Below are 144,179 nucleotides of genomic sequence, written 5' to 3' on the forward strand. Positions count from 1 at the left end.
GTACATGGAACATGCTGCCTGTAGTGATGGTAGAGCGAGATATATTAAGGACATGTAAAAGACTATTAAATAGGCACATGGGTGAAAGAAAAAAAATGGAGGGATCTTGAGGAAGGAAGTGTTAGGTTAATTTTAGATTAAGGTAAATGGTTGAGGGCCAAAGGGCCTATACTGACTGTACTATTCCATTCTATGTTCTATGAGGGATTTTCCTCAATCCTGTATTGGGCCTCAATGCAACAGTGCAGGAGGCCACTGAGTGGGAGCGGGATGGAGAATTAAAATGTTATGCAATTGGTAGTGCAGTGCTGCCCCGCAGAAAGAAAGAAATAAATTAAAGATGAAAAAAAGAGAGGGGGAAAGAAATAAAGAAAGAAAGAAAAAAGAGAGAAAGAGAGAGTGTTATAAGCAATGGGATAAGAGTTACATAGGGTAGACAGCATTGCAGAGATTGGCTAAGGCCTTGTTGTATGGCTGAACATGCTCAAAAGTTTGAGTGAGCTGTTTCCATTCTGGCTGTGTTCAAATTTTCATATGTACTTGGTTCACCTCAATTCTTCATCTGTTTATATATCTGAAGCCACAATTCCAAATTACCAAGATAAAGGCTTCCTTGCACTCAAACATCTTTGAAATGCCTTCTTGTTTACACACTACGAAGGCTTTTGGATTTCAGTCTATACGTGAAATTTTTGATGTCCGTTTAGCTTCTCCCTGAGGGGTTAAGAATATACCTTTCATATTAGAAGTGAATTTTTTGTTTGCATAAAGAAAAAACAATTTGCCCAAGTTAAATAACATTAAGATGAATTTATAAACTGAATTTAAAATTCAAGATGTGAATATGTCCCATAGAGATATGTGCATCTTATTCTCACAAACTAATAAAAGTCCCAGAAAAAATATTGACTTGTTTACAAACATGCCGAGAGCAATATAATCTGAGACCGCTAAATAAATAGCAATTGAGTGTAGATTGAATTCCAGCACTGATGATCAGTTCCTGACTCAATGCCTCTCACTCTATTCTGGCTGAAAGTGAAACGGAAGTAAGATGGAAGTAACAATACAATCTCATCTTCAACCATTTGTTGAAAAAAGACCATTACATTTTATTGTGCACTGTTTGTGTTATTGTCTGGTGATCAGCAGCCAATTATCATTTTAAAACATGCATCAATTCCATTACTACTGTTAATGTTTCATGCCATCATTCATTAGTGACTTGAAGTAAACTAATTTTCAGAAATAACCATGATGAAAAATAAAACCATTTCATGTTGCCTGTAATTTCAAAGTTCTCATTAGATTCATAAAGGTTGATAAATCCAGAGGTTGCTATGGGAGCAAGTGAAAAGATAGCTGAGGCTTTACAGAGATTTTTGCATATTAGGCACACGTGAGTTGCCAGAAGAGCAGAGGAGAGCTAATGCTGTTCTCTTATTTAAAAAAGGCAGTAGGGATAATCTCAGAAATTATAAATTGACAAGCTTTACATCAATAGTAGGGAAATTATGGGAAAATGTCCTAAAAAACAAAACTTAAGTTCACTTGGATGTGATTAGTAAGTGTCAACTTAGTTTTATGCAGGAAAATCCCATCTCACAAATCTGACTGAATTTTTTGAGGAGGTAATCAGGAAAATTGATGAGGGCAGGGCAAATGACATGGGTTACGTGGACTATAGCAAGGATTGGAAGATTACGTCACATGCAATCCAAGACATGTTAGCATATTGGATCTAAAGTAGTTGTGATCTTCCCATGATTCAGGACATTTACAAAAACAGGTGTGTAAAAAGGGCCCAAAGGGTCACTGGGGACCTGAGTCACCCCAATCACAATCTATTCCAGCCTCTACCATCCAGGAAACGGTACTGCAGCATAAAAGCCAGGACCAACAGGCTCCGGGACAGCTTCTTCCACCAGGCCGTCAGACTGATTAACTCACGCTGATTTGAGTGTATTTCTGTGTTACATTGACTGTTCTATTTATTATAATTTTTTATTTTGTAGCCTGGGGAAAAGTACACACTCAGGACAACAAATACTTTTTTGGGTTTTAATGCCTTTATCTGTTTTAGATGTTTTAGTGCTGAAAGCGGATCATAAAACAAACAAACGAATTTACAACCAGTTCTTGCCGTTACAATCTCAGTTTAACCTCCCATCCACACCCTTGTGCATCGACGGATTGCGTATGCAGTATAAAAATACATAAAGCAAACCGCACAAAACTAATACAGTACTAATACGGCAGTGGCAATTCTGAAGGAACACAATAAAAACAACATTAGAATGCCCCCCCAACCCTGTACCTTATACATAGCAGTGAAAATGTAAGCGAATACTCCCTTTTTGGTACCCACGTGCTTAACTTCCAATCCGAGACTAAACATTCACGTTACACTGTTACATTCACAATCAGTCATGATACGATAAAGTTAGACAAAAGGTACACTTTGGCACAACTTCTACAAGATATTGCCTGGTAGTTAAATTACAGGAAGACCGTCCTACTTGGCCGGTAAGGAACTCCGCACAAGCCACGCTATCCAGCGCCAGTGACTGCACTCATGAAAATCTAAAGCATCCACATGTAAAACATGTCAAATTACTGATATTCTCGATTCGCCAACAAGCATAAATGAATTCACATGGATATCGTCAATTAATACTCACTTTTCCTCACCATGCCCAGTATCTCTGGGAGGAACTTAATCCCAAACCCCACCAGCTGCTTCTGCAGAAAAAAAAGGTCTCCCGACTATCTCACACATGCGTAATGACATCACCGTCTCCACTTAAAGGCACAGTCAACTATTCTGGCATTACCCAGCTGGATGCCCAAGTACACTTTTAATGAAAATGAATAAGATTCAACGGTCACCTGGTTACATTTATAAATGGCTATGATTGCACATTGCATATTTAGATGGAGACGCAACATAAAGATTTTTACTCCTCATGTATATGAAGGATGAAAGAAATAAAGTCAATTCAATTTAATTAAAGTTAATATCAAGCAGTCTGTAATCACAGAGGGTGTATCACAGGGACCATGTCATATGCAGAGGCTGCCTGGATCTCAGAAGACCTGACTTACGGAAATCTGACTTTATGCAAATTCTGCCATAACATTTTAAGTATTTGTTAAGACAGGAAAGCTAGTAACAGAAATCCAAACACCTTCAGGAGTTATGGAGTAGGGGCCAGGATCTGTGCTGGTCATTTCTGACTCACATCATAATTCCTGCAAAAGCAAAAGCTTTACTGTCCAGAACAGTCACTTCACTTCTAAGCAAATCAACTACTCGTAAAAGTCAAACTTATTCTTTAAATAAGAGCTGGAGCAGAAATTGTCATCAGCAGCCAAGTAACAACACTAACTACTGACCTCCTCACAAAGAACTTCCACTTTTCCAAAGTTGGTTGCTGTCAGCTGTCAGCATAGCAGGATATCCGACACCCAGCAACTTTGATATCTTCAAACTGCCTGAACAGCGATTAGCATGTACTTCAAGGAGACATGTACTGACTGCTGGTATGGTAGGTAGCAATAAAATATGATGCTTTAAAATGTGTCGCAGTTTGGTAGGAAGAATGAAAAGAGGCAATATGAGTGAAAGGATATTATTCTAAAAGTGATATACCACCAGAGAGATCTGATAACATGCATGCATAATTTGTGGAAAATTGTAAGGCTGATTGTGAGTCTTTTAAAAACATATGGAATACTGGACTACCTAAATAGAGACATAGATTAAAGAGCAAGCAAGTCATCTTTATAAAATATTAGATTAGCCATTACTGGAACTGGAGCACCATATTTCAGAACAGATGTGAAGGTTTAGGAGTGATTACAGAAGAGTTTAATTAGAATTATTCCAGAGATATGGCACTATAACCAAATGGGAAGTTTAGAGACACAGAAACTGATCTCTTGGGAATTGAGGAGTCATAGAGAAATACAACAGAGAAACAGGCTCCTCAGTCACTGAATCCACACAATCCTGCATCCTCTCCATCAACACTAATCTATCATTAATCAGGTTTCATCCTTCTGTTCCCCTGTTTTTCACACCCTCCCTCACTCCAACCAGGGATTCTAGTGCCAGGAGCAATTCACTAGGGCCAGTTAATCTACCAACCTCTTTCGGATGTTAGAGATGTGGAAACCAGACAACACAATGGAAACTATATGGTCTCAGAGAGAATGTCCACACAGAGGCCAGGATTTAACTCAGCACTCCAGACTGTAGGGCTACTAGCTGTGCTCCTGCTCTGCCAGGTTAAAAGGAAATCAGCAGGACTTATTAAAAGCTATAAAGGATGGAGCAGAGTAGGCAGAGAGAAGCTTCAATTGACAAAAGGGTTGAGAACAAGGAGAGAAAGAGTGAAAGTAATAAGCAAATCAAGCATGCATGGCATGAAGTAAAGCATTTTTACACACTGAGTGGTTAGCAACTGACTGCATCAGCTGGGACATGCGTACAGATAGAATCACTTGCAGTATCCATTGCTGGATCCCTATCCAAAAGGGGATTTCCAGAGCTCTGAAGAGATTGCCGAGAGTGGAGCTAATAGAAATGGAGCCTCTGTGGACCTGACATGCAAATGAACTTCTTTGCTGTAACCATTGTGTGTTTCTGTGAATAAAGTACAGAGGAATTCAACAATCAAAGAAAATTATCCCTTTCTTAATTCACTTTTTAAATCTATTACTGGACAGTATATAAGAATTGGAATAATTAATATGGAAGCTGAAATGCCACAATGTAGCATAAAAAAGGGCCATTTTAAAATTTATTACATTTGAAATACTCATTTGAATAATTTACAATGTGTGTTTGTAAAAGTAGTTTCTTGGGGTTTATTCTCTAGTAAATACAGTGGTCATAAAAGTAGGCCAGAAGAAAAGTGGGCTGTTTTGGTAACACATCCACTATCATCCCAAGGACTTTCTAGCATTTACAAGGTTTATTTTAGGAATGTGAAAAAAAGTATTCTCTACTTACCTGTGCAGTTCTAACCAAAGCTCAACATCAGCCCAGACAATTAGGCAGTCCACTCCATTGGCATTCCAGACACCACTGTAAACATTTATTTCTTCCATCAGCACTATGTAATAACTGTTAGTATCATTGCCTAGATGCACTGGAGTTACTTTAAGCCACTTCAACATCATCATCATTGTTATCATTATGTGTCATGCCAATCTACTTTCACAGCATTTCCAAAACCCACAATCACCAAAGGCAAAAATAATAAGGAATTCTGTTGCATAGGAACATCACCACCCACCTTTATGTGCATCCCCAAGTCACTTAGTAACCTGACCTGGAAATAGATTGCTGATTGTTTCCTGCTGATGTTTTCAAATCCCTCCAACAGCATTGTTTGACAAGTTTTGGGATATGTGAGTTGGAGTGTTAATGAAGGAGACAACCTTTCAGACGTGGCAGTAAATGTGTAAATTTCCAAAGTTCTATTGATCATCTTTGTTTATTATGAAGATCTTATGCACTGAGGGTGATGTACTACTTTCTTCTTAAGAAATAGAAAACAAGACCAAAGAGATTTTTCATCAATGTAGGATGATTACTTACTAGGTGAATACATTTGCTGAAGTGCAAATAGAGAAAAAATAGTTTTGAAAGAATAAAATTTAACATGAAGATGCTAGTTTATCATTAAAATACACATATAATTCAGTTCCTTCACCTTGGCTTAACCAGATTTTAATACTTGAAGGTTAATGATTAAACTCCCAATAAATTTATTTTATGATAGCAATGTAGAATTGAAAAGAAAGAAAAATTTCCAGCAATATGAGAAACACTTTACTGAACTGGATATCCACTAGTTACTTACAATTCCATGCCAAATCTATTTCATTTAAGACTAATACACCCATCCATTAAAGAGATTTTTGTTTATCAGTCTCAGCTGGATCTGAAATGAGGGCATACAAAATGAAATATAGATTTAGATAGTTTCTGAATATAAAGTTTGATTATATACAGTAAGTGTTTTAAACAGGCTTCATGATGACAGATGATGGATGATGGGATGCAGACAATATTGTTGTCTGTATTTTTGGGGGCTCTTTCATATGAAGTTAATAATATACAAAATAAGAGCCAGAGTTAGTTATGTAGCCCCTAGAGCTATATCTATTATTCAATAAGATCATAGATTGGCCTCAGCCTCACTTTCCTACCTGTTCCTCATAATCCAGGATTTCCCTATGGACAAAAAATCTATCTTAAATAGATTCAGTGATGCATTCAGTGGACTCTCTAGGGCTGATAATTCCAAAAATCCATAAACCTCGGTTAAAAAAATCATCCTTATTTCAGTTTTTTATTATCATGATAGAAGAAAAGGAAATCATAAATTATTTTGATTCTGCTGGTAGAGAAGCAATGATCACATCTGAATCGAGGACATCAAAATCCTGATTCAGTACTTCAAATATTAAAGTTCACTTTGCCTTTTCTTTCTCCTCCTATTCCCTTGGTCCTGACTTTCAATGACTTGTTCCTCATTTTGATTTTTTTATAGCTTAACTCATTGTTGTTAGCACACTATTTTTACTAATATTGAACTAATTTGTTATGCTATTGGGGCAGGACAGTGGTTGGTAACTTAGCTTTTATTGTCTTTTGGAACAAATTCACGTTTTCTCTTCGTTTGTTGAGAGCTGTAAATCTACAAAAGCGCCACTTATACAGAATCGCTATACTCCTTATTTTGAAACTGTGACAAAAATACACACACACACACGCAGAGCACTATATTGTCTCATCATTGGCAGTACAACACAGTCACGCCTCATGTATGCATGCTTAGCACACTGCTCGACTCTTTCCACACTCACAACTGTATAGCTAATCACAGCTCAAATATTATCTATAAATTTCTGATGACATCACTGTTGTTGGCAGAATCTCACATGGCAATCATGAGGTGTACAGGAGCAAATTAGATTGAATGGTCGAGTGGTGACACAATAACAACCTTGCATTCAACATCAGTAAGACCAAGGAGTTGATTGTGGGCTTCAGGGAGGGGAAGTCAGGAGAATGCACACTCAATCTTTATTGAGAGTTCAGCAATGGAAAGGGTGAGCAGCTTCAGAATCCCAGGCATAAAAATCTCAGAGGATCCATCCTGTGCCCACCTCATTGATGCAATCACAAAGAAAACACTCCAGCAGCTGTAATTTATTTGGAACTTGAGGAGATTTGTTATGGCACTAAAAATGCTAGCAAAATTCTACAGATGTATCATGGTATTCTGACTGATGACAGAACATTTGATATGGAGGCACCAATGCACAAGATTGTAAGAGGTTTCAGATGATTGTAGCCTCAGCCAGCTCCATCACAGGCACACACCTCCCCATCACTGAGGACATCTTTCAAACATGGCTCCTCAAGGAGGCAGCATCCATCATTACGGATCTTTATCATCTGTAACCTTCCCTCTTCTTAATAATTCCATGAGGGAAGAAGCATAGGAGCTTAAAGATCTAAACTCAATGTTTTCAGAACAGGTTCTTCCTTTCTGCCATCAGACATCTGAATGGTCCATGAACCCGTGAACATCACCTTGCTATTCCTCCTTTGCACTTTTATTTATTTATTTTTATTGTAACTTACAGTTTTTTATGTGTTACAATATACTGTTGTCACAAAACAAGTTTCACAACTTATGTCAGTGACAAAAAACTTGGTTTCTGCAGGCACTGCTACCCAGAGGTCATTCATACATTGTGTAAAATAGTTACTCATAGTGGGCAGGCTGTGAACTGATGCTCAACCTCATCTTGCTGATTAAATCTTCCATTGCTGGCTAATTAAAGCAACGAGGGAGATTGAAACATCAAGGCAAATGCGGAAGTTTGGAGATCGGGTGTTTCAGAACTATGCTCTTCATGGCAGGAAGGCTGCGGGATGGGGCACAAGCCGTTGATAGACTCCATTTCGCCAATTAAAGCAACGAGGGAAACTGAAGCATCGAGGTGGCTGAGGGGTGAGCACCAGCTGCCTGTCTTTTGACCGTTCTGTACCAGAGAGAGAAAGGCCTGCTGCTGTGCCCAGAGAGTGTTCCTCAGATTTCCTGCAATTTGGATGTAGGCTTGGACTACAGCCTTTTTTTTCAGATAGTTTTTTATATTCTGTGTTTTTCAACATCTTTCTCATTTTATTTTTGTACAGGTGGAGGGATTTGGGAGTTGATGTGCATTTTCCATTTTGTTTGTTATTTTTGTGCAAGGAGGTGGATTTGGGGATCGATGTGCCTCTACGGTTTCTGTTTTTTTTTGTGCAGGAGGAGGGAATTGGGGGTCGATGTGCCTGTTCCATTTTTATTTGTTTTTTGTGTGGGGAAGGGTATTTGTGGGTTGATCGTGCTGCCATTCTTTTCTTGGTTTCACTACTACCCAGAGAAGAAGAAATTCACTTTGTATACTTTGGTAGTAAATGAACCTTTGAACCTTTGAAAACTGCATGCTCAGAATTTGCAAAATGATGTGTCTCTTTTTAATTTGCAAGTTGCACTTGCATTTGCTTTTCACACTGTAGTCTGCATTGGCAATCATTTTCAATCAAAGGAAAAGTCTCAAGGTCATTACATCATACCAAGGTACAGCACGGAATCAGGTTTGTGCCCACTGAGTCCGCAATGAATATCAAACATCCACTTGGTCTTCTTCTTGGCATGCCTGATCTTTACCTAGCTCTGGACATAAACCTAATGATGTCGTAAGCTATACTCTGGCAATTTCTGCAGTTGGCAGTACGCAATGAATTTTTACAGTGTTAACTATTATGTTTTAATGCACAATTAAATAAAGAGTAAGTATGACAGTGAGTTGAAAACGTATGTCAATGTCTGAGTGCCCAAAACTCTACCATTGTGTTTCTCTTGGTATAACTCAAATTCAGTTCTAATTGCTCAGAACCTTTGCTCCACCATTGCCAGGTCTCCTGTGCTTTCTTGTCTAATTCATAACAGATATATAAGCTACGATCTCTGCCTCAGAATGAATCCTTGGATCATAGTTGAATGCGTCTATTCATGGCACCAATATCATACAGTGACATGATTGCAGCATGAAGGGTCTACCAGATTCACTGATGATACAAGTACTCTACCCTGCATCTTACCAAAAGAGAGATAACTCCAGTTTATAGGGAATAACCTTTACATAATTCAAAGTAAATTCCAAGTATGTTATCAAAACACATATATGTCACCACATGTGCTCTTGAGATTCATTTTTTGTGGGCATTCACAGTAGAACAGAGAAGTTGATATAGAATCAGTGGAAAACTGGATACAAAGATTGATAAACAACCAATGTGTGCAAAATAAATACTGTTGCATGAGTTGTATACTTAAAATAAGTGGTCAGATATCCCCATGACACAGAAAATACATAACTGCCATACAATTAGACAAATGGATACCTTGTATTAATGACAGTTCAGTTAATAGGAGTATTATAATATAAAAGGGGTCATTTGGTGTTATAATATGAAACTATTGGTCTCTTATATCTCTAGCTCAAGCCAGTGTTGAGAGCAAGTGGCTTCCAAAGCTATCATGTACAAACTCTCACCAAAATGGATCCGTCTATTTTGAATTTTCCTCACTTAATAACATAAGGATCTTACTTCTTGTTTAAATAACACTTATGGTTGAGTTGAAATACCTGATAAACTGGTTGATGATTAGTGGCAGTGCCTACGGAGTAATAAAATCATATATATATGATTTTAATATGTGATCTGTCCTCAAAAATATTTTTATCTTTTGATTTTTTTTATTTGCAATTAATTGGTACAATGTCCTGCATATTGTAAAGTGGATCAGGGAAGCAGAAGTCAGCAATGGGATTTTTCCTTAGGGAGGTTGGGGCCAGTATGACACTAGTGACAGAGAGGTATAATTTTTATGTATAGAGCTTTTTAAAATGAAGCTATTTTTCTATGGAAAGGAACAGCACAGTTTAGTCTGGGTATTGAACGCATCCAGGATCTTCACTTTACTGTGAATATAGGAGGCATGATCAGTGAGTTTGCAGACACAACCAAAGTTAATGGTATAGTATGCAGCACAGAGCAGCCTGTATAGTATGCAACATTGAGAGAAGTCTACAGTTACATCAGGATATAGATCAGCTGAGATAGGGGGCAAAGAAGTGTAACTCAGTTGTGTGAGATCATTACACCAAGACATGTCAAACACAGTTAACAAGAGGGCCCTGTGGGACTGCTTTTGAACAGAGTGACTTCGGGGCACAAGCATAGTTCCTTGAAATTGGAACAGCGATAGTCAAGGTGGAGGAGAAGGGATGCGACTGAGATATTGACAGTTGGGATGCCATGATACAGATCTACAAAGCATTGGATAAGTCCCACTTGTATGTAACTCTGATTGCCATACTACAGGAAGGATGTGATTAAATAAGAAAATGTGCAGTCAAGATTCACAAGGATGTTGCTTGGTTTGAAGAGCTTGAATTATCAGGAAAGACTGGGGTGGCTAAATCCATTTTTTTTGGAGCGAAGGAGGCTGGAATGTGACATGATAGAGATACAGTATTTGGAGAGGCATAGACAGGATGGATAGCCAGTGTTTGTTTTCACAGTAGGAGGGTCCAAAGCTGGAGGACAATATTTTAAGGTGAGATGGAAATGTTTAAAGGCAATCTGAGGAGTAAATTTTTCACACAAGGAGGAATTAGCATCTGGAATGAGCTGCCAGAGGGGACAGCAGGGGCAGAAACGATAACAATAAATGAGCAGGGCAAAGAGTGACATGAAATTAATGCAGACAAGTAGGATTAGTATAATAGCTCAGATAGACATGGCTGGATGAAAAGCCAGTTTTGCACTGTATAACTCAGTGACTCCACATCTCCATGATGCTAACAACAGACATATTGTTCTCTTCATTCTTTCTTCAAACTTCTAAAAAGATCTATCCCTCTAAAACTATCTGTTTCACTCTTTCATTTCCACCAAAACCTTCTCACCTTCTTCATAAATGTAGAGGTACGGCAATATCTTTTTAACTTCTTCCTTTTCCACCATCCAGGCAGACAAAGATCTCCTTCCAAAGTGAAGCAGCAATTCACTTTAACTTTAATGAACCCACTGCCAGGGGGCTAATGGAAGCAGATATGGTAGTGGCGTCCAAGAAGCTTTTGATAGGTACACAAAAATCCAGGGAATGGAGGGAATTTTTGCACACAGAAGAGACTAGTTTAATTTGGCATCCATCATGCTCAGCACACACATTGTGGGCTGAAGGACCTGTTCCTGTGCTCTATGTTATATGTTCTCACCTAGTGTACAGCATTTGGTGCAAACAATATCACCTCAGAAGCATTAAACCCTTTTTCAATATTATCTCCTTGACATTGGGGAAGCAAAAGCAGGTTGGGTGAGTGCTTTACAGAACAACAATGCTGAACCTGAGATTTTAGTTACCTGTCATTCTGATTCTCTATCCCACTCCTACTCTGTTTATTAGCTTATTTGTCCTGTTCTAACAAAGCTCACAGAGCGGCAGCTCATTTCTCCAGCTAGGCATATTGCAGCATCCAGAACTCAGCACAAGTTCAACAGTTCCAATAGCCAGCATCTCAGTGGTGTCAAAACTGGTCAGTTCTGATGAAAGATTGTTAACCTGCAATGTCATTTCAGTTTATTTTTCAACAGATGCTACCTGAGTGTTTCAAGTATTACCATTTATTTTGGGTTTCTACTAAATGAAACGTTTTTTTTTTATCACATAGCACCAATAGTGCTCATTCCTTCTCTCTCCTCTATCCTAATCCAGCTCTTTCTACGGTTCTACTGATTTGTGATTATCAAATCTTCAACATTCTGTTTGCACTGCCACTTCTGTGTCATTCAGTCATTCTTGCAGTCCACCCTGTTAGTCAGTCCTTTTGTTCCCCTCTCCGCTCCCCATTCACTTCAATATATAACAGGCTCATCTGCTATTTTTTCCAGTTCAAATGAAAGGATGTTGAGCTGAAATACCAACTCTGTTTCTCTCTTCTTAAATCCCCACTCACCTGCTGAATACCATCAGAATTTTCTGTGTTCACTTGTATTAATAAAAATTGTTCAGATTAGATGAAGGATTTCTAGCAAATGCGGAATCTCTTGTGTTCAGATTAGTTGACAATGTGCTGATGCAAACAGTTAGGTTGATGGGTTGGAGACAAGAACATTGGTTGAAGTGCTTTATATATGTGTTTGTGTATGTATGTATGTATGTATGTGTGTGTATAAATATATATATATATATATATATACACACACACACTTCCACAAGTAGATCATTTTCAGTAATCTTAGCATGTGATGCTCAAGAGAACACTGAGGAAAATTATGTTTGAATATACCTCTAAATTGAGTCCAGCAATTCTTGCAGAAAAGCTGAAATAGTTGAAAACAGTCATGAGATAACACAATCGATGAATCCATAAATGCATGAACAGCATCTACTGCGTCTTTGGGATCTACAAGCAACACTTACAAAAATGAAAACAGATTTAAAACCTAGTTAAGCATTTAAACTTGTAAATGTCAATGTCACCAAAATATATTCATTCTTTTATTTTAAAAGGAAAATTATGGCAATGACCAATCAGTCTCAGATGATCTCAATACCTTTTATGAAACATTTGATAGGGAGAACTACAACATACACACATGAGCCCTCACACCATCAGAGAACCCTGTAATTTCAGACTCTGAGGCTGATGTCCAGTAATCCTTCAAGAGGGTGAATCCATGTATGGTGTTTGGTCCAGGCATCATACTTGGCTTGGCATTAAAGATCTGTTTGGACCAACTACTGTAGCTTTGTGTTGTTTTAATTTTAGATTGCATAATGCATTGTTTATGCAGTATTTATATACACTTCAATTTCTTGCTCTTGCAGTTTGAGGTCCTCACCTGCTTCAAAAAGCATCTATTGTACTAGTGTCCAGGAAGTGCATGGTGACCTACCTCAATAGTTACTGAATACGTACACGTAGGGCGCCTCTAGGCCCTACCCCCTCCCCTATCTCTATTACTGGGCTTCAGCCCTCTCTTCCCCCCCCATTTCTGATGAAGGGTCTCGGCCTGAAACGTTGGCTACTCTTTTCTCACGGATGCTGCCTGACCTGCTGAGTTCTTCCAGCGTTGTGTACGTATTCTTTGATCCACAGCATCTGCAGTTGTATTTTTGTGTTTCAATAGTTACTGTCTTGTAGTGCTTACATCAACAGTACTGAAGTACTCCAAGAGATATGTTATTGTGTGAATCAAATTCTAACTCAGTGATTACCTGGATCCACCTTAATTTGCCTACTGTTCCAACATGCTGACCTTCTGTGACAGAAGGAAAATTCAAGTGGATGTGAGTTCTTACCTCTTCACTCTGCTCTGGGCCACGTGGACAATAGGAACACATATGTCAGGCTGATGTTAATCAGTATTCAATATAATTGCCCCATCCAAACCCAACATCAATGTTCAAAACTTCAAGGCTTGGGCCACTGTACATCCTTTTATATCTGGATACTCAACTTCCTCAATCGCAGACCTGAATATTTCATTATGTAGGTAGACTGGGAAAATTAGGTTGGCACTAGATCATAAGAGAGAAGATTTCTAGAATGCCTACAAGATGGTTCTTTAGAGCAGCTTGTAGTCAAGCCCGCTAGGGGATCAGGACTGGGTGTTGTGTTATGAAATGGATTTGATTAAGTAGCTTAAGCTAAAGGAACCCTGATGAGGTGACTGTCATAATATGATAGAACTCACTCTGCAATTTGAGAGGGAGAAGCTAAAGTCAAATGTATCAGTATTACAGTGGAGTAAAGGGAATTAGAGAGGCATGACAAAGCTGATTGGAAGGAGACACTAACAGGGATAATGGCAAAGCAGCAATAGCTGGAGTTTCTGGGAATAATTTGGAAAGTGCAGGTTAAATACATCACAAAGAAGAAGTATTCTAAAGGCAAGATCATGTAACTATGGCTTACGAGGGAAGTCAAAGCCAACATAAAAACTAAAGAGAGAGCATATAATAGAGCAAAAAGTAATGGAAAGTTAGAGGATTAGAAAATGTTTAAAAACCAACAGAAGGCAACTGAACAAGCCATGAGTGGGAAAAAGATTAAATATGAAAGCAAGCTAGACGACAATGTCAAAGAGGATGCCAATATTTTTTCAGACTGAAAGAGAGACGATAGTAGATATTGGACCGCTGGAAAATAATGTTGTACAGGTAGTACTGAGGGGACCAGGAAATCGTATGAGTATTTTGCAAAAGTCTTCACTGTGGAAGACACCGGCAGTGTGCTGGGAGTTCGAGAGTGTGAGGCGGCAGAAGTCAATGCAGTTGCTATTACTAAAGAGAAGGGGCTTTGGAAACTAAAGGTCTGAAGGTAGATAAGCAACTTAGATCTGGTGGACAACATCCCAGTCTTCTGAAAGAGGTAGCTGAAAAGATTGTGGAGGCATTAGTAAGGATCTTTCAAGAATCAATAGATTCTGGAATGGTTCTGGACGACTGGAAAATTGCCAATGTCACTCCACTCTTCAAGAAGAGAGGGAGGCAATAGAAAGGAAATTATAGGCCAGATAGCCTGATCTCTGGTTGGGAAGATGTAGGAGTTGATTGTTAGGGATGTGGTTTTGGGGTACTTGGAGACATGACAAAATAGGCCAAAGTCAGCATGGTGTCCTTAAGGGACAATCATGCCAGACAAATCTGTTAGAAATCGTTGAGGAAATAACAAGCAGGATAGACAAAGGAGAATCAGCGGATGTTGTGTACATGGATTTTCAGAAGGCCTTTGACAACATGTTGCACATGAAGCTGCTTAACAAGAGCACATGATATTACAGAAAAGGAAATAGCATGGGTAAAGCAGTGGCTGAATGGCATGAGGAAAAGAGTGAGAATAAAGATAACCTTTTCTGATTGGCTGCCGGTTACTAGTCGTGTTCCACAGTGACCACTTCTTTTTACGTTGTATGCCAATGATATGGATGATGGAATTGATGGCTTTGCAGATGATATGAAGATAGCTGGAGGTGCGGGTAGTGTTGAAGAAGCAGCGAGGCTGTAGAAAGGCTTAGACAGATTAGAAGAATGGGTAAAGAAGTAGCAAATGGAATACCATGTTGGGAAGTATACAATCATGCACTTTGGTAGAAAGAATAAAAGCATAGACTTTTTTCTAAACGGGGAGAAAATTTAAAAAATCTGAGCTGCAAAGAGATTTGTGCGTCCTCATGTATGATTCCTTATGGATTAATTTTCAGGTTGAGTCAGTGGCGAGGAAGGCAAATACAATGTTAGCATTCATTTCAAAAGGACTAGAATATAAAAACAAGAATGTAATTCTGAGGCTTTATAAAGCACACTTGAGGCCTCATGGAGAAGTTCTAGGCTCCTTATTTAAGAAAGGATTTGCTGACATTAGAGATTTATGACAATGAGGAGGTTTATGAGAATGATTCCATGAATGGAAGCCTCATCCTATGAGGAGCGATTAATGGATCAGGGCCTTTACTCGTTGGAATTTAGAAAACTAAGTGGGGATCTCATTGAAACCAAATGGATGTTGAAAGGCATAGATAGAATGAATGTTTCCTATGGTGGGGGAGTCTAGGACAAGATGATACAGCCTCAGAATAGAGGGACATTCATTTGGAACAGAGATTAGGAGGAATTTCTTTAGCTAGAGTGTGATGAATTGGTGGAATACATTGCCACAAGCCAGGTCATTAGGTGTACTGTTGCAGAGGTTGATAATCAGTGCGAGAAAGGTGATGGGGAGAAAGCAAGAGAGTGTGGTTAAGAGGGAAATGGATCAACAATGATGTGATGGCGGAACAGACTCAATGGGCTAAAAGGCCTAATTCTGCTCCCATGTTCTATGGTGTTATGGTCTAATTAGTGAGAATTGGTATCAACGTCTCCTCTCTAACCATCAATACAGGTGCTCATTAAGGCAGCTTGCTTAGCAGCCTGTTCTAATCTAAATAGATATTTGACTGTGTGGCTCAGCACAACTCCAGTGCCATCAAATTTTCCAAGGACAGTAATGTTAGATGAATCGTAGGTGTTGATAATCAGCTTACCAGAGCTAGATAGGTCACCTAGCTGATTGGTGCCACAAGCTCTCGCTTAACATCAGTAACACCAAAGAGCTGGTTGGTCTACACTGGGGTGTTGACAATGAGAGAGTCATCAACTTTGATTTCTATATGTTAACATATTGGATGCCCAGCCCTGGGTCCATCACATTGGTACAATCACTTGGAAAGTATTAAGTTTTTGCAACTCCAAAACATAAAACTCATTGAAAGAAAAACATGGAGCCGTGGATAACCCATGTACATTTTTTTTTACTTTAGTGAAGTCATATGTCAACGTAACAAGGTATACCATTCACATACTTTTACATATAACCTGAAAACTTAACCTAATCAAACCATATAGTTGCAAATACTGAAAAAATTACTGTAAAACTAAATGCACAACAGAAAGTGCAGCAGTGGTATTGTGTTTTTAAGAGGCTAAGGAAGTTTGGCTTGTCACCATGCACTCTACCATTGTACTGTTGTAGAAGTTAGTCTGCTGTATTTCTGTATGCACTGTTGAAACAACCTTGACTGATTCCATCATGGTCAGTATAGCCATTCCAATGCACAGTGAAGATTAAAAGATGCAGAGAGTATTGGACTCGGCCCAGAACATCTTGGCACATCTCTTCCATCAGTAGTATTTACAGGAGATCATGTTACTGATCCAAGAAGTCAATATTCCTCATCAATGATCCCATCATCTGGGTGGTGAGGGAGGAAGTGTAAAGGCAAGTGTAGCGCTTGTTTCGCTTACAAGGATACACTTACACTTCCTCCCTCATCACCATTCAGGGCCCCAGACAGTCCTTCCAGGTGAGGCAGCTGGAAGTGAGTCGGCTGGTGTGGTATACTGCGTCTGGTGCTCCCGGTGTGGCCTTTTATATATTGGTGATACCCAACGCAGACTGGGAGACCGTTTCGCTGAACACCTACACTCGGTCCGCCAGAGAAAGCAGGATCTCCCAGTGGCCACACATTTTAATTCCACGTCCCATTCCCATTCTGATATGTCTATCCATGGCCTCCTCTACTGTCAAAATGAATCCAAACTCAGGTTGGAGGAACAACACCTTATATACTGGCTGAGTAGCCTCCAACCTGATGGCATGAACATTGACTTCTCTAACTCCCGTTAATGCCCCTCCTCCCCTTCTTACCCCATTCCTGACATATTTAGTTGTTGGTTTTTTTTTCTCTTTCTATGCCCATCACTCTGCCTGTTCTCCATCTCCCTCTGGTGCTCCCCCCTCCCCCTTTCTTTCTCCCGAGGCCTCCCATCCCATGATCCTTTCCCTTCTCCAGCTCTGTATCATTTTTGCCAATCATGTTTCCAGCTCTTAGCTTCATCCCACCCCCTCCGGTCTTCTCCTATCATTTCGCATTTCCCCCTCCCCCCACTACTTTCACATCTCTTAGTATCTCTCCTTTCAGTTAGTCCTGACGAAGGGTCTCGGTCCGAAATGTCGACAGTGCTTCTCCCTATAGATGCTGCCTGGCCTGCTGTGTTCCACCAGCATTTTGTGTCTGTTGTTTGAATTTCCAGCATCTGCAGATTTCCTCGTGTTTGCACAATAAACTTGACTTTGACTTTGATGTAAAAATGTGACATCATTGCATGATTACTTTAATATGTGAATTATTATGTAAACCTCCACAGTTTAGGAAGAATTACACAACTCCGTGAAGTTATCTGGTAGAATAGCCAATGTTGGAATTCTTTATATGTGACAAGATCTAAAAAGAATCACACCTGGAAGCCTTACTGAAACATGTTGTTGACTGCCAAGATTTTAATGGTACCTTGCTTCAGCTAACTGACAACCTCAAATAGTGGTTCTTTGCAGCCTCTGCATTACAAATTAAATCCTCACCTTTGTAGCAGTCACAATGGACAATAATGCATAAAATAAAACAAAAATGCCAATTAATATCTATTGTTTTGCCTTAAGTTTACTTCCTTTTTTTTACAGCTGCTAAAATCAGAACACCAGTCCTTAAACCAAATGACAATCTTTGTGCATGGACCAAAAAGTTTAAATTGGATCGCACCAAAAAATGTGCGCTACAATCATGGTGCGTGAATAGCCCAGACTGTGTAAATAATTGTCCTCCAGCTGAAAGTTAATGATAGTTCAGTTTTGTTGATGGCTACTGTTGGCTCAAGGTAGACAGCAGTGAGCTAGGCAACCGCAGCTCTTGAGTAATTTCATCTACATTAGATGGAATGACAGAACATTCTGAGAATGCCTTTTAGACTTCCAGATATGTCTTTAGGGGCTTGGTAAACAAAGTGGAAGAGCGTCGCTAGTTCAACCTAGGAAGCCTTTCTGGCAGGAAGCAGGCAATTAGATAAATGTGAGATGTCATGCCTAAGAAATCTAATTGACTTCACAGGTGTAGGAAAAAACAATGAGTACGTCATTAACTGCCATATCTCAACAACTGCATAAATAGCCTCGTACACTGCTCATTAAAATGCGTCACCATTTCTCATTGACCATTCGTTTCTATCAATAAAAGAAAGGGCAAAAAGCAGAGGGAAAAGTGGTCTGTCGTAAGAATGGGGTCATGACTTCTCTGCTGAGTATTTTACAATAGCCATCATCTTCTATCTCTGTTTACAAACCAAGTGGACATTCAGAGATCCTGACGAAGGGTCTCGGCCCGAAACGTCGATATCACTTCTCCCTATAGATGCTGCCTAACCTGCTGTGTTCTACCAGCATTTTGTGTCTGTTGTTATTCAGAGAGTGTGATGGTTTCCAATTTCTGAATATCTCTGGATTCTCATGTTGCAAGGGATATAGTAGCACACAAAAGGCCTAATACCATAGGAAAACCTGGGATCCTTGGAAATCATTCTCCTTTTGCAGTCTGCTGATCTCTTTGAGCAGAGACGTGCTAAAACGTTGCAAAATATATCCTTGTAATAGAGTGGAGAAGCCCTGATGCAAAGAAGCTGATGGCCTTCACTGTTTCTCTCTTGCTAGAAATGTAGTTGTGGTCCGGCTCCGTATGGCAAAAGCACAAGGCATGTTTCTGTTGACAAAAGAAGTGAAGGCTCCTCAAACATTGTTCCTCGAAATACAACATACAACACGTGGAATCGCTGGTGTACAGAGCCTTCTTCCTTTCCACTTACACTTTCTTCTCTTCCATCTTCTAACTTGTATTACTGACTTGCAAATCATCTTTTCATTCCACCTAGCATGCTTAGGACTGTAATGAATTGTCAAAGCCCCATTGTACAGTGCAACAAATCTGGCCAGTATTCAGCAATCAGGATGGGAGCATGTTGTTGCCTTGTGTGCTTGAAAACAGTGTCATGAACACTGTTTCATGAAAATTGTTGTTGTTCCTTTCCACAGCTTGTGATGCATCAGGCAGTAACCTTGCTATTTCTTAAGTTTTTTTTTAGCTCATTGCTTAACCCAACAGGAGCTGGATGGATGTGAACCTAGGGTCATTCAACTTGAAGGCTGGTGTGAATGCCACTACACTACCGGCTAGCATTCATGAAAATAATATCCTTTAAATACTTGTTTCCACTGAATACACTTGAGACAGGAAAGCTTAAGCTGCCATGAGCACACACAGCCTGATAATTGCAATTACATTACATCAAAAAGGCTATTATCAATTGAAAAATAAATTGAAGAAACAAAAAAATAAAATTGGTCCTAGTAATTCTGACAAATTGCTCATTATGTCAGACTAAGCAATTATATGTACTCTGCATTTGAATTTATGTGAATATTTCAATTCAAGAACTATATTCCTGAGTGCAGTCATGGATGCCTTGTGTTTAAAAAAATATATAATCCAGTTCAGGCTGCTTTCTGTGATTGTTTTTTTTTTCTTTTGACCTGCAGATAGAGTAGTTTTTCAATTTAAGGTCAAAGAATGTTATTCATTTAAAAATGAGATCCACATTTCAGCCATCAAGTTCCCCGAGGACTCCACTTCAACATTAAGCTAAGTGGTTAAGCTGATCTTGATATATGTCCTTTTCTCTCAAACAAAATGATACAAGGTTATTTGTTATTAATAAATCTGGTTAGTATACAGCATTGGAATGTGTTAAAATTCACAGACAAGTGATGTAAGCTTTAAGCTATCACTGAACTATAAACCAATCCAATGGTGAGCAACAACTGGAAGTGCTAGCATTCCACTGCAAACAATCGTTTATATCAGGTTAAAGGAAAATGCATGTCACAAGTGGATTAATCTATTCCCTTAGCTTTATTAGTATCACCATATAAGTCAGCTTCAGCTGTTCAATTACAGATATCATATAAAACTTTACATGAAACTGTCAAGATCATCATCAATATCATTACAGTGCAATGCGCAAGTATCATGTGTGCAAAGAAATCTTGAGCCCAGATCTCAAGCAGTTTCAAAACAGGAAGAACATTTGTGTTTTTTTCATTAGTACCATGGTACCAGTAGTGATATATACAACACTTGGCTGAGACAGATAACTGTAGCAATTTTTAACACCAATTAAGTCTCAATATGTGTTGCTCATGTACTGAAATAGTTTAATCTCAGGTAAAGAATCGAGTAAAAACAAGGATACTACATGAAGACCAGGGATATTTCCGAGGTGAATAGGGGTCTCTTTCTAAAATGCTGGTTGACTGGCTGAGTTGTTCCATGATTTCTGTTTTCAAACTAGATTAGGTCAAATGACTTCATGTCCGTCTATGCTTCCTAGTACCTGGTCCTAATGCAAACCAGGCAGTAGCCCGGGAACATGGTACCAGCCTGTCCCCCATGTGTGGGCAATGGTTCATTTTATGTAGGAGAGGGCAAGTTGAAGCTAAAGAAAATAAAGCTTAGGTGAAATATGGTTAACTCAAACTCATGACAATCTGCCTTCTTATCAACCAACCACAACTTATGAGAAATCCTTCTCATTAAGGTTAGATCCAACAAGCAGAAATTATTGGGGACAATCTTGGGGACAATGACATAATGTATGTAACAAGGAAATAAAAATGAAGTTGGGACTACAAAACAGGTCCATCAACTGTTTAAACTTTAATTATTATGTCATGTTAACGCTAAGGAAGGACGATCACCTTGAGGATTGCTTGAGAACACAATAGGAATATTGATTTTTTTTCACCCTTTTCAGATTTAACTTTAATGCCCTTCCAGAAGGAGGCTTTTCTGCACTCCATTCACTTTTTGCAGAAAAAAGATGTTTAATATCCTTCACTTACAACTGTTGCACTGATCATAGAAAAACATGTCTTTGAAATGATAAATGCTTAGGCTTGTGTTCTCCTTTCTTGTCTCTTTAACAGGAGAGTGTGGTCCTGAGCAATGATCCATAGCTGTAGGTGTCCATACTATGATTCCAGTGCAAAACTATTTCCAAAGTGCTTTACTGGCTCTGCATGTGCCAGGATGACAGTCAATGAAGTACAATCAGCAAGAAAGCAGGTAAGTTAATGAGCTCAATTTGCCTCACTCTTTTCACCTCTAACAGTCCTTCAGGCAAAAAAAGATTTTTTATAAAGGTAATTCATAGCAAATAAAAATAAAAAACATGCACTGAATTGCCAATCACCAATTTGTGTAAGACATACATAAAAGTGTACAACTTTTCCTGTTAAGTTTTTTTTTACATTTGATCTTAGTGGATCAGCAGCAGGTAAGGCCTATGTTTCTGCCTGATCCTCCAGTTTACAGGTAAAGGTAGCCTACCCAGTAGACGAGGTTAAACAAACCAAAGGCTGTGGGAAAGAAGATCCGGGCATACGAGTCAATTTTAGTGATCCGGATGTGCAGCCTCCCTTGCCTCCATGTTCCAGTGCGGCATTCATCAAAACAACAGAAGAAACTGGTGCAGTCCTTGCCATCCAGACACTCGTATCCATATTCCTCATCCCGTTCTTGAGGATGGGAGGAATTATTCATCTGAATGGCTGATGACCGAGGACGAATATCAACTGTAGGTGCCTGTAGGATAATTTCAAATTTTAGGATAAATTGAAAAAATCACTTGATAAGTTGGTAGTAATTACTCTCACAATTAATCTGTGCACACTCCTAACTCTGCCACTAATGACACACCCAACACCAAATGATAGGCAAACTTATTAATAGAGGCAATAGTAGGGAGCTTCCTTATGATGTGCATGAATTTTATAATTGTAAACAACGCTTGTTAATATTATCACAATACTGTAATAAGATTGTGGCATAAAAGTGGCGTTAAACATTCAATCTCAAGTTTTACACCACTTTCAGACCTACTTAAATCATTTTATTTTATAACTGCAATATCTTAAATCATAAATTCTAGATGACTAGAGACAAGGACACTTCTTTCCTAAGTTTGAAAATGGGACCTAACCTTCCAAACCTAATTTGTGTGAAATCATACTTTGACATTACAGGTAGTTTTCTGAACAACAAACCCATGCATTAATATTGATCTTGTCTTATATTGTTGACCCTGTCTTGAAGAAATCCTGTAGTAGTGTTTTTGGATCTGTGGTTATTGATCTCCATTAAGATACGGCTGTTAGAAGCAAAGGTAGAATATTCACTTCTGGCAGAGTGTGGTTGTGAATGCTTCAATTTTGCCTTTTGAACTCAAATGCTGAGCTCTGCCATCTCTGTTCATGGAGCTTCTACTTTTATTTTACTATTTAATTGTTTACTACCATGTGCAGTACAATGGGTAGGATTACAGAATTTTGTTCTGACCAGTCCTTTTTGGATTTTCAATTACATTTTAATATTAAGTAAAATTTCATTCAAGTAAATTCACTGTAATATCACAGAGCTCAAGTAAAATCTTTTTTTTTCCGTTTTAATAACACATCTTCTGAGAAAGTACCAATAGAAAGTATTGCTTACCTCAGACTTTAGTAACACATGGATTAAAGATACAGGATTATTTCTATTTAAGTTTCCGTTTAACTGATAATAGTAAGAAGAAAATAATGGAATGGAAAATGCAACTAATTTCCTAAATCAATTGGAAAGATGCTAGAAGTTGTTTTAGAGGTTCCTGTTTGAATTTGTAGTCTGACATTCTGGAAATCAGATCACAAAAGTAAATTCATCATGAGGACAAGTTTAAAAAAGCATATTCATTAGAAAACTAAAGAACTGGAACAATTATATTCAAGAGAACCTATTCCCCCAATGAATTATAAGGTAAGTGGTGACTATATTGCTTCTTACTTTTTAAAAAAAAATCCACTTGCTTATTTTCTGTTATTTGCTGAGGGTCATGCTTTGTATTCACTTTTATTACTTAATGTTTAGCAGTTGGAAACAGTAGACATAAATAGCAGGCCCAGGAACTTACATTTGATCCTACCTTGGGTGCTGTAGATTTTCCGATGTCCTAAGACCCAAAAAAGTGTGAGAATGTTAATTTGCTACCGCAAAGTACCTCTTAATGCAGGTAGGTGGCAAAAAAAATCAAAAGGAAGTGAATGAAAGAGCAAGTTGTTGGGGAAAAGGAAAATAAAAGGGAGAATGTGGCACATGGGATCTATTCTAGTCTTTTACAATCCTGCATGTGTTTTACTTATTTCTCTGGGTACCTTTGTTGTAACAAATGCACCTGTTAGTCCTTCTGTCTTTGATAATTGAATCATTAAAGATTATATTTTACTTTTGTTATGTTCCTATTCACTATGTTAGAATGTTTTGTTTGCCTTTTATTGCAATTTCAACATTATTTTATTTAATATATTTCATAAATGCCATCTACAAAATTTTGTAGAGAAAGGTTGTTTAAAGATGACCCTTGCATTTGCTTCTTTCATCAGCTGTGTTGGCTCAACACACTCCAGAGACATATGTAAGCATTTTGACCTCAGGAGGAAATTTTTTGATGTCCAGAGTTCAGAACAACCTGACAGCATTTATCAGAATGTAACGCTGTCAGCAGACGTAAGCTTGCCAAAATTGTGAGTCTTTTTAATAAAAGTATTAAAATTGACATGAATAATTAAAAATATAAATAATGTTCACAAAATAGAAAATACAACATTCATTTGGACAGAATTAAACATTTAAATATATTAACCTAAAATAAAATAATTTAAAATACAACATTTGTAAATAAACCTTTAATTTCCCATTCTGCAGCATGGTATTGGCTACTGGGTATCTAATTCAATGTCAGTTCACAAAATGCAATGACAGGGAGTTGCAACAGGACCAGAATCAACCCTTGAGCTCAGCATGGACTCCAGTAATAGAGACTATGTGATAACTATTAGCTTGGAACTTAGTTCGTTGTAAGTGGCTGGACACTGGAACACTTCAAAACTATTAATCATAGCCAGGAAGATTTGCTCCTTTGTAGATCAGTCAACTGTCACTGACACTAAGTTAGATCCTTTGAGGCAATAGAAAATTAGCTACTTAGACTTTTTGTCTGTACATAATCTACAGATTATCTTTCTGATTTACTTGGAATGAAAATTAGTGTTTTTTATAAAGAATGAGCATTCTGTTCAGATTATATCCCCAGGCACTAAACATTGCAATCTGCCTCATTATATCTTAAAAGTTCATCAGTTGTATATAGTACAATAAAAAGACTGATATGTGAGTTTGATAACTCTTGCTAAGCTGATGACTTAAATCATGTAAATAAATAATCTTGGATGTGAAAATTGTTTAATTGTCATCAATCACAGAATTGGTTTTTGCTTCCTCAGATTGCACTGTATCAGATTGAAATGTACCTGGTAGAGAATCAACCATTACATTTCTTTGTAGCATTTTTTTATATATAAACTATTCTCTGGCTTGAAGAAGTGCAATCTTTAAATCATTTTAGATTAATGCATTATGATATACACTCATATTGTTACAATGCTGTATTTTAAAACTATTTTCAGAGAATATTTTAATTTGTAATGAAATGTTCATACAAACACAGTAACTATATCTTACCATTTTAAAGTTTTATGATTACTTAACTGAAAACAAACCTTGATTTCATTTTAATCCTATGTTAGTGTAACCGCATAAATCTACAAGCTAAAGGAAAACTGAAATAATAAAAAGTGCGAAAGTTGCAGGATTAACATAGCCTAGTAGATTAAATTATTATTGGTATTATACTGATACACAAGTAATGATATTAACAGCATATATTGCTCAAATTTAAAATCTATTCTTATGTCTTCATTTGAAAGAGACTCAGAAATTTGAATTTCTTTTACTCATTAATCTCTTTACACTCCTGATATCCTTCTCCAATAAGCCATAAACTGAACAATTAGACATTAATGAGATCGTTATTTCTAGATGTTGGTGTGGGTACTGGTTCATAGTCTAATTGGAGGATACATTAAAGGTTCAGTGAAGGTTGAAGGATAAACTTAACTGTTCTGTCTGTAGCTCCTGCTGTTACAAGCTATTATTACATTTCAACAGTAACTGCATTTCAAAAGTATTTTATTCATCGGTAAACTACTTTGAGACAGCCTGAAGTCAGGAAAGGTATTTAGAGTGCAAATCCTTCTCTTTTGTACTAGCTGTTCTCCTGCTATGAATCCTGTTATTGGTCTTACAAATCCATACATTACAAGGTACTTACAGCAGTGAATTTGATCTGATAGGGAATAGGTCTATTCTAATGTTTATGCACCACACATATCTAAACTTATGGAAAATGACATTTCGTGCTTGGATGGATATTGGTAGGCAAAATGTCCACCTTTATTGCTTGCTGATTTCTACCCCAACTCCACTCTGCCAACCGTATTAAGAAGATATGCCTTTGCCTTTTTCATATCTTTCTCAAGTGTGACCATTATTCTGACAGTTTACTGAGTGTGCACTTGTAAAACTGAATTGCATGATTAGATAACCAGCAGTGACTGGAAATTAACTATTGGGTTGAACTAACAATCACTTTCAGGTAAAGAGATTATTTGAAGTAGGGAGATAAAATACCAGACAAAATCTGACAAGGTGGAATGAAATATTATGACACTAGTCCTATCTTTTTCTCTCTGAGGCAGAAACACTTGCATGATTTCAACACCAATAAATTAGAATTCTCCTATGAAGACCATGATTATAACTTGAAAAAATATTTTATTATGTTATCCCCTTTGGAAACTTCACAACAATTATTTTATTCTACAGCTGACTGAGATTGGAAATGCAACCAATGGAAAGAGAAGCATACTTTATCACCTTTTAATTAAGGGTCTGATGATGTCATATGAAATCAGGTAAGTCTGAAATCATGTCCACTATCCAAACTGCCATATAATGGGAAAAAATTAGAAAGCTACAAGAAAAGAGTTATATTCAGAAAGTGAATGTAAGAGGCAGTTATAAAGACGAAAGGACGTAGTTATTTTGGAGGCCCAAAGATATCCTAAGAAGTTAGGAGAAAACACAAGCAGGATTGTAGAAGATTAAAGTGGACTTAAGCGCCAAATCACACTTACATGTGTTCCAAGATGGCACTGCTTTGAGAGTCTGGTCTATTATGTTGTTACCAGATAAAAATCTAATCAAATAGCATTTAGAATGTGAAGGATGTACATTTTCAGAAGGATGAACATTTTTCCTTGTGATGTTCGAAGCTGACTGGCCAATGGAGAAGTGACTGGGCTTCAGGTGATGGTAAAAGTGGCCTGGCCCTTGGACTGTCCTGGCCCTTGGACTGTCCTGGCCCTTGGCCTGGCCCTTGGACTGTATTGCAGGGAACAGGGATAGTAATGACATACTCACTAGTAGCAGACAGACAGACAGACGTACTTTATTGATCCCGAGGGAAATTGGCTGCACCAACCAAGAATAGTGACGAAATATAGCAATATAAAACCATAAATAATTAAATAATAAGTTGCTCATGCCAAGTGGAAATTAGCCCAGGACCAGCCTACTGGCACAGGGTGTCTGACACTCCGAGGGAGGAGTTGTAAAGTTTGATGGCCACTGGTAGGAATGACTTCCTATGACGCTCAGTGTTACATCTCGGTGGAATGAGTCTGGCTGAATGTACTCCTGTGCCTAACCAGTATATTATGGAGTGGTTGGGAGTCATTGTCCAAGATGGACAGGGCACTATTCTTTACAGGACTGCTGACTGAAGGGAGCAGTATCTGTCCCATTAATAGGCTCAATCTATTGGTGAGCACTCTGACGTACTAAAATTATTGCTATTGTAAAAAAGAAAATAAAGTACCTTCGAGGAAAACATCCGAAGAAGCTTTTTTTTTGGAAAAAAAAGAAGAAAGCTTAAAAGAGACATCATAAATACAATGCAGTAGAGCAGAAGAAAGTAATAACACAGCTTAAAGTAACAGATAGAATAATACAGACTTACAGTAGGACAAACAACTCATATCCATCCTGAGTAATATTTTACCTTAATTCATGTATTACATGAAAGCCATAGGCAAATGGCTTTACAAAGAATAGTCCTGTAAAATGCATCTTTTTATCTATACTGTATAAAAGTAATGTTTTATTTACATATGCAGATGACAAGTGCACGTAAAATGTGCGATGGCATAATTTACCCAGAATTATCTAGTTACAGTGATCAGCTGAGAGATACATCAGTTAAATCACATATTGAAGACAGTAATGGGGGCACAGTTCAATCTGTAGGATTGTTTGAGACATAAGCATGAAGCAAAGGCGAAACATAATGGTGAAAATTTGAAAAGTGCACAGCACAGTCTGCAAATTTTCTGTTGCCACAAGGTTAGATACTAACAAGTTGAACCAATTTATTTAGCACATCTAGAAAATAGAATGACTGTTTTTATTCTAAGTGGCAAAAGAGAGGACCAATAAAAATTATACTATTTCAGACTACAAGTTAACATGTTTTTGCAAGCCTACAAGATTTTTTTTCTTAAAAAGGAATAAAAATGTAAAGCAGCACTTTGGTCTTTAAAGTAATCAGTGCTATAACAGAAAGCAATGACGAACATTTGGAAGAAATGTGTTCATGCCAAAATTTACAATAGTATATATTTTTATCATGAATGCAAACACTAACATCAATAATTGTCCTTAAAAATATTATTATAGTAAGGTACATACTCGATTCTTCTTCTTCTTGTCTTTGTCTTTAGTGACCTTTCTGTTACTGACAAAATAGTGCAAGGTCCCATATTCAATCAAAGCAGCAAATACAAAGATAAAGCAAACAGACACAAACAGGTCCATAGCAGTCACATAGGAAACCTTAGGGAGGGATTTGCGAGCAATTGTGCTTAGTGTAGTCATGGTCAAGACAGTTGTAATACCTGTAACAAGAATGAAACGATGATCAAGGATGTGATCAATCTCATTATTCATGACTTGAAACCATAAGTGTTTTCACACATTTGTTTATTTCAGCTTGCCTTTAAAGTTCTGATAATTAGAAATAAACATTTCTGACAAAGATGTACAATTTATCTCTTACTTAAACATTGTTTGCTTAGCAACTAAATATATTAACTAAAATTTTACTAATCATAAAATTAATTGCTGTCAATACATACTGAGATCCTGCAAGTTTGGGCTCATACTTGCAATGATGATACAAGTGTTTTCCGATTGCCTTCTATATATTGTGTTAGCTTTTAGCTATGTGTTCATTGACAATCAATGAACTTAAACATCTGTCAGTGATTTAGCAGCAAAGGAAGATATAACTACCCTTTTAGAAAGCAAAAAAATCAATCCGTAATAGATCCCTTTGGATGAAACTGAAATCGGAAAAGAAAGCACTTCAGTTCTGTTCAACGTATAAACTACATTTTCCTCAAAGCTTTTAGATAAGAGATATGCTGCTGAACATCCCATTGAATCTGACATTTAATCTCATGAGCACTGCTGACCATGGCTAAGTCCTGAATATATTTGGCATTTGATATTAGACCTAGAGGGTCAGCTCACAGTTTTCTATAAAATAATTCCATAAGAGTTGTTTCATATTTCAAAAATTATTAATAGTAATAAACAGAATTACTGTTAGATGCTTGGGTCAAATATCATTTGCTAAATAAATCATAAAGGCTAAAGATCCACTTTTATAATATAAAACAGGATGTTTTCTTGAATAGAATTTTGGGAATATCAATTGGCGTACAATAACTTTATGCCTGTTATTAAGAACTATCACTTCAGCCTTGGCTCTGTGGAAGCCCTTGCTACTCAGGTGGTAAATCTTTGGTTCAAATTCCACTGCAAAGTGTTTGCCCTAAAATCTAAGTGGAAAGAAAACAACGAAGTTTATTTATATAGTGCCTTACACAATCATATCACAATCCAAAGTCCTTTACGGCTAATTGGATGGGACAAATAACATTTGTTATAATGAGCAGCTAACATGACTTTAGCCATGAGTTTATATTGTCCAGAATTTCCCTCCTCTTATTTGAAATAGAGGAATGGAACTTTTTACAGTCACGCTAGAGAGTAGACAGTGCTAAGGTGCATATCAGTCCAGTACTGAAGGAAACTGCACAGAGTGCCATTGTCCATCCCCTTTTTCCTAGGGTGATAATACAGTTCTCTGATTATCTCAGAAGATTGTCTTGCAACAGAGCTCATTGCTGTTATCAGATTTTTGCTGCCATCTTTCATCTATCAATGCAATTCAGAGGAACTTAATTAGCTGTGAACCACATTGCAACACCCTATACTGCACAAGGCACAATATGATTGAGGTTTTTTTCTTTGCATAAGTATCGAAGAACACAAGCATAACTGAAGAGTAACTCATTACATAAGCAAATGAATGAAATACAGGCAACTCCTGCATTATGGTCATGTGGATTATGGAAATTCATGCTTACAGAATTCACAAATCACGACACAAATCACTCTTGAGGAAGTCATGAGAAAAATAAAGTAAATAAGTCAATGCAATTTTTTCAGCTTGTATTTCCTCAGACAAGCAAAAATGACATGGCTCTTTTTTATGGAAACTCATGGTCCTTTTTCAGGAACACAGAAGTCACCTGTACTGCATGGGATACTGATCTCAAATATGTTAGTTCTTCAGGAACTACATGGTTAATATTAAGAGGAGGCACAAGAGATTGCAAATCAAGTTCTAGATCAAGTTTATTGTCATCTGGCTGTACATATATAAAACCAAATGGAACAACATTCCTCTGGATCACAGTGCACCCATTAAACATATAACACACATTGCACATTGGAAAATATTACCATAAAAAGTTAAAAATATAATTCAAAATGCATGTAGTGTGCAGCACAGGTAAACAGTTCTGCAGAAGAGATCTCAGTGTTGTGAGGGTATTCATTAGTCTCACTGCCTGAGGGAAGAAGCTGTTACCTACACTGTCGTTCCTAGTCTCGATGCTTCTGTACCTCCTTCTTGATGGTTGTGGGTCAAGGAGATTGTGTGTTGGGTGGTAGGTATCCTCAACAATGTTTCGGGCCCTTCATTTCCAATGGTCCCAGTAAATGTCCAATATTGACAGAAGTGAGACCCCAGTTATCCCCCTGGCAGTTCCTATTGTCCTCTGTAAGCTCTTGTGATCCGATACCTTGCAGACCCATACCACACAGTGAGACAGCCAGACAGGACACTCTTAATGGTGCTCCTGTAGAAATTTGTTACAGTGGGGGTGGGGAGACTTCTAGGCCTCAATCTCATCAGAAAGTTGTTATGTACCCGTGACACGTGACAGTGGTGTATTTGTCACGTGACAGGTGTTGAAGCTATACTGGACTTGAGGTAATGGACTTGTGATGGTGGAGTGACATCATTTTCCCGCCTGTAGAGGTCATGTGACAGTTTTTTTTTACAGGGTATAAAAGGAGGACCCCTCCCTGTGAGGAGGGGCAGCTCGTGGCTGGATTTGCCATGTTGACTTCATGCCACTGCGTGATTTAATGTTATGACGCAGTTTAGTTGAAAGATGGAGTTTTATTTAATGCCTAAAGTTTAAAAGGTCATTGCCAGCAGTTTCTTTATAATACTGCTAGTTGAGAATCAGTGGAGAGTGAAGATTGGAGTTCGGGAGTTAAAGGATCGAGGAAAGTCAATTTCGACGGTGAAACAGGTTCGACCTTGTTTGATCCTCATTCAGAAGGAATTCATTGACTGTCCCCATGTTAATCCCTGTGAATAGCAGAAAGGATTGGGAACAGTTTTGTAAAGGAAAGGTCAGTGCCTTTAAGCTGTTTCATTCTTCATCTCCCTAAATTCTTCGTGGGAAAAGTTCGATTTGGAACCGCGGCGAGACGACGTGAAAGAGAATTTAAATTGTCTTAAAAAATCTCTCCTTAAATGGACTGTAAGCATTTTCAACTTTTGAAATACTACTTTGAAGAACTGTTTTTGCAACATCGCTTTAAGAACTGTTTAAGCTTCATTGCTTTAAGAACTGTTTAAGCTGCCGCACAGCAGCTGATTTCTGGTTACGTTGGTGATTTGTTTACTTTTGGGGGTTTGCTTGTCAGTGTTTAATAAATGTTTTGTTTGTTATAAAAACCCCTGCCTCACTCATATATTTATTGTTGCTGAATCCGTAACAAAGTGTAGACGCTGCTGTGTCTTCTTCAGTAGTGAGGAGCTGTTGTGGGTCCATGTTAAGGTCCACTTATCATTTTCCAGCCTCTTTTTCTGTCTTCAGCTTCCCACTCCCGTCCATTTGTCTGTCATCCCCGTCCATACCTGGTTCCACCTATCACCTACCAGTCCATGTTTCATCTGTCCCTTTCACCCCATTATACAGACTAACTTCACGTGTTACTTTCCGTCTTGAAGCTGCTTGACCCAAAACAGTGACCATCACTTTGCCTCCACAGATGCTGACTGACCCCTTGAGTGCCTCCAGCTCTTTGTTTTAAGCTGCATGTCAAAACTTTGCTCCCACTACTGACAAAAATAAATCTTAAACTTATGATGAAATTTTTTGTTAAATATACTTAAACGTTCATTGCCATTGCTGGATCTTAGGACAGTCACTCCAATTACATGCTGATAATTGATTTCTTACCAAGTACCCACAAATGCATTAATTCACCAGTTCCCCCATTCCACCTCCCCCTCTTGATACATACAAACAATATACACTTATATATTTGATTTTTTACATACTTAAATATGTCCAAAGAAAGTTATTAGGCATTACATCCTTATTGTCTTTTCTTGGTGAAAACAATATACCAAATAAGCTGGGGCAGACAGCAGCTGAATTAGGATGTATTCTTAAAAGGATTTTAATTACTTTTAGACAAGTTTCAAACATTTCTTGCACATAAAGTTAATAACTGTGGTGTAAGCATTTCATTACCTAATGATGTTCTTGCTGGTACGGCATCCTTATTGATCCAAAATGATACCCAGGATAAAACAACAGTCAAGGTGCAAGGGATGTAGGTCTGAATGGTGAAGTATCCCATCCGTCTGCTGAGATCGAAATACACTGACATTACAACATAATCTCCTGCAGAGAAATGAAAACATTCAATGAGTCTTTCTGTTAGGATAAAAACAATGACTTAATTTTCCAAACAGTGACATATGAAAAGTGTTTGTAATTCATTATGCTTACAACTGTCCATTTACTTTATGAGGCTTTTATATAACAGTTTCCAGTAATTAAAAACACATTTCATTGTGATTTCTGGAATCCAACTGTGTGCAAGCAGAAAAGAAATATTGTCTCTTAAACAAGTTAGACTGAAAACTCTTACTGCACAATGAATCTCAACCAGGAGATGCAAGTATTTAATTCAATATTTAAATACGTTGAAAAAGTGAAATAAACAGAATTTAAAATGGGATTGAGCAATGTAACAGAAACATAAAATTAGTATATACCTCTAACAGTAATTACAATCTCAAGAAATGAAATTTCACACATATAAGAAGTAATTTAACAATATCAAAGAGATAATTTAGTTATAATTAACACCATTAATTATTCACTTACAAACAAATACACCAGCACTTTGTTTTTGCATTGTTAAGGGTGTTCCTCTTTAGAAAATGCTGTGTTTTACTCATTTAAATACAAATGTAGCATAGCTTGTGGAAGACAAATTATTACTGTCCAACTACTGTTTACTGTAATAGCAAGTGTAGATACCTTCATCACTGCCATTACAAAATTTGAGCCAAAATGCACCTTATTGAAACACACTTGATTATTACATAGTAGTGTATTGTATAAAGGACATAGTTATATAAAAAATAAAATTTCTGTCTATAGAGAGGAAAAGAAAAAAGGATTTCTGCTTACACGATTAAATATTCAAATAAATTATCGGTCAAATTAGAAGGATAATAAGTAAAGATAAAGAATGTAAGAAACAACAGAACTCATTTTCATTTCTTTACATCAGTTCAACATCCGGACAGTTAACAAGTTATTTTTGTCGCTCTGCTGGATTTCTCAGTGGAGATAAGTTTCCAATTATAGTCAGTGTCAGATGGTTATGGCAGTGCAATACGGTCTAACTGATTATTTTGCATTCATCTACTATTTCAAAAAATTAGGTTCTGGATCTTAAATATCAAATGATAAATCTGTTAAATTTACGTTTTATAGCAAACATCAAAATTTTAAAAAATGTTATGAAGTGCTACATAATAAAGATATACTGGAATCTGAAACTGCCCAACTGACATAAGTAATACCATATGACATAGGAGCAGAATTAGGCTATTTGGCCCATTGAGTCTGCTCCCCTATTCAATCATGGCTGATCCTTTTATACCTTCCTCAGCCCCACATCCCAACCTTCTCCCCATAATCTTTGATACCATGTCCAATCAAAAACCAATCAACCTCAGCCATAAATACACCCAACGACCTGGCCCCAACAACTGTTGTGTTAACAAATTCCACAGATTCACCACCCTCGAGCTAAAGAAGTTTCTCCACATCTCTGTTTTAAATAGATGGCTTCTATCCCGAGGGTGTGCCCACTTTTCTTAGACTCTCCTGCCATGGGAAACATGCTTTCTACATCCACTCTGTCTAGGCCGTTGAACACTTGAAAGGTTTTAATGAGATTTCCCCTCATCCTTCTAAATTCCAGTGAGGACAGACGTTCCTCTTATGATAACTCTTTAATTTCCAGAATCATCCTTGTGAACCTCCTCTGAACTCTCTCCAATGTCTGCATATCTTTTCTAAGATAAGGATCCCAAAAGTGTTCACATACTCAAGGTGAGGGCTCACCAGTGCCTTATAAAGCCTCAGCATCACATCTCTGCTCTTGTATTCTAGATCACTTGAAATGAATTCTAACATTGCATTTGCCTTCCACACCACTAACTCTACCTGCAGGTTAACCTTTAGGGTGTTCTGCACAAGGATTCCTAAGTTGTTTTGCATCTCAGGTTCTTGGATTTTCTCCCCATTTAGAAGATTCATTCATTTCTACCACCAAAGCGCATGGCCATGCATTTTCCAACATCATATTGTATTTGCCACTCTCTTGCCCATTTCTCCTAATCTGTCTGAGTCCTTCTGCAGCCAACCTGTTTCCTCAACACTACCTGTCCTTCTACCAATCTTCATATCATCTGAAAACTTGGCAAAAGAAAAACGATGATTCCATCATCTAAATCATTGATATACAGCATAAACAGAAGCAGTCCCAACTCCAACCCCAGCGAATACCACTAGTCACTAGCAGACAACCAGAAAAGGATAATTGTATTCCCACTCACTGCCTCTTACCAATCAGCCAATGCTCTAACCATGTTAGTAACTTTCCTGTAATACCATGGGCTCTTAATTTGGTAAGCAGCCTCATGTGTAGCACTTTGTCAAAGTCCTTCTGAAAGTCCAAATATACAACATCCATTGCATCCTCTATATCTATCCTATGTGTAATCTCCTCAAAGAATTCCAACAGGTTTGGTAGGCAAGATTTTTCCTAAAGGAAACCACACTAACTTTGTCCTATGTTGTGCTGTGTACCCAAGTTCTCCATAACCTATTCCTTAACAATTGACTCCAACAGCTTCCCAACCACTGAGGTCAGGGTAATTTCCATTCTGCTGCCTTCCTCCTTTCTTAAAGAATGGAGTGGCATTTGCAGTTTTCCAGTCCTCTAGTACCATGCCATAGTCCAATGATTTTTGAAAGATCATTATTAATCCCTTCACAATCTCTACTGCTATGTCGTTTAGAACCCTAGGGTGCAGTTCATTTGGCCTGGGTAACTTTAGGTCTTTCAGCTTTTTGAGCACCTTCTCCCTTGTAATAGTAACTGCACTCACTTCTCTCCCTTCACACCCTTCAGAATCTATCACACTGCTAGTGTCTTCCACAGTGATGACAGATGCAAAATTATTATTTAATTCACCTTCCATCTCCTTGTCCCCATTGTTATTTCTCCAGCCTCATTTTCTAGCAGTTCTATACTCACTCCTATCTCGCTTTTGATTTTTTACATACTTTAAAAAGCTTTTACTATCCACTTTGATACTGTTTCCTAGCTTGCTTTCATATGTCATCTTTCCCCTCCGAATGATACTTTTAGTTGCTCTCTGTAGGGTTTTAAAAGCTTCCCAATCTTCTGTCTTCCCACTAATTTTTGTTTTGTTGTATGCCCTCTCTTTTGCTTTTATATTAGCTTTGAATTCCTTGTCAGCCACAGTTGTACTATTTTGCTTTTTGAGTATTTCTTTATTTTTGGAATACAACTATCCTGCACTTTCCTAATTTTTCCCAGAAACACACACCATTACTGTTCTGCTGTCATCCCTGCCAGCATCTCCTTCCAATTTACTTTGGCCAACTCCTCTCTCATACCACTGTGATTTCCTTTACTCCATTGAAATACTGCTATGTCAGACTACATCTAGCCAATCCCCTAGAAGGCTCAATGACAAACTGCTCTAAAAAGTAATCTCATGGGCATTCAACAAATTTACTCTCTTGAGATCCATTTCCAACCTGATTTTCTGAGTCGACCTGCATTTTGAAATCTCCCATGACTATCATAGCATTGCCCTTTTGACACGCCTTTTCAATTTCCTGTTGTAATCTGTAGTCCATATCCCAGCTACTGTTTGAAGGCCTGATTATAACTGCCATTAGGGTCCTTTTACCCTTGCAGTTTCTTACCTCAACCACAGGGATTCAACATCTTCCAATCCTATGTCACATCCTTCTCCTGATTTGATGCTATATTCTAGCAGCAGTGCCACACCATCCCCTCTGCTGACCTTCCTATCCCTCCAATAGAATGTGTAACTTTGGACATTCAGCTCCTAACTTCAACCAACCTTCAGCTGCAATGATGAAGTGCTCAAATTCAATATTTCACAAATTCTTGCAGTATAGGTCTACAAGTTCAAGTGGGTAAGTCTACAAATCACAAGTCTAATTGTATTCTGAATCAGGTTTTATAGGTTCAATTCACACTCCAAAGCTTCAAACATAAAATCTAAGCTGACATTTAATGTAGCAGAAAATTTTGCATAGAAGCTCCACTTGCCCTCTCAGGTAAACATAAAAGATCTTGCGATACTATTTCTCCAGTGTTCTGGCCAATAGTTACAACTCAAGCTACATCACTGATTCATATTACCTATCATTATCACATTGCTGTCTGTGTGACATTGTTGGGCTCAAATTAACAGTAATGTTTGCAACAGAACACAGTGACTACTCTACAAAAGCACTCCAACAGAACTCTTTGCTACAGATTATTTCAATGTGTGACTGTTTGGAACACACCGAACATGATAGTATTTACTGAATATGTTTATTTACAGTTAAGGGGACAAAAAATACAATTCCTTGTGTTGAAGCATTAAATGATTGAAAATCCTTTTCATGGCGTAACATTTCAATACTGAAAGAAGATCAATACCTTCTGCCTAGGATAGAGAATATCTCTGCAAATCTTTCTGTAGGGAAACACCTCAGCAAACTTGACAGTTGTGGCCTATCTACAAATGGACGGAAGAAGAGTCTAAAGCGTTTCTCACCATAAGCACTCACAAAAGAGCTTTATGACTATAATAACATTAATTTTGGAGTAGTATCTTCGCCTGCATTCCAGCAGAAAGCTGTAGACCAAGTGCTACAAGACTGCAGAGGCACACAGTGCTTCCTGGATAATATCAGTGTTACCAGTAAGGATGGCAAAGAACATCTCCAAATCTCAAGACAATTTAAAAAGTTTAGAAGCTCAGATCACAACACAAGTGGTAATTCTTTAAGCCAAGCATCACTTCATGTGGTCACACTGGTGACACACAAGACTGAGAAAATTCAAGCAGTGGTCAATGCCCGAAGACCAAAGGAAATGTCACGGTTGTTAGGAATTGTCAATTACTTTAGCAGGTTCTTGCCGAACTACTGTGGCTACTGTGCTCCATGCTTGAACTCATTACTACAGATCGAGAAGAAATGGACAAAGCAGTGTGAGGTGGCTTTCCTAAATGTAAAGAAAGTGGTGATGTTAGACACTGTACTCACAGATTATGATCCATGCCATCCAGTGAAGGTTGCCTGTGATGTCTTGCCTTATGGTATACAGTGGGTGTACTCATGTTACATGTTATGAGTACTGGAAATGATCGCCTTACCACTGCAGGAAAAAATTACACACAGATTGATGGAGTGGCCTTGAGTCAGGATTTTGGTGTAAAATGTTTTAACCAGTATTTGCTTGGGAGAGAGTTTACCCTCATTACTGAACATAAACTATGAGTATCCATTTTCAATTCACAGAAGGGTGCTCCACTAACAGCAGGAGCATAAACACAAAGATGAGCTCTGTTTCTTAGAGGACAAAATTACAAGAACAAATTCAAGTGGATAATTAATCATGGAAATGCTGATGTATTGTCCTGTTTGCCCTTGGAAAAGAAAAGTCCTGAGAAATTTTACACAAGGGGACACTCCTCTTGACCTTATCTCCCTAGTACAAATGAAAAGGCTCCCTGTTGTGGCATAGATGATCCAAAGGAAAGACCACACACAGTCTCAGGTCTACATGGACACCCAAAATAGCTGGAATATGCAGCAGAAACCAGGATCAAGATGAACTTGCCTTTGATGGGCATTGTCTGTGGGGAATGAAAGTTGTTGTAGCATCCAAGCTGAGAGCTGAAGTGTTGGAGGAGCTACTGTAAATGCTTGTCATCTAGGCATTGTTAAAATGAAAGTGTTGGCTGGTGGCCTGAGACGGATCAACAGGTTCAGCAGCTTGCCGTGCACTGTTTGGGATGTCAGTACATCCAGAAGAAATTGAGTCAGAGTTGTTAGAACCACTTCCTGCAGTCCCAGAGTCAACTCCTACAACTACCATGGAGGAGGCCCCAGAAGCTGAGGTAGCTTCAATTCTCACCTGTCAAGCAGAGTGACCGCCACCCCTCCCACCCCCACCGCTTGTCAGCCATGAAGTTACCTCACAGGGCTAAGAAATTCTCCAAGGTGATTAATTTTAAACTTATTCTGCTGTGGATGCAATCTGAATATTGAGTTGAAGTTTATAGCTTAGCAGTGAGGAGTGTTGTGTATTTAGTATTTCAGTAATAGTTGCTTAATATTCTGAATATATTGTTTGATTAAGCATTCTTTGTTGTCTACATTATTCATTGCAGGCTATATGTAAAAGTATGTGAATAGCATACGTCATTACGCCACTATGTTGTACACTACGTCTCACTAAAAGTAAAAATGAAAGTAAGACTTGTTAATCCCATCTCCATGTTTTGCTTTCAATTAGTTTTATATTTTGGAGTTACAAACATAACATCAACCCCTTTTCACAATCATCTTCATCAATCCCCCGATCATTTCAAGATTCCAAGCATCTCATCCTCAGAAGATCACCTTGGGTTGCCACAGTAACATTGCAGTTAACGTGACGCTATGACAGCTCAGGGCATTCTGGGGTTCCGAGTTCAATTCCGGTGCCATTTGTAAAGAGTTTGGATGTTCTCCCAGTGAATCATTTGGGTATCCTCTGAATGTTCTGTTTTTTTTTCCTACAGACCAGATACATTTAGTTCAGTGGTCGTTGTAAATGGTTCTGTGATGAAGCTAGTGCTAAATAGGTGGGTGGCTGTGTGATGCGGCTTTTTGAGCTGGAAGGGCATGTTAGATAGATAGATAGATAGATAGATAGATACTTTATTCATCCCCATGGGGAAATTCAACATTTTTTCCAATGTCCCATACACTTGTTGTAGCAAAAACTCATTACATACAATACTTAACTCAGTAATAATATGATATGCATCTAAATCACTAACTCAAAAAGCATTAATAATAGCTTTAAAAAAAGTTCTTAAGTCCTGGCAGTTGAATTGTAAAGCCTAATGGCATTGGGGAGTATTGACCTCTTCATCCTGTCTGAGGAGCATTGCATCGACAGTAACCTGTCGCTGAAACTGCTTCTCTGTCTCTGGATGGTGCTATGTAGAGGATGTTCAGGGTTTTCCATAATTGACCGTAGCCTACTCAGCGCCCTTCGCTCAGCTACCGATGTTAAACTCTCCAGTACTTTGCCCACGACAGAGCCCGCCTTCCTTATCAGCTTATTAAGACGTGAGGCGTCCTTCTTCTTAATGCTTCCTCCCCAACACGCCACCACAAAGAAGAGGGCGCTCTCAACAACTGACCTATAGAACATCTTCAGCATCTCACTGCAGACATTGAATGACGCCAACCTTCTAAGGAAGTACAGTCGACTCTGTGCCTTCCTGCACAAGGCATCTGTGTTGGCAGTCCAGTCTAGCTTCTCGTCCAACTGTACTCCCAGATACTTGTAGGTCTTAACCTGCTCCACACATTCTCCATTAATGATGCTGTATCGCCAAATAAATAAATAAATCTCTTCACACACACCCCTCCCCCATGTTCCCAACTGATCATGACTTTTGCATTTTCCAACTTCTTAGTTTCCAAATGATTTTCTCAGCCGCCTCCCTGAGAAGCTGATGGTGCATCACCTTCTTGAACTGCTGTAGATCTTGCAATGAAGTCAGTGTTAGGTTATGAATTGCAGGAATTCATTTCAACTACATTGAGAAAACAGTAATATTACAAATTGATCAGTATGCACCTTGGCGGGGAATCTGCAGCTTGAAGTTTAGCCATTTAATTGTTCCCTTTGTCCTCCTACGCACATTTATATAGAAAAACTATCAAACAAGTTTCAGTGAATTACAGATCATCTTCTGTTGGCATGAGCCTACCAAAACAGATCTGCATTGTGGACATACTTACAGCAGTAAATTTCTAGCCCATAGTGTGTGATAAAAATGATGTAACATTATATCAACTATGATCCCCTCTGAATGCTTTGGGTTTAAGAAACATAAGCAAATAAAACCAGACTGAGCAGGGTAGGGAATAATTTGGACCTTAAAGTACAAATTAAAGTACACAGCTATCTTTAAAACATGTAATTATTACTTTGTATTATGTAATTGTTCTAATGTTACATCCTGAAATAAAATTCACCTCCTGCTGAATCTAAATTTATTTTTTGTATCTTAATATTTAATAATAAGTGCACTGTTCTCACTGGAGCTTAGAAGAGCAAGAGGGGATCTCATTGACCCCTATCAAATACTGAAAGGCCTGCTCTACACAGAGTAGACATGCAAAGTGGGAGAGTCTAGGACCAAAGGGCACAGACTCAGAGTAGAAGGATGCCACTTTTCAAAATAGATGAGGAGGAAATTCATTTGCAAGATCACAGTGAATCTGTGAAATTCATTGCCTTGACAGCTGTGAAGGCCCAGTCATTGGGTATTTTTAAGCAAAGTTTGATAAGTTCTTGATTAGTAAAAATGTCAACGGTTATGGGGAGCAGCAAGGAGAATAAGGTTGAGAGGGAACATAAATCAGGCATGATCCAATGGTGCAGCAGATTCAATGGGCCAAATGGCCTAATTCTGCACACCAATGCTTATGGTCTTATGATCTCATATTAAATAGGATATATTAAAAGGGCTTAAGTACCTGTAGGTTCACTAGGAAAGTAAAAGTTCAGCTATGCTTTCTAACTGCAACCTTCATCTGACAAAGAGTCAAAATTTGTAAATATTTAGAAAAGGATCTGAATAGGGTATACTCAGATTAATCAGACTTTGAACAGCAACTTATCCACCATCTGTCACTCCAGTGTTTGCTTTATTCAAATCCTTTGAAATATTCAGTAGACTGGAATTATTAAGCCTCCTGAAATCTTCATTGTCATTAGAAGTTTCAATAATTGGAGAAGAAGTTATTAGAGAATAAGTCAAATTCACAAAGGTATGTTGCACAGTAGTGCCAATACATGTGCAATGCTTCAGCCAGGCTTTTCTCTTTGGGCAAATCGTTAGGCTGGAGATTGACAGCAATTGTTTCAGATATATATGAGGTGAAATTTTCAGTTTTGAATTATTTTACTGAGATTGCAATGTTTGCCATTCTCAGAGTTAACCTAATTATTAGAGCCAGACATTCCTGCCATTAGAAATTCCACTGGATGTTTACTTTCCGGAGAGGTTGAGTGTGGTTTACAAGAAATAACATTTCATTGTTGTGTAATCCTCTCACAGGGGCTCATACGCAAACTTGGCTTGTTAGCTAACTCTGCTAACAGCCACATGACTCAGTGGTGAGAAGGCCATCTTTCATAAACAATATACATCTAGGTATGATTTGGGCTTGGACCAAACAGGAACACTGGGAATTCCAATTAAAGGTACCTCAATTTGAGTGGATGCTGTGTTAATACTGACCAGGTGCAATTATCGATCAGCAGAAATATCATATTGTACACCGTATAAGATTATAAAGCAAGTATATTTATCTATTTCAGCCTTATCAAACAGCTAATAGGAGAAAGAAAAAAGAATCGGCCCAGTCTAAATGTGCACACAACATTAGAGCTCATGTTGTGTCTGTAATGGTCGGGTATACCACTTTACTCACAGTGCTGACTTATCATCACTAATCACAAGTAGAACTTCCCTTCATAGACTCATGTGTCTCACGAAGCACTCCTTGCATTAGGGTCTCCCCTTCAAATTGGATCCACCAGGCAAATTGGATCCTGGATCCTCTCCACACCTCCCACCAAAAGACCACGGACCCAACTACTGTCCATGACAAATCTCTCTCTGCCCAGTTCTCGCTAGAACTTTCTCCTGATGCCACCATCCTGATTGGCTGACACAACATTCCTAAGTTAAACAACATAGCTCCTTATCTTTAAAAAAAACCAAAACATTCTACCAGCAGCACACACTGCTTTTACAGAAAACTGCTAGAATAAAATACCTTCAGCATAGCAACAGAAATCTTTTGCTGTGAAAAGAAATCTTTTTAAAACCAGGGATTACAGTTGTAATCAAAGACTTACACAGATTAAAATGAGGGCACAACAAAAACCGTGTTTATGAACAGTAGAGATTTTGCTTATTTGAAGAATGTCGGATTTTGTGAAATCTTCAAAAGGTTCAGAATTTTCAAGATGAATGTATGTTAATACATTTCTTTCAGAAGTTAAATTTTGTTTTGCACAGGAATAGAACAGATCAATCTTCAGCACAAATGTATTCACCTGGACAAAGCAACTTAATTCTGAAAGCTTAACAATTCAACTAGGACATCCATTTAAATGAAACATCAACACAACAATAAGAAAGTGTCATATATTCATTCTGATTTAATCCCTAAAAGCACTATTGAAATACTTAAACTAGTACTAGGACAGGCCCCGTGGCATTGGTTTTCACTTGAAAAGCATCTTGGAGTCAAAATTTTGTAATCTAATTGCCCGAAAAAAAAATACTCTCAGTGAAATCTAATTAGTCTTTACTTGCAAATGCCATCATTCATCATATGAGATTAATGATTACACCTTGATCAGTCCATACCGCAAGGAGACCAAAGTTAATTATCTTATTTTATTTCCCCTTTTAAGAGCACTGCTGCATGCATTAAGTGAACAGATCTCTATCTTTTCCGTTTTACTTCAAGTTCCAAGGAGTGAACATCATTAACAGCCTGTCCTGGTCCAAACATGTTGATGTCACAGCCAAGAAAGCTCGACAATTGCTCCACCTCTTCAGGAGGCAGAAGAAATTTGGCATGTCCTCATTGACATTCACCAATTTTTATCAATGCCCCATAGAAAGCATTCTATCTGGACGCATAACAGCTTGGTATGGTGACTGCAAGAAACTGCAGAGCTGTAGACACAGCTCAGCACATCACAGAAATCAGTCTCCCCTCTATTGACTCTGTCTATCGTTCTCACCGCCTCAATGAAACTGCCAGCATAATCAAACGCCCTACTCACCCTGGATATTTCCTCTTCTCCCCCTTCCCATCAGGTAATAAATACAAAAGCCAAAAACATGTACTACCTGGTTCAAGGACATTTTCTGTCCCAGTATTATCAGACTCTTGAACGGACTTCTTGTATAAAATGATGGACTCTTGACCTCACAAACTACCTCGTTATGATCTTGCACTTTAATGCTTATTTGCACTGCACTTTCTCTGTAGCTTTTGTACTTCATTCTGTATTGTTATTATTTTACCTTGTTCTGCCTCAATACACTATGCAGTGCTTTGACCTGTATGAACAATATGCTAGAACAGCTTTTCACTGTATCTTGGTGCATGTGACAGTAATGAACCAATACTTATGGTCCATGTTATTTCGAGGAAATGAGGCACATGTTGCCCATCAACTGTTTGCAAATTGAGGACTCCATTCTCAGCAATCATTTCCATCATCTTCCTTTGCTCATCCTCCAGATGAAAGTGATGAATAATGAATCCCTCTGCCAGCAGTTTACGGGGTGTGTAATCACTCACTAATTCTCTCACAGCTCTGCCCAGAGAAGAAAGAAACCAAAATAAATCGCATCTAATGATGCAGAACATGAATGTGATACTACTATTTAGCTGTAGTGAAGTGAATTATCACTCTGAAAGCCACCCCAGTAACAAACATTTTGGTTTATACTGCAATTCTCTCAGCAGCTGGGACTGGAGTCATAAAGTTGTAGAGTTATAGCACAGAGGTAGGTCTTTTGGCTGGCCTAGTCTGTGTCTAGTCCCATCAACCTGCATTAAGTCTACAGCCCTCAATACCAACCCCCCCCCACCATCCATGTATTTATTTAAACTTCTGAAATCAAACCCCATCGACCAAGTCTGCAGGTAGCTTTTTTTCCCACAATCGCATCACCCTCTGAGTGTAGAAGATATAAGTGAGGAGTGAGACCAAAATATCTCCTGACTCGAAGGCAATAATGCTATCCCATAGAAATTTACAAACCAACAATAAGATTGAACATCCTTCAAGGGACAGTGGTGGCATAGTGGTTAGCACAACGCTTTACAGTACAGGTGACCCAGGTTCAATTCCCGCTGCTCCCTGTAAGGAGTTACGTTCTCCCCGTGACCGCGTGGGTTTCCTCCAGGAGCTCCGGCTCCCTCACGCAATCCAAAGACACATTGGTTGGTAGGTTAGGGTTAAATTGGGGAATTGCTGCTGTTACACCCCTAAAAACGGGGAGAAATAATCACGAGAGTGATGTGATGTGGTTTCCTCATTGAGAATTTACTCGAGTGAGGAGAATACCACGAAGTCCCCTGGGTATGTGGGTGGAGACAGGAGCAATCGACCTCAGGCTAGCAGATCAAGGCTACTCTGCAGATCACTGATAATACTATTAGGGCTTAACTTTACACAATAAAGAATGAAAGAAACAATTGTTACGTACTCGTGACACGTGACAGTGGTACCCTTGTCACGTGACTGGGGTTGAAGCTATACTGGACTTGAGGTAATGGTCTTGTGATGGTGGAGTGACGTCATTTTCCCGCCAGTAGAGGTCATGTGACAGTTTTTTTTTACAGGGTATAAAAGGAAGACCCCACCCTGTGGGGATGGGCAGTTCGTGGCTGGATTTGCCATGTTGACTTCATGCCACTGCATGATTTAATGTGATGACGCAGTTTAGTTGAAAAATGAAGTTTTATCTAATGCCTAAAGTTTAAAAGGTCATAGCCAGCAGTTTCTTTACTGTGGAGAGTGAAGATAAAAGTTCGGAAGTTAAAGATCGAGGAGAATCGATTTTCGACGGTGGATTGGGTTCGACCTTGTGTGATCCTCATTCGGAAGGATTTCGTTGACTATTCTTGTGTTAATCCCTGGGTTGACCAGAAAGGATTTGAGAATAGTGTGGAAGAAAAGGTCAGTGCCTTTAAGCCATTACGTTTCATAAAATTATTCGTGGGAAGAGTTCGACGTCGGGGATCGAAGGACAACGACGTGGAAGAGAATTTAAATCACCTTAAAAAGTCTCTCCTTTTAAATGGACTGTGAGCATTTTGAACTTTCGGCATATCGCTTTAAGAACTGTTTTTGCAACATCGCTTTAAGAACTGTGAAGCTGCCGCACAGCAGCTGTTTTCCGGTTACGTTAGTGTTTGTTTACTTTTGGGGGGTTTGTTTTCAGTGTTTAATAAACGTGTTATTTGTTATAAAAACCCTTGCCTAACTCATATATATTTATTGTTGCCTGAATACGTAACATAAATATGGGGGCTCATCTGGGATCGGATTGTTTGAGTTTAAATGCTTGTTGAATTTTGAGTCGGTGTTTTGGAAACGGGGAATACTCGATTCTTTTGTTTGATTGGCTTGTGAGTGGTATTCAGCAACAATGAATATTGATAAGTTTCTGGATTCGCCAGGCGCGGTGTTGTTAGCGAAGGCGAAAAAAACTGAGGTGACTGAGATAGCTAGTAGATTGCAACTTAAAGGTATTTTGACGACTACATCAAAAGCTGTTATACAGAGAAAAATCCTGTCTCACTATGTGGATTCGGGTGTTTTTGATGATTCGATTTTAGAATCGTTTCCAATAAGTAATTTGGAGATGCAGTTGCAAATCGAACAAATGATGTTAGAACGGTGTAAATTAGAGGCTGCACAAAAACAGAGAGAGTTTGAATATGCAATGGAGGAATTAAGGTCTGGGAAACAGTCTTCTGGTTCTAAAAAACCATTTGTTGCTAGTCAAGAAATTAAATTGGTCCCTCCATTTAGTGAAACAGAAGTGGAAAGATATTTTCAACATTTTGAAACTATTGCTCGGATGTCAGAGTGGCCGAGAGATAAATGGTCATTGTTGTTACAGAGTGTAATTAAAGACAAAACACAACAAGTTCACACAGCTTTAACTGCTGCACAAGCATTAGATTATGATATTGTGAAAACGCATATTCTCAAAGCGTACGAATTAGTCCCAGAAGCATATAGAGAAAGATTCAGGAGTTTGAAGAAGTCTGTGGAAAAGACCTATGTGGAATTTGCCTATGATAAAGCTATGTGTTTTGAGAGATGGGTTTCTAAAAATGTAAATGGGGACTATGATACATTGAAAGAGCTGATTTTAATGGAGGAATTTAAAAGAAGCATTCCTGTTGAAGTAAGGACCTACTTAAATGAGAGGGATACTGATAAATTGCAGGACTGTGCTAGATTAGCTGATGAGTATGTTTTAATCCATAAGAATAAATCTCCTCAGGACAGAATTTTTAAGAGGAAAAATAACATGGAGACTCAAGGTAAATCGGAAATTAAATCAGAGGTTAATGAGAAAGGTAAGGAGGAAGGAAAACCTGTGAAGAAAAGACAGTTTGGTCTTATTTGTAACTATTGTAAGAAATTTGGCCATGTAATAGCTAACTGTTTCAAACTGAAAAAGAAAGAGGAGGAAGCAGTTCCAGATGCTTGTGTGCAACATACTGAAGCACCTGTAAAATTACAGGGTTTGGTAAACACAAATGAGGCTTTGTTAGAGTCTGACCAAGTTAGAAAGGGATATGATCATTTTATAACTGAAGGGTTTGTATCCTTGAAAGAAGGATCTACTCTGGTGCCAATAAAAATCCTTAGGGATACTGGAGCTTCTCAATCACTGATGTTAGACAGTGTGTTGAAGTTTAATGAAGAGAGTGATACTGGTGAGGTAAATTACGTAAGAGGTGTTGGGAGTGATTTTATGCCTGTACATTTACATAAAGTAAATTTAAAGTCAGGGTTAGTTACAGGATTTGTTAAAGTAGGATTACAGCATAGCTTACCTGTGAAGGGTATTTCTTTATTGTTAGGTAATGACTTGGCAGGTGGACAAGTTTTTCCTGAAGTGCATTTGACAATGGAGTTAGAGGAACCAGAGATTAATTCTAACACAGATTTTTCCTGTGTTGTGACTAGAGCTATGGCTAAAAAAATTGATGTGCAGAATGAGGTTGTTACTCATGACTGTTCAACTCAGGATTCGAGTTTTGAGGATGTGTCAGAGACTTTCTTACCTTCGTTGTTTGAACAAGATTCTGGGAGTATGTCTGACTATGAAGATTTATCTCTGTCTCGGAAGGAGATGATAGCAGAGCAGAATAGAGACCCTGAGATTATAAAATTAAGGGAACAAGCTTTACTAGATAGTGAAATTGAGAAGGTGTCAGTAGGATATTACTTGGAAAAAGGAGTGTTGATGAGGAAGTGGAGGTCGCCTACAATTCCTGCAAGTGAGGAATGGAATGTTGTTTACCAGGCAGTTGTTCCTAAAGTTTATCGAAATGAGATTTTGACTTTAGCTCATAGTGTGCCTTTAGGTGGACATCAAGGGGTAAGGAAAACTGTGGATAAGATTTTAAAACATTTTTACTGGCCTGGTCTAAGAAAAGATGTTGCGATGTTTTGTAAGACGTGCCATACTTGTCAAATTGTGGGTAAACCAAATCAGGTTACACCAGTAGCTCCATTACAACCTATTCCAGCATTTGGTGAACCGTTTTCTAAAGTTATTGTAGATTGTGTTGGTCCATTACCAAAGACAAAACTGGTTATCAGTATTTGTTGACTATCATGTGTACTTCGTCTAGGTTTCCAGAGGCAGTACCACTTAGGAATATAAAAGCTAAAACTGTGACAAAGGCTCTTATAAAATTTTTTACTTATTTTGGATTACCTAAGGAAATACAAACTGATCAAGGCAGTAATTTTATGTCTGGGTTGTTTCAACAGATAGTTTATAAATTGGGAGCTAAGCAAATCACTTCGTCTGCATACCATCCAGAGTCGCAAGGTGCCTTGGAGAGGTTTCATTCTACCCTCAAGAATATGATTAGGACATATTGTGTGGAAAATGAAAGTGACTGGGATGAGGGTATAAACTTACTTTTATTTGCAGTAAGGGAATCGGTACAGGAATCTTTAGGTTTTAGTCCATTTGAACTTGTGTTTGGGCATAGAGTTAGAGGACCTTTAGCTTTATTGAAAGAATAGTGGATTAGTAAGGAAGTACACACTAATTTGTTGGACTATGTTTTGAAATTTAAAGACAGGTTACATAAAGCTTGTAGCTTAGCCAAGGAAAATTTAAAGTTGGCTCAGGAGAAAATGAAAACTTGGTATGATAAAGAAGCTAGGATGAGGATGTTTAAGCCTGGAGATAAGGTGTTGGTTTTTTTCCCGGTGCAGACAAATCCTTTACAAGCTAGATTTCATGGTCCTTATGAAATTGTGTGTAGAATCAATGATGTGGATTACATAATAAAAACTCCAGATCGTAGAAGGTCAACACAACTTTGCCACATAAATATGATAAAACCATATTTTGGGAAACAATCTGATACTGTGACTGTTGTGGTTAGTGAGAATGAGTTTGATTTAACTGGGAACATGATAGATGATTCATCTGACTTTCATTCTAAATCCAACATTGTTTCTGTTAGGTTACCAAATTCAACCATTCTGGAAAATATGGATGAGAAATTAGCACATTTACAGCTAGAGCAGAAACAACAGATGAAGGAATTAATTTTTAAATATAAGGATTTGTTTCTAGATGTTCCGAGAAGGACTACTGTAGCTTCACATGATGTAGATGTTGGAGATGCCAAACCTATTAAACAACATCCATATAGGATGAACATGGAAAAATGTGAACTTGCTGAGAAAGAAATTGAATACATGTTAGAGAATGATATTATTAGACATTCTAACTCGAATTGGAGTTCGCCATGTGTTATGGTGCCAAAACCAGATGGTAGTATTAGGTTTTGTACGGACTATAGGAAGGTGAATGCTGTAACGAAAACAGATGCATATCCAATTCCTGGAGTAGATGATTGTGTAGATAAAGTTGGAAAAGCAAAGTTCCTTACAAAGATTGATTTATTGAAAGGGTATTGGTGTGTTCCATTAACGGACAGAGGTAGAGAGATTTCTGCATTTGTAACTCCATCTGGGTTATATGAGTATAATGTTCTTCCATTTGGGATGAAGAATGCCCCAGGTACTTTCCAGAGGATGATTAACTCTGTGATTCAGGGATTGAAAGATACTGATGCTTATATTGATGATTTAGTGACAGGAAATGATACTTGGGAAGCACACATTATTGCAGTGGAAAAATTGTTTGAAAGGCTTTCAAAAGCTAACTTAACTATTAATTTAGCTAAGAGTGAATTTGGACATGCTACTGTGACTTACTTTGGTTATGTTGTGGGTCAAGGTAAGGTAGCTCCTGTTCAGGCAAAAGTTCAGGCAATTTTAGAGATTCCCACTCCAATGGGGAAAAAAACTCTCAGAAGATTTTTGTGAATGGTAGGATATTATTGGAAATTTTGTAAGAATTTTGCTAATGTTGCCCTTCCATTAACTAACCTTTTGCAGAAGAATGTGAAGTTTGTGTGGACAGTGCCTTGTCAAGAAGCATTTGAAAAATTGAAAACAATGATATGTCAACAACCTGTGCTTAAAGCACCTGACTTTGAAAAACCTTTTTCATTAGCTGTGGATGCTAGTGATGAAGCTGCGGGAGCAGTATTGATGCAAAGGAATGAGGGTGATGAGGTTGATCATCCAGTAGCTTACTTTTCTAAGAAATTCAATAAGCATCAAAGAAACTATTCGACAATAGAGAAAGAATTGTTATCTCTTGTTTTAGCTTTAGAATATTTTGAGGTATATGTTGGTACAACTCAAAAACCACTTATTGTTTACACTGATCATAATCCGTTAGTTTTTCTGAGTAAGATGAAAAACAAAAACAGAAGATTATTAAATTGGAGTTTGATGTTACAAGAGTACAATATTGTGATAACTCACGTTAAAGGTAAAGATAATGTGGTTGCTGATTGTCTATCTCGATGTTGAATGTACAATGTAGTTTTTTTTTATGGAGTGGTTTTTTCAATTGTAACACTCCTACTGTATTGTGAGTTGTAAGATGTTATGTGATGGTATTGTATATTGTGTATGTTATATAATTTATACATTTGTTTTTCTTGTAAGTAATTGTTAAAATTTTTGTTCTTGTCAGACCAAAAATGTTTTTTTGGAGGGAGGTGTTATGTACTCGTGACACGTGACAGTGGTACCCTTGTCACGTGACTGGGGTTGAAGCTATACTGGACTTGAGGTAATGGTCTTGTGATGGTGGAGTGACGTCATTTTCCCGCCAGTAGAGGTCATGTGACAGGTTTTTTTTACAGGGTATAAAAGGAAGACCCCACCCTGTGGGGAGGGGCAGTTCGTGGCTGGATTTGCCATGTTGACTTCATGCCACTGCGTGATTTAATGTGATGACGCAGTTTAGTTGAAAAATGAAGTTTTATCTAATGCCTAAAGTTTAAAAGGTCATAGCCAGCAGTTTCTTTACTGTGGAGAGTGAAGATAAAAGTTCGGAAGTTAAAGATCGAGGAGAATCGATTTTCGACGGTGGATTGGGTTCGACCTTGTGTGATCCTCATTCGGAAGGATTTTGTTGACTATTCTTGTGTTAATCCCTGGGTTGACCAGAAAGGATTTGAGAATAGTGTGGAAGAAAATGTCAGTGCCTTTAAGCCATTACGTTTCATAAAATTATTCGTGGGAAGAGTTCGATGTCGGGGATCGAAGGACAACAACGTGGAAGAGAATTTAAATTGCCTTAAAAAGTCTCTCCTTTTAAATGGACTGTGAGCATTTTGAACTTTCGGCATATCGCTTTAAGAACAGTTTTTGCAACATCGCTTTAAGAACTGCTTTCGCTGCATCGCTTTAAGAACTGTGAAGCTGCCACACAGCAGCTGTTTTCCGGTTACGTTAGTGTTTGTTTACTTTTGGGGGGGTTTGTTTTCAGTGTTTAATAAACGCGTTATTTGTTATAAAAACCCTTGCGTAACTCATATATATTTATTGTTGCCTGAATACGTAACACAATGAAATGCGTTAAATACCTTTTAGTGTTTTAGCCACATGTGTTTTTACTGTTTTTAAACAATTTTTAAACTTAACAGATCTTTAGTGTCTTATCCTTTGACTTGTCACACAGGTGGTGTGGCTTGAAGGTCCAGAAGGGCCTATTCTACACTGTACCTCAATAAATCAATAAACAATTTTTTTATGCAAAGGAAAACTCCTTGATTAAAACCTTATTTTGGATTATCAGTTGTATCACATCAATACATCACAAGAACACAAATGATTTCTGTGGTACTTTACCCAGCTCATCTAGCCGAATGTGACTGTAATTATTTCAGCCTTGGTGCTCACATGCTGGGCTGAGGATGCGGTCTGTTCAGAGACTCCTCCCTCCACTGAGCTGTTTAATTATCTATCACCATTCATGTAAAGATTAAAAAACTGTATGGCAGTGATGAGAGCTACAAAGCTCTGCCTATTCAGTACAGATTTTGATGTTCAACACCAATGGGGTCTTGTGTCACAGCTTCAACAGGTGGGCATCTCATTTTTAGATAAACCTAGTGCTGCAGTTGCAAGCACATGCATACACTGAAGTCACTATTATAAGCCCAAATCCCACTGTGAGAAGTGCAGGTGTCCATATGCAATCTATCAACAAGAGTCTGCAGTTCCAAAGAACAGTAACAATAAAAATACTGGCCCTGTCCCCTAAGGATGAGAATTTAATGCTTCGCCTGGCAGAGAAGGTTTCTGGCACATCACTGTTCAGAAGATAGCTCAAACTGACAGGTGTCACCTGTGATAGGTTGGAAAAATCCAGGAGCATAGGAATTTAATGTTGTGAAAACCCTCACAGACACAAACCTGTCCATGCGATGGAAGATGTCCAGGGTCATACTTGAAGAACTTCAATGACAGCATGTGGTGTGAGGCATAGACAATATAGCAAGCCTCTGCAGAGCAAAACTGGTTTAAAAATGTTCTTGGGCAACAAGGCTTCTGATACAATGGCCCCCTAGCCATCTGACCTTCATAGATATTCCTCTTAGTTCCCTTAAATATCATAACAGATTGGCTGGAAGAAACTATGATTTCACATAGTTTGTTCTTCCTAATAACTGAGCCAGCTTGTACTTTACGTTGATGATGTGGTTCATAATGAAGCACAAGAGGGCCGATATTAAATCTGCCTAGATCGTACAAAGAAAATGCTGTTTGCACTGAAGCTTATATTAAACCTAAGATTTGCAGTAAGTATTTGGTGCATGCTGAGCCTTATAGGGTTTCATCATCATGTTTTAACAGAATCCAGCAATCAGTTCACAGCATGTAGAATGCTTCTTTCTGCAACTGCTTGGCCCTAAATGGCTGCTATCATAATCACCCAATCTTGCAAAATAAACTTAAAATAGATGTAAATGTCTAAATGCATGAGCAATAAATTTAAATATTATTTGTGGAATAGGTTCCAGCTGCAGTTTATTCCTTTGCCACTACAGTACTCAATATATGCATGTCAGTTTTGTTCTCTGTATTAGATGACGACATATCCAGATATCTTTAATGCTTGTAAATAAGGTACAGTCTTAACTAAATTGGGAGGCTATTAATCAATGTTTCTATGCAATGATCATTATCACTAAATTGTAATGATTTAAACAGCAGGCTTAGTCTAACAACTCATTTTAAATCATCTGAAGAATCTCTCTGTCCAACGAAAACCTAGGATTATTCAGCAGATCAATCAGAAGATAAGGAGACAACAGAAAGATTTCTAGTTAAGGCATTCCTGGCTGAGAGTGGAATCATACCTATTTTTGGTGTGTTTAAACATTTTTGAATTTATTGCTATTGGCCCTACAATTATAAACTTGCCTGGCATCAAACAGGGTTAGGGGGCTTTTACAGCATGTGTTAAAATTTGTGACCTGTGTATTTCTCAATGAGATTTCAATCAAATTTATCATACAAACTAATACTGACCACACAGCAGCAATATACTTTTGCCACTATCAGGGAGGAAATAGATCTTGTGGGATAGAGATAGCTTGTATTTTCAAAATTGGCTGTAAGATACATGTCAAGGAAGTGATCACATGCCAAAAGTATCTGGAAACTCACCAAGCTCACCATAGCGCAAGTCTAACTGTGGCTTGTTAATCTCTTCAGAAACTGAGAATCACTACAAAACAATGTCCTTTCAAGTTTAGTCAACCCAGTAGCAATCCAGGAACCAGTCTGAAGGTGAACCTTTGATGCTGACCTAAACTGGCCCTCCCACAGTGCGACACACCCTCAGTACCATTTTTCCCACCTCATTAATGTCCTGTATAATTGTAGTAATACATATTTGCTCCTATGCTCAAAACCATTGCAATGAAGGCCAATATACTAATTGCCTTCTTAACTGCTTGCTACATAATAGATGGCTTCAATGTGACTAAACAGTAGAAGTCAGTTGTGAAGCTACACACTCAGCTCTCCAGGTACCAGTAATGTATATTTTTAGCTCAAGAAAAGCAACAAGCAGCTTATTGTACACCTAATTTTACCAAAACAATTCTATAAGGGTTGTATCATGGTTTCAAGCTGCTATTATCATTGTGGATGAAGGTGTGTTTTGATCTAGTAGCGTCATTAGATGAATGCCTGGTTCTAGGAAAAGGTCATATTTGGTAGTATGGAATGCATACTTAAGTAAGCAATCTAATTTTAAGAGTATTATATTAACTTGAATTGATCTCCAGATGATCTGCACTGAATGAAATTGCATATTGTTCTGTTAATGTCTAGAAAATGGCACTACTCAATCTAATTTCATGATTTTCTTTTGAACTGACACATTTCTGAGGAAGTTACCTAGCCCTTAAATATTAACATATCTGTTGTTGCAGTGGGAGATAATTCTTTTGTTCCTCTTTTTCCAGCAGACATAGAATTTATTTTCCATTTTTGTGAAGATTTCTGCTCTATAACATTGGACTGATATTTTGGAATCAAGACTCCAGACCGGGAAATCCCCTTATCATACAAATCGTGTGATAGAAGTTTCCTTGAGTTTTATGGCTTTGATGTACAGATTGTGTTGCAGGGAAATGCAAACTTTCCATTGTTTGTTTCTGTTTAAAGACCATCAATTGTTTATATTTAGAATAAATATTATATTACTTATCTATCCACTTTGTGAAAACAAACTCAATTGACCAATTGTCCTTTTGCAACCAACCCCAGTACTTTTTCATCAAAATGCATTGTCTGAAAGTAGCTTTTGTTTGAAGTGTATTTTTCAAAAATTTAAGTATAAGTCCATTTTGCCATGATTTATCTGAACCAAACAGAAGTATTGTATTATATTCATTCAAGGGATGTGGACTTTGCAGACTGAACCAGCATTTAATTGCCCATCCATGGTCACCTTCTTGAAGGTGGAGTTGCTCTGCCTTCTCTAAATTGCTGGATTCATTAATGTGTAGGCATACACACAATTTTGTTCTGGTTGCAGAATTTTGACCTAATTCGGTGACTGAACGACAATATATTTCCAAGTCAGGATGATGTATAGTTTGGAAAGCACCTTCCAGCTGCTGGGATCTCCACATATTTTCTGCCCTTGTCCTTCTAGTTGGTAGAGGTCATGGTGAATTGCTGCAGTATGTCCTGGAGATGGTACTGTGCGTTAGTGATGGAGTGAGTCAATGGTTGTGGATGCAGTGCCAATCAAGTGGGTTGCTATGTCTCTGTGGACTGCTGAAAACAGTTCAATTAATATAACAATGCGGTTGGAAGTATGTGTAATTCTTGGCATGCAATGCAATAAAGAGAAGTGAAGTTTTGTTCTTTCTGCCAAGTTTCTTTATCAATTATGTCTTAATCTATTCTTTCTTTAATTGGTTTTGACAACCCAAAATCAACTTTCAATGAAACAGCTCACACAAGAAAATCAGGCCAGCCTCAAGAAAAACTGTGGTAATTTGACAAGGTTTTCTGAAGGCACATTCAAATAGGTGATCAGTAATTCATCAAAGATCTTCCTTCACTTGTGAGGTCAGAAGCGGGGACTTTCACTGATGATTGCACAATGTTCCGCACCATCTCTGATTTCTCATGTAATAAAGCTGTACACATCCAAAAATGGGGAGACCTGGACAATACCCAGGCCTGGATTGCTAACTGGCAAGCAATATTTACAACACACAAATGCCAGACAATGAAGATACCCAGCAAGAGAAAATCCATCATGGAGAAAGTCCAGAACGAGGGGTCACAGTTTAAGGATAAAGGGGAAGCCTTTTAGGACCGAGATGAAGAAAAACTTCTTCACACAGAGAGTGGTGAATCTGTGGAATTCTCTGCCACAGGAAACAGTTGAGGCCAGTTCATTGGCTATATTTAAGAGGAAGTTAGATATGGCCCTTGTGGCTAAAGGGATCAGGGGGTATGGAGAGAAAGCAGGTACAGGGTTCTGAGTTGGATGATCAGCCATGATCATACTGAATGGCGGTGCAGGCTCAAAGGGCCAAATGACCTACTCCTGCTCCTATTTTCTATGTTTCTATGTTTCTATCATTCAATGGGATTGCCAACACTGAATTTCCCCACTATCAACATCCAAAGTGTAACCAATCATCAAAAACTCATCAAAGGAGCTATCTGCAAAACATGACCACAAAAAAAAAGGTCAGAAGCTAGGAATCCCGCAATAATTTACTCAGCTCATCACCCCCCAAACCTGTCTACAATCTATGAGGCTGAAATCAGGAGTATGATGGAATGTTCTCCACTTGTCTGGATGAGTACAGCTTCAACATCAGTGAAGGTGCTTAATACTATACAAAATGTAGCAACCAATCTGATACGGTACGCATCCACAATCTTCCACTTAGTCCACCACAAAATGCTTTAGCAGCACTTTATACTGCCGCATCTCATAAAGATACATTCAAAAACCATTAACATCTACCAGCTAGGAGGACAAGGGAAGCAAAAATGAAAAAGAATGGGGGCACCACTGGGAAGTTGCCCTTCAAACTACGCACCATCCCGGCATGGTGCGTAGTTTTTTGATTGTTGTTTGCTGTTTTTTTCACCATTTTTGGATCAAGATCCTGGAACTCCCTCCTTAATAGCATTGTGGATTTACTCACCTCTAAGGACTGCAGCCCTTCAAGAAGGTAGCTCAAAACCACCTTTTGAATAAGAATTAGCAAAGTATAATTAAGTGCTGGCTCAGCCAAACAACAAATTACTTACTCACTGCCTGTTACGTCACTGGTGTTTCAGACAGCAATGAAAGTCCTCCATTTCTGGAGTCATATTAGAATTTTTATGTTAGAATTTATTTAAATCTTACATCCATCCCACTACACGAGAGAGTATCTTTGCAGTATGACTCTGTTGCAATGTACAGATATGTGAATTTAAAAGTCTAATGACTTGTTGAAAGAAGCTGTCCCCGTAGCCTGTTGATCCTGACTTTAATGCTGCGGTAGCATTTGCCAGACAGAAGCAGCTGACACAGTTTGTGGTTGGGGTGACTGGTGTCCCCAATGATCTTCCAGGCCTTCTGTACGCACCTGCTGCTATAAATGTCCTCAGTGGAGGGAAGTTCACATCTGCAGATGAGCAGGGCTGTCTGTACCACTCTCTGCAGTGCCCAGCGATTAACGTTGCTGCAGTTCCCGTAACAGGCGGTGATACGGCGAGTAAGGCTGCTCTCAGTTGTGCCCCTGTAAAGGGCCTTGAGGATTTAGGGCCCATGCCCAACTTCTTCAGTCACCTGAGGTGGAAGAGATGCTTTTTTTGCCACAAAGCCTGTGTGTACAGTCCAGGAGAGATCATTGGTGATATGTATACCAAGGAACTCGAAACTACTCACCCGCTCTACTGTAGGCCCATTGATGTTGATTGGGCTGAGCCTCCATTTCTCCTGTAATCCACAATCAGCTCTTTTGTTTTTTGGACATTGAGGGAGAGGTTGCTATCTTTGCACCACTGTGTCAGGGTGTGAACCTTTCCTCTGTAAGCTGTCTCATTACCACCAGAAATAAGGCCGATCAAGGTCATGTCATCTGTGAATTTGATCAGCAGATTGGAGCTGTGTGTGGCAGCACAGTCGTGGGTGTAAAGGGAGTAGAGAAGGGGACTCAGAACACAACCCTGGGAGGCACGCGTATTAAGGATCAGAGGGGCAGAGGCGAGGAAGGCCATCCGTACCACCTGTTGGCGATTCGCTAGGAAGTCTAGGATCCAGCTGCACAAGGTCTAGGCTGAGGTCTTTGAGCTTCCTGTCAAGTGTGGAGGGAATTATGGTGCTGAATGCTGAACTGTATTTTAATGTATGCGTCCCTCTTCTCCAGGTGAGTGAGGACAATGTGTAGTGCTGTGGCTATGGCATCATCAGGAGATCTGTTCTGTCAGTAGGTGAATTGTAAGGGGTCCAGTATGGGTGGTATCATGCTGCAGATGTATTCTTCAAACAGCCTCTCAAAGCATTGGCTTATAATTGAGGTGAGTGAGACAGGATGTCACGTCAGTAGCTTCTTCTCGGTTTTCATGCAAGTCTCAGAATACCGTCGCACGCAGATGTAGAAGAATTCTTTGTTGCTGTTTCCATGACAATTTTGTTTTACCAGTCAAGGTTGTAGCCCTGAGCTGAACCCCCGAACCTGGGGGACTGTTGGAGCACTCTTAGTCTGACCTTCACCCTTTGAACTGTTTGACATGGCTGACCCTACCAAAAGCCAAAACATAAAGTACTGACTCCAGCCAACGTAGCTCTCTAATTCATTGAAACAAGCAGGCTCCAAACCCAATGATAAAGTTGTGATCCTTTTGGAGGAGTCAATCAGCAAAGCACACATCAATTCACTACAAAGGTACAATTCAGGTAGTAGAAGGTAAAACAATAACAGATTGTAGAATTAAGTGTTACAATACAGAGAAAGAGCAGTGTAGGTAGACTATAAATTGCAAGGTTACAACAAGCAAGATTATGAGATCTTTGAGCACTTGAATCACAAGGCATAGAATGCTAAAGGCACATATAGAATGCTCAGTGGTTGGGCACAACATGTGCCAAAAGGCTTATTTTTGAGACTTTGTGATTCCAGATTTATTTCTATCAACTAACATATGCATTCACAGCCTCCAACCTGATGGTATGAACATCAATTTCTTTTTCTGGTAAAAAAAAACCCTCCCCCTTCCCTCTTCTTCTATTGCACACTCTGACCTCTTACCTCTTCTCCTCACCTACCTATCACCTCTGTCTGCTGCCCCCCTTCCTTTTCTCCCGTGGTCCACTCTCCTCTCCTATCAGATTCCTCCTTCTCCAACCCTTTACCTTTCCCACACATCTGGCTTCACCTGTCACCTTACCACCTTCAAGCTAATCCTCCTTCCCCTCGCCCTACCCTTTTACTCTGGCATCTTCCCCCTTCATTTCCTTTCCTGAAGAAGAGTCTCAACCCAAAATCGAATAACTATTTGTTTCCATAGATGCTGCCTGACCTGCTGAGTTTCTGCAGCATTTTGTACATGTTGCTCTGGACTTCCAGTGTCTGTAGAGTCTCTTGTGTTAATGATATGCACCTATAGTGTGAATACCTTTTCTGTTCATGAAGAAAATGCATTCTTCAATGGATCTCTAATGATTATATAGGCTTCCGGGCTAATTTATTTGTCTCCGGGAAAGTTGTCATCCAGATGTTATGTCCCCTTCTGCTGCTACACTTCCTCTCTTGAGAACCATTCAATGCACTGGCCCTGGAAACCTTTTATTAGCTTGATACATCCTCAGTGCTGGCTAAAGTAGATGATAAATATGCTGTTATGTTTCAAGTTCAACTTCAACTTTAATGCCGTAGGCGTATATATAAAGGGTCTAAGTGCCATAAAAATGACCATTTTTGGCAGTACACAGTAATTTCCAAACATGACAAATGCAAGTGAACATATAACATAAGTTAACATAACTTATACAGAACTGTTGCTTTTGGAAAGTCAGACTGCAATGAAGATTAAAAAAGTGTGGATTCAACTTGCAGCACCTGAGTCTGCTCAAAATTAGGACAGGCATATTCTGTAGTTTACACAAAATACACTGCAGATGCTGGGGTCAAAACAACATGCGCAATGCACTGGATGGACTCAACAGGTCGGGCAGCATCCGTGGAAATGAACAGTCAACATTTCGGGCCGGGACACTTCATCAGGACTGATGAAGTCCTGATGAAGTGTCCCGGCCCGAAACGTTGACTGTTTGTTTCCATGGATGCTGCCCGACCTGCTGAGTTCCTCCAGCGTGTTGATATTCTGTAGTTTTGTGCTCAGGGATATACTGTTGGTAAGAGAGATTACAGCCTCTGATGAGTACTTGCAAATAGTTTGTTCTCATAAATTGGTTTTTTCAACCTGTCCATGAAGCCCAGTTGGAATCTCCAAAATGATTTGTCTTGGCAGCATTGGAGACAGTAGTACCCAGGAGAGCAGACAGAATTTCATCTTTCTGTCAAAATGACCAGAACAAGATCTGTTATATTGTGGAAAATGTCCAATGCAAGCAGTTGACAATCCCCAAAGAGAATAATGACTGATGAAAAAACTGCAATATAAAGTGTGACAGGTCACTTTTAAGATGAGCTTCAAGCAGACAGGCAACGATCACTGAGGCATAGTCCAAAACTTCAGCATCCAAAACTGGAGCATGAGAAGCAAGCTAGGGAGGGTGAAAAAAGGCTCACAAATCTGTCGCCAGGACTGCAGGATATGAACTATAGAGAGAGAATGGACAGGAAGAAACTGTTTTCTCTGGGAAAAAAAGGAGGCTGAGGGAGGAGTGACCTTAAAGAGTTTTATAAAATTATAAAGACCACCAACAAGGTGAATAATCAGAGACTTCCAGTCTTTTTCCCAGAGTAGTGGAATCTAAAACTAGCGAGCATAGGTTTAACATGAGCGGGGATAGGTACACAGGATATCCATGCACCACAGAGAAATAAGGGAAAAAGTGCGTGAGGAAGTGGTAGAGGCAGGTACAATTACAATGTTTAAAATATATTTGGACATATTTATGGATAGAAGAGGTAGTGAGGAATATTGTCAAATGCTAGCAAATGGACTAGCTTAGAAGGCAACTCTGGATGGATGAGTTAGGCCAAAATGCCTTTTTCCTACCTGTATATCCTTACGATTCTTTGACTCTAATATCAGAACATAGAGGCAGTAAGCCATGGCCCTTCAATTCAAAAATGATCATAACCAATTATAAGACCATAAGACGCAGGAGCAGCATTGGGCCATTCAACCATAGAGCCTGCTCCACTTATTAATCCAGATCCTATCAACTTGAGCGTTAAATATACCTAATGATTGGTGCTCTACAGCCATGCCAGGCAATGAATTCACACTCTAGCTAAAGAAATTCCTCCCCTTCTCAATTTTGAAGGGCATCCTTCAATATATTATAAGTCTGTAATCTTTGGTGGTAGACCTTCCCACTATTGGAAACATCCTCTTCATATCTATCTAGCCTCTTCAATATTCAGCAGATTTCAAAGACATCCCCCTTCATTCTTCTAATTTCCGGTAATTACAAGCTCAGAGTCTTCAAATGCTTCTCATAATTTAACCCCTTCTTTCCCAGAACAATTTTCATAAACCTCCTCGGGACCCTTTCATATGCCAGTACATCCTTTCTTAGATATGGAGCCCGAAACTACTCACAATACTTCATAGGTGGTTTGCCTTATAAAACTTCAAGCATTACATCCTTGTTTTTATATTCCAGTCCTTTGGGAATAAATGTTTCCCTTAACACTGACTCAACCCACAAGGTAACCTTTAAGGAATGCTGCACCCAAGTCTCTCTGAACCTCCAATTTCTGATTTTGCTCGCCTTTTAGAAAATAGTCTATGCCTTTAGTCTGTCTACCGAAATGTATGACTATACGTTTATTTACACTGTATTCCATCTGCCACTTCTTTGCCTATTTTCCTATTTTCTTTACATATTCTGCAACCTCCCTGCTTCTTCAACACTACCTACACCTCCACCTATCTTTGTATTATCTACAAACTTGACCACAAATCCATCAATTTCCAAATAATTGACATATAACATGAAACAAAGCAGTCCCAATGCCAACTCCTGTGGAAAACCACTTGTCATTAACAGCCAACAAGAAATGGCCCCTTTATTCCCACCCTTTGTCTTCTGTAGTCAACCAATCTTTTATGCACACTAGTATCTTTTCTATAATACTCTTACCTTGTTTAACAGCCTCATGTTCTCATTTCTCTGATCTTTCAAGAAAAAAAATCTGCTTCCTCTTTAATAATTATCCAGCCTCCACAGTCTTCTGAAGCAGAGAATTTCAGATATTCTCCACATATCTCACTGCCCAAAACAGTGAATTTTATAGAAGCAGCAAGTTCAAGGGGGGAAAAAGTGACATAACAGTATTCTGCGCAGCAAAAATCAGCAGGGAGATTGAAAGATCAATATTATATCTGCCATCAGAATCTCCATAATCCACAAAGCATTATACTCCTATTAATTTAGCAGAACACCTCAAAAGCTTTAGACAATAGAGCTGATCCTTTCAGTAACCAGCAGTGAAAAAATTCAGTATAACATTCACATCTAAATGCAGATCATTGTTTTTGATGAAAAGTTAAATATTCTGCTTAAACAGTGTTGCTGCCTACAAGCACAACAGAACTGAATTGACATTAGTTCTTCATTCAAAGGCAATTTAGCAATCCGGGCCGTTTTAATTATGCATAACAATACTATTCTTTAAGAAAAAGTCTTGCTATGAGTTCCCTTTTGAACATGTAACAATTATAATTAATTAGCATTAAATTTAATGTGCTTTTGTTACAGTTGTTTTCCATTAGCACAGACTTGTCAAGAGTATTTAGTTCAGATGATCAGTAAGGCAACATTACTGCGGAAACTGTCTATAAGGATTAACACATACAAAGGAGCTGAATAAATATTACAACAAATGATAGATAGATAGATAGATAGATAGATAGATAGATAGATAGATAGATAGATACTTTATTCATCCCCATGGGGAAATTCAACTTTTTTTCCAATGTCCCATACACTTGTTGTAGCAAAACTAATTACATACAATACTTAACTCAGTAAAAAATATGATATGCATCTAAATCACTATCTCAAAAAGCATTAATAATAGCTTTTAAAAAGTTCTTAAGTCCTGGCGGTAGAATTGTAAAGCCTAATGGCATTGGGGAGTATTGACCTCTTCATCCTGTCTGAGGAGCATTGCATCGATAGTAACCTGTCGCTGAAACTGCTTCTCTGTCTCTGGATGGTGCTATGTAGAGGATGTTCAGAGTTATCCATAATTGACCGTAGCCTACTCAGCGCCCTTCGCTCAGCTACCGATGTTAAATTCTCCAGTACTTTGCCCACGACAGAGCCCGCCTTCCTTACCAGCTTATTAAGACATGAGGCGTCCCTCTTCTTAATGCTTCCTCCCCAACACGCCACCACAAAGAAGAGGGCGCTCTCCACAACTGACCTATAGAACATCTTCAGCATCTCACTACAGACATTGAATGACGCCAACCTTCTTAGGAAGTACAGTCGACTCTGTGCCTTCCTGCACAAGGCATCTGTGTTGGCAGTCCAGTCTAGCTTCTCGTCTAACTGTACTCCCAGATACTTGTAGGTCTTAACCTGCTCCACACATTCTCCATTAATGATCACTGGCTCCATATGAGTTGGAAATGATGGTGATTATAAACCATCTCATCATGTATTCCAAATTCTGGAAAAAAGTCCAAAACACTTCCGGCTCAAGCATTGAATAAATTGAATAAATGGTCATTAACCCTGAGTTCATCTGAGGTATTATCACTTCTCTCAGCCATTTCTGCCAGTACAAACAACAAGAGTTAATACTTGAAAAACCAAACACATGGAAATAAAATAATATCTTCTTGGGGGACCTCACATCTAATTGGTTGGTCCATTTTATAAAAGAACATGAAAGTAATGTGAAAAGATGAAGTTGAGGTGGAAGATCAGCTATAATCTTATTGAATGGTGGAAAATGACTGACTGGGATGTCGAACATATGTGTCTAGTAAAGATTTAAAGATTATCTTTACTTGTCACCTGTAAATTGAAACATCGAATCCTGCAGTGAAATGCGTCATTTTGCGTCAACGCCAACAGAGTCTCAGGATTGTGCCTGCAAGTGTCAGCGTGCTTCTGGTGCAAACGTGCTGACTCTTGCGGGCACAATCCTCACTATCTCTAACGCTAGCTGTACGCCTTTGGAATGTGGAAGGAAACCGGAACACCCAGAGGAAAACCATGCACTCATGGGGGAAGCATACAAACTCCTTACAGACAAGGTGGAACAGCAATCACTGTTACTACAAAATGTTGTGCCAATCGCTACACTACCATACATATACATAAACTCCAATGAAAAGTAAAGATCAGCAGAAGATTGCCCCATTTAAATTAACACAAAGAAACAAAGAAGTATGTATTAGGAATGAGATAAAGTGTAACTTTTGAGCCTCCTTAAAGGTAGGCAACATAGTTTCTTGAAGATTTCATCTAATAACCTCTACCTAGTCGTGTTTGAACTAATATTCAGATTTATTTACAGGTGGAATTGTGTGTAAAATTAATAGTTCATTCAAATGGTGTTTCCTGGTATAGAGACACCAATGCCCTTGAATGGAAAATTCTACAAAAAGTAGTGGATATGGCCCAGTTCATCACGGGTGAAACATTCCAACCATTGAGCACATCTACATGGAGCATTGTTGCAGGAAAGCAGCATCCATCATCGGGGCAGCCACCACTTACAACATGCTCTCTTCTCACTGCTGCCATGAGGAAGAAAATTAAGGAGCCTCAAAACTCACACCATCCGGTTCAGGAACAGTTACCACCTCTCAACCAATCAGGCTCTTGAACCTGAGGGGATAACTTCACTCCACTTCACTGAACTGTTCCCACAATCTACCTACTCACTTTCAAGGACTCTTCGTCTCATGTTCTTGATATTTATTGCTTATTTATTTATTTTTTATTTCTGTTGGTGTAGACTTTCATTGCTGTCTTTTGCACACTAGTTAAACAAGTTGACGTGGTCTTCCAGTAATTCTAGAATAGCTATTATTCTATTATGGATTGATTGAGTATGCCTGCAAGAAAATGAACTGCAGGGCTGTATTTGGTGACATATATATACTTTGATAATAAATTTACTTTGAACTTTGAAATCCACAAAGAATAGAGTTTAAAAAAAAATAACCAAAATATATCAGAGCAAAAGGGGTTAATTAGCATTCTTAATATGTATAATATTTTAAATAAAATGGTCCTACATAGATGACCATATAGAGAGAGTCTTATAGCACAATATAAGCTCTTTGGCACTATTTCGTCCAAGCTAACCAAGTTCTGAACCTGAGATAATCCCATATTCCTGTGACCAGCTTATATCCTTCAAATATTTCCTGTACATGTGTCTATCTAAATATCTTTTAAACATAATTGTTTCCATCTGTCGCAGCTCATTCTATATAAATAACCCCACTGTGTGAAAATGTTACCCCTCTGGTCACTCTAAATCAGGGATTCACAAGCTTTTTATGCCATGGACCTGAACTATTCACCGAGGGGTCTGTAGACCCTAGGTTTGGAACCCCTGTTCTAACATATTTCCCCTCTCACCTTAAACCTGTGTCCTCTAGTTTTGGATTCCCCCACCCTAGGAATAAGGCTGTGGCCATTTACATTATCTACAGTATGCTCTTCATGATTTGAATGGAATGATATCAGAAAAAGCCCCCAGCCTATCTAGGTCTGTCTATAATCCCAGAAAATGCTTTTTCCTAGTCAGTATGCCTTGGGTTTTGGTGTCATATGTGAAGTTACTAACCATGCGAATGACTTCTTCATCCAAGTCATTAATAAGCACAACAAACAACAGTGGACCGAGAACCGATCTCTGCAGCACATCACTGGTCACAGTCTGAAAATCAGCAGTCCACTCGTGTGAATGAGTGAGGTGAACGTGTGCAATACAGCTCCAGTACCGTGTTGTTCAATCAAACTCATTTCAATTGGTCCTTGTGTCATTTTGGATTAGCACACTTTTGAAGCAGCTAGAAAACTTCAGCAAAAGGGTAATTATTCTGTTGTAGGAAAACTTGACATGTTTTTCTGGTCTATTGCACACCTACTGAAGTTACAGGAGGAAGTTACAGTATTGTATAGCATTAGGTACGGGAGCATAGCATGTGGAAGAAGGGTGTAGTATTAAGTTGGAAAATTTAATGATTAAGTTCCTGGACAGAGATTATTGGTCCAGAGAAATCAACACTTGGTATTGGTATCGGTTTATTATTGTCACATGTACCAAAATAAAGCGAAAAGCATGTCTTTCATATTGTTTATACGGATCAAATCATCACACAGTGAACTGAGCCAAAGTGAGATAAAACAATAATAATGCAGAATAAGGATTAAAAATTACCCAGAAAGTGCAGTGCAGTTAAATGATAAAGTGCAAGATCATAACGAGGTAGATTGAGAGCCCATGAGTCCAGCTTGTCGTACAAGAGGTCCATTCAAGAATCTAATGTCAGTAACGTTAACAGAATTGTCATAAAAACCCATTTTCCCACCTGTGTCCTTTGAGAAAGGAAATCTGCCATCCATACCTTGGCTGGTCTACATGTCATTACAATTTCATCAACTCTAAACTGTCCTCTGAAATAGCACAGGAAACTAATCAGTTTAATATGCAAGCAACAGACACGAAATGCTGGAGGATCTCGGCAGGCTAAACAATACAAGTCGACTGTATTCTTTTCCACAGATGCTGCCTGGCCTAATGAGTTCATCCAGCAATTTGTGTGTGTTGCTTGGACTTCCAGCGTCTGCAGATTTTGTCTTCTTTGAGCTTAATCTGCAACAGGGCATGGACAATAACTGCAGAGCTTTCCAGTGACTTCCACATCCTGATCATACATACAGATCCTGAGGTACTGGAACCAATGATTTCTGGCCCCACCTGATTCGCTGAAAAAGTAACTAATTTTTCAGATGCTGGAAATCCAGAGCAACACACACAGTGTGCTGGAGAAACTCAGCAGATCAGGCAACATCTAAGGAAATGAATAAAATGTTGATGTTTCAAGTTGAACCCCTTCATCAAAACTAGAAGATATGTAATTATTACATTTATATTGCCTGTAAATTCAATGATTTACAAGAGGGAATATTGGAGTTTGTATGAGGGGTGATTGATACGTTCGTGGGCTAAGGTAGAAGGAAACAATTTTAGAAAACCTAGCACATTTATTTTTCAGCATAGTCCCCTCCTACATTTACACACTTAGTCCAGTGGTCATGGAGCATACCGATCCCTTCTATGTAGAAGTGGTCCACAGCAGGGATGATTGATAAATTTGTGGCCTAAGGTAGAAGGAGATGAGTTATTCTCGTTACATGCATGTGTAGTTCAACTCTTTGAGTGAAAATGCAGAAAGTTTGAAGTTAATAACTCATCTCCTTCTATCCTAGGCCATCAACTTATCAATCACCCTTGCTGTGGACCGACTCTGGAGGTCCAAGACACCGACTTCTACAAAGAAAGGATCCCTATGCTCCACGACCGCTGGACTCATTGTGTAAATGTAGGAAAAATAAATGTCAACACGAGGAAATCTGCAGATGCTGGAAATTCAAACAACACACACAAAATGCTGGTAGAACACAGCAGGCCGGGCAGCATCTATAAGGAGAAGCACTGTCGACGTTTCGGGCTGAGACCTGACGAAGGGTCTCGGCCCGAAACGTCGACAGTGCTTTTCCTTATAGATGCTGCCCGGCCTGCTGTGTTCCACCAGCATTTTGTGTGTGTTGTTTGAAAAATAAATGTGCTAGGTTTTCTAAAATTGACTCCTTCTACCTTAGGCCACAAACTTATCAATCACCCCTCGTATGTACTTCCCTCTGCTTTCCACAAATTCTACTTCAGTACTTGGGTAGTATTTGAGAGAGTGGAGACTAAAATGGGATTTGCATAAACTTTTCTTGGGCTTCCAGCTGGGTCCAGGTGTCAATTTTAACCAATGTTTCGATGAGAAAGTCCATCACCTTCATCAGTGATGATGCCTAGGCATGTCTAGCCTGGTGGTATATATATACACTCAAATTTCATTGTCCGTCTTGGTTGTTAATCTTCAACCAATCAGCTTTCCATTGTCTCACCTTGTTTAAAATTGTATTCAAGCTCTTACTTGAAGTGAGACCTTTGTCTTTCTTGAAATTCTTATTCCCTAGTCTTAATTCAATGGCTTCCTTCACAGGGTGGTCCCAAAAGCCACTGGCGCAGCACAGTAGGTTTTTGCCGATTAATTTCAACAAAAATCAAGGCCTTGCTCTAAATAAGAACAGGAATACAATTTTAAACAAGGGGGGGGACAGTGGAAATCTGATTGATTGAGGACCAACCAATCAGGAGGGATGGACAAAGGGAGTTTGGGAGTTGAGTATTTATATCACCGGACTAGACATGCTTAGGTATCATCCTGATGAACATAGCTGAGTTTGTCATCGAAACATCAGTTAAAATCGATACCTGTACCCAGCTGGAAGCTCGAGAAGAGTTTGTGTGTCACATATACTGGAAAAGCACTAGATTATTTTAAAATGTTATTATCAACAGAAAATAACTGATGAAAAATGAACAGAGAGAAAACAATCAACAATCTCAGCAACAATGGAAATGAGGCTACAATCAATGAAGGCAATGGCTGATTATTTACTCAGTACTCTAATCGTCTCTGCAATTGAAACTAAACATACTTTCTTGAATTTATAATGAATAATCAAAGACTTCTAGAGGATCTAAATGAATAATCCATCAAGATGTCTCCATAGAAAAGATGCGAGCGTCAAAGATAATCAAGATCTTCTTGAAAAAATGATTATCACTTCATACATGAACCAATTAAAAAAGCAAAGTGTAATTTGGTTTTGTATGGTCTTGTATGAAGAGTGGAAATAGTAATGGATGATAGGTAACCTAGTGAATGCCTGCTCCACTGGGCTGTAGTAGATAAGGAAGAAGGTGTCTCCCAATATCTTCTTCAGTTCCCAAAGAGCTTGCATTGTGCAGATTTACATGAGCAAAGACTTGAGAGTTTATTACATATTCTACCCCCCTGTGACAGTCAGTGAAGGAGAAGCAAAGAAAAGAGAATTAAATCAAATGTATATCTAGAAAAAAGAACAGGGATAGGTAAGTAGAATAATTAAAAAATTGTCATCAAATAGACATTGATTTCAGATGTACAGAATCCCACACAAATTAATTTTCTGAGAGCAACCATTTTGTGTGATCAATGTTTGAAACCAACTTGTCACAGTTCTTATTTATTTCATCCATATGTTAAATTGCATCATCTTGATCTTTATCTCCTGATTCTATGGAGAACCACAAGTCAATTACACACAGGTTTACTCTCCTGACTTCTACAGGTGCACACTGCAAGTCAAGAATGAGACAGATTTCAGATGCCAGCACACTTGACACCATCAGCTTGGATGAAATGCTGGTTAAATGTCACATAGGTGGGGTGGATAGATTGACAACCTTAACCAAAAAGGTAAGCAATGGTGACTGCTTTGTTTTTATCATTAACTGAATCATAATGTTTTCAATTAATTTCTAAAAGCGTCTATAAATTAATTTGTTTCCTTACTTTTTTATATTTATAACTTATTTAATCTATTTGAATGATGACCAGAAACTTTTAAATAAACAAGGAGTAATTTTAACCACAGAGGAAGGAGAGATGAGTAGTGCATGTGATGGGCCAGGTTAAGCACAATCTGACCCAGTGGCATTTCAAGTTGTTAGAAGCATGTACATCTGCTCGGTTGGAGGGAGAAAACATCAGCAACATGTATACAAAATAAAAATCATTGTGACTGAAGTTCACATAACCTCAGTACAGTCTACTAGTTTTATTCATTTAATGCATTTGATTGGAGCAGTACCTCACTATCTTTGTATCCTAAATGAAATTTTGTGTACACACAATTCTCATTGAGATTGTGTTATAGTTTTGTTGTTTTGCCCAGCTCCTCTAAACAGTAATGAAGAGATAGGGTCAACAATTCACAGAGAAGTCAACATGAGGGAAAAAGTACTGTGGAAAATATTCTGAGGCAGTAGTTAAAGAACTAAAGAAGAACGAATAGGCTATAAAGGCTATTATCAGCATTATTTCAATTATTGAAATAATTCGTAAAAACACAATTCAGTCAATATTTTGTCCCCATTTCAGATGCTCCATGGAAATCATTACTTTTTAACTAAATGTTTGCTTTGGCCAACTACTATTTCCTTCTCAAGCTAACTAACCATTTTTTTTGTATTGAGCCCCCCCCCCCCGAAATAGTTTCTAAATCAAAAGACAATTCTTAAATGGCATTGATAAGGTTGTTCTGTTATGAGGCGGCATAGACATGATGGGATGAATGATATCTTTTTGTATCTATAAACAAAATCTCTAAAGCACTTCCGTCAACACCAACACATACCTGACTTGACGGTGACAGTGAATGATAAGAGTCTTCATTTAAGGTCTTTGACTGAAGTTGTAAATCTACATTCAGTAAACAGTGCAAAATGGATCTCACTAAGGAAAAGTATCTTTGTTTGCTTGCATTTTGTCACTCACAGTACTAATCTGCATGACAATTTTAGAAAAATTGCCTTTTTAAATAAAATTATAAGGCAGGCTTGTCAAAAATAAACTTGAATAAACACAGTCATGTGGTTTGAAGGATTTCACAGTACTTTTCTAAAAACAAGAAGTGGTATTAGCTTGTCTTTAATTCAGTACCATTATAGTTACAACTGGTATACACTTCTACAACCTCCTTGCACAGATGCACTAGAGCTGTCACACATTGTTAAAAGCTCCACACTGGACAAGGTCTACTTAGACCTGTCTGATGACTCACCTCCTTAAATAAATTTAATCAGAAAACAGAGAACTATAGATGCTAGAAATATGAAATTGAAAAAAACAGAACATCTGATAAATATGCAGGAGATTGGCAATTTCTATACAGAAATAGAAACAGAGTTAACAAATACATCAGAACCACACTCTCTTCACAGATATTGGCTAATTTGTTGGGTATTTCCAACATTATCTGGTTCTATCTCGAAAGGTTAAGACTATGTTAAGCTTAACCATCAACTACTTTTCTTGGAGACGTATTTTAGAACATTTTAATTCTTAAGAACTACTTTGGTCTGTGTATCGTGACCCTTTACTGTTGCAATATTCTACCTTCCTGCAGAAAGAGTACTTTGACCCCTTGATACTATTTGTGACAAAATTTGAACATCAAAAATTTCCTGGAGAATTCAACCAGATCCATTATAATTCCAATGTGAATCCTACAGGATAACGCATTGGAGCTGGTTTTGGGAGATCTTGTCTGATTAGCTCTATAAGCAGCAAAATCTTCCTCCAGCACATCAGGGCAAATTATATCATGTAATAGCCATGGCTAACAACTGTCTGTGCTTTGAGTTTCTGCATTTCAGCATAGAACACAGTTGATTACACCAGTCTACTCAAATATACCAAGTTCGGTAGATGTGTAGGAGAGAATATCCTGACAGGTTGCATTATGGCCTGGTATAGAAACATCATGGCAAACCCTCTCCACTACTGAGCACATCTATAAGGAGCACTGCCACAAAAACACAGCATTCACCAGCAAAAACCCTCAGCATCCAGACCATGTTCTCTTCTCACTGCTGCCATCAAAAAGAAAGTACGGGAGCCTAGGTCCCACAAACTAGATTCTGTAACAATTATTACCCTCCAACCCTTGAGCCAGTGTGGATAGCTTCACTCATCCTAACTTTGAACTGATTCCACAACCAATGGACACACTTACAAGGAATCTACAAGTCATGTTCTCAATATTATTCATTCATACATTTATTTGTTTGGTTGTTTGGGTAATTTATCTATTTGCTCAGTTTGTCTTCAGAGAGGCAACCATCACCTAGCACCTTCTCGCTTCTCCCACAAAGCCAACATCTAGTCAAATTTACTACCTTGTCTTGAATGTAGAGCGATTGAACCTTCATGATCAACCTCCCATGCGAGACTTGTCAAATGCCTTGATAAAGTCCATGTAGACAACAACCACAGCCTTGCCTTCATCAACATTCCAAGTAACTTCCTTGAAAATCTCCATAAGATTGGTTAGACATGATCTACCACACACAAAGCCATGCTGACTATCTTTCATCAGTCCCTGTCTATCTAATACTTATATAATCCAGACCCTCAGAATATACCTTCCATTATGTTTCCTATACTTATATGTTACGCATCCACTATTATTCTATTCATCCTCTTCATTATGTAACACTCTGTGAGAATTCTTTTTCTGAAACATGCCAGATCACCTTAAAATTGTTAAATAGTTTAAGAGTTAAATTGTTTCATAGTTTAAAAAATCTTCCCCTACAATTCATAGGTTTAGATTTATAATGACATGTCAATATTAAATATTCAGAAAATATTTTCATATGATCTAATATCTATGGCAAACATCTAGATGGTAGTTAAGGAAAATGCATAAATATGAGAAAAGAGCAGGACTAATTGTCTGTGTCAAATACCTGCATGAGCAAAATACAATAAAATGGTCACTTGCTGTGCTGCATGAATTTACAAATCAATTGTTTCAACTCTTATTGCCTTTTTTTTAGGAGTTACTGACATTTTCTGTGTTTCCCCATAGTATGTTCTCAATTGCAGACAGTATGTTCGGAGCAGCAACAACTTCAATGCTATTGAAATAGGAAATGGGCAAATGATCTATCGCTGTGGGTTCAAACTGCACCGCAGCAATTTTTGAAACCGAAATCAATAATTTAGATAAATAAATGTACTGCAGCAACTCACTGAAGCTTCTGAGACAGCACGTTGTCTGAAGCATGTAACACCTACTACCTAGAATATTAGAAGCAAGAATAGGCCAAACAGCTACTCGTGCCTGCTCAGTATTTCCATATGACCATAACTGAACTTTTAATCCAGCACCACATTCCTGCTCTAACCTCTTATCCCTTGATTCCCTTAATACTGAAAAATCCATCAATCACTGTGTTGAATAGACTCCGTTACAGAGTCTTGACAAACTTTGGCTCAAGGATTCCAAAGTATCAGTGCCATCTGCACTAATAATTGTTTTCTCACCTATGTCCTGAATGGCCATCACCTTCTTTTCAAACTACAAGGTTTGGTTCTTTCATTCTTATAGACCCTCGAGATTACCTTCCTCATGCAACAGGTATCCAGGAATTAATCTGGTGAGTCTTTGATGAACTCCCTGTCATAAATACACCCCTCATTACACAGGGGTAATATTCCTGAACTAGATGACAATATTCCTGAAATAGTGTTATTAGAGCTTTATATAATTGGAGCAAGATACCTCTATTTTTGTACTCAGGTGCATTAGAGCAATGCCATCATTATTTGGAAATAAAACCTGCATTATTCTTAGATCCAAGTACCAAACATCCTAACTTTACTATCCAGGGTATTGTCTTGCATGTACTTGACCGATTTTATCACCGAAGTGTATTCTCTATGATAGCTCGGTTACTAGGTTAGACCTAAAAGCATGAACTATTGATCTGGTAGCAAGAATTCAAATCTAACCATAACTATATTAAAGCAATTAAACTTATTCGGATGTAAAACCGTATCAACAACAGTGGCTCTAAAAGCATGGGCTATTTTTGAAAAAAGCCACCTAATTCAGCAAGATCTCCCAAAGGGAGTAATCTTCCATCTTTTTACAATTTAGCCTATGTATGTCTCCAAACCCCCAATATGCTTCAGAAGTCGCACAGCGAAGGACAATAAAGATGGCCTAACTGCACCTGAAAATGAGTAAGGTAATTACTCCTACACTATTGTCCTCATCCTGTCATCTGTTTTCCTGGATTTTGTACATTTTATTATCCCTACCACTTTACCTTAACAAAGTCACATAGTGTTCTGGTGCTTCATGAAAGCCAATTTTTTTCTTTTTCTGATTAATAACTTGATTGCCATTAGCCAATCCCTGATGGATTGTTTTGATATTTATAGCTGTATAACCAGCTTAAGGAATTTATTATCCCCAAAGTGAAAAATATACTTTGTTTTATTTATTTTTCAGCTAATTAAAAATCATTTAGTAGTCTTTTTATTTTGTAACTTTAGTATTCTCATTTGTTCTACATCAACTGATTTTACCTTGGTGGTCAATAACATTGCTAAGTGCTTATTGTCTTCACCTTGAAGTCATGTGTTTGAATCTAAATTAATTCTTCTACCTAATTGAAATTTAATCTTTATATTATAAAATTCCACATTATTAAAAGCATTACAGTTCTCACAATACTTTTACTTGCTCATTCCTGTAGGTGTACTGTGTAAAACTCATGCCTACATGTTTTTGCATCAATTCCATTAAGCTATTCATATTGACCCCTTCTAAGTGTCAATTCTTTCTTTTATATTGATAGAAAAAGCCTTAAATATGTCACCGTGATTCTTTCTGTCAGACACTTCCTATTCTTTTTTTATAATTTGTTTCAGCTTTGTTATCTGCTTCTTGATGTTTATTATTCCTTGTCTTTTTCATCCTACTACTAATTCAAATTTCAAAGTGAATTTATTATCGAAGTACGTATACAGAGTATAACTCTGAGATTTGTCCTCCCGCAGGCAGCCACAAAACAAAGAAACACTGTAAAACCCATTCAAGGAAAACATCAAACATCCGGCACATGCAAAATGAGAAGTAATTGTGAAGACGGCGAAATGCGAGCGAATAACACCAAGAATATCAGACATCAAACCAAGAGTTCAGGAGTATTCAAGTTTTGTTCGGTTCAATACAGTATCAGTCTTCACTGAAACGCCCCAATCAAACCGCTCAAAAACAGCAAAAAAAAAGTGTAACCAGAATCCAGAAACGCATGAAACATGAACCTCAAAATCCCCCAAAATGAATCCACAACCTCTCCGATCAGTCCTTGCAACATGAAACCCAAGGCTCCTGCACTTCCTTATGATAACAGCTAGCAAAAGGGGGAGGAAGACTAGTTAAATGCAGGCTTACAGACAGACAGACATACTTTACATACATAGACAGACAGCACCAAACACCCACTCACACTCCAATCCTGACTTCAACCCTTGCTCGATTCCTCAACTGGAGAGAACAATGGAGTCAGTCATGGGCTCGCCCCACTTTCAGGCCTCTAGGCCGTACACTTTCCCTCAACCTTACTGAAATCCTTCAGAGACAGCAAAGTGCCAGATTGCTCAATCACACCATTAAGATGTAAATCACAGGTTCCAATTGAATGCAGCTTAGTAGTAAAATCATATTTGAAAGAAGAATAAGTAAAAGAAGTAGCTTAATGAGCTGTCTGCAAAACATCGCTGTTGGTCACATAATTAATATAAGAGGTAATAATGAACCCTGCTTTTGGCAAGATAATCAAATCAGAATCAGAATCAGGTTTATTATCACCGGCATGTGATGTGAAATTTGTTTACTTAGCAGCAGCAGTTCAACCTAGCAGAGAAAAATATAATAATAATAAATAAATAAGTAAATCAATTACATATATTGAATAGATTTTTTTTAAAGTGCAAAAACAGAAATACTGTATATTAAAAAAAAGTGAGGTAGTGTCCAAAGCTTCAATGTCCATTTAGGAATCGGATGGCAGAGGCTGAAGCTGAATCAGAAGCTGCCCCTGAATCGCCGAGTAGATGATATAGAGAGTTGATTCTTTAACCAAACCCTTCCTGACAAAGGGTCTCGGCCCGAAACATCGACAGTGCTTCTCCTTATAGATGCTGCCTGGCCTGCTGTGTTCCACCAGCATTTTGTGTGTGTTGTTGTTTGAATTTCCAGCATCTGCAGATTTCCTCGTGTTTGCTCTTTAACCAGTGTGTTAGCTTTACATGAAAAATATCCTGGAAATACAAGGGAATCTGAGAATGTCCATAGCTACTTTATGGAAAGTGCTCAGTGGAAAATTCCAAAGGGAAACGGCTGCAGGGAACAGACAGTGTTCAGCTTTTAAGAATCTAATTGTGTTAAACCAAGCCCATCATTTACTAAGTACATTGATTATAGAAGGCTGCTAATGTTACTCCTTTCAGAATAATAGCCACAAGGTGCGTAGAGCAGGCTCTCATGCTTGGCATTGCCAATGTTGAACACTATTTATATCAGTTCTACATATCCAAAGGTAATCTACTGTTCGAATGATTTTCTTTGTCACTTATAAATTGGTTTATAACTGCATTAAAATCCATACTATGCATCACTAATCTCCCATAGCAGGGGATCCCCCTGGGTCACACACCCCTTGCTTAATGGTTTTGGTCCATGGCATAAAAAGGATAGAGAACCCCTGTCCCAATGAGTAGTGAATCTCTGGTGGAGGCCAGATCATTTGATGGATTTAAGCTAGAGCTGGAAGCAGAGCAAGATCACTATGTGAGAGACTGAGAAACTGAATGTTATTAGAACTGACGCAGAAGAGGAGCTGAGGCTAATGTTGATCAGAATGATCATACTGAATGGTGGGACATGCGTGAGGAGCTTGATCGCTTATTCCTGCTTCTCTGCTTTTATGTGTTCAATAGTTTGAACAGACATTGCCTACTTTAGAGTCGTGAAGTCATACATCATGGAGACATGCCCTGCAATCCAAGTGGTCCATACACTCCAAAATTCCCTTCTAAGCTACTCCCATTTTCCTGTGTTTGGCTCATATCTAGTCTAAACCATTCCTATCCACACACCTTGTAATGCTTTTCATATATTTGCCTCTATCACTTCTACTGGCAGTTAATTCCATATACTGGCCACTCTGGGTAAAAAAAAACCACTACTCCTCAGATTCCTATTAACTTTCTCTCATTTTACCTTAAAACTATGCCCTCTAGTTCTTGATTCCATAACCATACCTCTCAGGATCTCCACATCTGTGTAAGATCACACTTCATCCCACAACACTCCAGTGAGTAAAGTCCGAAACTGCAAAAAATCTCTCCATAACTCAGTCCCCACAAGTTCAAATCTCTTCAAGAGCTATAATTCACTTCAAGAGTGAACAGGGTTGATGCAGCTTGGAGTCACATAATGGTCAAATGTGGTCAGCATTGCAGATTTCCTTTCCTGAAGCACATGGATGAACTAAATGGGTTTATAATTACAGGACTGCAGTTCAATAGTCACCACTGCTAATTTGGGGCAGCACTTGAATTAACTGCAAGGTTCATGAGGCATTGGCATAAAATTTGGCAGCAAATGCAAGATAGGTTTAGAAGCACAATAAATAAATATCAATGTTACATATCCCTTTGACAGTAAAAATAATTTATTCAAGGAATTCATCAAATTTTAAATTTTAAATATTTACTGTGTGTAAGGCTGAAACTGTTAATTTACATTGTAGATTTAATTTGCTGCAAAAGATTTACCAAAGTCATGAACTATTCAGATAATGAGCTTACTGCATCTTAAAAATCTTAATACACTTGAATGATCAGGATTTTTAACATCAATGTTGTGTTTGCTCCCACTCAAGACAATTCATGTCAATGGGTATGGTAAAGAATTATCTCGTTAATGCAAGGACCAGTTTGAGATTTGGAATGTTATTCAATGCACAGTCATAATTTGACCAGGTCACTCTACCAGGTCACAGTGGATTCCAGTTAATTGGGACACATCAAGATCAGGACACATTGGCCCAGTTAAACAGCTGCCCCAAATAGCCGAAGTTTGATGACAGTAGTTAAAAAAGTATAAAAAAAGACAAACTGAGTAAAAAGGTATGTATTTAAATGAAATACAGATCAAATTAGAACACTACCAATAGAAATGCATCTCTGCAACACAATGGATTAGTTCCTAATGGTTATCATCAGAGGAACTCATCCTGTGTATGCAATAAACAAAGTCATCAGACACCCTGCATACTGTACAGACTGCCTTCATAAAATGCTATCAATGATTGCATCTTTCAAATCCAAATTTCCATTGTACCATTCAAGATCATTGTTGATACCTTCAAATTCTTTATAGTGCCTAAATTAATGAAAAAGTGAAATTGCTGTATTTTCATTCCCTGACGTTTCTGGCATCTCTAAGCTTGAATGCTTGAGACCACAGTACACAAAACAGTTCTGAATTGCTTTACTCCTTATTTTTCACCAACTATCATTGACAAAATTCACTGCTTTTTGAACACAAACACTTGCAACTGACGCTATCTAAAAACTGAGCACGGTGTGGCATCTAGCGGCCGCTCAAGTGCTGGCATTTCATGCTAGTTAGAAGTTGTTCGTCAACAGCTTCCTGCCCCAGCTAAACAACGCCCTATCACAAATCAACAACAGCACTCCTGCCCCAGCTAAACAACGCCCTATCACAAATAAACAAAGGGAAGCCCAGCAATTTTCCCAATTTGTTTATGTTCTTTGAGAGTTGTCCCAAATAAGAGGCTGTTCTTATTAACCACTGGTGCAATTAACTGGAATTCACTGTATTTAATAGCATTGCTAATCTACTGAATATTATGAATTGGTTTATAATCCACTACTGACAATTTTAAAGTTATATGAATCCTAGTTTTATGAAGTAGAGCATAACATAAGGATACTTACATGCTTAGCAGAAGAGGAAAATAAAATGAAGAAAGCCAGATCAAAGTAAAGAAAAATGAGAAGAAAAACAAGAAAGTCAGAACAAACTAAAGACAGCTATACTGTTATAGTCTGATTTGTAGGATATGACAGAAGGATGCACTGTGCTTTATTTTAGTGCAACACGTTTGAAAATTACATACTTTGTACAGGAATGCAATTACAACTATTCCAAGATGAATTGAGACACTTCAAATTTGATTGGGCATTTCTGGTCATAGTTCACTTTTGCTCTACTGAGGTGCTGTTTTGGCTACACCCTATGCAACATACAAGACTGCCAGAGAAATAATGCTGCACTGTTCTGAGGATAATGGTTGCTGTTATCATAGAGGGCATTTATCTTAAGGATGCTTCCCTGACCAATATCTCTGACAAATTATACCTGTCTTCCACTGTGCTCCACCTCTTTCCTCCCTCTACTTTCTTACCACTTTCAGGTTCCAATCTCTCTGCATCTCCTTCAGCTTCAATATTCTATCATTACTACTCCATCCTCCCCCAGCAATCAACCCACCTCTGCTCCATCTGGGACCTCATCTGCCATATCCTCTCCCATGGTATCTCTAAGCACTCAGATATAACTGTGGACTTGCCACATTGTTCATTGCTTCTTTGAGAAGCACGTTGCACAATGATGTAAGTTTCTATTAGAAAGTTACTTAAACAAGTTCACAAATGACAGAGACTTTGGGGTGTATGATTCCTAGTGCATATTTCAACAAAAAAAAAACTACAATAAACCGGGACAGAATCAATGAACAATGGCATTCAATGTGAGTAACCAGGGGTAAGCACATTGACTGTACTGAGGCACAACAAGACAAACCGGCGGATTTTCTTACCCAAGATAAGCTGGAAAGTGACAAGGAATCAGAAAGATTAAATGATCAATGTACACAAATCACAGAGAAAAAGCCAGAAATAAAATGAAATTTAAAAAGGCCAGTGGATGATGGCCTTTATCACGTGAGCAATATCATAGAGGAAGACATTTTCTTCAGACCTGAGGAAGAATATATTATCCTGATCAGAGAGATTGATAAAATATACAGGTGTTAGGGAGCTGAAAAGATTGCACAGGTGTTTTATCTTGTATTCAATTAGGAATAGGAAATTGACCTAATTAAAGTGATTAAAATGATAAGAGTCAAGATAAGATGTATTTCTTCTGAGCAATCCAAATCAAGAGGACACAATGTTGTAGTTGCAATTGGAACTTATTTATTATTTTACCGAGATACAGTGAAAACCTTGACCTGCATTCTGTTCATACAGATCAAAACATTATACAGTGCATTGAGGTAGAACAAGATAAAAACAGTAACAGAATGCAGAATAAAATGTAACAGTTACAGAGAAAGTACAGTGCATGTAGACTATAAGATGTAAGATCATAATGAGGTAGAGAGTCAATTCTACTGTATTAGGAATCTATTCAATAGTATTGTAACAGTGGGATAGAAGCTTTCCTTAAGCTGTTGGTACATGCTTTCAAGCTTTTGTATCTTCGGCCTGATGGGGAGAAGAGAAAATGACTTGGGGTCTTTGATTATGCTGGCTGCTTTACTGAGACACACTGAGAAGTATGGACAAATTTGATGGAGAGGAGGCTGATTTCCTTAATGTGCTAAGCTGATTACAATGCACTGTAGTTTCTTGCAGCCATGTGCAGTTGCTATACCAAGCCACTATGAATCCAGTTAGGGTGCTTTTTGTGGTGCATCAACAAAAATTGGTAAGGGTTGATGGGGATCCGATGAATTTCTTAAGCCTTCTGAAGAAGTAGAAACAATGGTATGCTTTTATGGCCATGGCATGGACTAGGATATGCAACTGGGGATGTTCACTCCTCGGAACTCGAAGCTCTCAAACCGCTCAAATTCAATCCATTGATGTTAACAGGAACATGTGCACCACCCATTGTCCTGAAGTTAGTGATCAACTCTTTTGTTTTGTTGACTTTGGGGGTAGGTTTGTTGTCATGACACTATGTTACTAAGCTCTGTCTCTTTCCTAAACTCAGCCAGATATTCAATCTCCCTCCTATATGCTGATTCATCATTACTTTTTATTTGGTCTGCAACAGTGGTGTCATCAGCAAACTTGAATATGGCTTTGGAGCTCTGCTTAGCCACACAGTCATAAGTGCAATTAGAGCAGGAGGCTATGAACACAACCTTGTGGTGCACCAGTGCTGATGGAGATTGTGGGGCAATTGTTATTGCCGATCTGAACTGAATGGGAACATACTTCTTTGTTGTGCTAATTTCCGGAGCCTTGCTCTTTAACCTCTTCTTGTGTGCAGGTGGGAAAAGGACAGTCAAGCGATCAGATCTGCTGAAATGTGGTCTGGCATGGAATGGTAGGCATTTCTTATTTTAGTATAACAGTGATCTAGTGTGTTGGGACCTCTGGTGCAACAGATTATATGCTGATGCTTGGGCAGGGATTTCTTCACACAAACCTGAAATCTCTGACTATGACATGAAATTTATCTAGATGGAGTGTTTCTTGTTTGGAGTCGGCATCATGCGTCATCTCAAGCACCTGTTTACAACTGGCCACTGGCGCTATGTAAACTGCTGTCAGAATTATGGAGGAGAGCTCCCTAGGCAAATGGAATGGACAGCATTTGACAAGATCAACAAAACTGCCGCATCAGAGCACTACATATAGTTTATCATGAAACACACACCTTTGTCCTTTGCCTTTACTGAATCAGCAGTTCAGTCTATCCTGTGTATCAAGAAGCCTTCATGTATGGTGAATGTATCAGGTGTGCTGGGAATAAACCATGACATGGTAAAACACAGAACACATTGATTTCTCATTTCCTTTCGATACACCAAACTTGCCCCCAGGTCCTCAGTTTTGTTCTTCATTCTCTTGACAAAGTTGTGGTATGCTGCCAATGAAAACTTTTTAACATGGCATTGAGGAATTGAATTTGATCAGGGTGTCCAACCATAGGGATTTCAAATGGAACAAACATAACAGGTGTTCTGCTCAGCTACAATCCATTTAAATGGTGGAAAAGGATTGAGAAACTGAAAAAAGCACTCCTACTTCTTTTAATACAGCAGTTAAACTTTTGCAATATATCATTCTGTGTGGTTTAATGGAAGGATCTAAGGTTTTCTGTTCTTTTAAATGCAAACATTTATCAGAGCTGTGCTGTTTGAACTGCCATTCAATCCATAACATTTTGATTTGAATTTGTGAATATCACAAAAGAATTCTTGACAAGCAGATAAACAAAAACAACTTTTGAATTGCCAGTCCTATTTTTGTAAGATCTACCTGTGTCATTATAAAATTGACAGTAATAATAGTAGATCCATTGTACACCCACTTTATGTTACAAGTAAATGTGATGACACCAACTATTTAATGAAGCTTCTCAGAATAGTCACTTATTTTGATGCATCCTCTGCTTTCAGAGGCACTTCTGCTGTGCTAGCATCTCATTACAGAACCAAAGTATTTGGTTTTTGGTTACAGTGCTATAATGAGCACTGCAATTATAATATTGCTGATCATACAATTACTTAAAATGAATAATATTACCCCAAAGGAGAAAGGGAATTTTGAAGACAGGAGTAAAGTGTCAATAAAATGGTAACTCATTTTATCTTACCTGGAGATCTTTAAATTTTATATCTATTTATTGAGACATAATACGAAATAGCGGCACTTCAAGCCATGACGCCCAGCAGTCCCCCATTTAATCCTAACCTAATCATGGCACAACTTACAATGATCAAATAACCTATCAACCGGTATGTCTTTGGACTGTGGGAGGAAACCAGAGCACCCGAAGGAAACCCATGCTGTCACAGGGAGAGCATACAAGTATTGGTGGGAAATGAACCGAGGTCACTGGTACTGTAAAGTGTTGTGTGAATGCACTGTAAAAATAGATGCATCAATTGCAATTGTACATGTATTCAGGACTCAGTTTCCTGTGAAACAATGCCCAAAAGTAATGTAACTAGCATAATGAATCTTTGCAATGCGAATGTAGTACTACAGAACTGGAGAAATCTGTATTACACAGGTGGGCGTATAAACTTTTTGCAAACAGGCTGCATAGTGTATAGGGTGCAAAATTGAGAACTTCAGTACTTGAGGATTTGTGAGAAGTCCTGATGAATGGTCTCGGCTTGAAACATGGAGTGCTCATTCACCTACATAGATGCAGTCTGACCTGCTGTTTTCCTCCAGTATTTTGTATGTGTCGCTCTGGATTTCCAGCATATGCACAAGAGATTTCTTGTGCTTATACTGTTGAACTGTTCAAGGCCCAGAGGGCACTGGTTATAATTTTGGCCGTAAGTTACAAATGGAATCGAAGAAAATAACTTATTTGCTCAGGGAATAAATATGATCTAGAATTCACCGCTTTTAAATGCAGTAGAAACTGAATTAACCACTGCCTTAAACGAGTAATTGGATAGGCAACACACACAACCTGCTGGAGGAACTCAGCAGGTCGGGCAGCATCCGTGGAAATGAACAGTCAACGTTTCCGGCCGAGACCCTTTATCAGGACTGAAGAGGGAGGGAGCAGGGGCCCTATAAAGAAGGTGGGGGAAGGGTGGGAAGGAGAAGGCTGGTAGGTGCCAGGTGAAAAACCAATAAGGGGAAAGATCAAGGGATGGGAGAGGGGATAAGCAGGGAAGGTGAAGAAGGAATGCAAGGGGAAAGCACTATGGGTAGTAGAAGGAGGCGGAACAAAAAGGGAGTTGATGGGCAGCTGGAGGAGGATAGGCAATTGAGGGAAAATAAATTGCAGTAAGACCAGTGGAATAGGATTGATACTATTTTTCTAATAAGAGCCAGAATGATCTCGATAAGCTGAATGTCCTCTTAATGTGCTGTAGTGAGTATAAGTGCCGTGGAGGGAATGGTGTGACTGCTAATATACAGAGTAAGTGAAATGGAAAAAGTGACAAAGAATGGAGGGGTGGGTTGTCCAGAAATGGTAAGTGTAATGTGACAGCTCCCCATCTGTGAAAGCATTTGAAGTTCCCACATACAGGTCACATCAGTTACATCAGGAGCCATAAACCCAGAGAGGAAGTGAATCGGCTTTGAACAACTGCCTTGTAAGAAGAAGACTGGCACCAAGTGCTGGGATTGGAAGGAATTGTCCCATTAACGGAGCTCCACCAAGCTTGTCCAATATCTTTGCAGAAAGGATAAATAGGGCAGACTCAAAAACATGGATTAAAGTTCAGGGTTAAAAAGACAGAAAAACATAATTTAAAAATAAAAGTAAATATAATTCATGAATTCTATTTCAGGTTCTAAGGGGAAATAAAGTAGAATATGCAAGTTAATTAAATCAGAAGGATAAAAACAACAAATCCACACATAGGTCATTGGAGCTACGGGATAGAAATGTGTGTGACCAAAAGACTACTCTTTATTAAATGTACAAAGCTAAACGAACATATGGTAAATTATAGCAGACTATCTAGCAAATAATGAGATCTATGGGGAAAATGGGGAAATCCTCAAATGAGGGTATGTGAGAAACAGCCTTAGATACTAATGATGAGAAAGGCCATAATGGGGATTAAGGTTACAGTGCAAACTTCATACATGGACCACAGAAACAGAAAGGGATTTAAGACAGCTATCATTGTGCACAGACATCCAGATAGCAAATTGAAAGTGACACTATGCAAAATGCAAACAATGATGAAGGAAGTGGAAAATGCAAAGTGGTTATATTAAGAGATTTTAGCTTCAGTATAAATTGGGGTAAGCAGACAGATTTCTATCAAAAACAGGAATGAATTTCTTGAGTGTATTCAGGACTATTATCTGGAGCAATATATTCTGGAACCAACCAGCTGGCAGTCTACATTAAAACAGAAATGAATAATAAATCAAATAAATTTAACAGCTTAATATGATGTGAACATTTATTTAATAACAGTTATGATATGATTGAGTTCTATGCAATTTTTCTGAAGAAGAAATATGAATCAATTGCAGAGATGTTAGATTTACATAATACCTGCCTCAGTACAATTTCATTCATTGACTAATTGAATAAATCAGTTACAGGGTTAAAAAAAGTAAGATTCTTTCAATGAAGCACCAGCTTTTACCTTAAAGTCCAAGAGCTCTTTTGCCAAAGAAGCAAGAGGCAACGTAAAATTGAAAGAATCATAGAGAAATGAAAAAAACAGTGCAACCACATACAGTATCGTGGTAACTGAGAGAGTACAATGAAAGATAAAAGATGAGCAAGTATTAAAAACTCCAGGAGTGAATTTGGAAAGAAACTTGCAAGAGGATAACAAATTCTACTTAAAATATACATAACTATATTACAGGGAAAAGACTGGAGAGGATCAATGTGGGCTGTTTCAAACTGATAATATATAACACAAGTGAAAAAAGGAAATAGTAGATATATTAAACAACTATTATTTTGTGATAAAAGAACAGAATGTTGGACATTCCTAAACGAGCAAATGAAATGAACTAACCAGTAATGTGTGTTATAATCCAAAATATGGAGCCATATATTAAGACAATCCCCAAAAAGTTTAATACAGAATTTAAAAGGCATCTCTGAATTACAGGATAAAAAAGAACTACTGCACAGGACCAAAAGAAGCTGCAGAGGGTTGTAAATTTAGTCAACTCCATCTTGGGTATTAACCTACAAAGTACCCAGGTCATCTTCAAGGAGCAGTGTCACAGAAAAGCAGCGTCCATTACTGAGGACCTCCAGCACCCAGGGCATGCCTTTTTCTCACTGTTACCATCAGGTAGGAGGTACAGAAGCCTGAAGGCACATGTTCAACGATTCAGGAACAGCTTCTTCCCCTCTACCATCTGATTCCCAAATGGACATTGAACCCTTGGACACTACCTCACTGTTTTAATATATGTTATTTCTGATTTTTGCATGATTTTAATCTATTCAATATATGTAATTGATTTACTTATTTATTTATTACTATTATTTTATTTTGTTTTTTTTTTCTTTTGTATCGTGTATTGCATTGAACTGCTGCTGCTAAATTAACAAATTTCATGACAAACGCCGGTGATAATAAACCTGGTTCTGATTCCAATGCATTTTAACTATGAGGGAAGCAAGTTGAGGCCTAAGATTAAGTCACATAGCAGAGAAGCACATGTGGAACAGAAGCACCAGCTTATGGGCAAAAAAGCTTCTGACAGTGCTGTAGGCTTGATGCCGGAGTAGCCAAATGCAAAATAGTGATTCAGCTTCATGTTGCATAAGAACTGAATTCCCTTACACTTCACGCTCATAACACTCCAATGACAATTCACAAACAAGAATTCCAATAAAGGTAATCAAGAAGCAGCTTTTTAATTTGATTTTAAACTTAATCACTTCACTAAATGTCTTCAAACATTTAAACAAAAATAAATATATTAACAAAATGTTTACTTTTAAGAAACTTGTAATCAAGTCTCCATAGAGAAATAATGCTTTTCATTCAAAATAAAATTATTCACAAACCTAAACACTGTTTCTCTTTTCACAGATTTTTCTGTTTTAATGTCAGATTTCCAGCATACGTAGCTTTTATTTCTATTTTATTCTTTTTACTCATTCAAGTTTTCTTTAAGTACCTTGTGTATCTGCTAAATATGTGTCCAGAATCAATCTGGAGACAGAAGAAAAACTGGCTTTGATGGTGCTGAGTAAGGTCTGTTGCTCTTGTTTGCCCCCTGCATTTCCTATTCCGGTTTACCTTCTGCCACTTTGAAAGACAAGTATCACAGGCTAAGCTAGCCTGAAGCCAAAATATGAGGCATAATAGATCTTCAATGTAATTGGATGATTTGGATAAGCGAAAGCAATGCTCTGTTGTTAGAATCCCACTGGAACCTTTGCTTGAAAGGCAAAAATCCTCAATCCCAGTTTTGCTGACTGTAAAAACTTTTCTCAATGTTTCTGAACTTGGCTGGCATTTCAAAATGTTAGAAAAATTAAAGCAGGTAGAATTGATTTTAAACAAATATAGAAGTTAAAAATATGGAATCAACTAAGAACTCTTACTTTTCATAATTAGTAAAACAACATAGCTAAAATGTTTTCTTTTACCTATTCCCCTCATAGTCCTACAATTCTCATTTCTGGGGAATTCAACAGTACATTTTTACCAAACAACACAGTACTTCTGTATTCATGTTAAAAACTGCTAGTAGTTCCATACAGAACTAATAGAAAAACCCACCAATTTTCAGATCATTAACATTAAAATAAAAGGACCTTTATTATCCAAAATGTTCTTCAGAAGAAGAATTAAAATATGAATATTCCTTTAAATGCATATTCTGTGTTAGCTTCTGTGTTACTATCCGAGATTGATGCCAAGAATAGAACATGGCAATTCCAAATCAGGAACATCTTCACAAGACTTAAATGGTGCAGGGTAGGACAGCTAATGTGGTTTACATATGTAGTCAATCCTCTCGGCTTAATTTGTTTCAGATTTTAGATAATATATTGCTATATCTACCAGGGAATCTTTTACAAGAAGTACACCATAACATAAACACACAAAATTCTACAGATGCTGGAATTCCAGAGTAACACACACAAAACACTGAAGGGACTCAGCAGGACATGCAGCATCTATGGAAATGAATAAACAGTCAATGTTTCGGGCTGAGACCTTCATATTCTGTCTAGGTAGCCTCCAACATAAATTTCCCTAGGTACTGCCTAACCTGCCGTGTTCCTCCAGAATTGTGTATGTGCTGCACCATAGCTTATTTACTTTATTGAAGCCTGATTTATTGGACCTGATCTTATGGTAAGTAGGGAAGGAAACCTAACAGTGATCTGCCAAGAGGGACCAAAAAGGAAAAAAGGTGGCTGCAATAATAATAATAATGAGTTTGATCAACATTACATTGGAAAGCTAAAGAAAATGGACAAATGTAATTACCTGCTTACTTTTAAATTCTTAGTATTGAGAAAGTGTCAATTCTGATTGACTCAGTACAGATTATATAATTAAATGGCACAGAGTAGACAAATGCAATATTTTATAATTTTTGCTAACAGTATAAAATGCATCTGCTGATCCTGCTGAAATAATAGAATTCATGATTTTGCTTCAATTCTCATTTTTATTCACATAATTCAAAGTGTAATGTAGTAATAACACAGCTCATAGTTCCCCAGTCTTTTGCTAGAACTAAGATGAACTGATGTGTTCTGCTTAGTGTTTAAACATTCAACCAACATGGGTTGAAAAAGACTTGCATTGTTTTATCTTGACTTGACCATTAGGATGGTGCCGATGAACCATGGCGACATTCTGCAGGCTATATACAATACCTCTAAGAATACCTCCTTTGTATTACTCTCACTGCAATCTGCAGCATATAATTGTCCTTTAAGCAACATATATTTAAATTGATTTAATGAACTACAGATTTCACGATCTTCTGAAGTCTCAGCGAGCCAAGTACCTTTTGGCGGACAAAGGCTCATCGCCACGCCTGGAGTGAGGAAGGAAGTGGTGGGGTACTTCAAGTCAAGCTGAAACACAAAGGGATCAGTCACTGGAGAACAAAATTGAGGACCTGAGGGCAAGTTTGCTGTATCAGAGAGAAATGAGAGATTGTTGTTTTCTATGTCTGTGTGATACGTGACTTTCTTCCAGCAAGCCTGATACAGCAATCACACCCGAAGGCTTCTCAATTTACAGAATGGACTGAACTGCTGATTCAGAAAAAGCAAAGTGTAAAGCTAAGTGTTTCAAGATAAACTCTCTGTGGTGCTCCGATGTGGCGGTTTTGTTGAACTTGTGTTCCCCACCTTGAACACTTAATGGTCAAATGCCATCTGTTCTATTTACCTGGGGAGTTCTCCTCCATAATCCTGACTGCAGTTTATATATAAACAAGTGCCTGAGATATTGCATGATGCCATCTCCAAACAAGAAACTGTCCATCCTGAAGCATTTCAAATCTTAGTCAGGTACTTCAACCAGGCTTGTTTGAAGAAAACACTGTAATTACAATCAGCAAATAACCTGTGGCACCAGAGGTCCTAACATGCTAGACCACTGTTATACTAAGATAAGGAATGCCCACCATTCCATGCACAGATCACATTTCAGTAAATTGGATCACTTGGCTGTCCTTCTACCTGCATACAGTCAGAGGTTAAAGAGCAAGGTTCCAGAGATAAGGACAACAAAGGGATGATCACAGGTGGCAGATGAGCGGCTATAGGATCACTTCAAGTTGGTGGACTGGGCCGTGTTCAAGGACTCATCTGTGGATCTGAATGAATACACCATGGTTGTCACAGACATTATCAATGCAGTTGTAGACAAGTGTGTCCCCACAAAATCATTTAGAGTCTTCCCCAATCAGAGGCCCTGGATGGCCCATAAGAACTACAATCTGCTGAGGGCCAGATCAGAGGCATTCACGTCTGGTGATGAAGAAATTTAGAATAGGTATAGTACAATCCCCAGAAAGCCTTGTCATGGGTGAAATGGCAAACTTGAAGCAATGAAGTATACTTGACTGTTGTGGCAGGACTAGAAGACAACCACCTCTTAAAAAATTAAATCAGACATCATAGGTGATAACAAGGCTTCACTCCCAATGCCTTCTGTGCTTGCTCTGATGGTCAAAACATGGAGAAACCATCATGGACTCCCACAGCCCTCAATGGTCCTGAAATTGCAGTCATTGAGGCCAATGTGTGAGTAGCCTTCTTGGGGGTGAACTGACAAAATAGGACCAGCCCAGATGGGGTACCTGGCCAAGTATTAAAAACCTGTGGTGATCAACTGGCTGGACTGTTCACTGACATCTTTAACCTCTTGCTTTGGCAGTCTAAAATGCCTACTTGCTTCCAAAAGGCTTCAATTATACCGGTGCCTAAGAAAAATGTGGTAACCTACCTCAATGATTATCATCAAGTAGCACTTACATCCACCGTGATGAAGTGTTTTCAGAGGTTGGTGATGAAACATATAAACTCCCTGAGAAGCAACTTGGATCTGCTTCAATTTGTCCACCAGAGCAGATGCTATCTCATTGGCTCTTCACTCACCCTGCAGCATCTTGATAGCAAAGATGCACACATCATGATGCTCTCTATTGCCCTCAGCATTCAGTACCATCAGCCCCTCAAAACTAATCAATATGCTTCTAGACCATGGCCTCAATACCTCCTTGTGCAATTGGATCCTCAATTTCCTTACTTCCAGACCACAGTCAGATCAGATTGGCAGCAACCTCTCCTCCATGATCTCCATCAGCACAAATACGCCACAAGGATGTGTGCTCAGCCCCCTGTTCTACTCACTTTACACTTATGACTGTGTGGCTAAGCGCAGCTCCAATGCTATATTCAAGTCTGCTGACGACACCATTGTCTTTAGGTGTCAATTAAAGGTGACGATGAATCAGCATATAGGAGGGAGATTAAAAATCTGCTGAGTGGTGCCATAACAACAGCCTCTTGCTCAATGTCAGGAATATCAAGGACATGATTATTGACTTCGGGAGGAGGAAACCAGAGCTCCACGATCCAGTCCTCATTGGAGGATCAAACGTGGAGAGGGTCAGCAACTTTAAATTCCTCTGTGTTATTATTTTAGCGGACCTGTTCTGGGCCCAGCACATAAGTGCAATTACGAAGAACTGATTGCATCACAGGATGGAAACTGTTCTTAGAGCAAGACAATATTTCATTACGCACTACATTCCCCACCATTGAGCACATCTACACCAAACGTTGTCGCAGGAAAGCAGCATCTATCATCTGGGACCTGCACCACCCAGAATTTGCTCTCTTCTCATTGCTGCCATCGTAAAAAAGATAAAGGAACCTCAGGACTCATATTACCCAGTACAGGATCAGTTATTACCCCTTAACCTTCAGTCTCTTGAACAAAAGGGATAATTTCACTCAACATAATTTGCCCTATCATTGAAACGTTCCCACAACCTATGGACACACTTTCAAGGATTCTTCATCTCTTGTTCTTGATATTTATTGCTTATTTATTATTATTATTGATTTCTGTTTGTATTTGCATAGTTTTTCATCTTTTGCACACTGGTTGAATGCTCAAGTTAGTATGGTCTTTCATTGATTCTATTATGATTATTACTCTATTGTGGATTTATTAAGTATGCCCACAAGAAAATGGATCTCAGTGTTGTATATGGTGACATTTATGTACTTTAATAATAAATTTACCTTGAACTTTATCAGTTTTCAAGACTAAGATGAAGTCCATTCTAAATACTAAGGGAAGGTCACTGGAATACTAATAAGTAATTGCAGGAATGATGTGTCACAGAGGTCCATTAAAGATGCAACATGATGATAGCTGATGAAAACTTCACAGAGTACCCAATGTAAATGTCAATTAGGAGAATTGCAATTGTCTTGCAGCCATTCCAAGAGAATGTAACACATAAGGAAACATAATCTTTACAAGCATGAATATTATATAGTAGCATTAATAAATGGATGGCAGTGATGAAAAGAAAAGTTTACTCAACATTAAATGAACTGGCTTCTGGCGATTGATGTGTCAGATAACAGTGGCATATTACCTATTTTCCAGAAGGAAAGACATTCTGGAGATTCCCTTGAATTCTTACTTTTCACAGAGGAATTGCATAAATAGACAGTACATATACATATGACCCAAATATGTATTTATGTTTCTAATAAAATAAATTCTTGTTTTCGTTAAAATTTCTGTGGAAAAGTGTTTGAAGTATCCCTATACTTAACAGAAATATCCCATGACTCACTTCATAACCTCATAATACTATACCATGCTAAATAGCTGGGCTCTTTTTAATGTACACAAGAATAAACAATGATAATTTGAGCATGTTGCAAACATAATACTGTAACTATAAAGTTTTGATTTCCCAAAGTTCAAAGTTCGAATGTCAAAGTAAATTTATTATTAAAGTACATTTATGTCACCTTATTCAGCCCTGAGATTCCTTTTCTTGCAGGCAATCACAATAAATATAAGAAGCACACACAGAGTCAACGTAAGACCACAATCAACCTGGTGGTGTAAGCCCTGAAGCTCCCAACATTCTTCCGGAAAGCAGCAGTGAAAAGAGACCATGGTGGGGTCGTTTATGATGAATGCTGCTTTCCCATGATAGCACTCTATGTATATGTCCTCAATGTTGGGAAGGGCTTTGCCAGTGATGGACAGAGCCATATTCTGTACAAAGGCATTGGTGTTTCCATATCAAGCCATGATGCGAGCAATCAACATATTCTCCATCACACCTTCACAGATGTTTCTCAAAGTTTTAGAGGACATGCCCAATCATTGCAAACATCTAAGAAAGTAGAGGTGCTATGGTGCTTTCTTCATAATGGCACGTTCATGCTGGATGCAGGAAAAATCTTCTGAAATGATAACATGAGGAATTTAAAGTTGCTGACCATCTTCACCACTGTTCCCCGATGAGGGACTGGCTTATGGATCTCTGTTATCCTCCTCTTGAAGTCAATAATCATTTTCTTGGTCTTGCTGACATTGAATGAAAGGTTGTTGTTGTGGCACCACTTAGTCAGATTAATCACCACCTTTGATTCATCACCATGGTGCCTTCAGCAAACTTAAATCAAGCTTTTTAATTCCACAGATCAAGAAGACCATCAGGACAAAAAAATTAAAATACATTCTTTGCCACATATATCACATATGTGAACATAACAACATAAGGAAAGATACAGGAATAGATGATTCAATCTCTTAAACCTGCTCTGCCAGACAACAAGATCTTGACTTATCCTTCATTTTGGATACAGAACTCCCACAGTTTCCTCAGGTTCATGCAGTCTCCACTGGAATAATGACAGCCGTAACCTAATTCCCCTTTCGCCATCAGCCTCACACTTTAGCTCTCTTCTGTGACCAACTATGAAAACATACATTGGATTATGATGGAAAAATTAAAACTATCAAAAAAATTCTAAACGTAAATTAGAAACTCATCATTTGAATTGCATCCAGACATAGAACTCCTTCAGTGGTTGTCTTCGTGGCACCTTTACTTCCTACTGACATGCTGTGCAGTCAGGATCCACTAGGCTCAGCTTAGGCTGCAGAAGGCTAATTAGTTTAATTGAGGCAACTGCAAATGTTTCCAAAGCAGGGGTTTCCAATCTTTTTTATGCTATGGACTAATTCCATTAAGCAAGAGGACTGTTTAGTCCAGGTTGGGAACCCTTGATCTAAAGGATGACCTTGAATAGCTCTAGTATTAGAATGACTGGCTCTTTGACGGTAATCCAGCAAGACTGTTTACAGGCAAAAGCTCAAGCACCACAGATGTGGCAGGGACTGTATTTCAAAAACTGTTAACTCAGCCAATGACAGACAATCTATTTCCCCAGAGGTTTATCTTCCAAAATGATACAACTCAACTTTATCTAGACTGAAAGCAATTTGCCAATCTTCAGTCCTCATACCCAGCTGATAAAGTTGCCCCTGCAACTGTTCATAACCTTCTACACTATCTGACACACCACCTATTTTAGTCTCATCTGCCAACTCTCTAGCTATGCCTTGTACATTCACACCAATAGACAGAGGGTTCCAGTTCCTGTCCAACAAACATTCCTTGACTTTCACCCTGTGTTTCCTATTACTGAGCTAATTGATTCTAACCCACTTTCTCCCAGGCTCCCATGCAATCTAAATTTCCAGACTAGCCTGTCATAATTGACTTTCTCAATGGCCTTGCTAAGGTCCATATACTATGTACTCTTACTATCCCATCCTCATCTACCTTCTTGGCTACCTCCACAAATAACTCAATATTAAGTAGTTGCTGAGAACTGTAACAAAGTTTATTCAATATGACATTTGAAGATGTGCCAACTGGCCCTGAATGGTCGCCGAACGTCTTGCAGCCCAAGTCTGTACTTGTTCCATTGATCATATAATTAATGCTTACATTGTATTTTGTGGTTGTCTATGGAGGACCTCCAAACCTTCTATATGCACAAGCCATTGCTCAGGTTTTCTACCTTATCCAATAAAACATCCATTAGCAAATTAAAATTGAGAAATCACTTTTCTTCAATGCTGTACTGATTCTTCACTGCTTCCTAAATGAAATTCATTTCCTGGACAACTTTATTTATCTGCTCTGACTACAATGTATTTCCTGTGTGAAAGATACAGACTACCTGTTAGGAATACAAACTATTATTTTTTTACTGATGCCTGCACTAATGAAATTGGACCTGATCCCAAAGTGTGGGGCCAGGCAAAGCAATGAAGTTAATGGAAAGTAAGATTCTTTCAGTGAGCAGTCAGCATGAGGACGGCATGCTATGTGCATGGTAATCAATGGCACCAGGTTAATCACACGCTGTGGTTTCTCTGCACATTTTCAAGGTTAGCTCATGTACTATCAACAGTATCTCAGTTTTAGTTTCAAGTCTCATTAAATGAATTTAGGAACAATATTAATAGTCTTCTAAAATTATAGAAAAGAAACATTTTTCAATGTTTCCAATTTAGTTGCATCAAAATAACACCAGCGGCCCTTGAAAGGTTCAAAACAAATATCACGTCATGTTATCATCATGGTTCCCAACAGTCCTTCTAGGTGAAGTGACAACTCAGCGGGAGTCTGTCGGGGTCACCTACTCTATCTGGTGCTCCTGGTGTAGCTGTCTCGGTGAGACCTGATGTAGAGTGGGGGACCACTTTGTTGAGCTTTGTTCTATCCGTGATCAAAGGCAAGATTTCCCAGTGGCCACACATTTCAATTCGACTTCCCATTCCATTTAAAACATGTTGGCTGGAGGAGTAACACCTCATACTCTGTCAGGATACCCTCCAACCTGACGGCATGCACATTGATTTTACTGACTTCCGGTGATTTTGCTGACCCCCTCCCTCCCTTTTTCCATTCCTCATGCTCGTTCCCCTCTCACTCCTTCTTTTCTCCTCAACTGCCCATCACCTCCCTCTGGTGCTGCTCCTCCTTTCCTTTCTTCCATGGTCCACTGTGTTCTCCTATCAGATTCCATGTTCTTTAGCCCATTATCTTTTCCACCTATCACCTCCCTGATTGTTTTTTATCCACACTCGCCCACCTTCCCCCTTACCTGGTCTCACCTATCTCCTGCTAGCTTGTGCTCCTTCCCCAGCTCCAACTTCTCACTCTGGCTTCTTTTCCAGTCCTGATGAAGAACCTCAGCTCAAAACAGTAACTGTTTATTCCCTTCCACAAATGCTGCCTAACTTGCTGAGTTCTTCCTGACCTTTGCTTGTGTTGCTCAAGGTTTCCAGCATCTGCAGAGTCTCCTGTGTTTATGTTATGACATCTACTGCTTATAAATTATGGTTGAATACCAATCTACTGTATATTCAGAAAGAAACTCCATAATAGACACGGTGATTAAAAATAAATTTTCAAGTTCAAATTCAGGCATCTACAGTCTTAAAGTAAAACAATTAAAACTATAACGATAGCCAGCGAGATACTAGATCACAATAGCTATGTGTGGATTGTGGTTAAACTGGTATCTGCTGCAGTCCAGAGTGCAGGCTGATTACCTTGGTGCCACTTACTACATTCAGCAATGAACTCTGTGTAAGGGGAAATCTATAAGTGATAGCTATTCTATGGAGCTTGATATTTCTATGAGTTGTCAAGATAATTTCAAATATGCCTTTCAGTCAACAATGTGAAATGTCTCGGAGCACAGGAAAACTAAAGAGTGAGACCAATGAATAGTTGACATTTTTCTGTATCTTTAGCATGCAGTTATTTATAAATGTGATGTGACGAAGTCAAATCTAATAAGTTGAGGAAAGTTAAGAAAGGATTGGGAACTGGGAGTGTATTGAAACTGAGGGAGTTGGGCACAGGCAGTGAGTGCAGAAACAGGCTCCATTCTTCACCTCAGCAGCTACTCAAAGGCCGAGCCTACATGATAGGAAGGTTGTGCTGAACAAAGCAGTGGATCATGAATCTTCTTCCCAACCCCACTCCCATCAGGCAAAAGATAGAAAAGCCTGAAAATATTTACCACCCAGCTCAAGAACAGCTTCTATCCTGTTGTTATAAGACTATTGAATAGACCTCTTGTACAATAAGATGGACTCATGATGACACAGGCTACTTCATCATGCATTGCATCTTATTGTCTGCCTTTACTGCATTTTCTCTCAAACTGTAACACTTTATTCTGAATTGAGTTGTTGTTTTTCTTTATACTATTTCAGTGTACTAATGTGATGAAATTCTCTGTATGGATGGCATACAGAACAAAAAATTCTCCTAGAACTCAGTACAGGTGGCAGTAATAAACTCATTTACCAATCTGTAAATGTTATTTATTTGTTTGTTAATTGAGCATGGAGTAGACTCTTCACCCCTTCAAGCAGCACTGCCCAGCAACCCCTAGGCTATCCACAGGACAATTTACAATAACCAATTAACCTACCAATTGGTACAACTTTGGACTGTGGGAGAAAACTGGAGCACCTGGAGAAAACCCATGCAGTCACGGGGAGAATGTACAAACTCGTTACATAGAGCGGTTGGGAATTGAACCCAGGTCGCTGGTACTGTAAAACATTGTGCCAACCACTACACTACCAGGCCACCCTGGCAAAGTTTTTCCAGAGGTTCCCAGACAGCAGACTACAGTCGGTGATCTGTTCTATCATATTTCATGCAGCTTCCTGCCATTCATTCTAAGATTCAAAGTACATTTATTATCTAAGTATATGTGCAGTATAAACCCTGAGATTTGTCTTCCCACAGACAGCCACGAAAAAAACAAAACTATGGAACCCATTCAAAGGAAAACATCAAATCCACAGCACACACAAAAAAATCAAATCTTGTAAACGGCAAAAAGAAAAGTGCAAAAACAACACAGAATATAAAACACCAACCCAGAAAGTCATTCAAAGAGTCCAGGCATATTCAGCTTATCTCAGTTCAGTTCTAGTGCTTTGTTGTTCATTATTAGCAGGCCGCAGAATCCACCTGTCCTGATAAAAATTATACAAAATAGCAACAAAAAAAGGAGTGACCAGAAACCAGAGACACAACATAACATGAAATACAGAATCCAATCCATAAACCACGTCAATTAAACCTTGCCCAAAACCCAGGGCTCCGGCAGTGTCCTCTGGTAGCAACGAGTGAGAGGGAGAGAGGGACCGTTCCTCCAGGAGCATTGGGCGAGAGAAAGGGAGAGACCATCACACATAGGCACCTTCCACAGGGAGCAGCAAACAAGAGGGAGAGACATCATACAGACCGCAGTGAACACCTGTCAACCTTCCGTTCTCGTTCTTGATGATTTTCAATCTCTCTTGATACTTTCATTAGCAAGACTGGTGAGAAATGGAATTGATCACGGGCTTCCCATCCTCGAGGCCACCCACATCACTTGAAACCTCACCAAACCCCCTCAGAGACTGCAAAGCGCCAGAGCAGATCACTCAATCGGCCCAAAAGCATACCACCAAGATGTTGATCATGTGCTCCAACTTTAGCAGAAACACTTTTGAAAGAAATAGAAGATGTATAAGAAGTGAAAGAAGTCGTTTTGTGAACCGCCTGAACTATGTTGCCCTTGGTTGTGTTACTCACCGGTGTCATATTCTTCTGGAAGGACATTACCCATTGATTCAAGACCCATGCTGTTACTCTGTAGCCAAACATTAGTTTGTTTTGGTGGATCAAATGCTGACTGCACAACAGACTGTGGTAGGATGTAGGAATCATGACTGGCCCAGGGTACAGCATTATGCCCTGTGCATACTCAAAGAATAGCTGGCAGACACCCAATCTGTGATCATTCTGAGCTGACATGTGGCTCCCTCAGTGTGTCAACCAAAGGCAGCATACTGTGTATGGAAACCTGCAACCTTTATAAATCACTCTGCCAAGAAATAATGAATACATTTATCTCTCTTAGAATAGTGTACAATCATAACCTCAATTATACTATAATAGATGGTAAAACAACAATAAATTTAAAATATTTTAAAAATAGCACCATGTATTAATTTTTTCCCAGCAAGAGTAACAGTATTGTCAATGGAAATATAATGGACATTCTACTCTGAGTTAGCAGTTGTGAATGATGGTGGAAAATGTTTTGATGGGATCCACTTTACATGAATGGATTAGGCAATGTTTCTCATTGAAATTCACATGATACAATTTTGCTCTAAAAACATTGGATTTATCAATATTTAGAGGTCTTTCTTAAATTCCTCCTTCTCAATAGTTTGTCCTGGATGGCATACATTCTCCTTGCAATGAAAATGCACCCAACACTGGGTAAATTGATTAATATGAACTTCACTAATCTGTTAAAGCCAAGACAAACTCATTCAGTACCTGGTACATCACTCCTGAAAGACTCTAACCATATCACCAAAGATGTCTAACCATCACCAAATCATTGGTTGCTTGTGGAAATCAGTCAGTAGTTAACCAACAAATCATTGATAACCCTTTTGTGAGGTCGTTGTGGGAATTTTCCTGTTTCTGAACACTGCTCAATCTTGCATAGTAATATATGGTAATTACTAGAGTGTGAACTCCAATTTGACGAAGAATGGGATCATCCTGATTTAAACAATGACACACTTCTACACATACCTCTGATGCCATTAACACTATAGTGTTACACTTGCATGTGCCATCTATCATGGTATTGGAACCAATTCAGCACCGACTGTGATCAAACAACAGGTGGCACAAAAACATCAAAAAACACACACTGGGTTTTACCTTCCAGTTACAACTGATCCATTTAAACAAATGGTTCTTTTCATGTTTCTCAAAACAAATTATTCCTGATGGAGTGAAAGATAATTGCTAGTTCACAGTGAGTTTTAAGAAAACTGATTTACCTGAAGTAGTCTTGACAAACTCTGTGCTATTTCTTAATCCAATAAATGCAAATTGATACAGTCGCCAGGAGCGTGTGTCACCAACCTCGACAGAACTTTGTTTCCATTGGTATATTATCTCATCTTTCGGATAGCCGTCTGGAATTAGGAGTTAAGCAAGTTCACAAACACATTTCTGATTCTCATACTTTAAGTCTGTGTGCTGACTGTAGGGTCTTGCTCTCAGAGAAGTAGAGAAAGTAGGAAAAGCTCATCAAATCTTCTATAAAGATGAAGTGCACCTTATCATGATCAAGATCCCATCCATACAATCTCTTGAACCCTCTAATTCTTCTGAGGGTAAAAGGTGGAATATTTAAGGGGAATCGGAGGGGGAATTGCTTCACTCAGAGAGGATGATGTGTGTGCAGAACAAGCTGCCAGCGGAAGTGGTAGACGCAAGGTCAATTGACAGAAGTTTGGATATATAGTTGGACGACAGAGGTAAGGAGGGCTGTGGTCCAGACACACGTAGATGCAATCAGGCAGAAGACCAGTTGGCATGGTCTAGATAGGCTACAGGACTTTATCTGTGCTATAGCACTGTATGACTCTATAATTGAGAGATTGCTTCAATCACAGATGGAAGCCATGTCATTATGGGTTAACAATGCCACCCAGCCCTGAATATTGATGCGTGGGCATTGAGAAAATTAGTGCCACCATCTCCTGTTTGTTTTATCACCACTGTACTTTTAACTTGGACAAGAATAGATTAGGTAGGATCGAAAGCATGAAACACTTCTGACAGCGAGAAGTCAAGATTGGGGGAGAGACAGGTCTCAGATACAATGGGGTCAGCAAGGCTATGAAGGGAAGTATGGCAGTAGCTCAGGCAGAAATAAGCAGACATCAACAAATAAAAGGAATCCTTACTTTCCTTTAGCTAAAGATGCTATTTGGGTTTGGAACCGTATTGTTTTTAAGTTTTACTAGTTCTATGACATAATGTCAAACATATTAAGGTTCATGATCAAAATGGTATTCACATTCTAATGATCTCATTAAATGGTTTCCTGCATGGCCAATCACCCGAGTAATCACATTCTCAAGTTCACCGATGACATGGCAGTGGTGGGGCTCATCACCAACAACAATTAGACTGTCTACAGAGAGGAGGTGGAAGAGTTTGAGCACTGGTGCCAGGCAAATAACCTCTTCCTCAATGGCAAAAAGACAAAGGAGATGGGTATCAACTTCTGGAGAACTTGCACCACTCACACCCCGCTTTGCATTGGTGGCGTAGCAGTGAAGCCTGGGAGCAGTTTCAAACCTCTGAGAGTGCACATCACACACAAACTCTCATGGCTCCAGAATACATTCAACACAATCGGGAAAGCCCACCAACACCTCTACTTTTTAAGGAGGCTGAAGAGTGTTGGACTATGCACATCTATACTCGTGTCGCTCTACAGATGCCCAGCAGAGAGCATCCTAACAAGCTGCATCACTGCATGGCATGTTACGGAATGCTCTGCAACAGGCAGTCAAAACTGCACAAAGTGTCACCGGCACCAGCTTACCCACCATCATAACATACAGAAAGGTGCTGGTAAAGGACCAGTAACATCATGGTGAGCCAGGACCACCAGGCTCAAAACCAGTTACTTTCCCCAAGCAGCAAGGGTGATCAACACCTCCACCCCTCCACATCCCCAACCACTACTGCTTTATCACTACCTGTCAGTCACCTTCTGTGATACTCCTGTGCCGACCATCACTTTACAGATGTATAATCAATCTATGTACATATGATATCTTATGTATTTATTGTCTTTTTATTATTATTGTGGTTTTTTTGTACTGCATCAAATCAATTGTAACAATTATTTTGTTCTCGTTTACACTTACGTATGGGAAATGGCATTAAACATTCTGGAATTTATATTGAATCTTTTTCAATCTGATCAGGCCAATAGATCTGGAGACTGTGTGGATAGGTTTTGATCATGATATGATGGTGTGCCTGGTCTGTAGAACCAGATCTGATGGCCTTAAGACCTAGGTATTTTTATACTCTCCTGCAACAGGAGCTTACACTCAATATATGACTGCAGTCTTAGCTCAACAATATTTGACCTTTTCAATCTCTTTCTGTACCTATGTTACCCAAGACATAGATTAAAATCAGACCTAATATAATAATTAGAATTCTAACTTATCAATTTGTATATTAAAGTTAAGATGACTCTGGGAATTAACAATGAAACATTAAACTGCTAGTTGATGTCAGTTCTCATACATTGACATTATCTGAGTAGCATACACAAAGTGCTGGAGGAACTCAGCTGGTCGGGCAGCACCAGTGAAAAAGAGGACAGTCAATGTTTAGGGCCAAGACCCCTCATCAGGACTGGAGAAAAAAGCTGAGGAGTCAAATTACTCCTCATCTTTTTTTCTCCCATCCTGATGAAAGGCCTCAACCCTAAATGTCAGCTGTACTCTTTTCCACAGATGCTGCCTGGCCTGCTGAGTTCCTCCAGCATTTTGTGTGTCTTGAGGTGATAGGTGAAGCCTGATGAGGAAGAAGGTAGGTGGGAGGGTGAGGAAGTGAGAAGCTGGGCAGTAGGTGAAAAAGGTAAAAGAGGTTGGGGGTTGATAGGCCATTTATGCCATCAGATATGTCATTATCTGACATACTATATCAGATAAAATAAAAATTTTAGAAAGACAACTAACTTAGAGAATGCTAATTACAGTAAAAGATTGCTATATATCTTTAACAACCTATTATGTGGCAGAATATTCTTTCAAATACTCTACCCGGCTTTAACAGAAAGCTTTACTGTTTGAAATTGCTGTAGATGAATGATTGACCAAGTACTAAAAAAAATATGAGCTTTAATCAAATACATACAGCTTGAGAATTCCAGCGGACAGGAGTGTTCATCCATTGGGAAGTTATGCAGTTGAAGCTGGCATTCAGCATCAATTGTCAACCTAAAAATAATAAAGTTTCAATTTAGTGAAACACATGAAAGGGCAATAAGACTTTGACAGAGTAAGCATAAACATAAGAAACAGAGCAAGATTAGTGGAAATATATTCATCTACACATTTATGAAAAATACATAAATATATAACATATTTAAAAATACAAGTTTAAAAAATCTCTGGATTTCTTGGGAGCATGAAAGTAATATGTCAAATGGCAGTGGTGGCAATATTAGGTTAAATGCCAATTATATATTTCATGAAATCTTAAATAATTAATTTAAACATGGTAACAGTACTTAATTTTGAGATGCTATATTACAAATTGCCTATAATTCCAGATTGATATTCAGATATTGATATGTTGTACATGTGTGTATATATATAAAATCAAGCTTTATGTTAGAAATCTTTCAGAATTTAAATAATGCAGTGCATATCAAGCACCAAGAAAGTTTTAATCTGCTGTACAGCATTTTGCAGGCACCAGCATATTAAAATGAGCTCTTTAGCATTTATTCGTAGCTATTTGCAAATGTTTTGTTGACATTACAGATGCAGAAAATTTCATCTAATATTAAATTAATCTAACTGTTAATCAGAATTTTCATTAGACCTGCTTAGGCAGCGAGTGAGTGTACTTAGAAGCATCGTGTTAAAATGAAGTCTATCTGCTCATTATAACATAATTATTGAATGGTGGTTTGGTTAGCTAAGTAAGAGAGAGTAGATTTCACTGTTCTAATAACAGGGGGTTTAATGAAATTTGCATTTAGTAAGTGATTTTTGGGGCAAGGAAAATATATTCCATAAATCATTAATTGTTAAAAGTTGCTTGAAAATTCAATTGCATTCACTATTAGCCTCTCAAAAATATCAGCTCACTCTGATGCTCCCATATACTTTTAAGAATTTGCAGTATTTGGAAGATTAAACTCAAATTAATCTCATTAAGGGTCTTTAATCACATTAGTATGCTTTTAATGATTTGATTGTTTTTATTGCAATTAAATTAATTTTTCTGTCAGAATGGAAACCGTTTCAACACTTGAGTGTCATTGATTTCCACTTAGTAATTTTGAGCTTCCCAAATTTGAAATGAGTTATTTCGCTTTTGCTTCCTCTTAATACATTTGTACTTATTTGACTTTTCCTGTATATATTATCATGTGTACATGATTTGATTAATTCTGTCCATGTTTTCTCACTCATAGCTCTTCTTTTCTTAATCCTAAAGTAATATTAAATAAGATCCCCCAATTATCAAGACCTGAAGGTCTTTCTGTTCTTGCAGTTTTATAAGTTTATTTTGAGCCTCAGAGAGGGGAATAATTCAAATCAATGATACCCTACTCCAGTAAAACTTAGCTATTCAGTGCTTTCAATATGCAATCAGTACAGTGTTAGAAAAGTTTGTGAATTTCCACTGATATTCTGTCAGTGAGACAAAACCCCATCGTGTATATTGCATCGGTAGGATTTCCACCACACTGCAGTAACATAAGAAAAGACAGAAAGACTGAGGACAGGACACTATTACAGTTCTAATAAGCTGCTATCTCTAAGGTGTTTGTATGTTCTTTCAGTGATCATGTGGGTTTCCTCCAGGTGCTCCAGTTTCCTCCCACATCCCAAAGACGTATGGGTGAGCAAAAATGAGTAACTTTGCTGTCAGAAACATGGCAACATTTGTGGGCTGCACCCAACACATACTCAGACTGTGTTAGTTTATGACGCAAGCTATGAATTTCATTATATATTTCAATGTTTTGTTGCACATGTGACAAATAAAGATAATCTCATGAATTCTGTACCAAGGTTCTCATATTGTTGCCTTTTTCTTAATTTCTAAGATACCATGCCACTGACTAAGTGGTGGAAAGCCTACCTGTAGATCTGTACAAGTGGCTTGTTCAGTAATAAAAACAAATAACTTGAATATTGAATGGTATTTAACAACAAAAAAAGTTAACAAGGTTATGTAATTGTTAACAAGTGCACTCAATACACTACAGATACAGTTAACTTTTCCTTGTACTGTACATCATCAAAACAGAAACATGTTAACTTGGGCTACCTCAGTGTGTATAATATTCTTCCATCATTCCAAATCCTAAGCATTCGATTTGGGGTTGTTACCCAATGGGCATCGGCCTTCTTTGAATTTCTGAAAAATGTGTCTGGTATCCATATTTTGCCAACCATATTGCTGTTTAGTCCAAGTACCTTCATTGTGCTATTAAATTTGAGTCGTCTATCATACCATGTTTGAGCAAAAAAGATATCAATGGTATATTCCTGTTGAATAGAACCAGGATACGATGTGTTCAATATTCTTATAAACAAGCATAATTTCAATGCAACGCATGAATCTTGTTACACATTATCTTTCCCATGAATAACTCAATATTAAATCATTATGCTAATCCAGCTATTGAGCAATTGGGAAGATGTGCCAAGTTCAAAAGTAAACAAGCATGCAGAATACCACTGTTCTACAAGATCCATGACAAATAATAGCCCATCTATGTATGTATATACAGGGAATGTATACGGAATACTGGTTGCCTTATTAAACTCCTTCTGATTTTGACACCCAGCACTTGGCAATTCAGTCCAGATAATCAGACTTTCAGACTGTTTTTTTTCTCTCTTTGGGGAGAAGCAAGGTGATGCAGCAACTGCTGAATTTGTGGTTATAAAATAAAGTTAATCAGAATCTAACCATCCATAATGATTCTTGACTTTCCATGGTTCCCGTCTTGGATTTTATGAAGAATATAATCATGCACGAGGAGGTGCATTTCATTGCTTTGTATACCCATTTAAATCTGATCTTTAATCTAGAGTTCCATACCTTGCCTTTGCTCATTCAGTACAAACAGATATTGAACACTTTTAATTTTAAAAAAAGACCAATCAGCATTGCTAATTTTGCAGGCAGTTCAGAATTGATCTTGTAATTTTTAATCGTATATTTGGTATTCTTCATTGCTTGCACATTTATATGTTCAAATTTAATCATATTAGAGGAAAATACAAATTAAGTTTTCATCCAAACACTGTGGCAACATATTTTAATAATACCAGATAAAATAACTCTCAAGAGCAGTTCAATGTTAAATTAATGCAACTTTTGTATGAATATTAATTTGTAGTGCACATATCTTATTCGACCAGTAATATCCAACCTTGTAAGATATATGAGTTAAATGAGTTAAAAGCATTTATGCTGTCATGTACAGTTTGTAATACCATCTCTTAGACTGAGACACTGACAGAAGAAATCATTACCGCATTGCCTGTTTTAGTGAAACAAAATGAAACAGGAAGGCTTGCTACTATGTTACAGGCAGTGGGGATTTGTCATAAAAATTGCCCTTATGTCTTCATTTTGATTTGTGGAGAAATTCTTAGTTCATGATTTATATTCATCCAGTATAGCATTTCAGTGCTCTGGGTGAAAAGACCATGAGAATTGAGACAGTTCTGTAAAGCTACTTCCAAAAGATAGATAGCTAAACACCATTGAAGAAAACTAACTGTCCATTCATAAATGATGATGAGATATATTAAATACCCTTCAAGTTTATAGTATCCTTTATGATTTTTTTTGCAAAATAATATAAATTCAATCTGTCTTCATAGAGTGATATAAAGCCAGAAACAGTCCAGTTACAAATTATATCATTGGTGAGGACAAAATGTTATTGCTTAATTTGTGTATTCTGTTTACCAGTGGAGAAATTGAAATACATTTATTAGATTTTGTTACTATTTCAAACTAGTAACTAAACACTAAATTAGATATTTTATTCAATTTTACAGACTTAAGATACTGTGCATACATTAACATCAAAAGCTCAGTAAAGATGTGCATTTCATGTTAGTCTCACAATAATGCAGCCTATGATGCCATGTCTTTAAAAAGAGGGAAACGTGATTAATAGGATGCCAATGATCAACTCCACTGAAGATCAATTATATTTAAATTAATTTATTTGACTTCTTGAAAGTTAGAAACATGAAAAGGATGAGATAGAGTCATAAGTACCTTTTTAGTTACAGCTAGATCAATTTAATTGAATTTTAAAAGATCATTTAACCCTATTGGACTCTAAAATTTGCCATCTCAGGGACACAGATAATGTAGTAGAGCTGACCATAATGCAATCAATCAGAATGTAGGACAATAACTGTGATCACAATTACTCAGAAAGTAAAATCCAATTTCAGCCATTTAATTAAAAAATAAACATGTAACACAGAAAACTAATGCTTCCTCACATGGAGTGATAAAAAGTAAACAGGAATTTCATATGCACCTTGTGATTAGCTATAGAATATCTCATGACCATTACTACAATTTCTTGGAACACATCTTCACTTTCCAGATGAATGTGGAGCCCAAAAATAATACAGTAGAGAAATATTCCAAAGTCCACCCAAGCTAACATTTACCATCTTAAATTGAGGTATGAGCATAATATTATAGGTTGAAAGCAGACTATTCATCTGCTCAATACTTTTGGGTGAAATGTCTACCCTAACAAATTCAGAGAAGGGAGGCCATTCAGAGTCCTGAGGTACCCTCAAGCCTCAGTGCATAACATGTTTCTTATCTTCTGTGACTATTCATCCTGATTTCATGTGGGATGGCAGAAGGAAATTCAGCCCAGTAATTTAGTGATAGTGAATAATAACAAAGTAATTTACTGAGAAAGGAAGATGTTTTTAAAAATAAAGGAGTGAATAGTTTGCATACTGGCTATTAGGTAGCTTTGTAATTGAAAATTCCATGCATCAGACCTTTAGACCTGCTATTTAGTTTTCCAAAATGGCTGAAGAATTCATTTTATCTTTTAATTTTGGCTTGCTTGCAATCAGTTTGAATACATGGGGAAAATCACATATTCAATTTTCACAACATTACATTTTTTACCTTTACATTATATCATACTTTTTCAAAATTGATTTAATACATGACTTTAGTTTTTTTTTTAATTTAGTTGTTTACATTTCCCATTTTAGTTGTTGCAATAACCTTTTGATTGCTTTTTATGCCCTGCTGAAGTTTTGAGTATTACCCAAAGCTAATGTTATCACCACCAACACCCCTTCCTTACCATTCTTTTAATTGTAAAATACTGTAGCTTTTCTTGGTTTCAAACTGATTTTGTTTTGTTAATTTTAGATGCTTACTCCTAGTTTCCTTCTTTTGAAAAACGTTAAAAGATTATTTTTATATCATTTTAATTGATTCATCCATTTTAATTTCTGATCACTGTGCCAAAACAGTTTTTGTTCATTTTAGACCTAATTTAAATTCCTTAGCTTCCTGAGTTTCATGTTGTCATTATAAAAAGTTAATGGAATCTTAAAATCTATTTGATAAACACACAGTTAGCTTGAGTTATTGCCATTTCCCTACTTATTGAGTTGATGCAATTTGTTCTAGGTTATCTCTTAACCTTGGGTAATAATGCAAAATGGTTGATAGTTAGCAGCAATATAAAACAGCCTGCCAATACAGTCATTTGTTTCATACTATGACAAAAAGCTATTCCACTATTTCCTACAGCTAAAGTAAAATAAATGTTCTTAACATAATTACTGCTTCAAGATATATAAGTGTTCAATAAATAATCAACAAGTGAAAGAAATACAGTTTCTGCAAAGCAGAAAAGCCATAAACATGGCAAAAAGATTTATTTTAAGTTCAACTTTTAAGAAAGTCATAAAACAATTTAATTTTATGAAATACTGCAATATTTGATTGTATAAAACATGAGAAGTAATTTTCCTGCTATATTTGTGGTGACACAGATATTCTAATGATTGATTAAAATTTATGGGTAACAGTCCTCAGAGTAATAGGCAATGAAAGTAATTTACATATTTTGTATGTATTAGGCATCCATTCATTAATGTCACCAGCAATAATTCATAGCTTATGTGACTAGGTACAGTTTTTACTGTGCTGCAATGAATATTTCCCATTTTTTTACATTTTAAAACACAAAAGATTACCACTCATGAATGTGCAATATATTTGGGGGATTCTACTTTAAGAGCAGTTTGCACTGAATTCTACAAAAGTAAATTAGTACAATAGAACATTACAATTCCATACTTTTCAAATTTATCTGGAGCTTCAGATAAATTAACATTATAAAAGTTGATAGCATATAGAAAGAAAATATACAACATTGAAATGAAAAATATTTCAATATTGTCTGTATAGTCTTATTAGTCATCTGCTTTAACTTCCAAACTAAATGATAAGACTCAAAAATAAAAAAATTGCAACATAATGAAAGTTTTTAAAAAATGATGTATACCTCTGTTAATAGTGCACTTGTCATAGGTTTAAACTCATGGATATTAGTTGAAAACACTTATTGTTTTCTTTTGTTTCTTGAATTGAGCCTTGACTAAATTTACATTGTTCAAGCTTCTATTTCCTGAGAAGAATGGATGACACAATCATGATGTAATGCCTCATAGATACTGAGAACTTTCATGTGAATATCATGTGTGTATTTCAATCAGAGTGTTAATGTGTCAGTGATCAAAATCTGAAGTAACTGCAGCATTCTATAAACAGCTATTAAGATATATAGACACAATTATGCTTAACTGTGCCACCTGGTCATTCAGCAAGGCTTCTGAATGGAAACATGTTGCTTAACCCAATTTGTTAGATAATGTCACCTTTTAAGTTCCACATCAGAGGATTCTCTGATCTACAAGTTGTTCCCCAGGACAGACATGAAGCAGACATCAAGTGTTGTTGGATGGTCATCATTTCAGTGAAGTACAAGCCCTTATGTCTGCCCTAAGCTTGTAGGCCCTCCAGCACAGTGAGACATTTGTAAGCGAAAGCTGCAGGCTGCTGGTGTACCTGCTGGGGAATGCACCGAAACCTGGAGTGACCAATCCTAAAGCCTGGGGAAGTATCACAATCACACATGGAGGGGCAGAGTTGGGTAACCTTTTGAGCCACATGAGGGACAACGGTGCTCGTCATTTTGTGTTCTTTTTTTTCTCTTTAAGGTTTACATAACTTAAAGTACCAAACAAGAATGTAAAGATTTCTTTACACTGTTTTCTTCCTTGGTATATATTTTTATTATATATATAAAGTCAACTTCTGAAATTATAAAGCAACCTTCCCAATGCTAAATCATCAAACACTATCAGTGTTCTTCAAGTCCTCCCCTTTCTTATCCTCATTCAGCTTTCCCTTTCATGAAGTAGCTCGGCTATCTACTCCAGTTAATTTATGTTTATCAAATTGTTACCACTCCCAAAATGAAGGTGATACTTCTGAATATTCCACTGGATTTATTGCTGCCTCTTAAATTCATTTCTGTGGTTCTGGTTTCTCCCACAAGGAGGTCCCCCCACCCCACTTTAATTTATTCATCTTCAAGGACATCTCAGGTCCTCTTTTTTCCTATTTTCCCATTTTCTTTCTTTCCAGAAGCAAGAATTAAATACTACGCTGAATGCGAAATCAAAAGAATTCACCTCAAAATACTTTTTTTTGCTGAAATGTTTAATTGTTCAAATGCAGGAATACTTCATGGTGTAAATAAAGGGTGTTTCTGCAGAAAGCTCAGATGCAAAAATTCCTAAGGAATCTGTCTGGATGTCATGGCAGTGAATGAGTGACATGGATAGTGGAAAGGGAACATATATTGTATGTCAGGACAGTCACATGGTATGACAAATATCCGAAGTTATACAGTAGATCACATTCATGACTTCTCAGGTTATCTAGCCAGTCTGTGCTTTTATTTATCACGTGCCACAGCTCTCAGTAACACACCATGTAGAATATTTTCTACCTCCAAATTTATAGTAGATCACACCTTCCCTTAACAGCATCATTCTCATTTATATAATTCCATAATGTCTTGTATTTTTATATAATTAACTGCAAACATTGCGTTGAGAGAGCTTCCTTTTAGTTAAACTATCAAAATAAGTTGGGGTATCATTCAAATATTCTCAGTCATTATGACCCTATTTTCTATATAATTTCACATGAATCGCAACAGAATCCCTCAGCTCCTTGGGTATCCTACCAGAGACTACTTAGCAAGTTATCTTCTCCAATCATTTCACAACAATTTCACTAGCTTTCCTTTTTCTCATTTGCTAGAGGAGATAGCACAATAAAAAACATCTGGTAGAAACAAAAGAAACAGGGGGCAAATACAGCCTTTGTCACATTTTCATCCCATCAAGAAGGGCAAATTGGCAATTATAAGATGGAGAACAATGGAGATCAGGGTGACTGGCTAAGCTGAACTAATTCTTCATAACTGATTCTTGTCTGTCCAGACATCCCTCAACCCAAAATCCCATGAAATACCACAAATGCCTTAAGCAACTAATAATTTCTCCACTCTTTAGTGTTACACTTGCCAAACATTGTCCTTCTTTGTACTTTTCAGTTGTTTGGAATATTCAAGAGGGAAGAGGTACACAGTTTTTCAGAAGATGCAAAATCACTGTTTTGCACAGCGGAAGTTGCATACTTGTTATTCTGCAGCATGTTCAAATGTGGGCTGTGAGAGTTAAAGATGCAAGGGAAGGTGATGAACATCTTTATCTTTGTCTAAATGAATACCAAGCTAAACTGCATTCTACAACATTTCACAATCACCAATAAACAAACTAACGCCAATCACACCAATAGATATTAAAACATAATAAGATAAGATATAGGAGCAGAAGTGGGCCAATCAGCCCATCGAGTCTGCTCTGCCTATCAATCATGGGCTGATCCAATTCTTCCAGTCATTTCCACTCCCCTGCCTTCACTCCATACATTTTGATGCCCTGGCTAATCAAGAACCTATCTATTCCTGCCTTAAACTGACAAGGTTTAACCTTATTTTGACAAGGTTCCACACGGTAGGCTTATTCAGAAAGTCAGAAGGCATGGGATCCAGGGAAGTTTGGCCAGGTGGATTCAGAATTGGCTTGCCTGCAGAAGGCAGAGGGTCGTGATGGAGGGAGTACATTCAGATTGGAGGGTTGTGACTAGTGGTGTCCCACAAGGATCTGTTCTGGGACCTCTACTTTTTGTGATTTTTATTAACGACCTGGATGTGGGGGTAGAAGGTTGGCAAGTTTGCAGACGACACAAAGGTTGGTGGTGTTGTAGATAGTGTAGAGGATTGTCGAAGATTGCAGAGAGACATTGATAGGATGCAGAAGTGGGCTGAGAAGTGGCAGATGGAGTTCAACTCGGAGAAGTGTTAGGTGATACACTTTGGAAGGATAAAATCCAAGGAAGAGTACAAAGTAAATGGCAGGATACTTGGTAGTGTTGAGGAGCAGAGAAATCTGGGGGTACATGTCCACAGATCCCTGAAATTTGCCTCATCAGGTAGATAGGGTAGTTAAGAAAGCTTATGGGGTGTTAGTTTTCATAAGTCGAGGGATAGAGTTTAAGAGACGCGATGTAATGATGCAGCTCTATAAAACTTTAGTTCGACCACACTTGGAGTACTGTGTCCAGTTCTGGTCGCCTCAGTATAGGAAGGATGTGGAAGCATTGGAAAGGGTACAGAGGAGATTTACCAGGATGCTGCCTGGTTTAGAGAGTATGGATTATGATCAGAGATTAAGGGAGCTAAGGCTTTACTCTTTGGAGAGAAGGAGGATGAGAGGAGACATGATAGAGGTGTACAAGATATTAAGAGGAATAGACAGAGTGGACAGCTAGCACCTCTTCCCCAGGGCACCACTTCTCAGTACAAGAGGACATGCCTTTAAGGTAAGGGGAGGGAAGTTCAAGGGGGATATTAGAGGAAGGTTTTTCACTCAGAGAGTGGTTGGTGCGTGGAATGCACTGCCTGAGTCAGTGGTGGAGGCAGATACACTAGTGAAATTTAAGAGACTACTAGACAGGTATATGGAGGAATTTAAGGTGGGGGGTTATATGGGAGGCAGGATTTGAGGGTCGGCTCAACATTGTGGGCTGAAGGGCCTGTAATGTGCTGTACTATTCTATAAATCTATAAATACACCCAGTGACTTGGCCTCCACAGCCATGCATGGCAACAAATTCCACAGATTTACCACCCTCTGATTAAAGTAATTTCTTCACATCTCTGGTCTAAATGGACATTCATCAATTCTGAACTTGTGCCCTGTTGTCCTGAACTCCCATACCATGAGAAATAACTTTGCCATATCTAATCTGTTCAGGCATTTTAACATTCAGAATGTTTCTATGATATCTCCCTTAATTCTCCTGAACTCCTGGGATTCCTCATAACCTCCTGAATTCTTCATAACCCTTTCATTCCTGGAATCATTCTCGTGAATCTTCTCTGAACCCTCTCCAATGTCAGTATATCCTTTCTAAAATAAGGAGCCCAAAACTGCACGCGATACTCTAAGTCTCTTATAGAGCCTCAACATCACATCCCTGCTCTTATATTCTATGCCTCTAGAAATAAATGCCAACATTGTGTTTGCTTCCTTCACCACTGACTCAACCTGGAGGTTAACCCTTAGGGTATCCTGCACAAGGACTCCCAAGCCCCTTTGCATCTCTGCATTTTGACTTCTCTCCCCATCTAAATAATAGTCTGCCTGTTTACTTCTTCCACCAAAGTGCATGACCATACACTTTACAAAATTGTATTTCATTTGCCACTTCTTTGCCCATTCCCCTAAACTGTCTCTCTGCAGACTCTCTGTTTCCTCAACACCACCCACTTCTCCACCTATCTTTATATCATCGACAAATTTAGCCACAAATCCATTAATACCATAGTCCAAATCGTTGACATACATTGTAAAAAGCAACTGTCCCAACCACCGACTCCACTAGAAACTGGCAGTCAGCCTGAATAAGATTCCTTTATTCCCACTCTCTGTTTTCTGCTGACCAGTCAATGCTAGTAACTCCCCTGTAATTCCATGGACTCTTATCTTGCCAAGCAGCCTCATGTACAAGGGGTGATGGATAAGTTTGTGGCCTAAGGTAGAAGGAGTCAATTTTAGAAAACCTAGCACATTTATTTTTCAACATAGTCCCCTCCTACATTTACACACTTAGTCCAGCGGTCGTGGAGCATTTGGACCCTTTCTTTGTAGAAGTGGGCCACAGCAAGAGTGATTGATAAATTTGTGGCCTAATGTGGAAGGAAATCAGTTATACAGCTCTTGTTACATGCACGTGCAGTTCAGCTCTTTGAGAGAAAATGCAGAAAATTTGAAGTTAATAACTGATTTCTTTCTACCTTAAGACACAAACTTATCAATCACCCCTGCTGTGGACCACTTCTGGAGGTCCAAGACGCCGACTTCTACAAAGAAGGGATCCGTATGCTCCACGACAGCTGGACTAAGTGTGTAATTGTAGGAAAAATAAATGTGCTAGGTTTTCTAAAATTGACTCCTTCGACCTTAGGCCATGAATTATCAATTACCCCTCATACAGCACCTTGTCAAAGACCTTCTGAAAATCCAAGTACACCACATCTACTGTATCTCCTTTGTCTACCCTGCTTGTAATTTCCTCAAAGAATTGCAGTAGGTTAGTCAGGCAGGATTTTCCTTTCTGGAAACCATGATGGCTTTGCACTATCTTGTCATAACCTCCAGGTACTCCATAATATCTTTCCTAACAATCGATTCCAACAATTTCCCAACCACTGATGTCAGGCTAACAGGTCTATAGTTTCTTGTCTGCTGCCTCCCACCCTTCCTAAATGGTGGAGTAACGTTTGCAATTTTCCTGTCATCCAGTACATCGATTCTTGAAAGATCATTGTTAACACCTCCACAATCTCTCCAGCTACTTCCTTCAGAACCCTGAACATATGACCAAACCTTCAAAGTTCAAAGTAAATTTGTCACCATACACTACCCCAAGATTTGTTTTCTTGCAGGTATTCAGAGAAATACAACTGAATCATTGAAAAACTAAATACAAAGACTGACAACCATTCAATGTGCAAATGAAGATAATTTTGCAAGTCCTAACCAATAAAAAAAAAACATACATACATAGAATGTGTGTTGTAGAGTCCTTAAAAGTAAGTCCATAGGTTGTGTTCACTGGTGTGGTGAGTGAAGTTATCCACAATGTTTCACGAGCCTGATGGTTGAAGGTTAATAACCGTCCCTAAACCTAATGGTATGGGACTCAAGGCTCCTCTACCTCATTTCTGATGGTAGCAGTGAGAAGAAAGCGTGGCCTGGATGGTGGGTATCCTTAATGATGGATTCTTCATGGTCAAGGAGTTAGTTTTAAGGCATATAATAAAAAGAGGACGGTATATTTGGAAGGTAGAATGCTCAAAAATTAAAATTCAGAGTTCACCAAGGAAACCACAGTCACAACTCCAGCAACAGAGCAATAAAAAACGAACGAGCAACAGGCCAAAATAAAAAGACTGTAAATATTACAGAGCATTGTGGAGCTGGAGGAACTTAGAGAGATAAGGATAGCAAGGCCCTAGAGGGACTTGTAAACAGTATTGTTTTAAATCAAGGTGGTGCTTAAACAAGAGCTAATTTAAGTCAGTAAGCATACGTACACAACGCTGGAAGAACTCAGCAGATCAGGCAGCATCCGTGAGAAAAGAGTAGCCAACGTTTCGGGCTGAGACCCTTCATCAGGAATGGGGGGTAAGAGAGGGCTGAAGCCCAGTAATAGAGATAGGGGAGGGGGTAGGGCCTAGAGGAGCCAGGTGGAAAACCAATCAGAGGAAAGATAAAGGGGGGAGGGGGAGGGGATAAGCATGAAAGAACTGTAGAGATAAAAAAGCAGAAAGTTGAAAGGGGAGAGAGGCAGAGAGGGACCTGGGATAGGGGAAGGGGGAGGGGGAGGGGAAGGGGGAGGGGAAGGGGGAGGGGGAGGGGGAGGGGGAGGGGGAGGGGGAGGGGGAGGGAATTACCAGAAATTGGAGAATTCAATGTTCATACAAATGGGTAATGAGTCCACAAGACTTAATATTTTAGGATATGGGCTACAAAGTTTTGAATCTCCTCTGATTCATTCACACCTAACTGAGAAGACACAAGGAAGTTAAAATATTTCTGTGAAATATGATGTAAATATTCTTGAGGAATCACAGGAGAGTTGATTAAATGGTTGTGGGGTATAGCTACTTATTTTACTAAACTCCAGTGAATCATAATTTCAAAGGAATTGAATCTTAAAAAGTGATACCATGGTGACTCTTCCACTCATTTGCCATTACTGTCATAGAGTAACAGACAGGTACAATACTAAAGCAAGTCCTTCGATCACCAAGTCTGTCTCAACTATCAACCACCCCTTTACACCAATCCTACACTTTATACTCTTCCTACATTCTCTGCAGCTCTCTCCAATTCCACCACTCACCTACACTCTAGGGGAAATTTATGGTAACCATTTAATCCACCAACATGCACACCTTTGGGATGTGGGGGAAACAGTACACTTCAGATGACACCCACATGATCATAGGGAGAACATGCAAACACCATATAGGCAGCACTGGAGGTCAGAATCACTGAGACACAGCGGCTTGACTAACTCTGCCATGGTACCACCATGAAACATTGGGTGAATTTATGAATTTCTCCCTGATGATTCCAAATCATTCAGAATTTAATCTCATTAAAATTTCAAATCTCAAAGCACAGAAGTTAGGATTGATATTCACATTACTTACCATTTTGATAGCATTCACTGGACCAATGCTATTTATATACATGTCGGTACCAATTATTGTTGGCTTCACTGGAACAAAACATTGCAAGTTATTGATGATCATTTGGCTCATACTGTAACATTGAAATGCAACATTGAGACAAAAAGGTCAATTCAAAAATGATTATCTGTAAATAGACCTTCTCATATACTTACCTCCAATGTCAGGTCGGAGTTTATTGTCATAGCCTTCCAATAAGTTGTTCAAAATAAGAGTAACATCACTTTCGTAAATCCTTGGAGTCAGTACCCATGTTTTATTAAGTGTCAAATCTTCATAATCATCATCTTCGTTTTTGCTAGAGCTTGGAAAAAGAATAAAAGTCATCAATTGGAATAGGGATATAAAAGAAAATATAAATTTTATTTCACAAGTCTAACCACTGCAGCAAGTTGCATCAAACTGTCTACCCACACCTTTCTCATTACATCTGCTCTTTAATGTAATATATTGTAGCGTGTTAGGAGAGTGTTAGCATGTGTGAAATTGGAAACTGCTGATGGTGACAGTACACCTCAGAAGGAAATATTACACCACACAATATGCAGATCAAAATGGAAAAATAATATAATTACCATATGAGATGTAAGATTTATGATATGAGATGAATAACATATATATATGTTTTTTCTATTATTATTCTCTTTAGTTCTATAATAACTTACTTTAATTGATTTTATATTTCTATAATATGTTAATAAATACTTTGAGATAGCCCTATAATTTACATTTTTAAATGTAAGAAAGGTTTTCATATTATTTACTGCCTTTCTTATTTACAACCTTGAAATGTCCCAAAGCACCAGCACTACAACCATCACCACCAACAGCCCACCTCCCCATCTTCCGCCATGACTGCATGCTTTGGATGTGGAAACTATAGAAAGGATGCAGAGGAGATTTACAAGGATGCTGCCTGGATTGGGGAGCATGCCTCATGAGAACAGGTTGAGTGAACTCGGCCTTTTCTCCTTGGAGCAAAGGAGGATGAGAGGTGATCTGATAGAAGTGTACAAGATGATGAGAGACATTGATTGTGTGGATAGTCAGAGGCTTTTTCCCAGGGCTGAAATGGTTGCCACAAGAGGACACAGGTTTAAGGTGCTGGGGAGTAGGTACAGAGGAGATGTCAGGGGTAAATTTTTTACTCAGAGTGGTGAGTGCATGGTATGGGCTGCCTGCAACAGTGGTGGAGACAGATATGATATGGTCTTTTAAGATACTTTTATATAGGTACATGGAGCTTAGTAAAATAGAGGGCTATAGGTAAGCCCTCTTATAGGTTATAGGTTAGTTTGAAACAGACTAAATAATAACCCAGAGATCTTCACACTTTATTCAAATACCAATATGCTTATATTAAACGTTGTATCAAATGACTTAATCAGCTGCTATATCTTTCAGGCAAACTTAGGAATCAAAATCATTCAGGATAATGGTTGGGATAATGGGTGCGCAGGAGGTAGTAAGTTCTATGGACCCATATTTCAGTGTGTGTCGACCACGGAAAGAACTAAATAAACCTGCCCGTGAAAGCTTCAGACCTTCTATAAAAGACTACGGCATGTGTACATCACATTCTCATTTGAGTAGTATTCCGCGTATAATCTTCACGCGCCCATATGTTCAGTAAGGTAGCGGGGGAAGGGAAAGGCAACTCGGAATTATCCTTCCAAGGAGATTTAGAACCCGTAGCCTTTGCAAGGGAAAATAGCCTCTGCCTTCTTTGTCTTACGGCATTTTAAAACAAAACGTCATAAAATGAAAGAATCGCCTGGCCCAGGCACGTCGATTGTGCATTTACTCAGGCTTGAGAATGCACCGCATTGACATCAGGTAACGAATCGGCGCTTGTACTACCAGTAAAGTTCAATTAATGGAAGTTAAAATGTCCTTCCCTCCCACCCCAATATAATTAATTCCGCTATGCATTTCTCAGCAGTACGGGGTGAGACATCCTCACAGTTTGCTCTGTGTTCAATGAAACCATTCGACACTGGAAAAATTATGCCTCCGTACAATTTGATTAGATGACTGCAGTCTATCCTCTTTATCGTCAGGGAAATCCCGGTCATGTTAATTCGCTCTGCAAATACAGCATCTCTTAGATGCGGGGAGTCAGACACACGTGACGAATCAGGCTCTCTCAAGAAATATAACAATTCATTGAAATATTCATCCATATCATTGTCGAACTTGGAAATCCTGAACCTGACAACGGGTTTCCAAGTATCGCCAATACTGGTATGCCTGCATTCCGCCTTCAGTCTATTTTTAAATTTAATTTTCACTTAGTGCTACCTTTCTATTCGGCCGGAATGCACGTAACCCAGATTAACATTGCTGTCAAACAGAACATCTGAATTCCAAGTTTCTGGACATTGCTGTTCAAACGCACGCGTATATATGCATTGTTGTGTTTCTCTTCTCGACTTGTCAAAGGATTGCGTAAGAATACATCGAGTCAGATAGACAATGTATCTGCAGGTATGAAGGGAATCAGCATCTACAAAAGTCGAGAGGAATAATTGGAGAATACTGCGAAGGGAAGCAGTTAAACCTAAAATGAGGCGACTGCGTTTGCACACCATTGTCCTCCCAGCAACCCAGGCATGTGCCTAATGCAAACCCTTTATTTTAATCAAAGCAGAGGAGGCATGCAGTCAAATCCCGCGATCCGCTTTCTACCGCGAACAATTTGCGAACAAAGGAATCCAGTATCTATCCAGTCGGGCTAATTGCAGAGGAAAAGCAAGGCTCTGGGTTCATATATAGCACATAAGAATTAGACAACCAAGTTTGTATTCAGAGCCCCGGTGATCTGTTACAACGGAACACTCTTAACACCTGATAGGAAACCAGAGCCTTTTTATAAGCTAGGAAATACTACAAAGCAGTATTCACCGCTTTACAGTGCGGCAAAAAGCTCCCATATGAACCCATGCAAAAAAAAAACACACTTACCAGGGTGGAAGACACACGACCAGAAATGTCCAGAAGATTACCTTTCTCGGCAATGAAGATTTGCTCAATGCGATGGGACCTTTGAGATATGTTTTGTGCGAAGCCATCCCTCGTTTTCTCGGCGTTGCTGGCCCGTCCTCTTACCGTGAATATTCGCTGAGAAACATAGCACAAAGCAGGGTGTATTTGATTCTCAGCTTGTAGCAAGCGATTTGTAGCGAGCCTACTGCAGACAATTTAAACGTCAGATCAGACAGTCCCACCGTCTCCCAGGCAAACAGTGACATAGTTCCAATGGGAATAAGTAAAAATAAGTTTATTCTTTTAGAACAAATTAAAACAATTTATTATCACTTTAATTAGAAATGGATCTAGGAGTCTTTGTGCAGATTCTAACCCACAGGAGTCTCTGGTGTAATATTTATTGTGTTTTGGAGAATGACGTGCCTTTATTACATCCATATATTTACCTTATATTCGTTTATTTTAAGCTGGTAGCATATCCGGATATTAAAATAAACTGCCCTATGAAACCAGCAAAATCCAAGCTATTTCTTGTGGTAAATCGACCGCCACGATCCTCAGTATGGTTCGAGTCTCTGCTGATTTGCCTGATTTTTTTTTAGCTTAGTATTACACGTAGCTGCTCAATTTGTAACGGATGCATTTCCTCCAGAAAGGTGGGGGGGGGGGGGGGAGTGTGAGTGAGTGAGAGAGAGAGTGAGAGTGAGTGAGTGAGAGTGAGAGAGAGAGTGAGAGAGAGAAAGAGAGAGAGAGAATGGTATCAGGAGTAGAGTCACGGCAATATCTTGTAATCCAGGTTTAAATATAGAATCAGAGTCAAACCTTGATCGCATTATTTATTCCCATCCAGGAAAATGCAGGTGGAAAAGACTGTTCATATGGCATGTGCAATGTTACCTGTTACCAAACAAAAACTCTGCAGTATCTGTGCTGTTGTCAATGCTGCTGTGGTTAAAGGAATTTTCACCATATAGCCAACTGAACAATTTAATATTGACTTACATCTGATTGCTGGTATTAAATTATTCTAAACCAAATGCAATCAACTCTTAAAACCACTGTAATCCACATTGACAGATGAGGTCCAAAATGAATTGGGTTATTTGTAAATAAAAAATCATGGAACAATATTTCTCCCCAGATGCTGTGTGTACTCCAATAACTTTAGAGCTTTTACTAAGGAGACTTCTTGTACTTAAGCAATTTTGCAATGGAATGAATTACACACTGCACAATATTCAAAAAGTTAGTACAGTTCAGTTGACCCAGATCATATCTGTGCAACTATGGCCTGGAAGCGTTTTCATCTATGGTATTCCTTCTGTATCATTCACATTTATGAACCAACCACAATTTATATGATTCCTGGAGAAAGATTGACAAGGTAAACAGAAACTCATTTTACTGATACATGTTATTTAACATCTACATTTATATATCTATTTTTACAATTTCCTCTATATAGATGGAGTGAATGCTTTTTCTCCATCAGGTTAGGTGAGAGAAGAACTAAAAGATAATGCTTAAAGTGAAAGGTGAAATATTTAAGAGAAAACTGAGAGGAAAACATCAAATCAATAGAAAGATGTGACACAGGATTGGAAGATGTTGAGTCCTTGTGGGTTGAGTTAAGAAACTGCAAGCATAAAAGAAACCTGTTGGCAGTTATATACAGGCCTTCCAAAAGTAGCTGGGATGTGGAGCACAAACTGCAACAGGAAATAGAAAAGGCAAGTCAAAAGGGCAATATTATGATAGTCATGGGTGATTTTAATATGCAGGTTGATTGGGAAAATCAGGTTGGAGAGGGATCTCAAGAGAGTGAATCTGTTGAATGCCTCTGAGATGACTTTTTAGAGCATTGTCGTTGAGGCTACTAGAGGATTAGCTATACTGGACTGGGTGTTATGAACTGGAGGCAATTTGAGCGGTTAAGGTAAAAAGCCCTCAGGAGCCAGTGATCACAATATGATTGAGCTCAACTTGAAATCTGATAGGAAGAAAGTAAAGTCTGATATAGCGTTATTCCAGTGGAGTAGAGAAAATTACAATGGTATGAGAGAGGAGTTAGCTAAAGTAAATTGGAAGGAGCTGCTGGTAGGGATGACAGCAATGACAGCAGAAATGGTGTAGATTCTGGAAAAAATGGGAAAGGTGCAGAACAGATGTATTTCAAAAATGAAGAAATACTCAAATGGCAAAATAGTACAACCATGGCTGACGAGGGAAGTCAAAGCAAATGTAAAAACAAGACAGGGCATAGACAAAGCAAAAAATAGCGGGGAGATAGAGGATTCGGAAGCTTTTAAAAACCTACAGAGAGAAATGAAAAGAATCATTTGAATAGAAAAGATAAGACATAAGATATAGGAGCAGAAGTAAGCCATTCGGCCTGTCAAGGCTGCTCTGCCATTCAATCATGGGCTGATCCTTTTCTTCCAGTGATCCCTACTACCCTGATTTCATTCCATACTCTTTGATACCTTGGCTAATCAAGAAATTACCTATCTCTGCCTTAAATACATCCAGTGACTTGGCCTCTGCAGCTGCTCGTGGCAACAAATTCCACAGATTTACCACATTGTGACTAAAGTAATTTTTCCGCATCTCAGTTCTAGAAGGATGTCCTTCGATCCTGAAGTCGTGTCCTCTTGTCCTAGAATCCCCCACCGTGGGAAATAACTTTGCCCTGTCTAATCTGTTCAAGCCTTTTAACACTCTAAATGTTTCTAGATAAGATATGAAAGCAAGCTAACAAACAACATCAAAGTGAATAGTAAAAGTTTTCTCAAGTATGTAAAAAATAAAAGAGAGATGAGAGTGGATCGTTAGAAAGTGAGGCTGGAGAAATAATAATGGGAGCCAAGGAGATGACAGATGACTAAATGAGTATTCTGCATCAGTCTTCACTGTGAAAGACAATAGCAGTGTGCTATATGTTAAAATGTGTGAAGGAAGAGAAGTGAGTGCAGTCACTATTACAGAGGAGAAGTTGCTCAAAAAATGCTGAAAGACCTAAGGGTACATAAGTCACCCTGACCAGATGAACAACACCCTAAGTTCTGAAAGAGGTAGCATTAGAGATTGTGGAGGCAACAGCATTGATCTTTCAAAAATCATTGGACTCTGGCCTGGTACCAGAGGACTGGAAAATTACAAATGTCACTACTCTTTAAGGAGGGAAATTATAGACCAGTTAGCATGACCTCCATGGTTGGTAAGATGTTGGAGTCAATTGTTAAGGATGAGGTTATGTAGCACTTGGTGACACAGGACAAGTAGGACAAAGTCAACATGGTTTTCTTAAGGGAAAGTCTTGCCTGATGAACCTGCTGGAATTCTTTGAGAAGATTACAAGTAGGATAAAGGGGATGTAGTGGATGTTGTATATTTGGACTTTCAGAAGGCCTTTGACAAGGTGCCACACATGAGACTGCTTACCAAGTTAAGAGCCCATGGTATTACAGGAAAATTACTAACATGGTTAGAGCATTGGCTTTTTGGTGGAAGGCAGTGAGTGGGACGAAAATAATCCTTTTCTAGTTGTCTGCCAGTGGCCAGTGGTATTCACAGGGGTCAGTGTAGGTTTTGCTTCTTTTTATGCTGTATATCAATGATTTAGATGATGGAATAGATGGCTTTTTTGCCAAGTTTGCAGATGATACAAAGATTGGTGGAAGGGCAGGTAGTGTTGAGGAAGCTGGTAGGCTGCAGAAGGACTTAGATTAGGAGAATGGGCAAATGAAATACAATGTTGGGAAAAAAAGCATGGTCATATACTTTGGTAGTAGAAATAAATGTGCAGACTATTTTCTAAATGTGGAGAAAATTCAAAAATCTGAGATGTAAAAGCTCTTGGGAGTCCTTGTGCAGAACACCCTATAGGTTAACTTGTAGGTTGAGTCGGTGGTGAGGAAAGCAAATTCAATGTCAGCATTCATTTCAAGAGAGCTTGAATACAAGAGTAGGGATATGATGCTGAAGCTTTATAAGGCACTGGTGAGGCCTCACCTTGAGTATTGTGAACTGTTTTGGGCTCCTCATCTAAGAATAGATGTTCTGGCATTGGAGCTGGTTCAGAGGAGGTTCACAAGGATGATACCAGGAATGAAAGGGTTATCATACGAGGTTTGTTTGATAGCTCTGGGTCTGTACTCACTGGAATTTTGAAGGATTGGGGGGGAGGTATATCATTGAATTTGTGTAATCTTCTACCACAGGCAGCTGTGGAGGCCAGGTCAGTGGGGTGTATTCAAGGCAGAGCTTGATGGGTTCTTGATTGGATACAGCACCTAGACCATTGCCCTCCATATCCATCCATGTACTTATCCAAATTTCTCTTGAATATACGAATCATGTGCATTTCCTCCACTTCTATTGGTAGCTCATTCCACGCTTTCACCACCCCCTGAGAGAAAAAGATACCCCTCATGTTTCCCTTAAGTATTTCATCTTTCATCCATAATCTATGACTTCTAGTTCTAGCTTCAGTGGAAAAAAAAACTCTCTGCATTTTCCCGATCTGTACTGCTCATAATCTTGTATACCTTTTTCAAATCCCTCCTCATTCTCCTGTGTTCCAGAGAATAAAGTCCTAACCTATTCAACCTTTCCTAATCTTATTGATATCTTTCCTGCAGATAGATGGCCAGAACTGCACACAATATTCCAATTTAGGCTTCGCCAATGTGTTATACAATTTCTACAAAACACCCAACTCCTTTATTCAGGATTTTGGTTTATTAAGGTCAATGTGCCAAAAGCTCTCTTTATCACCCTATCTACCTTTAAGTTACTTGGGAGTGAGTTATGAACTAGAGAGTTCACAAGATACCAGCCTGAAGCTAATCCATTTATGTCTGCTTTCTGTTTCTTTTGAACTTTAAATGATTCATCATCCATCCTTATACATAGCCTCAAATCCATTCAGTCCAGGAGAACTTATTATGTGTAACAATTTTTCACATGCTAACTACTGGCTGCTACATATAGTACGTTGTCAGCTTCACCCTCGGCAAGTTGAGATATGGCGCAGAACAGGCCTTTCCTGCCCTTCGAACCGCGCCACACAGAAACTTCCAATTTAAACCTAGTCTAATCACGGGACAAATTACAATGTCCAAGAAACCTATTAAGCGGTAAGTCTTTGGACCGTGAGAAGAAACCCATGCAGTCCACAGGGAGGATGTACAAACTCGTTACAGAAGACGGCAGGGTTGAAACCTGAGGTCCAATGCCCCAAGCTGTAATAGCATCACGCAAACCGCTATGCCACCGTGCATTACATCTTCAAAAAACTCCGGGTGCTATTAAGTTTAACTTCCTTTTCAACAAAGTTTAGTCTAATCATGTTGTGATTTTCTAAGTATTTTAATAGAGAATGTAGTTTCAATAGAGTGAAGTGTCTACAGTGTGTGGACTTTGACCAATAAGGGACAAGTGAGAAAAAAGCAACAGGTTTATAATATAAATAATTAATTTAATTAAGCAAGTAAGTTGAAATAATATAACCATATAACCATATAACAATCACAGCATGGAAACAGGCCATTCCGGCCCTCCTAGTCCGTGTCGAACTCTTAATCTCACCTAGTCCCACCTACCCGCACTCAGCCCATATGAGTATTATGATAAATATGATAAACATGGAGTTAGATATGAATATTAACTGTGGGAGTAATGATATTATTATCATATTATGATAAGTAGGCCAGAGCAAAACAAAGATGATAACAAGGATAGTAAATAATTTTGGTGAACTTCATATGGATTAGCTAAAGCCAATTTACTGGTAATAGTATGGATTACAAATTTATATGTGAGATTGTTTTCTAGATCAGAATAACATAGAACCAATAAGGAAAATGAAGATCTAATTTACAGTTTCCACTGTACACAACCAAATAGATTTTGGTGGATGATGCAAGTTAGTTTAAATATCACAAATGAAATAGAGTAGCGGGCAAATTAACTGCCAGTCTGAAAGAGTACAAAGCATTATCATAAATATTAAATGCTGCTCTGAGACATACATGTACCTGGTCCTGAAAGCTTGAAATCTTGTACCATTCTTGCAATCAGAGTGAATGATGGTCATCAAGTTTGATTTAAAGTGTATTGTGACATGGTGTGACCTACAGAAGTGAAGACATCCAGACATAAAGACGTGATTGCTGTTTCATTGCTTGATGGACCATTCATGATTACCAATGTAATTCCAAGGGAAAGAATGGCCAGAAAATGGAGTGGCATGTTGATCTAATGCAGGGGACAATGTAGAAAGATTTGAGTTCAACTGACAGTGATGTGACAAATTAAGTTATTTCACTGGTGAGTGCATTTTGGGGGGGGGGGGGACATAAAGACACTTAATAAAGTATAACACTGAATCAAAATTGCATTTCTTACATGGTGAACTAAACTTTTAACCTTGCTTTTACAAATACTATTCAGGCATTGCATAATTCTTGCAGGGTAAAGCTACTCCAGAGATGAAACCATTATGCTTGAGAGAGAAAGCAGCTGCTAAGATGCAGAAAGCTTTAGGTGCAGGGGAGGTAAATAATTCAGGCAGGATTTCATCTGAGCATTGAGAACAGAAGTCAAAAAATTGAAATATACAGTATGATGCTAATAGCAAGGCCACTGGCTCCTGGTTCACAATACTCCCAGTAAGGTCTGACCAATATCCTGTAAAAACTGTAAAAACATCCTTGCTTTTATATTCTAATCCTCTTGAAACTAATGGTATCATTACATTTGTTTTCCTCACCACTGACTCAACCTGCAAATTAACCTTTAGAAAATCTTGCACAAGGATTCCCATGTCCCTTTGCACTTTTGATTTCTGTATTCTCCCCCATTCCATCTACTAAAGAGTATGACCATACACTTCCCTATACAATTATACCAAATCTTGCTTGGCCAGACTGTAACTGTTAAAATTGTGTTTATGTAGATTACTGTTTATGTAACCTACTGTTTACATAGGTTACTGCTCAGCTACTTAGAGAGGCAGGTTGGAGGTATGTCTCCACCAAAGGAGGTGTAAGGTTCTCCTGCCCTCCGCTAGCCTGCAGGTTGCCCTTGGGCAAGCTGTAGCACCTGTTTAGCCCCCTTAATCCGAGTCACATGAAGCCATGGGAGCAGATGGTGGACGGTCATCTAAGCAGCTGGTGCATATCACAAGTCTTGATTAAGCATACACCGAAGAGCATTGATAATGGCTGGGGTTACCCATCCTGTAAAGACACTACCCAGAAGGCAGTGGCAAACCCTTCTTAAGAAAAACTTGCCAAGAATAATTCTGATTATGGAAAGCCCATGATTGCCTATGTCATGCGACACAGCAGGTAATGAAAAAACAAGCTCTGGAAACAATTTTCATTAATTATGACATATTAATTAACTCTTTAATTTTATATTTTATTAGGGATGTATGAAAATATTTAATGCAGCTCAAGTAAGTCCATCACAGATAAAGACCTCCCTACTATTGAGCACATCTACATGGATCACAGTCACAGGAAAGCAGCATCCATCATCAAGGATAGCCATAATCCAGGCCATAGTCTCTTCTTGCTGCTGCCATCAGGAAGAAGGTGCAAGAGTCTCAGGACTCACATCACCTGGTTCCGGAACATTATTATTATTATTTCTTTTTTTTCTCTTTTATGGTTGTGCAGATTGTTGTCATTTGCACATTAATGGTTTGTCTGTTCTGTTGGGGGCAGTCTTTAATTGATTCTATTGTGTTTTTTTGTATTAACTGTGAATTGTCCATGAGAAAATGAATCTCAGGGTTGTATATGGTGACATATATGTACTTGATAATAAATTTGCTTTGAACTTTGAAGTCAGATTAGACTGATGTTCAAAATTAAGCATTTTATAATATTAACTATCTTACCTTGATTTATTATTGGCTTCCCTAAGTGTAACAATTTTGGTTATTTTTTAGAAATTTGAGTAGATTGAAGTACATCATGTCTCAGTGATAAAAAACAGATTGGGATAAGTTGTTCATCAATGTATATCATTCTCAGGAACACATTTCTGTTCACAAAAAATTGATTTTTGCAGATGTGTTTGTTATGAAAATTCTGGTGAGAAAGGATACACACATTAGGAGTATTTCAATGCAAATTTGTTAATATTTGAACAATTGTTAGTTACGTACTACCACCAAAGCTTGTCACATATTTTTCAGAACAGCCCACAGTGTAATTCAAGCTAGCTCTCATTAAGAACTCTTGGTGAGATTGTGCAGCCAGATTTAAAGAAACATGGAGAGTAGGGGCATAGGGTTCCAATCAGCTCTTTGGGACAGCCCCACCACTCAACAGGAATGTTATTGATCACCCTGCTCCCAGATTCTTCCATATCCCTTGATTCCTTTAGCATTAAACGTGACTGCATGGGTTTTCTCCAGGTGCTCTGGTTTCCTTACGCGGTGAAAAGATGTACCCATTGGTAGGTTAATTGGGCGTTACAAATTGTCCCACGATTAGGCTATGATTAAATCAGGGGTTTACTGGGCGGCATGCTCAGAGGGCTGAAAGAGACTGTTCTGCACTATATGCCAATAAATAAATAAATAAACAAACAAACAACAAATCCAACCCCTTCTTGATGACTTGGTCTCCATTGTATTTTTCTGATGGAGAAGTCTTCATCGAGTACCTTTCTCTTTCTGCCAAAAGCAGAACTTCCCAGAGGCCCAGTATTTTAATTCCTACTCCCATTCTTGTTCCTACATTTCAGTCAATGGCCTCCTCTTTTGTCACGATGTGGCCATCTTCAGGGTGGTGGATCAACAACTTATATTTTGTCTGGGTTGCCTCCAACCTGTAGGCATGAATATCAATTTCTCCTTCCAGTGGAAAAAGAATCCCTCCTTTTACTTCCCTCTTCTTCTGTTCCCCACTTTGGCCCCTTACCGCTTCTCACCTCCCTATCACCTCTCTCTGGTGCCCCTCCTCCTTCCCTTTCTCCTATAGTCCACTCTCCTCTCCTATCAATTCCTTCATCTCCAGCCCTTCACCTTTTCCATCCACCTGGCATCACCTTTCACTTCCCAACTATCCTTCCTCCCCTCTCTTACCCCCTCCCCACCTTTTTATTCTAGCACTTTCTCCTTTCCAGTCCTGATGCAGGGTCTCGGCCTGAAACATTGACTGTTTGTTTATTTCCATGGATGCTGCCTGACTTGCTGAGTTCTTCCAGCATTTTCTGTATGTTGCTTTGGAGAATTCCTCTGTTCAACAGCCTCAGGCTGATTTTTTTTTCTGATTTTAGTTCTAAATGACAAACTCTATTTTTCAGGTATAATCCATGGTTAAAACAATACATCCATGCTGTATATATTCTGTCTAGTCCTGTTAATATGGTTCTCTCAGATCATCTCTCATTCTTCCATATTTCAATGAATATAGGCCTAAAAGGTTCATTCTCTTTCATGCACTAGACTTGAAATCAGTGAGCTAAAGTTTTATAGATTCTCCCTGTGGCAAGAGCATCTTGAGATAAACAGACAACCTGGAACCATGAGGCAGTACTCTAGCATTAATAGTTCCATTCACCTTATCTCAGGCTGAGTTCACTTGCAGTTGTGAATGGGATTCCAGTGAAAATTCAGAAGTCGAGTAAGTTTTCTCACAATAATGTAATTGTGGATCTGTGTTCACCAGCCTCCCTTCTGCTTGCGCTTCAATCCATTTATCCAGAATACTTCACAAAAAGCACTGATAACAGGAGAAAATGAAAAGTAAATGAGTGTCTTATTTATGATCAGCGCACTCAATACAGAGCAAAATACAGACTACACCATTAGAGCTTTGCACATGTCTTGAAAAAAATATTCTGCTGCTGAAAATCTGTCTCAGTCATTATAATATCTATGGTTGACAAAACCTTTAAATCAATATCATTTTAAACGTCATACATTGAGCATTGATAGTGACGAGTGAAACAATTCACATCAGTTTGACAATATTACATCTGGAATCAGCTGAATATTTTGAGTTATGGATGAACTCAACTGATGTATTCATTTCACAGGAATATTAAACAAAATAAATTCCAAAATAATAGCTCAATTTCCCATTTTTCTGCAAAGAAGTTCAATTTCAGATGGCTACAAAAAAGGTGCAATATCCAGGTGCTATAATACTTCATCAAACAGGGATTTGCTGCTCATAAATGTCAATAAAGGGTCTGGTACCTATTGAAGGAACCTTCCCTGAAATTGTTTTGAAATAAAGTGGCAAATATGAACAGGCATGCTATTCTCACTTCTCAGCTTTTACAGATGTCATAAATATCTCAAAGTCCACTCTAATATTTTATCTATTTTATCCTCTATATCAAATGTCTAACAGGTAAAGTTCACTGTCTTTCAGATTTTTGATATGCTGTTCAATCATTACTTACATGTACTCATCCTTGGAAATTAACTTCCTGTTTCTTTTTGCTAGATCTAAAATTGGGACTGTGTGGTCTGGGCCACTTGGCTACAATTAAATATAGTGTAAATTGAGAAAACATACCAATCACATGAACTTCAATTACATAATTCCATGATAAAGATATTTGCAAGATTAGTACAAATGTGACAGACATATGATGTGTGATATACAGTAAATATTGGCATATCTTGTGCCGAAACTTACTGAAAGATGTCAGCAAGTATATTGATGACAGAATTGGTCTGCTTGTTTCAGAAATGAAAATGCTTTCTTTTCCTCCTCTAAAATAATTCTTGATTTATGTGGAAATGTTTCCAATGGGAAGGAGGACACACTCCTACTTTCTTTTAAATTATTACCTGCTGCTTGGCTCTTTCAGATAAATATTTTCATCATAGCTTGTTATTCAATGTAATAAATATAACTTTATATTTAAAATTAAATGTTCCATTGCATATCAACAAAATAAGTTAAATCTCTCATGTACAAACACTTTGTATAAACCAAATTACTTAAAAATACTTGAGAGTGGTATTTTAACATTTCTACCTCTGAATAATTTTAACAAGAGGAAAAACATATGTGTTAACTGCAATGAATTTTTCTGGGTATACTACTTAGAAACAAATTAAAAACAAATTAGCTATCAGATTAAAATACTAAATTTCTGATCAATTATGTGGCTTATTGTCATTATATGTTAGTTCCAATAAAGAGCAGACTTTTCTCACAACTATCTTTGTTTATCATCCTTACATTTTACTGCCTGCAGGTTCTTTCTTCAATTATTATTCTGAATTATCCAAATGCAAAAACTAAAGCATTTCATATTCATTGCATCAGCTAAGTTACAATTTCCTTGCCACATACTCAACAATTTAGTAACAGCTTCCTCCTCTCTGCCATCCGAATTCTGAATGGACATTGAATCCATAAACATTACTTCACTACCTTTGTATTTCTCATTTTTTGTACTACTTATTTAATTTTGTATACAGTATATATACATTACTTACTATAATTGGTTTTTTCTCTATTATCATGTATTGCATTCTACTGCTGCTACTGAGTTAACAAACTTCACGACATTTGTCAGTGATATTAAACCTGATTCTGATTCTAAGTCCATTGCAACACTTTGATTAGTGAATATGCAAGATCACGTTTTTACCAGGAACCGGGCACTATGGAATTGAATTAGTGCGTAGTACATTAGTTCTGTCAGGTTTTTGTTGGCCAGTTTATTAATTCAGTGGTATTTTTACAGTGACTTTCTGATTGGATAATCAGTTGGGAGATTCTTTGTTGGAAATTAATATTCATAATACTCTAGAGTGTCTCTCATGACCTTTCTGATTTCAGAAAATGTGCAGATTAAATTCATCTGTTCTTGCAAATACATTAAGAAAGGCAATTATGTTTTTTGCATAAAGTACATGTAAGCATATGTTAATTTGGTAAGTTCAGCCTTATTAAGTATAATTCTAGTATATGTTAACTTCATTGTAGCAATTGCTGCCAACTGTATATCAGTGATTCTAATAGTATCTTAAAAGCTCTAAGGCTTTATAAATGGAAACATTTCATTCCTTCCATGCCTTTATATTTTGCAGATACACCACTGGTGTGATCTTAAATGCCACAGAAGATGGATACTTGGAATGTTGCAAAGCAGGATGATTTGTTTTCAATTCACAAAATAAAATTAATGCATATTGCTTGTGCTGCAGCTTACTTAATTATTGAACATGACTGATGCACGTTCTATATCTTATGGCACTGAAATATAGTGGAATTTTTAACATTTGGATATTTTTTCATCATATAAATATGAATTAGTCATTTCTTCCCCTCCTCACCTCTGCAGTCTGATTTCATTCCACAGCTGTCAGCTCTGAGAACAATGACAGGTTATTGTTCTATTGATATCTTGCCATTATATGTCAATAGATGTTAAATTGCCACAATCATATATATTAAACACGAAGCTTGGATATCATTAAAAATACTAAGTCTATTTAAAGCTATCTCAGGCTGATTACCTGACTCCTGTCCATAACTCAAAATGTAGTTTTCCTCTCTCTATGTATGGAATGTCTTATATCCAAAATGAAGGGTTTATAATATTTTTTTAGAAAATGTACCTGCTTCAAAATAGCATGTAGTGTTGTACAGTGACCACTTGTCAGTCATATTGTGTTCAGTCCAGGATTAGACTTTCTATTTTTTCTCTGAGCTGATTTTGGATTATTCCCTTCCTTCATTCAATTGCAGGGATGGATTTTCTATTTATGTGACAAAATAGTCATCTTTCTCAATAGTGAAAAACAAATATAATTTCAAAAATTTAGCAAATAATATTTATCCTGGTAAGAAATTCATTTGCATGTGTGTGTATGAGAAACTCAGGAATAGGAAGTATACTTATTACATTCAAGCTGTAAGATTTCTTCCCCGTTTTATAAACTTCATTATACTGAGGTAGCAAGGAGAAAGGACATCATGTTAAAGTCTATTCAATTTTAATAATCTTTTGGAGAAACAAGAGATTGCAGATGCTGGGAACGGGAAAAAAAATTGAACGGCTCTTGTAACTCAATGGGTCAATTAGCATCTGTGGGAGGAAAAGGATTGTCAAAGTTTTGACCGAAAACACTGGTGACTTCTTCCCCTCTAGGATGCTGCTCAACCCAACAAACTCCTTCAACAAATTGTTACCCCAGGTTGCATAATCTGCAGTTTCTTGTGTCTTCTCTGCTAAATGATCTCATTCAGGTCCAATAACATCTGTGGAGGCAAAGGGATACTCAACATTTCAGCTCAAGATTGAGTGCAGAGAGAAAAGCTAGCTGGGATAAGGGGGTAAGAGTGAGGGGTAAGATAGGAGCTGCTAAGTGACAAGTGAAAACAGGTAAGATGGGGAATGATGGACAGATGGAAGAAGATGGGGAAGGAGAAAAGGGAGTTTAGAATCAAAGACTGGTGGTCAATAGGTGGAAACACTTCAGGAAAAAGAAAATAATAGACATCTGAAGCCATATGGGAGTAGGAGGGGTGGAGAAGTTAAATCTCTGGAAATCTCAGGGCTATAATCTGAGAAGAGGAATAAGATGGTGGGGGGGGGGGATGACACCAGATGGGAATGTGGAAAGGGAGGTAAAGCCAGGTGAGATGAAATCCACATAGATAGATTTGCAAGTGGTGGAAAGTTAGAAATGGGAAAGGTGAACAATGGGAGACAGTATCTAAGTGAACCAATAGGAGTGGGAAAGGAACAGAAGGGGAGTAAAAATTCAAAGCCCATACAATTAGCTCATAGTGCAATACAAGGTGCTCTTCCTCAGATTTGTGTTTGGACTCAATGTGACTGTGGGTATGGGAAAGGGAGTTAAAGTGACATTCAACTGGAAGCTCAAGATAGCCATTGTGGACAGAGATCAGTTGATCCACAATGTGCTTACCTAGTCCATGCTTGGCCTCACTGGTGTAGGAGAGGTCATGTCAGAATCAGAACCAGGCTTACAATCACCGGCATATGTCATGAAATTTGTTGTCTTTGCAGCAGCAGTAGAGTGCAATACATAATAATACAAAAACATAATTGCATAATAGTTAAACTAAACACATAGTGAAAATAGAAATTTTTAAAAAGTGAGGTACTGTTCATGGGTTCAATGTCCATTCCATTCAGAAATTGGATGCCAAATGGGAAGAAGCTGTTCCTAAACCACTGAGTGTGTGCCTTAATGCTTCTCTACCTCCTTCCTGATGGTAGTAATGAGGACAAGGCATGACCTAGGTGATTGGGGTTATGAATGTTTGATGTCGCCTTGTTGAAGCATCGCTCTTGGATATAGTGAATACTAGTGCCCTTGATGGAGCTGTCTCAGTTTACCACTCTCAGCAGTCTATTTGATCATGTGCAGTAGCCCCCATCTCCTCCCATACTAGATGGTGATGTAACCAGTTAAAATGCTCTTCATGTACATCTGCAGTAATGTACAAGTGTTTGTGTGACATTCCAAATCTGCTCAAACTCCTAATGAAGTAAACCCGTTGTCATTACTTCTTTGAGCTGCATCGATATGTAGGGTCAGGTTAGATCCTCAGAGATATTGACACACAAGAATTTGAAGCTGCCTACTCTTTCTGCTTTCTGATCTCTCTGTGAAGACTGGCATGTGCCCCCTTGTCTTACCCTTTCTAAGGTGCGTAATAAGTTTGTTGGTCTTATTGATGTTGAATGCAAGGTTGTTGCAGCAACATCATTCAAATAGCTGTTAAATCTCGTTTCTGCACACCTTCCTGTCACCATATGAAATTCTGCCAACCATAATTGTATAATCAGCAAATTTATAGATGCATTTGAGCTGTGCCTAGCCGCACAGTCAGACAGACAGACATACTTTATTGATCCCGAGGGAAATTAGGTTTCATTACAGCCGCACCAACCAAGAATAGTGTAGAAATATAGCAATATAAAACCATAAATAATTCAATAATAATAAGTTAATCATGCCAAGTGGAAATAAGTCCAGGACCAGCCTATTGGCTCAGGGTGTCTGACACTCCAAGGGAGGAGTTGTAAAGTTTGATGGCCACAGGCAGGAATGACTTCCTATGACGCTCAGTGTTGCATCTCAGTGGAATGAGTCTCTGGCTAAATGTACTCCTGTGCCTAACCAGTACATTATAGAGTGGATGGGAGTCATTGTCCAAGATGGCATGCAACTTGGACAGCGTCAAGGGAGCAGGCAGAGTAGAACAGTGGCCTAAGCACACATCCCTGAGGTGTGCCGCTATTGATTGTCAGTGAGGTGGAGATATTATCTCTGATCCACACAGATTGTTGTCTTCTGGTTAGGAAGTCAAGGATCCAGTTGCAGAAGGAGGTATAGAGGCCCAGATTCTGGAGCTTTTCAATTAGAACTGCAGGAATAATAGTGTTAAATACTGAGTTTTATTCATTAGACAGCATCCTGAGGTAGGTATTTGTATTCTCTAGGTTACCAAAGGTCATGTAAAGAGCCAATCAGATTGCATCAGCCATAGACCTATTGTGTGACAGGCAAACTGGAGGGGGCCCAGGCCCTTGCTAGGACAGGAGCTAATTCTAGCACTAATTACAAAAGATGGCAGTGGAGTAGGTGCATGTGAATCTCTACCACAGTTGGAAGGTCTGTTTAGGCTCTTGGATGCTGTTGAGGGAGGTGTTGTCCTTCCTATGGTTGCATAGGATAGTGCCACAGGAAAGGGAGAGATGGTTGGAAAAGAATGGTCAGACCAGGGATTCATGGGGAGAGTGGCCCTGTTGAAAGCAGTAGGGTGAGAGGGATAATTGTGACTGATAGTAGAGGCTGCTGCAGATGGCAGAAATGGCAAAGGATGATAGAGTATCCAGAAAGCAGATGGCAGTGGGATGGAAGGTGTGGACAACTCTGGTGGGGTTGTGGGTAGTGTACATGACTGGCAAATAATACAGCACAATATCAATCTGTCACAACAGGACATGGAGACTGGACCCAAATGCAGGATGCAGGCACTGAAGTACTAGGGGCAGGACAGGAACAACTAAAGGATAGAACAAGATGGAGAGACCATGGCATGCAAAGGTGATCCTGGGGTTCAGAGAGAGTTCATGGCCCAGGCAGGACCCTGGCTAGGCTAGAGAATGGGTCTATGGGACAAGGAATGCTGGGAGGATAGCCCCTTGGGCAGGCCACATTACATCTGGGCAGGGCCCAGCCTCCCAGGCAGGAACACAGGGGCCTGGGCAGGTGCAGGGCACAACCCATCAGAAGAGAGGGGTAGGAAAGGGTCAGAGTCCTCCATCAGGCAACAGCAGTCCAGCCTGCTTACCCAACAGAGGCAAGGGATCAGAAGGGAGCTCAGTCCAGGGTGACTACAAGAACAGACTTACAGAACTAGATGATTAACAGTGAGTACTTCAAGACTGGATAGCCAGAAAAACCACCACCACACTCAGTCCCAGAGCCCCTTATATACACCTACCAGCCAATAGGACTCAGGTGCACCTCCTTAAGCCAAGATGATCCTATTTGGGCTTAAGGGTGAAAGGAGGGACAGCTACAAGACCCGGAGTCCAGAGTCCGCAGACCGGATCAAGACCTGGAATCGGGCTCCGGACCAGACCATAACACAATCAGTGGCAGATATGGGCTGAGAAATGGCATATGGAGCTTAACCCAGATAAATGTGAGGTGTTGTACCTCGGTATGGCAAATGCAAGGAGACAACACATTGTTAAGGGCAAGATCCTTAACAGTGATACTGAGCAGAGAGATATTGGGATCCAAGTTCATTGCTCCTAGAAAGTGGCTACACAGGTCAGTAAGGTGGTGAAGAAGTTCTTATGGAATGCTTGTTTTTATTAGTCAAGGCATTGAGTTCAAAAGTCAGGAAGCTCTGTAGCAACTTTATAAAACTCTGGATAGGCCACATCTAGAGTACTGCATGCAGATTTGGTCACCTCACTACAGGAAGAATGTTGAGGCTTTGAGTGCAGAAGAGGTTTATCAGGATGCTGAATGGTTTAGAGGGCGTGTGCTATCACAAGAGGCTGGATTAACTTGGATTGTTTTCTCTGGAGCATCTGAGTCTGAGGGGAGATCTGGTTGAGGTTTACAAGATTATGAGAGGCATAGATGGAGGGGACAGAGAGCATCTGTTACCCAGAGCAGAAATGTTTAACACTAGAGGGCATGCATTGAAGGTGAGAGGTGGTAGGTTCAAGGGGGATGTGAGGGTAAGTTTTTTTGACTCGGAACATCATGGATTCCGGGAATTCACTGCCTGGTATGGTGTAAAGGGAAATTCATTAGAGGCTTTTGAGGCACATGGATGTAAGAAAGATGGAGGGATATGGAAATGGTGTAGGTTGGAGCGATATGCTTTTTAGCTGATTCTGCACAACATTGTGGGGTGAATGGCTTGTTCCAATGTAGTTCTGTGTTCTATGTTCTGGAGGAAGAGAGAATAAATGAAGAAACATGTTAAAATTATGAAATGAATGTTACTGGAATCAAAAGGAAAATGCTAGAAATGTACAGGACTTCAGGCAGTGTCTATAGAGAGAGTGAAACAGAGCTGATACTGGAGATGGATAACAACAGAACTGATCAGTTCTGATACAAACACAAAGTGAGTTATCTTAAATGATTGAATTTGTTATTGAACCTCGAAGGCTGCAACGTGCCCAATGAAAGGATGAAGTGATCCAAACCAGGCTTAAACAGGAGAGCCTGCAGATGTTAGAAATCCAGAGTAAGACATACAAATGCTATAGGAACTCAGCAAGTCAGGCAGCACCAATGGAGACAAATGAACAGTCAATGTTTCAGGCTGAGCCCCTTCATCGGGACTGAAAAGGAAAAGAGAAGAAGCCAGGGACGCAGCACAGGAAAACAGTGCAGGAATTACAGAGAGCCCAAGTAGGAATATAATGGAGAATTGAAGTGACAGATAACTAAAAGCTTATGGTCACCTCTATTAACTGTGACCACAGTATAAAGTGACCACAAAGCAGTCACCCCCCATGATCAGTATCCCCACTACATAGGAAGTTACAGCACAAGTTATAAATGTAATTGAAAGAAGTACAAGTGATAATCGACACTGCAGTCTGTTATATGAAAACAGCAAGCTGTTGGACTTCCTTCTCGCTCTGGCAGGAACAATCTTTCTCTCCCTCTTTAGTGAGAGAGAGGGCCTTAGGGATGTTGGGGTTTTAGTGTGGACTGCAGCTTTTGATGGTCTAGAGATCTTGGTCTCCGGGGGCTTGTTGTTGCTTGGTGAGTGGTGGGGGCTGATGCTTTCTGCTGGAACGAGTGGGGGGAGGAGGAGGGGCGAGGGTTGATGCTTTGCTGTTGCTTGTGCATGGTAGGGGGAGGAGCATTTTGTGGTTCTAACGTTTTTCTGTCATTCATTCTTAGGAGTTTTCTCTTTTGTTTTGTGGATATCTCGAAGAGTAATAATTTCAGGTTGTATACTATCTACATTCTATGATAATAATTTAAACCATTGAACCTTTGAAATCACTTGAATAGACTCACATCATTCTACAGATGCAGAGCACAAAGCACCCTAACAAGCTGCATCATTGCTTGGTAAGGAAAGTACACTGCGCTGGACAGGAAGGGCCTACAACTGGTAGTCCAAACTGCCCAGTGCATCACTGGCTGCAGCCTTCCTGCCATCAAGGACATATATACAGAAAGGTGCCAGAAAAGGGCCAATAATGGCATGGAGAATCCCACACCCTGCTCATAGACTGTTGGTCCTACTCCCATCAGGGAGGAACCCACACAGCATCCACACCAGGGCCACCAGCCTCAAAAGCAGATACTTCCCCCCCAAGAGGTAAGACTGTTCAGCACTTGCACACATTAGCTCCATCACTAGTTTATTATTTTCCTTCAATCACCTTATGTACAGCTTAGCGTAACTTTATGGACATACAATCAATCCATGTATATAAGCAATCTTACATATTTATATTTATAATGTATGCTTTTTTTTATTATTATCATTGAGTTCTTTATCGTTTGTGGGTTGTTTTGTGTTACATCTGACCTGGAATAACAATAGCTTTGTTCTCCTCACACTTGTGTACAGGAAATGACATTAAACAGTCTTGAATCTTGAACCTTGAGTCATTGGTTGGTGGGAAGGAAAGAGGTAAATCAGCAAGTGTAACATCTCCTATGGTTACTTGGGAAGAGCTATGAGAAGAGCAAGTTTGATAAAGATGGAAGAGCAAATTATAGAATTGCAGAGAGAATGATTCCTCGGGAATGCTGAAAATAGGGGGAAAGGAAGGGCATGCCTGCCGATGGAATCTCTTTGAAAGTAGTGGATATTGCAATCTTACAGGCTATCGATTAGACACTAGACCCAATTTTCCTTCCTGTTTACTTCAATTGCTTCAATTCTACATCCTTGCCAAATTTAAAACTTCCAGTGTCCACCTATGAGCACAAAACTAGAGTCATAGAGGAACAGAACACAGAAGCAGGCCCAATTCATCAATGCTGACCAAGATGTCTATCTAATCTTCTCTATTTCCTTGTATTTGGCCAATATCCTTCTAAAACTTTCCTACTCTTGAAGATATGACACATAGAAACTGGAGACAAATTGACATTTTGGTAAACTTAAAAATAGATTTCCTTAAGACTACAATAATACAGACACAGAAAGTTCATGGTTTCTTTTCAGTGTTTGGATTTTACAAGGTGTACCATTTTATACTACGTTTCAGACAGAAAACAGTTAAATTGTTTATTTGCAAAATAGATCTGTTTCTATTACAGTAAAATCTATTCCCATGAATTTCAATAATGAATCTACCCCTCTTTCTGAGTGCATGAGCAAGTCTAAGTGAAGAAATGTTTGCTTAGCTTGATACATTTATCCACTATTGATTGAAATAGCAAGTCTTGAATTTGAATTGGTGGCACAGCACAGATCATTAAACACAGGTGACATCATCCTATAATTTTTTTTAGTGCTTCCAGCTTTATACTTGTCAAGTGTAAATATTATTGAAGGCATTGTATATGACACCACCCTTTACTTAGCTAAGCATACTTTTATACTGCTTCAGAATGTATAAATATTTTAACATCTTGCAAAGAGCACGCCTCTTAAAATGCATGATTTGAAAGCCTATTCATATAACTTTAATTCATTTGCAACGTGTGGAACTAAATGCATTGATCAGAAAGTTACAGACTGTAGTCAAAAGGATCTTGAACATCTTTCAATTCTTGCTCTTAGTAATTTTAACCGTGAGACAAAGTGCTTGTTTTTTTCAAAAAAATAGCCTTTATATTCAAAGCAAAGAGAAAAAAAATCATAATGCTTTTGATGACTAACATCAGTTTCAGACTCTCCTTAAGTTACATGCAGTGCACAGGGGGTACACAAGTTACTTTATAACCCAATGAGTCTAAGTTAAAATGGGCTATTACACAAATTTTTCAAGCTTATATGTTCTTCATTGCTTTCAATCTAGTTGAAGATAACTGAAGAGGTAAATTTGAGAAGATTGCCTCTCAGTAAGTGGTGGCATTACAGAATTTACTGATCTTAAAATAGTTGTCCAGGGACAAACTTCAGTTTTCAGCTGAAATGCTCTCTATATCTCTATTTCTATCTCTTTTCTCAATCTCTATCTCTATCTCCAATCAGAAGAATGTTGTTGACAAACCATAAGTCAATACAGGAAAAGCAATTAAAGGTGGACTTGACCTAGCAAGAAAAAATAGCAACTAACCTATATATAGAGCTCCTGCTGACCTTGTAGGGTCTATATTGGTCAATTGTACCATGATTTGGCAAAATCATTAACAGAGCTAGATTCTGGGGCAATAAAGTTGGCAGTATACTCTGCACAGCTAATCTGAGCAATAGGTAAATGGAGGATGATCTTTATTTGGTATCAGATACAAATGTAATTTTCTGCAGAAAACATTTAGAGTTTCTTTGAAGATGGGAAATATGGTAGATTGGTCCTTTTCATTGGCAATAGAGAACAATGATTTATTGCAACATAGGGTCAACCCCTGAGTGTAGGTAATGGCTGTGGAACCCAAGGAGGCAGCTGTATGTGTGGAATGATTAACATGTACAATATGAAATCCAGCACTTTCAAAATGGTGAATCACTAATAAAGAGACTGACCAACAAAGCATTAAAGACGTACAGCTTCACCTAAAATAAATATTTGCTTCTTTGTCATGGCATGACCATGAAATAGAGATTGATTTGTTTCAGATTAACGTGTTCATAATGGAAAAAATGTCATTATGAACTTGAGATGAAGAGGGACTATATCTGCTGCAACCACATTAAGGTAATAAAAACAGGTAGATTGAAAATCATCTTCACTAAGGTGAACTAACAAGTATTGGCACAGACTATGAACATGCAGTATGTATTTATATGAAAACTAAACATAAGCAGATAATCTATAGCTTAGCATACGCGACTACTTTTTAAAGGATTTTATGGCACAGTGGGACATTGAAGTAAGAATCTGGATTTTAAGGATTCATTCAAACCAAACCTTCTTCAGAATTCTGAAGGTATTCTGATTGTCTCTCAGTTGTCTGTGCTAAGTACTATGAAAGACTTAGGGTTGCCTGAGATTAGTGTAGTTGGTACATTGACACCAGGATTCCACCACATGACACATGGTGTGCCACGAGGATCAGTCTTTAGTCCACCGTTATTTTTCATCTATCTCAACAGTTGGGATGATAATGTGGTAACTGAATCCGCAAAATTTGTGTGGATGATACCAAGTTTGAGGTGTAGTGGATAGTGAGGAAGACTAGTGGGATTTTGCCAGCTGGAAAAATGAGGTGAAGAAAGGCAGATGGAAATCACTGCAGGTGTTGTACTTTGGGAGGACCAACCAGGGTAGGTCATACAATGTGAGCGGTAGGGCACTGAGGAGTATGGTAGAACAGAGGGATCTGGGAATACAGAGCCCTAATTTCTTGCAAGTGGCATCACAGATAGTTAGGTTTGTAAAGAAAGCTTTTGGCTCATTGGCCTTCATAATTCAATGTATTGAGTGTAGGAGTTGGAATGCTATGTTGAAATTGTTTAAGATGCTTGTGAGGCTTAATTTGGAGTATTATGTGCAGTTTTGGTCACCTACCTACAGGAAAAATATAAATAAGATTGAAAGAGTGCAGAGAAAATTTACAAGGATGTTGCTGGGACTTGAGAACCTGAGTTATTGGGAAAAGTTTAAATAGGTTGGGCCTTATAAGATTGTGGGGAGGTTTGATAGAGGTGTATGAGGGGTATAGTGAAGCTTTTTCCATTGAGGTTGGGTGAGACTACAACCAGAGGTTATGAGTTAAGAGTGAAAAGTGAAATGTCCAATGGGAACAGGAGGGGAACTTCTTCACTCAGAGGGTGGTGAAAGTGTGGAACAAGCTGCCTGTGCAATTGATGGATTTGGGGTTGATTTCAACATTTAAGAGAAATTTAGATAGGTACATTGAAGAGAGGGGTATGGAGGTCTATGGTCCGGGTGTAGGTTGATGGGACTCAGAAAATTATTTGTTTGGTACAGACTAGATGGGATGAATGGCCTGTTTCTGTGTTGTAGTAGAATATGGCTCTACAAGAGGAAGCTGAAAATCTACCACACTATGCTGTTAATCAGATTAACAAACTGTGTTACACATGGTTGAACGGTGGTCAAAGAAAATCTTTAAAAACTGCAGCTGTATTTAGATCATTGAGCTTAGAAAGGAGCATAGGAAACTTAATTCTACTTTCACCTGAGTAAAGAATACTTTATATAGTGAAGCATCTCATATTCAGCAGCAACTGGGGAGAGTACTTTGGGAACAACTATTATTGGGCAAGGTTCAGGATCACTGGATGATTAGCAATGTTTTACATTTAATCAAAACTAAAACAAAATAAACTGTATGATTTAGAAAGCTGAAGTCAGACAGGACCTTTGAAGAAAATTAAGGAAGCAAGAGAGAAATTTTGTAAAGTAGAATTCAGTAGGGCTATGAAATGCCATAAAATGTCTTTGGTGAGTAGGAAGGCAATCCCAGGGCATTAAAATCAAGAGTGGAGGAGACCATCAAGATGAAGGGGAAATTTATGCAAGATACTAAACAGGTACTTCACATTGACATTTACCAAGGAGAAGATACCATGGAAGATAGCAAGTCCAGGGAAGGTATGCTGATTCCTTGACATGTGATTTGTTGATACCAAGGAGGAGGAGATGGTGGAACTCTTGGTGGATAAGTCTCTCAGGCTTGATAGGATCTATTCCTGGTTACTGCTAGAGGTAAGAGAGAAGATTGATAGGGCCTGAACAGAGATTACACACTGGGATATCAAACATAAGAAGAAAAGGTAAAGTAAAGGGCAGGACCCATACTGACACTGATATATAGAGGGACAGAGGACATAACATTAAGTTGAGTAGGGGAAAGTTTAAATGAAATTTACTAGAATATTTTTGACAAGAAAAGGTATGTGTTTGGAAGGTAATGGAAGCAGATATGTTAGCAATGTTGAAAAGCATTTAGATAAGAAAGTGAACAGGCAGAGATTGGAGGGATACAGACCACATGTAGACAGACAGGATTAGTATGGACTGGCATCTTTCTCGGCACAGTTATTGTTGGCCAAAAGGCGTGCTTATCTATGTTTTATTTTCCATTACAGGATGAGGATGATTATTCTATGTAAATGTGAGGTATAGGAACCAAGCAATTTAAACAAAGGGAGCCACATGCAACACTTAACACAAGGGCAAATATTTTAATGTTTTAGTAATTAAATTTTCCTACTGAGTCATGGAGAGTGAAACTGCAGTTGTACAATTCAAGATGAATAAGGATGTACCAGTTAAACAAATTTTAAAACACTTGACAAGGAAGTAAATTGGTGATGATGTAAAATGAGATTATCAAATGAGTGATGCTTCCTTACGTAGCAAAGTCATAAGGCTATTTGGAATACCATTTGCATTTTATCATTTTTGTTCCAAAAATGTTCTTGATTTTTAATTTCTGCACAATTATTTATAGCAGCACTGACCTTCATCATATCACCCCACTAAAACTAATCATAATTCCATACCGTGGTTGAAAGAAAAATGATGATTAATTCACTTTTAAACATCTCTTAAATGCTGTCTGTGGGAATATAACATTTACAGCAAATTACTTGCAATTTTAGGTTGATGGGAAGCCTGCTGTGCCACCTGTGTACTGATTGCATTGTCCTTTAAATACTGTAAGTTTAGAATCAAACATCCTGAAGTTGTTATTAAACAATAAAAATACCAAATGGACAATTTCTGATGAAGTTGTAAGATTGGAAGACTTCTATAAATGAGTTTGACAAAGCTGGAACAAGTGACAAGCCAAAAGACACAACTTTAATTTTTCTAGGGTGAAAGATTTATTTTTCATTAAAGGCGTGTAATAAAAATGTTGGAGGGTACAATATTCACCATTAAGCAACAAGATCAGATTTTCAAGACAAAGTCCACTTTTAGAATATATCCAGTGTGCCAAAGCAAACATCACTTCCTGTATCCATGTGACAAATTTGGGTATTAACAGGAATATCACCTCCCTGAACAAAGAAGCCACAGCAGCGCCTCAACTTCCTGAGAAGATTGAGGCAAGCAACATCACCCTGACAGCTGTGATTGAGGAGTATCAGTGACCATTTACTGGTGAGTGATGAGCAGAAGCTGGCATCAGTAATAGTTGCTTGAAAACATGTCTGCAAAGAGTGATAGAACTTTTTCAATAAGTTTAGGCTTATTGAAATCATGGACGATCAAATACTTTTATGATACCACTATGTGTAAGAAAATGCCATTTATAAAATGAATTAGCTTGATATCATCACTAATGTGCTTTCTTGCCAGATATCTTAACTCTTGTTAAATCAATGGTACATTAATTTATTTTTTAAATGTTACATCTGCACCCTCTTTGCACAGATGCTGCAGTCCTGACAATGTTTCCATCATTCTCTGTTTCTGTTGCAGATTCCCCAGCATCTGTATTGACGCAGACTGGGAGACCGTTTCGCTGAACACCTACACTCTGTCCACCAGAGAAAGCAGGATCTCCCAGTGGCCACACATTTTAATTCCGGTTCCCATTCCCATTCTGATATGTCTATCCATGGCCTCCTCTACTGTCAAGATGAAGCCAGACTCAGGTTGAAGGAACAACACCTTATATACCAACAACACACACAAAATGCTGGTGGAACACAGCAGGCCAGGCAGCATCTATAAGGAGAAGCACTGTCAATGTTTCGGGCCGAGACCCTTCATCAGGACTAACTGAAAGGAAAGATAGTAAGAGATTTGAAAGTAGTGGGGGGAGGGGGAAATGCGAAATGATAGGAGAAGACCAGAGGGGGTGAGATGAAGCTAAGAGCTGGAAAGGTGATTGGCGAAAGTGATACAGAGCTGGAGAAGGGAAAGGATCATGGGACGGGAGGCCTCGGGTGAAAGAAAGGGGTGGGGAAGCACCAGAGGGAGATGGAGAACAGGCAGAGTGATGGGCAGAGAGAGAGAAATAAAACAAACAAACAAACAAACAACTAAATATGTCAGGGATGGGGTAAGAAGGGGAGGAGGGCCATTAACGGAAGTTAGAGAAGTCAATGTTCATGCCATCAGGTTGGAGGCTACCCAGCCAGTATATAAGGTGTTGTTCCTCCAACCTGAGTTTGGATTCATTTTGACAGTAGAGGAGACCATGGATAGACATATCAGAATGGGAATGGGACATGGAATTAAAATTTGTGGCCACTGGGAGATCCTGCTTTCACTGGTGGACCGAGCGTAGGTGTTCAGCGAAACCAGTCTGCGTCGGGTCTCACCAATATATAAAAGGCCACACCGGGAGCACCGGACGCAGTATACCACACCAGCCGACTCACAGGTGAAGTGTTGCCTCACCTGGAAGGACTGTCTGGGGCCCTGAATCGTGGTGAGGGAGGAAGTGTAAGGGCAGGTGTAGCACTTGTTCCACTTACAAGGATAAGTGCCAGGAGGGAGATCGGTGGGAAGGGATGGGGGGGACGAGTGGACAAGGGAGTCGCGTAGGGAGCGATCCCTGTGAAAAGCAGAAAGGGGGGGAAGGAAAGATGTGCTTGGTAGTGGGATCCCATTGGAGGTGGCGGAAGTTACAGAGAATTATACGTTGGACCTGGAAGCTAGTGGGGTGGTAGGTGAGGACAAGGGGAACTCTATCCCGAGTGGGGTGGTGGGCGGATGGGGTGAGGGCAGATG

General features: G+C 38.5%; 1 protein-coding gene across 5 annotated transcripts; it reads right to left on the bottom strand.

The window, feature by feature from the left end:
• Positions 1 to 20,406: 20,406 nt before the first annotated feature.
• Positions 20,407 to 118,475, bottom strand: gabrg2 (gamma-aminobutyric acid type A receptor subunit gamma2). Of its 5 annotated transcripts, none has more exons than XM_073067252.1 (12): positions 118,322 to 118,475; positions 117,852 to 118,007; positions 115,043 to 115,191; positions 114,849 to 114,916; positions 103,226 to 103,446; positions 101,072 to 101,154; positions 98,176 to 98,313; positions 32,473 to 32,625; positions 28,253 to 28,458; positions 27,384 to 27,407; positions 23,532 to 23,558; positions 20,407 to 22,156 (listed from the first exon to the last, which is right to left on the bottom strand). In XM_073067252.1, exons 2-12 carry the CDS (start codon positions 117,956 to 117,958, stop codon positions 21,881 to 21,883), a joined length of 1,452 nt encoding a protein of 483 aa, XP_072923353.1. In that variant the 5' UTR covers positions 117,959 to 118,007; positions 118,322 to 118,475; the 3' UTR covers positions 20,407 to 21,880. The 5 variants fall into 5 exon arrangements, with proteins under 5 accessions (XP_072923353.1, XP_072923350.1, XP_072923352.1 ...); XM_073067249.1 differs by having other exon boundaries at positions 23,520 to 23,558; XM_073067251.1 differs by having other exon boundaries at positions 23,520 to 23,558; positions 117,852 to 118,074.
• Positions 118,476 to 144,179: the final 25,704 nt, after the last annotated feature.

The sequence above is a fragment of the Hemitrygon akajei genome, chromosome 15 (genome assembly GCF_048418815.1).
Source record: "Hemitrygon akajei chromosome 15, sHemAka1.3, whole genome shotgun sequence".
Lineage (NCBI taxonomy): Eukaryota > Metazoa > Chordata > Chondrichthyes > Myliobatiformes > Dasyatidae > Hemitrygon > Hemitrygon akajei.

Bases quoted from the DNA above. Each gene is read 5' to 3' on its own strand.
- gabrg2 (XM_073067249.1), bottom strand. From the start codon at position 117,958: ATGGCTTCGCACAAAACATATCTCAAAGGTCCCATCGCATTGAGCAAA. The intron at 115,192-117,851 runs GTAAGTGTGTTT...TCTTTTTCCAAG, and splicing joins GTCGTGTGTCTTCCACCCTG to CTCTAGCAAAAACGAAGATG. The intron at 98,314-101,071 runs GTATGTATTTGA...TCCTAATTCCAG, and splicing joins TCCGCTGGAATTCTCAAGCT to ACGGCTATCCGAAAGATGAG.